The sequence below is a fragment of the Anabrus simplex genome, chromosome 1, assembly GCF_040414725.1.
Source record: "Anabrus simplex isolate iqAnaSimp1 chromosome 1, ASM4041472v1, whole genome shotgun sequence".
Taxonomy (NCBI): domain Eukaryota; kingdom Metazoa; phylum Arthropoda; class Insecta; order Orthoptera; family Tettigoniidae; genus Anabrus; species Anabrus simplex.
Window position 1 is genome coordinate 959,800,749 of NC_090265.1, and position 144,179 is coordinate 959,944,927.

Here is a 144,179-nt window from a genome sequence, read left to right on the forward strand (position 1 = left end):
ATAGCTACACAAAGACTGTGACATTCTAAGAAAAAATCTGTATATCATAGAAATATCAGGAATACATACTAGGTGGAACTGATTCATATAAATATGAACAATGATTAAATACCCTAATCACATAAACAAAAGAAACAATGTTCTATTTGCCACCGTTAGATAGATAGATAGATAGATAGATAGATAGATAGATAAGTAGATAGATAGATAGATAGATAGACAGATAGATAGATAGATAGATAGATAGATAGATAGATAGATAGATAGATAGATAGATAGATAGATAGATAGATAGATAGATAGATAGATAGATAGATAGATATTTCAATAATTAATTCCAACGAGCCAAAGGCTCATACAGAGGAACTGTACAATGAATAATATATTCAATGGCGGATCTACAAACTCTGATACTTACAATAATATAATCAGGTGACTTAAACAGTAAAAGTAGACACATCAATACAGAAAGTGTAAAAAATAAAATACCATTCAATAGTTCCTTAATTATGCTTACTTAAACTATTTAGTACTACAAGTGAGTAACAATGCAACAGGATTGACAAAGCGGGCGAGTGTTTGTTTTAAACATTACCTACCTATTTATATTTCACCTATGAAGTATCCACGGGCGACCATATGACACTTTGTAGGGAGGGGCCCAGACCTAGGGGTACGTAGTATTTTTAATATTTTGGAAGATAAATGGCGACTTGTATTCTGCGACAGAATAACCCACGGTATCCCCTGCCTGTTGGTGGGGAACGGTACTACCACTTCTACGTAATACTGACTTTTAAATCATTTTCTTGAAAGGAAAACACCTGATTACAGTAGATTTTTGCCTTTCCCTGAGAGCTAGAGGGGGCCGCGGCCCCACCTTGCCCCCGGGTATGGGCGCCCTTGGAAGTATCTATTCCATAGATTTTCCTTTGCCTTTCGTTTGAAAGTGATTAAAGTAGGGGCAATTTTTATGTCAGCAGGAAGTTTGTTGTATGCTTGAATTGCTGAGAATTTACAACTGTTCTTCCCATATTTTGAAGAGTGGATGTGATACAAGGCCAAATCATCTGCATGTCTAGTTTGATACCTGTGGTTGTCTGTATTGGTTATTAAAGTAGTGTTGTGAAATACTATGTTTCTTTTTATTTTATACATTAGTATGACAGAATTAAGCTCTGTAATTATGCTGAGAGGTGGAAGTTTGGCCTGAGTGTATAAGTATTTTACTGGGGTGTATAATGATAAGTTAAATATGTTCCTTATTGCCCTGTTCTGTGTCACCATAAGTTCATTCAGGGAAGACTTTATACAATGTGACCAAATTACACATAAGTACTGCAAGTGGCTATGTACTAGTGAATAATACATTTGTAGGAGGAGGTGTTTAGGGATCAAATATCTAAGTCTTTTTAGTAACCCAGCAACTGGGGCGATTTTTCAACATGGTCATTCCAGGTCAGGTTCTCATCAATAATTAATCCAAGATATTTCACTTTATTTACTTTTTCTATTTCCGTATCATTTATGATTAATTTATCACTATTTGAGTGAAGGATTTTTTGTTTTGAAATAAGCATGTATTTAGTTTTCTGCAGATTCATTGTCAATTTGTTACACTGGTACCAGTGTAAGAGAGTGAGTATGTTCTGCTGCATCAGTATCTAATTCAGTACGTCAGATAGTGTATAAAGACTGAAGATAAAGTTTTAAAAAGGAACACCTTGTACTCTTCAAGGCCATTCACATATATTTTAGCGGTAAAAAAGATCTTTTTGACACACAAGAAAGTGTTGTGTTTTATGACGTGTCTAATATCTTAAAAGATTAAGTGGTCTTGTATTTTAATCACACATATTTTAATGTATATATACCGTATATATAATTGTAAAATTTCAGAACACTAGATAGCATGCTCTGTATATGTTTCCATACTGCATAAATATTTCATGTAATTACCTATAATACCTTGCAAATTTTCATTGGCTGATGATGGCATGTGAGATGCCGAAACCGGTACATAATGATAATAATAAAAATGTGATATTTTAATTAAGTCACTCTGTCAATGTATCGAACAGGTGGAAACCCTCTATCCTTAATCGCATTGAGGTTCTCTCCTCGCGTTAGGGACCACGGTGGATTGTACAGTCCTAGCCGCCTGAGTACGAGGGCCATGATTCAGATTATGTCTGAGATGCCCACTCCCATTCTATAGCAACTGGTATCCCGACTCTCAGGACCACTTAAAAAGCCACTCAGCCGTTGCCCATGCTTCACAAACTAGGACATGACTACAGTAACCCACACCATGAACCACCTACAAATTAAAAACAAAAATAAACAATAGCTTTATAAGCACAGTCCATCAGTTGCTCCATATGTATAAAATAAACAACAGCACCAGAAGCACGATCCATCACTTGCTCCATATGTACAAAATAAACAATAGAACCAGAAGTATAGTCTATCACTTGCTTCACATATTTAAAATAAACAATAACACTTTTAGCACAGGATGCAGGAGCTATGCAGACGCAAAACATACTGCACAGGACTGAGCCAGTTGGGGAAGATGCATCGCAGGGGCAAACCAGTCATTAGACTAAATTACTCAAGGAGGAAGAAAAAGAAGCACTGTCCATCATCTACTCCACATACATATAATAAACAATAGCACCTGAACCACAATCCATCACTTGCTCCATATGTATAAAATAAACAATAGCACCAGAAGCACTGTCCATCACTTGCTCCATATGTATAAAATAAACAGTAGCACCAGAAGTATAGTCTATCACTTGCTTCACATATTTAAAATAAACAATAACTCGGGTAGCACAGGATGCACGAGCTATGCAGACTCAAAACATACTGCACAGGACTGAGCCAGTTGGGGAAGATGCATCGCAGGGGCAAACCAGTCATTACACTGAATTACTCAACGAGGAAGAAAAAGAAGAAGCACTGTCCATCATCTACTCCATATACATATAAAAAACAATAGCACCTGAACCACAATCCGTCAGTTGTTCCACCAGTAATGAGAGGTGTATGATGTATCAGTGTGGGTTTATCTTTATTCTGTTTTGTAAATGAAATTAAAAAGTGAATGATAACACTTGAGGAACATGAAGAAACGAAATCACACTAAACAAAACTGGCCAAGAACTTTAACCAGCATAGTTATGTTCATTATCACCTTCTTGCAAATGATAGAGCTGTGGATGAACTATGGTGGAAGCAATGGTTTTATCCTGCACTTCATTCTTTTTAAGCTTTTTTGTAGATGACTTCTTTGTTGAGAAGAATGACTGTTTTTGAACATTTTTGTTTGGAGTTTCACACTCTACTGTTTGTGTTGGTGTAAAGCTAGTTTCTTTCTGACTGTCATTGGAACAAAGTGAAGCTGTAAAACCTTCAACAGTTTTAAGCTGCTTCAGAACTTCTTTTAGCTTATCCTTATCATTTTGAAGTAGTATAATTTCCCTATCGTTACCTGAATTGTTTTTTTAATTTCTTACATAATACTTTCTGGTGTAGCTTCTGCAGGTTTGTGCAATTGCTTCATGTGACATTGCAGTTCTAAGCAACCATCATTTCCTAGGGAAGAGGGAAGTGCTTGTTGAGAGGTACTAACAAGGTTTTGTGTTAAATGCATGATACAGTAGTGGACATGTTTGCATATCATGGTTCTGGTAAGAAAATCCAGGCAGCTGCAGGAGAATGCATGCACACAGATTTAGCACTTATCACAGAGCAACTGACAACAGTTCTCCAGCAATTTTCTCTCAACATGGTACATGCCAACTTTCCATTCATATTCATTTTCATGAATTATTCCTTCCTGCATTGTCAATGCAGTTTCATGCCTCTTTTCAAACTCTTTAAAATATTTATGGTGCTTGCCTTTTATTAATTTCTGTATTCTGTCAAATTCCTTATCTCGCACTAACTGTAAGAGAGCATGTATACTCTTATCAAGTCTTTTAACACGCACACCTCCCAAATATTCATATTTTATGCTTCTGTGAACTCTTTCTAGATGCATGTTTGTGCTTACATCACAACCTATTCTGAAGCATTTCGCCCACAGCTGTGGAATACTTCTATAATATCTTCCAAAATACAAACCAAAGTTTTGGGTCTCTGGATCTTGTGCACATTCTTCACAAAAATCTTCAAGTGCCCGTGAAAAGTCCTTTTAATGACGAAGAGAATGAAGAATCTTCAAGGAACTCATGACCTTTGCCCGTTTTTATGCATTTTTAATTTTGGAGGAATTCTCAGTCCATGCTTTAAACACATGCCATAGACATAGCAATCTATGACCTGGCTCTCCCATGATACTCTTCCATGCCATGTAATACGTTTCAGTGATGTCACTCATAAAGAATTTGGTATATAGAGAACCAGTTCTTTCCTTAATTTTCATGAAGAGTAATTCATAAATATAACAGTCTCTTCTATTCGAAAACATGAAAAATACAGGGAAACCTTCGTTGTAGTCATCTAATTCTAATACTGTTGTTAGTTCAAAGTCATAACCATTTAGGCCATGTGTTCCATCTATACAGATGGCATTCCTTGAAAATTTTATTAGCAAATGCTTCTGTGCTTCATTCATAAGCACAATGCAAAAGTCATTCCTTGACAGTTCATGTGATTCATCCCCCTGTTTTTTGTAAAATATCACAGGATTTTGTTCCCCAAGCTTCAGTGATTCCTGCACAAAAATGTCAACACTACAGGAATCGTTTACATGACGCTGCCCTGAAAAATATTTAAATTGAATTCTGTTCTTATATTGTTCAGGTCGATTCTTGTTATAAGGTCAGATCTCTTCACTTCAGAGCCAACATTTTCCCGAACAGAATTTAGCACCGTTTTGACAGGCAGACCTAAACTCATCTGACCTGCTAAACACTCTCTCTCTGCCTTTGTAAGTTCGAGATGTTTTATTTCCTGCCCATGACCATAATGAATAGGCCAAAACACTACATTTGTTTTTCCCCCGCTGTCACTTTGCAATGGCTGGTGCAACCTGCATTGATCTTTGAAGATCCATGTGCTTTAGAAGCTCTCTGCCTTGGTGCTCTACATTCACGAGACTTTCCTGAGCGATTGCAGTCATAGTAAATAATTTCGGAACCATCAGTTCTTCTTCTTCTTGTCCTGCGATAATACTGTGAGTTGTTTTCTCGTTGCTTCTGTCTCAGCCACTCTTAAAAATCTGAAAAAGAAAGAGTTTAAATAACTATCACATATCTGCAAGCCCATTAATTTTGCATTATAAAATCATCTGGAATGGTTCAAGGTGTGGATTACAGTAGTCACGTCCTAGTTCTTGAACTATGGCCAATGGCTGAGTGGCCTAGTAAATGGTTCTGAGAGTCAGGATACTAGTTGCTATAGAATAGGAGTGGGCATCTCGGACATATTTTGAGTCATGGACCCCCTTATTCTCAAGTGGCTAGGACTATACAATCCACCGGTGGTCTCTAGCTAGACTACAATCCATCGGTGGTCTCTAATCCATTAGAGAAGAAATTCTCACTGGGAATATGTGTAACTAGGGTAGCATCCTGCTTCACAGGATATTTACCTAGAACATTCAGAACATTTTAAGCAAGCATCAGACCTACGGGAGTCGGAGAGTCCCACTTCCATTTGACAGGTAAAGGACTCCTTGAAACAACTTTGCATAAGAAATGGAATTTGATGGGGAGCTATCAGTTTCAATAGGGCTTATGGAAGAAAGTAAATAATTTCGGAACCATCAGCTCTTCTTCTTCTTGTCCTGCGATAATACTGTGACTCCTTGAAACAACTTTGCATAAGAAATGGAATTTGATGGGGAGCTTATCAGTTTCAATAGGGCTTATGGAAGAAAGTAAATAATTTCGGAACCATCAGTTCTTCTTCTTCTTCTTGTCCTGCGATAATACTGTGAGTTGTTTTCTCGTTGCTTCTGTCTCAGCCACTCTTCAAAATCTGAAAAAGAAAGAGTTTAAATAACTATCACATATCTGCAAGCTCATTAATTTTGCATTATAAAATCATCTGGAATGGTTCAAGGTGTGGATTACAGTAGTCACGTCCTAGTTCTTGAACTATGGCCAATGGCTGAGTGGCCTAGTAAATGATTCTGAGAGTCAGGATACTAGTTGTTATAGAATAGGAGTGGGCATCTCGGACATATTTTGAGTCATGGACCCCCTTATTCTCAAGTGGCTAGGACTATACAATTCACCGGTGGTCTCTATCTAGACTACAATCCATCGGTGGTCTCTAATCCATTAGAGAGGAAATTTTCACTGGGAATATGTGTAACTAGGGTAGCATCCTGCTTCACAGAATATTTACCTAGAACATTCAGAACATTTCAAGCAAGCATCAGACCTACGGGAGTCGGAGAGTCCCACTTCCATTTGACAGGTAAAGGACTCCTTGAAACAACTTTGCATAAGAAATGGAATTTGATGGGGAGCTATCAGTTTCAATAGGGCTTATAGAAGAAAGTAGAACTGGTTGATTCAGCAAATCTGTATGGGTTATGAGTAATGATATTACGGTAAGGGTAGATAATGACAAATCCACAGCCTGTTTCCAGTCATTTGATCGGGTCAGGGATGGAATGAATGAAGCCCCTATCTAGCGGCGAGGATAGGAAATGTGCCGGCTGCCGAAGCTTGTCGCACTCCCCTGGGGCAATGATAAATGACTGATAGATGAAATGCAATATGAATGGCGAGTGTTGCTGGAATGAATGATGACAGGGAAAACCGGAGTACCCGGAGAAAAACCTGTCCCGCCTCCGCTTTGTCCAGCACAAATCTCACATGGAGTGACCGGGATTTGAACCACGGTATCCAGCGGTGAGAGGCCGGCGCGCTGCCGCCTGAGCCACGGAGGATTTCTAGATAATGACAAAGAGTTAGTAAATTATAAAGTGTTCTTAATAGGTGCTAACCCGGTCACAAAAGCCCAGAATAACGGCCGAGAGGATGCGTCTTTCTGACCACACGACCCCTCGTAATCTGCAGGCCTTCGGGCTGAGCAAAGGTCGCTGGGCAGGCCAAGGCCCTTTCAAGGGCTTTAAGTGCCATGGGGTTTGGGGTTTAATAGGTGTTAAAAGGGAACGGCAGTGTGGGTTTAAGACTTTTCCTCAGGAATACTATTGCATGCAACATAGTTTCTCTTAGGCATGTAAATGAGCAAATGATGTGGGTAGATTTAGCAGTTGGAGGAATTAGTAGGTATGATAACTATCTTACTATATTTACCATGTGAGGATGCAGATGAGGATGAAGTTGACAAGTTTCATGAATCGGTGAGTGACATCATAGTCTGGATCAACTACAAAGATAAGATAGTGCTAATAGGCGATTTTGTTGCGAGAGACAGAAATAAAACTGAAGGATATGACAAGGTGATGGGTAAATGTGAGAAAGATATGTAACAGGAAGCTAATAGCAATGGAAACCTTTACTGGACTTCAGTGGTAATTTTCAAGCATAAGGGGGTAGGAGCACCAGATCCATAATAGACTATCATAACCGGCCTTCTATTCAGGAAATCTGTTAGGATGTTCAGCTATTCCAAGGATTTTTAATGATACAGACCATTATCTGATCTGTAGCGAACTAAATATCTCTAGTCCTAGGATAGAGAAACTGAAATAAGTCTTCAGACGAATAAGGGTAGAAAATCTGCAGGATGGGGCAATTAGACAGAAGTCATGAATATGATTACTAAAAAAGTTCAAAACAAAAGACAGTAAGTAAATTCAGGATATAGAAAGAAAATGGGCAGTGTACAGGGATGCTGTAGTAGAAACAGCAACGGAATATCTAGGAACAACTGTGTGTAAAAATGGGAAAAAGCAAACATCTTGGTCGAATGATATAGTGAGAGCAGCTTGTAAATGTAAAAAGAATGTGTATCAGAAATGGATGTTAGGATGTGTGACATGCCACAGTGCCTCATGTCTTCCATCAACTCATTGTCGTTCAAGATAAGATGACAGTGGTAGATATCTCCACAAACCAGGTTCGAGGTTTTGTGCTATTTCACTCTGATGGGGATTTTGCCAAAGTGGTCGCACTTGAGCAACTGATCAGCTTGAAGTGGAGTGCGAGTCTTGAATACCAAACCACAATTGTGCATTTTCTTTAAGTCTTGCAGTTTGCCTTAGACACCTTCAGTGTATCTACAGAACAAAACAGACTTCACCACCTTGAAATCTTACCCATCAGTTCTGGTTGCACGCAGGAACCTAGGGAAGCTGGATCGCATGCTTTCATGTTGTGCCTGTTCCCAAGGGGTTGCCCTCCTGAGGGAATCGCAAGTTAAAGGCTTGGGTGGCGGACGAATCTGGGCAGATCTGAAACGTTTTGAAGCCATGCCGAGAAACATCCTCCCCAAATGCCACCCACTCAAATCAGGGGCCTCTGTAGCCGAACCAAGCTGCCGAGGCAATACCCACCTGGTTGTAGGAGGTATTGCCCGGGTCGAATGTTGAACAGTGCCTAATACAGGCTGACTGAGGCTATGAACAAAAGGACTCCCTTCTTCAAATCACTTACAATAGCATGTACCCCATTGCGTATACAGAGTGATAAGTATAGATTTAAAAAAGTCCTTCTGACATTAGGCTGTGCAGGGACCTGCATTGTAAGGCGGATACTACTGCTGAGTACATGGCGCTCCCACCCAACTGGACTCTTGGGATACCATCTGGGCTTTTCAGCATCATCACACACGTCAGAATTTTGATTCAGTCTACAACTAAACCTCAAGAAAAAATAAAACGATAAAGAGGGGACCAATGGCCACATGACACTTTTAGTTGCCTTCTACGACAGGCAGGAATTACCTGCGGATGTATTCAGCCCCTCCCATCCACAGGCGGTACAACACATGGTACTAAAGCCACAATCCATTTCCGCACCTAGGTTGCCCCTTTGAGTCACCTCTTATGGCAAGCAGGGGATACCGTGGGTGTATTCTTCATCTGCATCCCCCACCCACAAGGGGTTACACTAGTCTGTTTTCAGTACAACTCTGCTTTATGGAAGTGAAATTTGGGTGGACTCAGAATGTATTATTCATACGTTAGAAGTAACAAACATGAATGTAGCGTGAATGATTGCTGAAAAAACGGGTGGGAACAATGGCAACAGGGCACTCGGAATGAGGACGTAAAGGAAAAGTTAGGAGTGAACTCTATTAATGAAGCTGTATGCATAAACCAGCTTTGGTGGTGGACCATGTGAGGCAAATGGAGGAGAATTTGTTACCTAGGAGAATAATGGACGGGTCCGGTAAAGAAGCTGTCCTCGCTAATTTGGGTTTCAGAAATTTTTTAACGTAAGGGCGATTCTGACCATGTCCTAAGAAGGATCTTAGGGGCAAAATTAATGATTTTTCACAATTTGTAAGTGATTATACCCATCGCCTGCGAGGGCATAAAGGGAAAATAAAAAAGAAGTAAGTGATTATTAAATGAAAATATTTCCTAAGCTCTAAGACTATTTAGCCACGGTAGCCATGTTTATGATGTCATAGTTCACAGTCAAATTGTTGAAGGTCACCACGATTAAATTATGGCATCACACGCCAACATTTGACATTTAAATTTGTGTATAAACACAAACAATGCACACCATGGATTACAGCAGAAAATGATTCCTTCACATCACAAACTACTAAGTTCACCACTGAACTCACAATGTACCTTGGTCATGGAGGTTAAGACAAGTACAGGGACACCAAGACAATGATGGTTAGACTCGGTTTCGAATGATTGAAAGATAAGATGTATGGTACTAAACGTGGTCACAGAGCTAGTTAGAAATATAGGATTGTGGAGGTGTAGAGTAAATTCACAGAGGTTTGCAGACTGAACACTGAACAGTCTATAATGATGATGTAAATTAACTAGTGCATTTCACCATTGTGCATGTTTAAATTGCCACTGAATAGTAATTTTTTTAAACCTTAAATTAATAACAGAATCTGACAGAGCAAAATATGTAATTGAATGTTTAAGTACGTAGGGTATGTAGGGAAAGAAATATCTTACCTTGGAAGGAATCAAATATCAACTCTTGCTTAGAGCTATGAATTTGATGTTGTTCTTCAAGATGTGTAATTAAATCTACTTTGAAATGGAAGCTTGCAGTACACAGAGGTTCCAAACAGCGATTCATTACTTCCTCCTTCTCTCCATGGACTAATTGCATATGTCCCCCAATATTTTTAGAATTAATACTCATATTTCACTGACAGCAAAAGATCTGGTAAGTCGACAAAGTCCATACAGAATCCAAGAGATTGTACCAAAATTCAAGTGGAGTTAAACATAATAATGGATCAAGTGAAACATGCCGAGCAAACTGATTTATTATTATCATTAATTAAAAGACCAGAGAACAGTAAATCGCGCAAACTTCATCCTGAATCCAAGACGATATACCAAAAACCAAGCAGAGTTAAACGTAATAATAGACAAGCCCAGAATAATAACTGTAAATCGAGAATTTCATCTAGAATCCACGACAATTTTTAATGTAATCATAGATCAAGTGAAACACATCGGACGCACAGAAAGCTAAATAAAGTGGCAGGTTATTGCGCAACGCTACGAAGTACCTTCGTCCCTCTAAAAGTTCAAATCATCGGCCCTTGCCGCCAAACGCTAGGAAGTAGAACGCGGTAAAAATCCAAATTCGCAAGGAAGTACTACGCGATAGAAATTCAAATCGCTGGCTATTACCGCCATTGTAATAGTTTAGTTGAAGGCTGACAGATGACACATACAAAACACACCTTTAACGCTCACACGGCTATTCTTCTTCTTCTTGAAAGGTGTGGTTGGACTCATGTGTTATCCCTTACCGCTCCTTACAAGCATTCTCTTTGCTTGCAAGTTGTGCAGAAAACAGGGTGTGCAGCGAGGAATCCAGGTGGCCGAGTGTTGGACGAGTATACGCTACTCATTCGTTTACACCAGTCCATTCGGTGTTCGGCTGTTGTGCAGTGCACACGTCTTTCTCCGGTCACTGGTGCAGCGGCTTTTTCACGTCTGTAGATAAGTAGAGTGTTTTATGTCTGTGTTTGTGTTTGTATACTAGTACTTCTTCTCTTGTGTTAGTTTCGGGGCTAGTATTGTGTCCTCACCTTTCGGAGTACTATGTCTATAGATAGTGGCGGTGGCCCTTTAGGAAGACCACCTGATATTGGCAATGATGCCATGCGTGAGAACTTACCCATGGACGCTAGTAATAGTGATACCCAACGAGACCGTTCTCAAGATACAATACGTGACATGGATCAGCGCCAGCACGTTCCTGTATCTACAAATTCTAACACTCATCTTGGCCCCTACATAGTATATGCAGAATCGACTGAATCTCAAAATAAAATAGGACATATTCACCCTATGACTCTGGGTCGGATTTTCTTTGAGAGGCAAATTGGTGAAGTCAAGGCCATCCATAGGAAGGGAAGAAATAGGATCCAAATTACTTTCATGTCTAGTAAGGCTGCAAACGCCTTTCTTTCTCATCCCATTCTTAAGGAAAAGAAATTGACAGCTTTTATTCCGTCCTCGAATATTCTTCGAGTAGGGGTAGTACGGGGAGTAGATACTACTATTTCCGAATCCGACATTCTCACCTATTTAGAATCGCCATATACTGTAGTGAAAGTACAACGTCTAAATAGACGATCATCCAAAGAGGAAAAAACTGAATATATCCCTACAGGTACTGTAAAGGTTGTATTTGAAAGTCAACAACTTCCGAAAAGTGTGTCCATTTTTAAGGTCATTTTAGAGGTTCAGGCCTTTATATTCTCTCCTTTATTATGCAAACGATGTCAGCGGTATGGACATACCGCTACTAATTGTCGTTCCAGGGAGCCGAGATGTGGAAAATGTTCCCTTAATCACTCTACCGAAGATTGCACTCACCACCTATTTAAATGCGCTAATTGTGCAGAAAATCATCCTGCGGGGGCTGAATGTTGTGAAATCCACAAACAACAGAAAGAAATCAAACGCATTATGAGTGTTGAAAACAAATCATATTTGGAAGTGAAAAACTATTTTGCCCCATTACAGTCTTTATCCAACCCCCTTCTGATGCCACAACATTTCCCTCCTTTACCCAATAGACCTTCCCAATCGGAAGAAACTCTCCCTCGAAAGCGTAAATTTACTATGGTGGTTAGTAACCCTCCCCGCCCACCCGTTAAACCAGGTTATGACAGGGCATCATATCTCAATTTGATAAGTAATCCGAAGACGGTTCCAGAACATTCTGGCACTCCAGTCGTGCGTTTGATACCTGCTACTCCTAACGAGCCTAACGAGTCAAGTCCCCACGGGCAACCTTCGGATTCCCACACACAACTATCAGCATCTCCCTCTGTCACGGCTTTACACTGTAATTCAAATGTTACTTCTACCGACATATGTCGCAACGTCTCTAAGAAATTTGAAGAGTTAATAGAAAACATGGGACAAAATGTCCAAGTGAAGCATCTGTTAAAGTCATTACAGGATGAGATTCTTCTTTTATTGGGACACTCCACTCCTTCCAAGTAAAACATATGGCTCTATTGCAATAGAATTGTAGGAGCATTCTACACTCATCCGACTCCGCCTAAATCATGTCTGTACGCCTACACATCTCTCTTGTCTTACTCTTCTTGAAAGTACCTTATGTCCATGTGGCCGAGCAGTCAGTACTGTAACTCCCATCTTTTTTCACTGTCAGACATATGAACATCACCGTCGCGAATTCATAGGTAAGCTTTTTCAAGCGGGTTACCAACTGCCGTTAAACGTTTCGTGTTTAGTGTTCTAACCGACTTTTCACGTTGTAGACTTAATCATCAATTTTTTAATTACATGTAACATCCATTTGTAACCTTTTCCTTTCCTCTAGGTACGGACTTGCACATACTAACCCTTATTTGTGGTCCAGTCTTGTTTGTTTGTAGTAAGACGTCGTGACAGACCACACAGACGTGAAGAATTAGAACCCTGTGCCCCAGTGTTTTTGTGTTCTGCCCTGATAATTTAGCCTATATATCCTTGGTATTTTCCTAAGTTTCATCATTACCTGCTGCAATTAGCTTCTTTACATAGCTAACCCTCCTCTTTCGTAGTGTACTACTTTCTTCTAATGTTGTCACCTCTCCCAGACATTAATTAACCCGCAAACCAGTGACTGGACGTAGCGTCTTACGACGATGTCCAACAACTAACCAAGAAGAAGAAGAAGTTTACACCAGTCCATGAAACTGTACAAAACCGTACGCAAACTGCTTGGAACAAACCTGCAATAGATATTCTTTGGGGGGTGAAGATTTTGCGCGCAGTGTTGCTAACTTATCTTTCCCCCCGCTAAATCAATTCTATTTTATACAAAGTTTAGCAGCAAAAGGACAATATTCGCGCTGTAACTCCCCCCTGCCCCCCAAGGCTAAATGTAGCTTTTTTCATCCAACGTGCCTCATGTGATGTGGCGCTGCCACTGATCTCTATACCTGGATGGCTGGTAGATTGGGTAGCAGTAAGCCGAATAGAAGATGACTGGCGTCGTAAGATGGCAGCGAGCGCATGGTGCAATAGATCACGAGGGGCGCGCTTGCTTTGTTTATGCTTAGTTCAGTAACGCCAGGCCTCTTGATTGTAGTTTCACGAGTGTTCTGTGCTGTGTTATTGCAAAGTAAATAGTAGTGTATTTTACGAATTTAGGTTCGTTGCCTTGTAGTATGCTTGTGAATTACAAGATTAAATTTAAATATGTATGTGTTTATCTGAAATATGAATGAAGAAACATTCTACGGGGTATTAACATACCGCAGTATTCAGCTTATGGATGTACAAACAAAACCGATCAGCAGAAGGAGAAATCATTTCATCGGGGAGTTTTAATAATAATGTTATTTGCTTTACGTCCCACTAACTACTTTTTTAAGGTCTTCGGAGACGCCGAGGTGCCGGAATTTAGTCCCGCATTAGTTCTTTTACGTGCCAGTAAATCTACCGACACGGGGCTGTCGTATTTGAGCACCTTCAAATACCACCGGACTGAGCCAGGATCGAACCTGCCAAGTTGGGGTTAGAAGGCTAGCGCCTTAACCGTCTGAGCCACTCAGCCCGGCTCGGGGAGTTTTATACTGTACATAAGAATCTTCCTAGGGTAGTGTTTTGAGTTTTAGGTTTATTGTATCTTATTTCGCATATTCCGGGAGCAAAATGGCAATTAATTTTTGTAGGTTTCCTTTCTCGAGACCCGAACATCTAAGATCATCGATTAGGAGTATCAGGCGGGAGAATTGGGAGCCTTCTAAAACAGCTGTTCTCTGCTCGGATCACTTAGAGGAAGACTGTTTTGATAGAAATGGACAAACTGTACACCTTAGAAGTGATGTACAGCCAACTGTTTTCAATTTTGCTGAACATTAACTGCAAGTAAAGATTTACTTATTTTTTTTATTTCTCATAATTAAACTGACGGTTTCGATGAAATAATTGACGTGACCTTATAGCAATCTTAGAAAATGAAGTCTGGAGGAATTCTAGACCTTATTTACATCAGTAATAATTATGGGTTTCAGACACTGGAGTGGTAGGAGAAGGGAAAGTGTGGTGGGTGTTTGGGGCTATTCCATTATACTATTCGTGGTATTTGGGACTCTTTTAACTGGTGTTACATATTTCTGATGATGACTATCAATATCGCTTTGCTAGCTGAATTTAATTAAAGAGGTCTGTAATAGTACATTAAGCTGCAGGTAATGTGATATATTGACTAGTTTTGAATATTTGCTGGTTTTATAAATGTGTACATTTGCTTCAATGATATTTTAATTTGATAATATGCGCGTTATTTCTTGGAAACAGGGAAGAGAAATTCATTATCAAGCACCGATTACGATATGTCGAATCTAGGCCTGTATATTGAGCTACGTTTATAGGTACATCATTTTAAGAATGCATAATTTCGTGGCATACATGTATACAATTTACATCAATGTTTCCAGAAACTGGTTTTCACTCGTATTGTGTTACCGATCGCTAATTGCATGTATTCAGCACCTAAGTTAATATTTGCCGGCCGTTATTATACACTCATTTTTATTGCTATCCCGGAGATTTACTGACGTCGGAATGACGTGTCAGTGATCCCAATGTCCTTATGCTTTGAGTGAACATGTCTCTATATTTTTAATTATTCCAATGCGCCATTAATTGCGACTTAAAATTGACTATATTATCATTGCTTCCCCATAAGGGGAGCTCGAGGTTGGGTAAGACAACATGGCGAACCGCGCGTTCAACCTGGCGTACTTTCTCCTGCAGCGGAGACCTGCCATCAGCGATCCATGTATAGAGATCAGTGGGCGCTGCAGTTACCCAATACCGCTGGTTCAGCGGGAGCATGGAATGTACTTTATGATGTAATATTATGACATCCATTCTCATACTTCAGTTTTACTATCATCCAATAACTAATCCAATCCACTAACATCACAAACTTCCTTACTTGATCAACTCTTGTTTTTTCCGCCCTTGATGGTATTAGGTAACGTCGGTAACGTGGCCTAGGGAGTCTTTCATTATCATGCCTTTCGTTGTCCTTATCTTTCTTTTGCATATATCTTCATTTTTCAAAGTTTCGATCTCCTTCCAATTTTCTCTCTCTCTCTGATTATTGTTATATATAGAGGATGATTGCCCGGTTGTAGTTCCTGTTAAAACAATAATTATACTAAGACTTCCACCTTTCAGGGAAAGCTCAGTCCATGCTGCCCGGTTATAGTAGTTTGCTAATTGAACAGAACAAAGAATATATATATATTTGGCTTTTTTTTCTCTAACTTTTTCTAGTTCTGATTTAGCTATTTGTAGCTTATATTTGATGATGATCTAGCTTATTAAGTGGAGCATGGGTTGGCGACATTGGTTGCGCGGCTGATCATTAATAATAATAAGAAGAAGAGATACGGTTGAAGTTGTGCGGGGTTTTGAGAGTTACTGAGTTGAGTATTGGAAGACTAATTATCAAAGAACTTTAGTTTGTTAGGTTACTCCTCAGTGCACCTCAGTGTAGATCCTTATCCTCTTTGGTGTAGATTATAAAAATTGGGAATTGATGTTGTTTGTTATACATTTTCTTTCGTGCATCTGTAGGAACTGTTGAAATGGCTGCTGTGAGTACAGTGGTAGTGTTTGTTTTGATGTATGAGTAAAAGTGGTTTTTAACATTTCTTCTAATGTTTCGTTTTAAGCAGAAGACTGGGATATACTTTTGGACGTCATGATAAGAATAAAGTGCTTCGATGTTGGTTGCCCCATGCCAGTCTTTACGTGACATGCTGTAATATTGTAGGTTAGAGACCCAATCTGTGAATGCGAAGTATTCAAAATAGATTGTCATGTTGCTTGTTTCGAATCAATGCCCTTTTATCTCGTTATAACATTGAACCCCTCCATTTTAGCAATAATGTTTATATTTCTTTGTAAAAATATAATTATGCTGGTTGCAACGACTTGAAATACATACATTTAATCGAATGGAACACACTGCAGTGGCATTACCAACGTCATGTACTCGCAAGACCGTGAGGGAGCCGTTCTGAGAAGCGGCTCGGCGTTGTTTGAGAATGCGCCGTTAGATCGCATTGTTTAGACCTGTTAAACCACGGGGTTTTAAGGCGGGGATACATATTTCATCACATTAAATTCATAGATATGACAGTTCTGTAAATAAGAGTACATTAACTTCATCTTTTAATAACGAACATTAAATACCTGTAAATACTCTTGCTGTGTGATGGGAAGCATAATTTTAGTAGTTTCCGATTTAGAAGCTTTGTCATGAAATTCTTCAGGATATCAGTGTCATTTTTAGCAAATCTTTCATGATTGTCAAGTATTGGTTTGAGGAACTTCATTACAATAATGTCAGGGAGTGGCTCCTGATTCCTCACATAGGCTTGGTTTATTCAACCACAGTTAACATTTAACTCTCTGTTAAAAATTTTAATATAACAGTGAACTTAACCAAATTAGCATTAAATTAACATTGGTTAAGACTAACAATCTGTTAACCTTTCAGTTAACTGCCCAGGTTCAAGCAGTTAAATTCTCTGTTAGCTCAAAATATAGCAGGTGCATTAGATGCAGAATTTCTGTATCTTGAATATTTAGAATATGGTAGGCCTATACAGAAAGGGTTACAAACGGAAGAGATGATTTTCATACAGTTGTTTCAGTTGCTTGATTGTACGTTGAGTAACGTCAGTATGAAAATTGAATTCACAACAAATTTTCTGCCATGCATCACTTTTAGCAGTGAGCATAGATCCATTAGTTTGCTTACTTTCTATAACAGTGTTCTCCCCAGAAATTTTTGCCAACCAGGTTCCAGGAATGAGCAGCTGGGCAGGAAATTCTACATAAAAAAATTAATATGATCAAATTTCAGTTTATTCCCTTCAGATCATTAACAATAATATCAGACAGGTAAACATTAACTGTAAAATTGAACTCGTTTAGTGTTATCACGAACAAGACGTAAGAGAGTGGTATTTTGAACTTCCCGTGTTCTGTTGCTTGTTCATCATCATGTAACACTGGGACTTAGCGCTCGGTTGCTGTAGAATGCCTTGCGGAACCTAGTGCCTGCATGCTAATCCAGACACTGCTCGCACTCAATACTACATGTTAGTCAACTCGGATGTAGGCCTCAATGGTATTAGAGCATTCAAGGCCTAGGGAGTCTTATTTTCACACCCCTTATAAGGGCTTCTGATAAGTTCACCTGTATACACCCCAGCATCAGTGGGTAGGGTCTGACACATCCCACTCTGATGAGTCTAGTGTCAGACCTAAGACGAAACGCTGGTTAATAGAGCAAATGTCTGAAAAGTCTTACATCTGATATGTTTTTGACATTTTTGTGGCCCTTGTCGTTCTTTAGCCGGTACCTTCATTTTCTGGTGTCGGGTCCCTTCCAGTTTTCCCCTCTGATTTGTGTTAATAGTCTCTTGCAATATACAGTAATGGTCAACCAGGCGAAGGTAAACATTAAGAAATGTTTATAGCTGAAGATGTTAAAAATTTGAACGAAACATGTCCTATGTTTTTAATAACTTAGCAATAAAATAAGGATGAGATCCTAATTTTATAATTGCTTTTAATGTGTTGAATAGGTGGAAATCATAGTTTTATTGTAGAGGATGGTTTCCTAGTTGTATTTCATCATAAAGCAATAATCACCAACTCTATCCATACTTTTCAGTTGTTCTTTGGAGAAAGTGTTCAGGGAATGGAGAAAAGCAGGTGCACCATCTCACTATTTACAACCAAAGATTAAATATTAAAATTGACAGTGTAACTTTTGCTGATGATGTGGCACTAATTGCCAAAAACATCCAGGATGCACAGAAACAACTTGCTATACTGCAAGAACAAGTACGAGAATTGGACTTCATACATCAAGTGGAAAAAAAATAAATTTATGATTCACTAGATGATGTACCCGTGCTTTGCTACGGAATTCTACATTGTATACAGAATTGTAGGTAGAGTACATATTGTGTGCAAGACTGTATTCAGTTGCATAGCTCTTGACGTTACCCTATAAATGCGACGGAGAAATCACCAAACGTCTTTTCTCATATGAAGAATGCGTTAGGGAATTTTCATTGTAATGGTAGGCCCGCTTGCCTACCATCAGTCACAGTCAGGTTGGGAAATTGCATTATAATGGCAGGCACTCACTCTCCACCTGCCTTTTTACATCGCCAGAAAGACTGTATTCGTGGTTTTCCCAACTGAAATGAACATACGTCATTACAATGACGTCAGTAGGAATGGCGCGAGTAAAAGCAATTGATTTCACGTAAAATACTTGATCAAATGAAAAACCACACTTTTTCTCACTTTTAACGAACATTACTTTGCTGCCGATCTAACAGTCCAAATTTCCAGAGCGGAATGACCAGGCCGCTGACAGCCATGATCCGTGAACACTTTTAGACTTTTTTCGGTGAGGGGATCGAATAGTGGAGAGTCTGAGGCCAAAAACGATGCCCTTTTACTAATCTGTTTTCTAGGAGTACCCGATGAGTCGAAAAATCTCAATTCACGACATTGGCGGCGGAGAAATCTATAGGAGTACCCGATGAGTCGAAAAATCTTAATTCACGACATTGGCGGCGGAAAAATCTATCTGATTGGAGGCAAATTTTTCATCCAAGCCAGGGGAGAAACCCCCTCTTCACTGCTAATTTTGAAAAAAATGAATGTAGAATTTACTAAACGTGAAGAGGAAGAAGCTCTTTTTAAGAAATGGCTCTTTTCAGGGTTGAATTTTGAGTTATTTAGTGAAATGTGATGCTATAATTTGGAATATGCCAAAATTGTAATTCTAGACCAGGTCATACTACTACTACTACTACTACTACTACTACTACTACTACTACTACTACTACTACTACTAAGTGTGCATCTGCCTTAAGAGTGCACACTGCTCATTCAAAACAGCGTGTCAGAGTAGGGATCGAATAGCTGGAATACTATAATGAACCAGTGAGTTACGTACCAGCTGTACGGTGTCAGAAAATGTATGAACCAGAGGAATGACATGCTAAAGAAGAAAGTTTTCTAACTCCCCAGCTATTTCTCTCCAATATTCAGTTGGGCTGTTATACTCGGTACGCATCAGTAATCCCATCTATCGGAGTTGAGCGGCAGCATAAGAGACAAAGAACTCGCCACAAACAATGGTCAATGTAATGTTATTGTTGATGAATGTTATGCGCTTTCAATATTGTAGGCCTTCACATTTAGTTTTCTTCCGACTCTGAAATACCACTCTTGTCATAGTCGGTACGATAAAATTGAATAAAATGTAAATGGTCGGAAATTGTATTCTCTATAACATTTGTTATGTAGTACTTTTCGATAGGACCAATAACATAGGTATTTAATAATTAAATTTTAGGTGCCTTCCCCTAAACTACAATTTCATACAGGGCGAATACAATTGTTTATAACAGACTGTAGTTTCTTATTCCCCGACTCTATATACCGACTTACATTCAATTCTGTTAACCCGTTTTCTCGTGGCTCGGCACTGATATGTACTTGGCAACAGAAATACAAATTCATGAATATCTGTGTTATCAAAGCCGGTACGGTAACAATGTATGACATAAATGATCGGAAATTTAATTCTATATAACTTTAGTTATGTAGTATTTATCAGTAGAACCACTAATAATATAAATATTTGAGAATTCAATTTTACGCCTTCCCCTAAACTACCATTTCACTCAGTGTGAGTAAAATGATTTATAGCTTAGATTGTAGTGGCTCACACCCCGACTTTAAATACTGATTTTCATTAAATTCTCTTGAGCTGTTTTCTTGTGGTGCGTGTACGTACATACATACAGATAGACAGACGGACAGAAATTATGGAAAAGTAAAAAGTGCATTTCCTTGTTACTGTGGACATGGGCGATACAGAAATACCATTCTTTTTAAATTCTAAGCAATGTACAGACAAAACTCTAATTTTATATGTATAGATTCGAATCCTGCAGAGCAGTAAATTAACGTTGGTACTAATAGAATCTCCGGAGTGAAGGAATTTAAATATCTAGGTGAATGGATTACAGAGATTGGTAATGAAAAGAATTCAGAAGATTGAAATTACCTTACAACTAACAAAAACTGTTTACAATAAAGAATGCCTCTCCTGAAACAGTAAGATTCAACATCACAAAACAGTGATTAAACCAGAAGCACTTTATGCTTCAGAAACTCAATCTGCAATAAAAAAGATTTAAGGAACAAAAATTTATGAGAAAAATCTCTAGGAGCAAGTGTTAAGAATGGAATTTGTTACCCTAATCCTAATTGTGAAATATATTGTGTTTCTAAAATCACACACAGATACAATGCAATTGCAACAAATCCGATTTACAGGGCAAGTAGAAAGAATGGTCTCTAGCAACGAATCCAATTCACTGGGCGTTTAGAAAGAATGGTCTCAACCAGACTTTCCCATAAAATTTACAAATTTTTTCAAAACAAGGCCACTAGACCAAAGTGGTACTAACTAATAGATAGAAACCTTATTGAACTAGGATCACCAAACTAGATAGGAATGAAATCAGAATTATAGTCCAAACATAGGGATTTGAGGAAGAACAGGAACCTACACAAGGTAAATGGTTGGAGGAATGGAAACTTGCACAGCCTTTAAGAATGAAAAACTACTGGGCAAGGAGGAGGGCCGAAGAAATGTTGCCCCCTCTAGGGACACCAGAACCTTGACATCGGTGTGGGGGCTTGTGTGCTTGTTGATCCCGAAGGCTGTGCCACCTCAGGGTTCCCCATGCTGGATTGGCCTTGGTGTATGGCCAGACTAACAAGGTGTTCCCGAGTTGCCTGTAAGGTGTCTGTGCTCTTTATTTTTCATAACTATTTCTACCCTTCTATTCTCACCTTCTTAAATTTCATTCCTCTTCCTGTCTAGCCACCTTCTCTGCCTCGGGTAGCATAGGTTAGTATGGAGGTTTTATCCTCCCCCAATCACAAGTTTCGGGTCGTGGCAAGGTGATGCATGGCCACTGGGAGAGTAGTTCTTAGCAGCCCACCCCAGTCACAAGTTTCAGGTCGTGGCGAGGTGATGCATGGCTACTGTGAGAGTAGTTCTTAGCGACCCCCCTCCAAATACCGGACGCCCTAGGAGTATGTAGCCTTGTCTTTGATACGCCAGGGCTCTGCCGAAGGTCGACCTTTTATATCCCAGGTATGCGTGGGACTATACAGGGTTTTTGAGTTTGGTTTTAATTCGTCGAAGGCTGCAGGCCTTAAAACTGCGTCTTTAAATTGTACCGCAAAGAAACGTAAACGTTTCAACCAAGCCGATGATTTGTTTAATAGGGAAACGTCTGAGGAAAATGTGCCTCGATTCCTGGTTGCCTCCAGAGTCAATGGACAGAGCTTCCTTCCAGAAAATCTGTTTCTAATTAGTAATGCTGTGGAGGATATTGTTGGTGGAGAGGTTGATTGGATGTGGATGCTGTGAGACGGCTCTGTACTTATCAAGACCACTACGGTTGTACAGAGTAAGAGGTTACTGGAAGCTACATTGTTCGGACCAGTACCAGTTAAGGTGGAAAAGCACAAGTCTCTGAACTCCTTTAAAGGAGCCATCTTTCACAGGGACTTAGTCAAAGCCTCTAGTTATGATCTCATCCGAAGCCTTACAAGTCGGAGAGTTTGCGACGTCACGAGGCTCAAGAGGCGTGTCAGAGCCAATCTTCACAACACAGGTGCTTTCATACCAACGAATTAAAGTTTCAATGTATGCGATGACAGTTCGACCTTATATTCCAGCACCTATGCGCTTTTACAACTGCCAATGGTCACACATCACCGCTCTGCCAAGGCTCAGCAAGTTATGTGGAAAAGGGGAACATACCAGTGTAGAATGCATACCACTACCCGTTTATGTAAACTGCACAGGAGAGCATGCCCCTCGATCCAAGAATTGTCGTACATTCAAGGAAGAAAAGAACGTCCAGGAGATTAAGACACTGGATAAACTATCTTATCCAGATGCCCGGAGAAAATTTAAATAAACGGCCCCTCCAGAATTCTCTGTCTCCTTTGCTGAGAAGGCAGCGAAAGTGCCGATAACACCAACAAGTTTTGTAGCAACCGCTGCTGAGAAACCATCAGTTAACAAGCAGACAGTTCCTCACAGCACCAATAACCAAGAAAAGAAAGAACATATCTCAACGAAACCATCGGTAAGCAAGTTATTGCCAATAAATACCTGGAAAGGGCACTTCCCAGGCACCTTTGCCTGGGAAGTCCTCTTCTACAAGTGCGGGGGGAATGACTTCCCCAAGTACGGCTAGAAAACCTTCTTCCAGCCTTCCTACCAAAGCACAGGTCAGAAAGGGAAGCCACAGTGCTCCCCTAAGAAGTTAGAGAAACAGTCTTCTCCAACCCCATCGGGGATCACTGCATCCCCGAAGAAGACCAGCAAACAATCTGCCAGTTCTCCTTCAAGGAAACAGCGGGGAAGAACGAGAGGCCCCGACAGTCACATGTTCGATACATTTCTAGAGAACTCGGTTCTCCCAGGAAGAAGGCCCACTGTTCAAAGTCAGAGAGCTCACCATCTACGAAGGGCTCAGTCTCCAAGTCACCACCTGCTGAGGACACAATGGAGACTGAACCATTATTACCGTATAATCCCGAATACCACCCGCACTTTCTTCCCCAAAATATTGGTTCTAAATCTTGGGTGCAGGTCGTATTCAAGCCGTTCATTCTAGTAAATATTTACTACGTTTACATGGAGTATTGAAATAGATTTGAGTACAGTTACTGTACTCAATATACCACATGTAAACGGGCATTCAGGTCTTATTGTGTTTTAGTTGCATTTTAGAAGACAAGATCGATTTTTTTCTCAATATGGTTACAGTGGCATGTAAACGCGAAATGTAAGGTAATGAAATGCGGTAAATGAAAGAATATGGGTAAATGTGAAAGCCGCTGCTGCGGATGTTCGATCTTCATTTGTTTCACAAGTCTTGCTGGCATTTTGGGTGCGCGAATAGCTGATCTCGCGGGATATCGTACTTTGCGAGAGTCGAGACTGTTGTTTGTGGAAGTATCCCTCGCTCACATTCGAGTTCCATATCTGACCCGTGAAAGTGCTGTCTCGATAGTAATCGATGGATTCAAAACGGTGTCTGCGGTCATTTACTGTGCGTGAGAAACTTAAAGTTGTAAGCGAAGCTGAAATATATGGAAATCATGCCGTTGGCAGAAAGTACGATATTGATGAATTGTGTATTCGTGATTTTCGGAAGAAGAAGTAAAATCTTCTAAAAAGTAATGGTGATCGCAGAGTGTTCCGCAGACGGAGTGCAGTGTTTCCGGAAATTGAAGAACGACTCCACAAATTTGTGACAGAGAAACATAAGTTAGGATATGGTTTTTCTAGTGAAATGTGTCAATTGAAAGCACTAGAGATTTCAAAAGAACTCAAAACCCAGGGTTTTACTGCAAGCCGCGGATGGATCCAAAACTTTTATCGGGGAAAGGGATTGTGCATTCAGAGACGGATGTCTATTTCACAACATTTCCCTGGGGCGTATGAAGAAAAATGAACGGCCTTTCAGTGTCACATTATTCATTTGAGGAAGCAAAATTCTTATTTGCTGCCGCAAATTGGGAATGCTGACCAGACACCTGTCTATTTTGAAATGCTGTTCGAAAATACAGTGGATACGAAGGGTTCTAAAAGAGTAACCATCAAAACAGGTGGTAATGAAAAGCAACGATGCACCGTAATGTGCGTATTAGCAGATGGAACCAAACTCCCTCCATATGTGGTTCTGAAAAGGAAGACACTTCCGAAAGGAAACTTGCCGTCCGATGTTATTGTTAGAACACGAGAGTCTGGCTGTATGGACAGTGCGTTAGTTGAGGACTGGGTGAAGTGCGTTTAGCAATGTTGCCCGGAAGCTTTGTTACAAAAACGAAACATGCTTGTGTTGGACAGTTACTGAGGACATACAACTGACGTCGTAAAAGTTATGAGGAAAGGAAAAACAAATCTTGCGATAATTCCCGGAGGACTCACTTCTATTCTACAGCCGTTGGATGTATGCATGAACCAGCCTTTCAAAACTGCAATGAAACAGTTGTACACCAAATGGATGTCTGACGGTGATCATATAATATCAATATAAATGGTCTGTTATTGGACATTATAAATTTTCCAGCTAACTCACTCCTGGTTGCCAGCGTTTCACCCCTGTGTGCTAAGTTGGGCTCATCAGTTGGTAAATAGCACACCCACCAAGACGCATGGCTAGTGCATACTGTGGAGGCCACTGCGCAGGCTACATGGAGCCACCGGCAGTGCCAATGCACTATGAGAGACTTTGTCTCATTACCAAAAATTGATGCCTGCCTGGCCATCAAATGATATAGGGAACCTGAAATATTTGTCCTGAATGACTAAATTATAATACCAATATAAATGGTCCATTATTGGACATTATAAATTTTTCAGCTAACTCATTCTAGTTACCAGCGTTTCGCTCCTGTGTGCTAAGCGATGGTGATCACACGTTAACACCAACCGGACGAGTGAAGAGGCCTGAAGTGGGTCTAATATGCAGCTGCATCAAGACCGCATGGGTGCGCATTCCCAATGATTTAGTGTCCAAAAGCTTTAAGAAATGTGGAATTTCAAATTCAGTGGACGGTAATGAGCACGATTAGTTGTGGAAAGATGTCAGTGACGAAAGTTCCTGTGGTGAAACTTCAGATGACGGTGAATTGTGAATGATCTGAGTATTGGACCGATTTTCATGATGATTTTATTGAAGCTGTTTGAATTTATATTTGTGGTATATTTGAAGAAAATTAAATAGGTGTGTAAGTTATTTGTTTTTTTATTTTATTTTCCGTATTTTGCCGTCTCAAATTTAGGGTGCAGGTCTTATTTTATGGCGGGTGGTATTCGGGATTATACGGTATTGTAGATGGTGACGATGACAAAATGGACACCGACAAAGACGGCAGAAATTGGCAGGTTGCTGACCGAAACAAGGAAAAGAAATTCTCCTAATTTGCCACTGCAATCGTTATCACTGTCGCCTACCTGACTTATGTCAATTGATATCTGTCTTTGCAGACTCCATAGCTGTCTACAGGAATCTCTTTTGAGACCTGGACATGACATGACTATGAGAGTATATAGTTTTTATTCTAAAGATGGCGCGGCTACTGGGGGCGTTTGTGCCACAGTTTACTCCAGCATCTTCAGCGACGAAGTTCCGCTCCATACTCAGCTAGATGTAGTTGTAGTTCGCACTCCGTTGCCAGTAATGACAACGGTGTACAGCGTGTACATTCCACCAGACTACAATATTGAAATGCATGCATGACAATCGCTCAGTTACCTCCTCCTTTCCCCATGCTGGGAGACGTGTATGCCCGTAACACACTTTGGGGTTCTCCGCCTTCCTGTGCTAGGGGGAGGATGCTGGTACAACTGATAAACCTGTTAGATCTTTGCGTACTTCATACAGGGGAACCGACACATTTCAGCAGCGCTCGTGGCACATTCTCACACCTGGATGTCATTTTGTACAGCCGTGCGCTAGTTCCGCTGCTACGGTGGCAAGTACACGATGATGTCTGTGATAGTAACCACTTACATGTGATAAATATCATTTTTGGTCCGTATTGATGATGTGTGATAGAAATAATAACAGTAAGTTATTTATTAGACCACCTAATCAATACAAAATTTAGTCTTGGATGAATTACATAAATTTGTAAACTAATAGTGGTACATGTTTCGCCTTCCCTGAAGGCATCATCAGCCATAGTCTTAACCTTAAATTAAAAATAAGCGTCTAAATAACATGTAATAATGAAATGAATTTTAAAATCTTGAGGAGATTTGAAGTAAAATAACATTAAAAATAAGAATGATGGTTTAAAAATACAATGTGATGAGATAATAGTGGAGGTATTAACAAAATTAACATTAGAAGGTTGCTAAAATAAGTGCAATGGATAAAAACAACAGATTGTTATACAACAAGTAGTAAGATTGCATAAAAATAAAGTTGATAGTCTGGCGGTTATAATTAGACGATGGCGAAAGATCGTATATAATCAAAGTAAAGAAGAGAGAATAAAAGTCAAAGGTTGGTCGAGAGATCCAAAGTTAATCATAATCTTGAAGATAAAAGACAAAAGTCGGGGGCATATGGTGAAGTTGTAGAACACGTCGAGGATATGAAGGTGTAGAACAGAAGTTCAAGAACAGTTTCAAATAGGATCTCTATGGACCATCTTAAATTTTGAAGTAATGCTCAATTGTTGTAAGTTGTTTGTAGATATCATACAGTAGTAGAAAATCATATAATAGTGGAATCTGTAAAAGGAAGCAAGAAACGTAGAGTTAATTGTGTGAAAAGATATTTGAAAATATTGAAGTAGAATCGTGTGCACTTACCATTTGACGGTGACAAAGATAGCTTGTAACGTTATGAGTTAAAAGTATTTTCAACATTAGACATCTTGCTATGTGTGTTACAGCTGAAGGTTTGTGTTGGAGGGGAATCTGTTTGCTTTGACGTAACTATTGGAGGGGGCGGCTATTGGTGGGAGGGAAGGAAGCGAGTGTATTACTGCGCGTGTTCTATCTGTGTAAGGCCATTGGAGGGAGCGATGTTACGGTGGGTGTGGCTATGGGTTTATTGGTTGTATTTGAATTAGAGGTACTAGCGGTGGGGGGAAGGGAGGGGGGTATATTAGCTGTACAGGAGGTGGGAACGCTAATTGATGTGAGGTTGAAGATTTTTAAGAATATGTTGGTGAGGGGAGTTGATTCTCGTAATAAAATAAGGATCTGTTCATACAAGGGGCTTTTTTTTTATCAATAGTGTCATTTAGGTTCTTATCTTTATTAAAATGTTGGTTGAGGAAAATAAATAAGTTTTCATATTCTGTCCTGAGTTTACTTTTATCAACTCTTTTTAGGATATGGAGGTCTTGTTCTCTTGCGGTGAATTTATGCCCTGTGTCCCTCATGTGGTTGGCCATTGCGGAGAATTTGTCGTGTCTTTGGGCATTGTAATGCTCGGCGTATCTGGTGGAGAAGCTGCGGCCAGTTTGGCCAACATAAGAAAAATTACAAGTAGAGCATTTCAATCTGTATATTCCTGATCCAGAGTAACTATTGTCTGTGATGTTAATAGAGTTGTGATTAAAGAATAAATTACGATTAGTGTTTTTTGTTGTGGAGGCTATTTTAATTTCGTGCTTCATTAATGAATTGGTTATCGGATAAATACTATGGTTAGTGAACGTGAATTTAGCGTATTTTGGTTTGACGGGTTTCGATGGAGTTAAATTTGTAGCTAGTTTCAGTTTGGTTTTAATAATGATTTTATCAATCATACTCGTGTTAAATCCATTGAATATAGCAATTTCCTTAATGAATAATAATTCTTTCTTTAAATTAATAGAGGACATAGGGATCTTTAATGCTCTATATATTAAACTGTGATAAGTGGCTTTTTTATGCGAGTTGGGATGTAAAGAATCATTTTTTATGGTTGTTGGAGAAAAGGTGGGTTTTCTGTATATTTGGAAGTCGAATTTGTTCAATTCTTGTGTGATTTTGATGTCTAAGAAATTCAAAGAGTTATTGAGCTCATCTTCTTTAGTGAATTTAATATTATTATGTAAGTTGTTGAGAAATGATAGTATGTTATTGCTGTTGTTGATTTGTTTATCAATGATAGCTATGGTATCAATATAGCGATGCCAAAGACCGAGTCCGTTGATGTTATTAATAATCTTACTATGTTCGAGATTATCTAAGTATATATCGGCTAGTATTCCAGATAACGGGTCTCCCATTGCTAGACCTTCTTGTTTGTAAATTTTCTTATTGAAGGTAAAATAGTTGTTGTCTAAAAACCTTCAGCTATAACACACGTAGCAAGAAGTCTAATGTTGCAAATACTTTTAACTCATAATTTACAAGCTATCTTTGTCACTGTCAAATGGTAAGTGCACATGATTCTACTTCAATATTTTCAAATATCTTTTCACACAATTAACTCTACGTTTCTTGCTTCCTTTTACAGATTTCACTATTATATGACTTTTCAACTACAGTATGATATCTACAAACTCACAACTTACAACAATTGAGCATTACTTCAAAATTTGAGATGGTCCATAGAGATCCTATTTGAAACTGTTCTTCAACTTCTATTCTACAACTTCATATCCTCGACGTGTTCTACAAATTCACCATATGCCCCCGACTTTTGTCTTTTATCTTCAAGATTATGATTAACTTCGGATCTCTCGACCAACCTTTGACTTTTATTCCCTCTTCTTTACTTTGATTATATACGATCTTTCGCCATCGTCTAATTATAACCGCCAGACTATCAACTTTATTTTTATGCAATCTTACTACTTGTTGTATAACAATCTGTTGTTTTTATCCATTGCACTTATTTTAGCAACCTTCTAATGTTAATTTTGTTAATACCTCCACTATTATCTCATCACATTGTATTTTTAAACCATCATTCTTATTTTTAATGTTATTTTACTTCAAATCTCCTCAAGATTTTAAAATTCATTTCATTATTACATGTTATTTAGATGCTTATTTTTAATTTAAGGTTAAGACTATGGCTGATGATGCCTTCAGGGAAGGCGAAACATGTACCAGTATTAGTTAACAAATTTATGTAATTCATCCAAGACTAGACTTTGTATTGATTAGGTGGTCTAATAAATAACTTACTGTTATTATTTCTATCAAATATCATCAATACGGACCAAAAATGATATTTATCACATGTAATGGCAATGCCAACCAGGCAATAGTAAAACCTAACAAGTACTTGAACCTGAAAAATAAAATAGGCAAGATTTCTAGAGATATCAAGTTTCTTAAAGATTGCTTGAAATTAGAGTTGGTACCTAAATTTCTCAAATCTTTACAAAGAAAAAGTCATCCCTATTCAAAATCTAATGCCACTCGGAAGAAAGTAAACAGCATGTGGTTGAAAAATTAAATTAAACTATTATACAAGAAGAAATCTCTACTAAATTTACAATTATATAGGACTCATTTGACGATCTCTCAAATATTACCCCCACTTGAATGGAGTTCATTTTTAAGGTACACTGACCTTAAACTATCTTACATATTAGACAAGAAACAGAAAACCCTAAAACATAAACTACTTTGTCTTCAAGAAAACAAATGTAAAACACCTCACCAAAATACAAACAACAAAGTGTCCCCTTCCCATTTGACTAACATTCCCACTACAATCAACCTATCTAATACAGCCTTCTCTAACCAAGAATTAAATCTATTAGATAAAGGCATCAAACATAATTGGCCTAATCACAAAAAAGCAGAAGACATCATCACTACCATCGCTGAAACCGAAACTTATATCGATAAACAAATCACGATTGATAAACAGAATGACGTATGTTATGAAGTAAAAAAGAAACTCCCAACTTTGGTTAATGAGATAACATCTAATAATAACCACAACGTCTCGAAACAAATTCTAAACCTGAAATCCAAAATCCATAACAACAACGTAGTAATTACAAAAGCAGATAAGGGCAACACCATAGTAATAATGAACAAACAAGATTACATCAATAAAACTGAAACCTTTTTTTCAGACAATACCTATACCTTAATTAACAAAGATCCAACAAACAAAATACAGCGTAACTTAAAGAACCTTCTTAAAAATTCTAACTTAATTTTAAATGATCGAGATTATCAGAAATTAACTGTAATGAACCCAAAATTACCGACAGTCAGATCACTGCCCAAAATTCATAAAAAGGATGTCCCCATTCGGCCTATAATTAATAGTATAAATAGTCCTACCTATAAAACTTCTCAATTCCTACACAAATTCCTGAAAAAACATTTCAAATCACAACTCCAACCCCATAAAGAACTCGATCGAACTTTGTAATTCCCTAAATATGTTCCGTCTACAACCAAACAACGTTTTATGTTCTTTTGACATCACCAACATGTATACTAATATCCCTATCAACAATACTATTAACATCATAAAAAACAATCTGTTAAAACATAGCACATTGAGTAAAATCGAAATTGATGAATGGTTAAAATTACTTAATTTCGTTTTAGACAACAACTATTTTACCTTCAATAAGAAAATTTACAAACAAGAAGGTCTAGCGATGGGAGACCCGTTATCTGGAATACTAGCCGATATATACTTAGATAATCTCGAACATAGTAAGATTATTAATAACATCAACGGACTCTGTCTTTGGCATTGCTATGTTGACGATACCATAGCTATCATTGATAAACAAATCAACAACAGCAATAACATACTATCATTTCTCAACAACTTAGATAATAATATTAAATTCACTAAAGAAGATGAGATCAATAACTCTTTGTACTTCTTAGACATCAAAATCACACGAGCATTGAACAAATTCGACTTCCAAATATACAGAAAACCCACCTTTTCTCCAACAACCATAAAAAATGATTCCTTACATCCCAACTCACATAAAAAAGCCACTTATCACAGTTTAATATATAGAGCATTAAAGATCCCTGTATCCTCTGTTAATTTAAAGAAAGAATTATTATTCATTAAGGAAATTGCGATAGTCAATGGATTTAACACGAGTATGATTGATAAAATCATTAATAAAACCAAACTGAAACTAGCTACAAATTTAACTCCATCGAAACCCGTCAAACCAAAATACGCTAAATTCACGTTCACTAACCATAGTATTTATCCAATAACCAATTCATTAATGAAGCACGAAATAAAAATAGCCTACACAACAAAAAACACTAATCGTAATTTATTCTTTAATCACAACTCTATTAACATCACAGACAATAGTTACTCTGGATCAGGAATATACAGATTGAAATGCTCTACTTGTAATTTTTCTTATGTTGGCCAAACTGGCCGCAGCTTCTCCACCAGATACGCCGAGCATTACAATGCCCAAAGACACGACAAATTCTCCGCAATGGCCAACCACATGAGGGACACAGGGCATAAATTCACCACAATAGAACAAGACCTCCATATCCTAAAAAGAGTCGATAAAAGTAAACTCATGACAGAATATGAAAACTTATTTATTTTCCTCAACCAACATTTTAATAAAGATAAGAACCTAAATGACACTATTGATAAAAAAAAAAGCCCCTTGTATGAACAGATCCTTATTTTATTACGAGAATCAACTCCCCTCACCAACATATTCTTAAAAATCTTCAACCTCACATCAATTAGCGTTCCCACCTCCTGTACAGCTAATATACCCCCCCTCCCTTCCCCCCACCGCTAGTACCTCTAATTCAAATACAACCAATAAACCCATAGCCACACCCACCGTAACATCGCTCCCTCCAATGGCCTTACACAGATAGAACACGCGCAGTAATACACTCTCTTCCTTCCCTCCCACCAATAGCAGCCCCCCTCCAATAGTTACGTCAAAGCAAACAGATCCCCCTCCAACACAAACCTTCAGCTGTAACACACGTAGCAAGATGTCTAATGTTGAAAATACTTTAACTCATAACGTTACAAGCTATCTTTGTCACCGTCAAATGGTAAGTGCACACGATTCCACTTCAATATTTTCAAATATCTTTTCACACAATTAACTCTACGTTTCTTGCTTCCTTTTACAGATTCCACTATTATATGACTTTTCAACTACTGTATGATATCTACAAACTCACAACTTACAACAATTGAGCATTACTTCAAAATTTGAGATGGTCCATAGAGATCCTATTTGAAACTGTTCTTCAACTTCTGTTCTACACCTTCATATCCTCGACGTATATGCCCACCATATGCCCCCGACTTTTGTCTTTTATCTTCAAGATTATGATTAACTTTGGATCTCTCGCCCAACCTTTGACTTTTATTCCCTCTTCTTTACTTTGATTATATACGATCTTTCGCCATCGTCTAATTATAACCGCCAGACTATCAACTTTATTTTTATGCAATTTTACTACTTGTTGTATAACAATCTGTTGTTTTTATCCATTGCACTTATTTTAGCAACCTTCTAATGTTAATTTTGTTAATACCTCCACTATTATCTCATCACATTGTTATTATTATTATTATTATTAATCGATACTTCAAATCTCCTCAAGATTTTAAAATTCATTTCATTATTACATGCTATTTAGACGCTTATTTTTAATTTAAGGTTAAGACTATGGCTGATGATGCCTTCAGGGAAGGCGAAACATGTACCACTATTAGTTAACAAATTTATGTAATTCATCCAAGTAAAAGTAAAGAAGAGGGAATAAAAGTCAAAGGTTGGGCGAGAGATCCAAAGTTAATCATAATGTTGAAGATAAAAGACAAAAGTCGGGGGCATATGGTGGGCATATACGTCGAGGATATGAAGGTGTAGAACAGAAGTTGAAGAACAGTTTCAAATAGGATCTCTATGGACCATCTCAAATTTTGAATCAAAGACAGTCTGAAGTACCCAAGCGCTGGTTACTTCGGTGTGCAAATTGGCCAAAATTTTCCAAACGCGCAATAATGGCCGATGATGTGCTGGAGTCTGTTGATGACCAAGTTTCTTTTATTACTACTGGAATTTTAGCTGCTGCAGGGGAAACGATTCTTTCCTTGTCCGGTATTCGTCGCCGGAAACAGGTCGCGCGGTCGATGGACGATATTGCAGCAGTCATGCGTGATCGTCGGAATCCTACGATGGTCAATCGTATCACATTTAAGCGTCTGCTCGCAAACGCCTATTTTTTTTTAAATTCGAGAATGTAAGAAAGTTATGTGGGAAAAGTGTGTGTCTTCCATGACGGCACATACTCCGTCATCACAAGTGTGGACAAGACTCCGCCGTATTGTCGGAGTACAGAATGTGCCCTCAGTCCCTGGTATCTCCATTAATGGAGATACTGTTACGATTCCTTCAGTCATTGCAGACCACATCGCGTCACATTTCGCAGATACGTCCAGCTCTGGGAGATACGACCCTGCATTTCTACCAATTAAGCGCGAAGCAGAGGCACACCATCTCTCTTTCACCTCTAGTGCTTGACATCCCTACAACATGCCTTACACGGAGTGGGAGTTGTGGAGTTCACTTGCGCTATGCAGAGACACGGCTCCTGGACCAGACAAAATCCATAATCAACTGCTTAAGCATTTGAGTGACATATGTCTCAAGGGTATCCTCACCCTTTTCAACAGAATATGAAGTGAGGGAGTGTTTCCATCTCAATGGCGTGAAGTAATTGTGATACCAGTTCCCAAGCCAGGTAAAGATCCAAAACTCCTGGATAGTATAGGCCAATATGCCTTACAAATGGCCTTTGTAAGCTATTTGAAAGTATGGTTAACCGGCATCTTGTGTGGGCCATGGAAAAGGAAGGTCTCTTGTCTAATTACCAGTCTTGTTTCCGCTCTCATCGATCTGCCACTGATCATCTGGTCAGACTGGAGAGCGCCATTCAGGAGGCCTTTCTCCGGAAGGAACACCTAGTTGCCGGTGTTTTTTCGCAGCTTCCCTTTATGTTCTACTTGACAAGTATATCCATCATACATTGCCTGTGCAAAACGGACTACCTTTTGTGGAATTCCAAACTTTTCCATAGCCTTTCACATTTTCCTCCGGTTGACAGAGTCAAAGGTCTTTTCAGAATCAATGAAAAATATATTCAGAGATGTCTGATACTTATTAAATTGTTCAATGATTAGCCTTAGTGTGTTAATCTGATGCACAGTAGACTGACATTCTCAGAAACCTGTCTGTTCTTGACGTGGTCTCCTGTCAACGGCTATGCTTATTCTGTTCAGTATGACTCTTGACATCACATCACTTTTCCTCCATATGAGAGCAACATTATTCCCCTCCAGTTATTCCAATCTGAGTGGTCACCCTTCTTCAGTTTCTTGATGAGGACATCCTTCTCCCATTCCTCAGGAAGATGTTCTTCGTTCCATGTTAGTGATAGAAGTGGCTCCATGATTTCCGCTGTTAAATCTGGATCTACCTTTAGGGCTTCTGGAATAATGTTATCTACACCTGGTGCATTGCCAGTCTTCATATGTTCCACTGCTTGTGCAATCTCTTGTTGTGTTGGTGGTTCTACCGAGATGTCTGGATCCTCCAAAATGGTTTCAACTTCTTCAGTTCTTGATTTCTCACCAAAATTATTGAGTACTTCCATGAAGTGATGTCTCCATCTTTCCAATTGTGTCTCAGATGTCAAGGCTACTCCGTTTGCATCTCTGACTGGTTTCTGCCCTGAAAAATTCCTCCTAGAAAGCTTTCTCGTAATGGCATATACTGGTTTGCTGTTGCCGACTCTTGCTGCTTCTTTTGCTTGTGTTGCCAGTTGGTCAGTAAACACTTGTTTATCTCTCCTCACTTTCTTCTTAACCTCCTTGTTGGCCTCCCTGTATTTTTCCATTACTACTGCTTTCTGGTTTCTTGTTCTCTGGAGTTGACGAGTGCCTTGCACTCTCTTTGCTTTTGGATTGATTCCTAAGTGTCATCCAATATCCATTCTTTTCTCCCTGGTTCTCTGTAGCCCACTATCTCTTCACATGTGTCATGAAAGAGTTTCTTGACTGTGTTCCATTTGGTATTTACCTCTTCATCTGGTTCGGTGAGGGCTTCAAACCTGTTCTTCAAATATATCTTAAATTCATTTTGCACCTCTAGTTTCCCAAATTTCCCGGAGTTGAAACGTTTCATTCGTACTGCTGCCTATTTTACTGGTGCTGCCACCGTCAGTCTAATATCAGCAATCATAAGGTGATGGTCGCTCCCTACATCTGCTCCATGTTTATCCCTCATATCCAGGAGTGAATGTCTCCATCTTTTACTTATTGCCAAGTGATCAGTTTTACATCATCCCTACAGGCAATCCCCTACTTCATGCCATTGCCCATCTCCCACGACGTGGACGAGGGGTTGGCATTGTGGAAGGCCACTGGAAATGAAATTACCAATAAACAAATTGAATTTTATATTGATTTATTAAGTCACATTGCTCAATTCGAAACAGCTCTCTTATTCACATGAACAGATACGTAATTTCTAGCTCTGATTCATTGTCCCATTGAAAAGTATTAATTTTGTGTACATCTGCCATATGGTTTACTCCTTTCAGTTGTTGTGTAATAACTCTGTATCTGTGGAGTCTTAATTTAAAATACTGCTTTAAGAGAAGTTTTTTCGTTGGTGTAATGGGTTTCCTCACTGAGTTCGGTAGCAGTAAATAAATTATTGTTACTCTAAGATCATCTTAATTTCTGCCAGTATAAGGCACAAATTCTTGTCACAGGTTTTCACTAAAGGACAAATACCTGACTAGACAGTGGGTGAATAACATGGAGAGACAAAGGGTATCACAAGCAGCAAAGTACTCTCTGTTCAGAACTTTTGAAGTGTGTCCAACCCTTGTATGTTTCTCTACGGAGTCGGATATTTAGTTAATGACAGGGGACTTTAGCTGCCGAAGGCATTACCGACAATTTAAAATTGCTCTTCTTATCCATATGTAATAGGGGAAGAAACAGAAATAATCCCAATGCAGAGCAATTCAGATCAGCATACAGAAAGTGTTTCCTGGGACATTACCCATCAACATGAAGTAGTGCTTGTCTTATCTATGGACTACGGTTCCTTCTGATGACGGCACCTCTGCTGATCATGATTGCTGTGCTACAAAATATTAGTCATGCACCAAGTACTCTGAAAATGGTGTTGAGTACATAACAGGAAATGTCATCCGTGAGTGAAGTGGGGAAGAAAATTAAATGCCACGACCACATGAAGCATTCCAAAGAGAAGAAAGATCTTATTGCCTAGAAAGATATAAAACATAGTCTCTTTATCCAACTCGTGATATGAAATTGTCATGCGGCTGGAAGTGTTCAGAAAAATGTCACTATCACAAAGATGTAACATAAACCATATGTTGTTCAGAAGGAGAATAAGAGGATAAACAGGACACGTGGATCATAAGAAAATATTTTTTACCCGAGTGTTCCTTTCTCGTGGGCTCAAAATTCCCTGAGTATTCATCTCAGCTGTATTCATATTTAATATAATTCATTGCTATAATATGAATGCGAATCAAGTATAAACGGGAATTGAATGTACCGTTGCTGTTAGTAATAATTATGAGTCGGGGCTTTGCCAGGATGTTGGTGGGGGGTGTCTGGAGAAGGGGTTTGTGCGTGCGAACGACGGTGGAGAGCTGGGCTGCTTCAGTTCGCCATGACTGAGCAAGAGGTGCACACGGCTGTTGTGCAATGCATCATTATTAAATTTCTCGCAAAAGAGAGCACCAAACCTTCTAAAGTTTTGAGACGGCTCCACGCATAGCTTGGGGAGGAAACTCTTTTGCAGACTCGTATGAGTGGGGTAAATAATTTATGGTAGGAAGAGTAGCTGTGGAAAGTGAACCTCCTGAAAGGAGACCGCAGACAAGCATCACTGCAGACAACATCATTAGCCTTCGTGACATTATTGGTGAAGGTTGGTGAATAAAAATTTTGCAAATTGTTTTAGCCATAGGAATAAGTTACGGAAATATTCAAATCATCATCTGAGATGACCTCCATTTCAGAAAATGGTCTGATAGGTGGGTTCCTCGTCGCTTCAACCAGGAACAAAAATACTTTACGCCAGGAAGTTTGTTAGAGACTCCTAAGTCGCTACGGGGAGGAAGGAGAGGATTTCTTGCATCATTTTGTGACTTGTGATGAAACTTGGGTGCACCATTACACCCCAGAGTCAGAGCAAGCAAGCAGGGAGTGAGAGCGAAGAGATAAAGCAGGTCCGGTCAAGGCCAAAACACGCCCATCTGCTGGAAAGGTGCTTGGAACTGTTTTCTGGGACTCCACAGGCGTTTTGTTTGTGGATTTTCTTCACGAACAAAGGACAATTAATGCAGCCTATTACTGTCGCCTTCTGGATGAAGCAAAAGCTGCGTATCGCAACATGCGATGCCGGCAACCAATCCAAAACGTCATTCTTCTTTATGATAATGCAAGGCTGCATACTGCAGCTTTAATGCGGGAAAAAGTGGAGGAATTCACTGGACACCTCTTGAACACCCTCCGTACAGTCCAGATTTATCGCCCTGTGACTACCATTTGTTTGGACCACTCAAACAAGACCAAGGAGGTCAGCGGTTCAGTGATGATGCAAATGCAGAACAGTTCATGCGCAACTGGCTCTGCACACGTCCCTCTTCTTTCTATCAGGGCGGAATCAAAAACTTGCCAATCCGATGGAAAAAATATATATCAAAGGCAGGACACTGTGTAAAAAAGTGATCTGTATATATGTATTTTTCTTGGTTGATGCAGTAAATTTTTAAAAATAACTGGGGTTCAGTATATCTTTGACTAGACGAAGAGGCATTCTTTTGTCACAGAACATGCCGGTGACACATCCCTTCATTGCATCCAAGTTGCATTTATCTGAGCTCACATTTGTTGTTAACTCCACAGTCACTCTGCAGGCAAGGTCCAAGAGAGACCACATAGGAAGAGGCAGTTGTTCCATTCTTGAACTTGGTATTGCAGTTGTGCTTGGGTGATGCTTGCAAGTGTGATATTTGTCGGCTTATAGGGGGGTCTAAGGGACAATTCGTTGCAAGTGAAGAGACATTGTGGCAGTGCTGAGTCCTGGTTGACACCGACTTTATACTGTACCACACGCAGTAGGCATATGCTGCGGCAGGGTACTAAGGTTGTAGTCCTGTGATCTTATGGTTTGATGTCCTAATTTGTGCCTCTGAACTTCCTTAGGATGTTATTTTTGGTATCAATTGACCTTTTCCTTGAGGCATAGAAATGTGATTTGAAGGTAAGAGAGTGGTCCACTGTCATTCCTAGATATTTTGAAGTGAAACTATGTTCAAGAGGGGTGCAATCCCAAGAAAATTTCCTTGTTGTCTCTCTCTATTTTTAAGGTGTAAAGTACAGTATTGTGTTCTCAATGTTATGTTATACACTGTTTAATACATACAGTACTGCACTCTTCCATTGATTTTTTACATCTTCAAAAGAGGACTACTGGGTGGCTAGGACTAGGTTGATAGTGTAAATAAATCTCTTTGTGTTGTGAGGAAGGGGTTGATCATTTGTGTAAATGTTAAATAGATTTGGAACCAGAAACTTCCTTGCGAAAGCCCATTTTTCTGAGATTTCCACGTGCTTTCTCGTCCTTTAAGCTCACCAAAGTATCTTCAGTTTTGTATCAGGATGGAAATGAATGGTACTGAGTTTCTGATTGTTGTTGAGAACATAGTTCTTGTGTAGCAATATGCAGAAAATAACTGTGTGATGAGGAGCGTTTAGTATAAGCAATAAATGTCATGATTAGGCCCGTATTGATGGATATGACTTGCTTTTTACAAAGAGCGATAAAAGCTACTTTTGTTATCTGATTATATTCTAACTCATCCTTGATGTATTGTGTTAGGCTTAGAATCTAGACAACAGAACTCTTGCCTGGTCTGAATCCTATTTGAAGTAGAATGAGATGATTTATAGCCTTCATTAATCTATTGAGTAATGCTCTTTCAAAAGTCATATCCAAGTGGCATGAGAGGGATAGTGGTTGGTAGTGTTTGATGTCATTGCAATCTTTTCCAGGTTGCAATTTGGCTATGACGTGTTTTCCTCCAAAATTTGTAATCTGAAACAATTGTAGGCAAATATTAAAAACTTATAACCATTTTTCTGTTGCCACTCCGTAGTTTTGGTTTTGCAAAGTATAATAAGAATTTTAATTTCTGAAATAAAATGTTTTTCAGGTGCAAGCTCAAGGTGATCAGAAGGAGAAGAAGAGGAAAGAAAGTATCCTTGATCTATCAAAGTACTTGGAAAAGAATATTAGAGTTAAATTCGCTGGAGGCAGAGAAGCAGCTGGTATTCTGAAGGGTTACGATCCTCTCCTCAATTTGGTTTTGGATAATACATCGGAGATCCTCAGGGGTGAAGTATTACTCTGTATTTATGTATAGAACAGCTAGTCTAATATCCTACGGTGGTGGTCTGATGAGAAGTCATGTGGATGCGGGATAAGCGGTGCTAGGGTTAAGCCTGGCTGCTGCCCGTGCACCTGTCTCAAGTCTCAAGGCTTGACAATAAACATCTGTTCCATCCGCGGTGCGAATTGAGGTGGTCATTATGTATAAGTTTCATTTCCATATTGATTGGATGCACCTATATAGACAAGAAAGATGTTCCACCCATCAATACTATTTACCGTATTTACTCGCGTATTAGACCCCTTTTTTCCCCCCAGTTTTACAGCCAAAAATAGTAAAGGGGGGGGGGTCCAATATGCGATAACCTCAACGTTTTGTACAGCGAACAGATGACTTCTAGGCTATAAAGAGGTATAAATTGTACATGTAAACATTCTATACTATTATTTAACAAACTTAGAATCTATTTAAGTTATACTGCCTATTTTCGTCGGAAGGCAGTATTTCTAAACGTAAGAAGACAATACATGGTGAACACGACTTTTAGACCTACGGTAAATTTAAAAGTCTGTTTTAGTTACTCATATCACGTCATTCGTTACATCAAATTAATTCCTCTGGTGAGCTTGAAGTTAGGAAGGGCATACGACCGTAAAAGCTCGCTACGAAGATTCGTCTCACTTCATACTCGACCCCGTAGAACAAAGGGATAAGGGTATCGTGTTATCATATAATTAAATATTGATACAAAATAACTTAATGGCCAGTCATTTGTTTCTGTCAGTTCAGCAGTAGGCCTACCACACAGAAAACCTGATCACTGCTATCATTTGAATTACCGCCTTGCTCCGCCAACTTCCCTGCCCTGCTACCGGCATGTCGGAATTCCAAGTGACGTCATCTTCACTGCCATCTCGTCAGTCGCGTCAACCATGCTTCATTCTCTTTGAGCCATGCATTGCAATCGAGAGCATACGAGGTCCCGTCTTTTTGAACCTTTTAGAAATCATTTCGTTCCCGACTGTAGAGTCTAAACAGTGGGAATCTATTCCCGAATGGTTTCTGGAGATGGTCTCTTATATTCCCATTTGGTGTATATGTAGCAGAAGCTACTCCTTCTGAATAATGTGAATAAAGCTGTCTGTAGAAGGCATGCCAAACCGGTGTTCTGTGTGCCAAACAATCAGTTGATAACTAACGTATGTTATGAGTTGTACTTCCGAATGTAATACATAGTAACTGGAAACATTCTTTTGATAACTGCGGCTGTTGGAGCACAGACCCCTGTTTTTAAGTACATTTCATGCTTGTTCTCTACATGTATCACATCAGGATTTTGTAAACAGCTGTCCATGAGATAAGACAGACCACATTGTTTAGCTTAGGTATATTATCGCCCTGATGGTGCCAAAAGTTTCTCGACGGAAAGAATAAAAATAAATAACATGAAAATATACCGCACTTATGAATATCTACAGGTGTGGCGGTAATGCGTTTTATTATCATAATGTTTAATTTTGTACATTCGTTGTCTCTTCTTTTTATTAACGCATACCGTGGTATGTTTTGTTTAGCGTCTCCGAAAATTGTTAAAAGTACGTGGGGACAAAATTATTATTATTTGTTAGGTACATTGGCGAGTAAAACAAAGATTTTAATTGGATAGCTTTTATCACGTTTTAAATTTGCTCCTCTCCAAATATATACCTATATTGGCCCGAGTTACGTGATATTAAACGACCACTTTGTTAATGATCTTGCCTGCTGTATAAATAGCAACAGCCGCGAATATTTCTCAACTAAAGTAAACTCGTTTCCTCATCCCGAGGTGGTACAGCTCTTTTTAGTTACATGTACCGCTTTTACCGCATATCAACCTTCCTGCCATTCGTAAATCTCTGGCAGTACGGTACCGGGAATCGAAATCATACTCCCGAGAACAGCAACTAATTGTGCTAACCATTACGTTGGTGGACATTATTAACTAAAAACACAGACATACAGCATGACTGATGCATGCTTGCAATGCGCGGGTCGGACACAAAGCTAGGCCTATTCACCTATTTGTGCGACGTCATCAGAGCTGCAGGAGACCTACGGTACGGAGGCGGACATTTCTTAACTACGAAACACAGGTGTACAGCATGGATTTGACGCATTTTCATTGCGTAGGTCAAACGGACGAAACTATTCACAACTTTGTGCAATGTCATCAGAGCTGCAATAAGACTTGTACCTGCTTTGAAGCGGAATCATTGTTCTTCTCTGACGAATCACGTTGGGGGGGGGGGTGTCTTATATGCAAGATTTATTTTTTCATTTTCTTCGTCTCTAAAAGCCGGGGGGGGGGGTGTCTAATACACGAGTAAATACGGTATTATGAACAGATTCACATCAGTACTGGTTTTGACTATTTATAGTCATCATCAGCTGATATATTACAATGTTACAACCATTAGACATTCTTATGTGTCACAAAGATGTTATTGTTCATTAGAGCATCTGGATGTCTAATGGGGTTGTGGATTAGAAATGTTTGTTATATTGTTTGTGACTGTATGGGTTTAAAACTGTGTCTAAGACCAATATAGCAGTGAAAAGTTTAAGTAAGCTAAAAACAATTTGTACGTATACATTAAACATTAAAAATACATGGAACATATATATAAAACACTTGATGAGTTTGAACACATTAAAATATACAATATGTGTGTAAAAAACACTTGTTAAATTTTTAAAATTAATGCTTTGTGAAGTTCTTTCTTCAGGCTTCCTTGTTGGTTCTTGTATATCTATGTTTACATTGTTTGGTTACATAAAACAATCCTTAAGATGTTCTATTTGACCAGCATATGTCATATGTATTCGTAGTGAAACCCATGTCGTAGGATGGTTAAGTATTGCTATGGTTCAGCTGTTGATGTATTTTGGTGAGCTTTTGAAGCAGACTGTAGCGTCTTGAATTTTTGTTGTTGGTAGCAACCTCTCTCTTGTCTGTATTCATGTTTTTGGAGCTGTTATTATCTGTAAAGATAAACTAGTATGAGTACAGTGAGTTTGAAGGAATGCCTGAAGTTGTGTGGAAGTGAAATAGGTACTTACTCCTGTTGTCATCGTAAACGTGCGGCGTTGTGTTTAAGAGCTTGTTGCGTACTACTGTGAGTACGTCTGGGACTTGTGATCGCTGTAGTGAGGGGGATGGATGGAGGGGTAAGGGGAGTGGCTATTGCTGGGGGATGAGCCTCTACAATCTAGGCTCTAAATCATTTTACTCACGCTGAGTGAAATGGTAGTTTAGGGGAAGGCCTAAAATGTAATTCTCAAATATTTCTTATTAGAGGTGTTATCAATGAATGCTACATAACTAGGGTTATATAGTATTAAATTTCCTATTATTCATGTCTTATACATTGATACCGTACTGGCTATGATCACAAAGATATTCATGATTTTGGATTTTTGTTACTAAGTCCATATCAGCGCCAAGTAACCAGAAATGGATAAACAGTATTTAATGAAAATCGGTATGTAAAGTCGGAGAATAAGAAACTACAGTTTATGGTATAAAATATTTTACAAATCACGGAGTCGAAAGAAAACTAAATGTGAAGGCCTACAATATAGAAAGCTCATAACATTGATCAACAATAACATTACATTGACCATTGTTTGTCGTGATATGCTTTGTGTTATCTGTTGCCCTTCATCGCCGGTAGATAGGATTACTGCTGCGTACAGAGTATTTTTTATTTGATTTACGTCGCACCGACATAGATAGGTTTTATGGCAACGATGGGATAGGAAAGGGCTAGGAGTGCCTTAGGCCTTAATTAAGGTACAGGCCCAGCATTTGAATGGTGTGAAAGTGGGAAACCACGGAATACCATCATCAGCGCTGCCGACAATGGGGTTCGAATCCACTATCTCTCGGATGCAAGCTCACAGCTGCGCACCGCTAACCACACGGTCAACTCGCCCAGTCGTACAGAGTGTAACAGCCTGCCTGAATATTGATGGGAAGTAGCTGGAGAGTTAGATAACTTTCTTCTTTAGCATGACATTCCCCTGGCTTATAAATTTTCTGATACTACTGGTACGTAACACACTGGATCATCATAGCATTTGGGCTATTCAGTCCCTACTCTGAGGCACTGATTGGAATGAACAGTGTGCATGTTTAGCGGAATAATGGCAGATGAGTGTTCAAGGCAATCTGCGGCCTGGTCATCCCAGCTCTGAAACTTTGGACTATTAGATTGGCACCGCAATCTAACCGCAGCACTGTTCGTTAAAAGTGATAAAACGTGCGGCTTTCTATTTGATCGAGTATTTTATATGATAGCTTTGCTTTTAAGCGCTACATTCATGCTTACGTTTTTGTAGTGACCTATGTTGATTTCAGGTTAAGAAAACCACAAAGTCAGTCTTTCTGAGAATCCCATAGCGAAGCACGGGTACATCAGCTAGTATTAGATAAACTCAACTCATTGGACCCCCAAATAAAATTCACTAGAGAGACTGAAAATAACCGCACCTTAAATTACTTAGACCTGACAATAACCAGACACGACAACCATTTATCCTACAAAATCTATAGGAAACCTACACGTACCTCAAATACTATAAAAATCGATTCCATCCACCCCAACACACATAAAAGAGCTGCTTACTATAGCATGGTATACTGAGCCTTCAACATACCAATGACAACAGAAGATTTAAATAACGAACTGAAATTAATCCACGACATAGCCAAATACAATGGATACAGTAAAGAAATGGTCAACAAAATCGTCTATAAGATTAAATTTCAACCCAAAACTAAATTAACAAAAATAGACAAACCCAAGTAAGATTACGCCTTATTTACCTTTAACATTACCCACATATAGACTATAACTAATGTTTTTAAGAAGTACAACCTGAAAATAACATTTAAAACCACACACAACAGCACCATCATCATACACAACACCAGGACAGTTGTATAACAATAAATACAACCAATCAGGAGTCTAGTGTATTAAATGCAACAATTGCGAGACAAGTTATATTGGACGCACAGGCAGAAATTTTGCAATCTGCTACAGTGAACACACAAATGCAGTAAAACATAACAATTTTTCATCAATAGGTCAGCATGTAGAAGAATTCAAACATAGGTTCACGGACATCGAAAACGATATGAAAATATTAAACTTAAATTCCAAAGGCCTCCTACTTAACATAACTGAAGATTTCTATATTTCCCTGGACCAATATACCAATCCTAATTACAATATTAATGACATTACAGAGAAAACCAGCATCATCTTCAGTAAAGCCATTCCGGCCATAAAAATGACCATCTTAAAATAGTAAACAAACAAAACACAGCACTCCTCAAAAGACCAATGAATCACAAGCCTAGCCCCCCCCCCCTACCCCTACAATAGCCACTCCCTTTACCCCTCCATCCATCCCCCTCACTACAGCGATCACAAGTCCCAGGCATACTCGCAGTAGTTCGCAGCAAGCTCTTAAACACAATGCCGCACGACTACAAGACAACAGCAGTAAGTACCTATTTCACTTCCACACATAGCTTCAGGCATTCCTTCAAACTCACTGTACTCATACAGTTTATCTTTACAGATAATAGCAGCTCCAAAAACATGAATACAGACAAGAGGGAGGTTGCTACCAACAACTTATATTAATCGAATTTAAAAACTCAAGACACTACAGTCTGCTTCAAAAGCTCGCCAAAATACATCAACAGCTGAACCATAGCAATACTTAACCATCCTACGACATGGATTTCACTATGAATGCATATGATACATGCTGGTCAAATAGAACATCTTAAGGATTGTTTTATGTAACCAAACAACGTAAACATAGATATACAAGAACTAGCAAGGAAGCCTGAAGAAAGAACTTCACAAAGCATGAATTTTAAAATTTAACAAATGTTTTTTGCATACATACTGTATATTTTAATGTGTTCAAACTCATCAAGTGTTTTATATATATGTTCCATGTATTTTTAATGTTTAATGTATACGTACAAATTGTTTTTAGCTTACTTAAGCTTTTCACTGCTATATTGGTCTTAGACACAGTTTTAAACCCATACAGTCACAAACAATATAACAAACATTTCTAATCCACAACCCCATTAGACATCCAGATGCTCTAATGAACAATAACATCTTTGTGACACATACCAATGTCTAATGGTTGTAACATTGTAATATATCAGCTGATGATGACTGTAAATAGTCGAAACTGGTACTGATGTGAATCTGTTCATAATAAATAGTATTGATAGGTGGAACATCTTTCTTGTCTATATACGTAATTGAGGTGGTGTCGTGAAGTTTCTAAGCGGCAGTACAATTGTGCTTTAGTTACACATGTACTATAGATACTGCATAATGAACAGTTTGATAAGGAATATGATCTGATTCAGAGAGCTCGCGTTGGTCTCTCACGACTGATGTTTGTAGCTAAGAGTGTAGTATCTGTTACTCGTGTCGTACCTACAACCTACAGATAGTATACTCGGCATCAAACCCGAAGTGTTTGGAACAACAGCCAGTAGCTACTCTAATAGCATGCTGCAGTGTCTCGGGTTGTCTTCAAGCACAGACATAGCACTTCAGCAGATTTGAAGCTATGTGAAACTGTGAACTTACGAACTTATGTTTCTTCCTCTGTGGTGATACAGTAGAACCTCATTGCATCGTTCCTGGAACTGTCGTTTTCCCGTAAGCATCGTTCAATTTATTTAGTCACAAAAATTTTTTTTAAAATTTATTTTATGAAATACTTCCTCTCATGCAGAGGTTGCCTTGCGACAAAGTATACTTTTACATTTGTTTTTAGAAGAGAAATATATATACTGTACTTGAGAAATGTTGAAGGTAACCTAATTGTAACAGTGATTTCTTAGAATTATCAGTGAACCCCTTAAAACTATGATGGCAATCTCTCGTAACGTTGTAACTGGCAGAGATGCCTGTTTCCAGAAATTAGTGGCAAAAACTGGAATCGTTCCCCTAGCTCCAATCTTCAGACCTACTATGTTGATTTCCTCTAGCTGTTATTTCTCCCTGTAGTAAGGAATTGTTGGTGGTAAGTAAATATTCCTCTTCTCGAGGTTAACATCTGAGGGCTGCGACTTATGGCTTTCAAAGCGAATTGTGGAGTCGATGATGTAACCTCTCTTCTTATTCTTGAAAGCAATGATGTCGATCCTTCTGTGGCTTCCATTGTCTGCTAAGCCATGAACCTCTTCAAATACCTGGAAACCGTGGTCTTTCAGCGTTGTCGCAATTAACGAGCGGATGTTAAAAGTTCACCATGAGGACAAGAACCCAGAACATGCGCAAGAGTTTCAATCTCCTTGAGGCAGTGCCTACAAAGGGAATTGTTCATAGATCTTCCTGGTACCGATCTAACTGCTGGAATGTTTGCTGTCATCTTAATTGCTTCACGCCATTCACTACATGATAAGCCTTGATGGTCTCGAATCCAGGAGTTGGCAGGAGTATATTCATTGTACAAACATACACCTCTTCCTTTCTGCTGCAAGTTACACCACTCCCTGAATGCCCTTTCTCTCAGTACTCTTCTCACTTTCCTGGCATCAGTTATTTCTAGGCGTGAATGTAGCAAATTGTCAGATGGAGGGACATTGAGGGATTTTAGTGAGAGAGATATTTCTTTCAGATTTCTCGTAGCATGGATGTATTCGTCACCTGAGCTTAATAGTACCTTACAGTTGTTAATGTTCTGAAGATGAGCTTCCCAAGTGGCGCACAAGAGTCCCAACCCCTTATATTTTTTCTCAGTATAGACCATTCCATTAGGAATGTCTGCAGGTATTTGAAGAATTTCCTTAAGAGCACTTTGTATTATTATGTCTGTATCAGCAAGGAACTTTTTCAGAATCTTTTTTGGCTTGATAGTTTGGAATGGGTAAATGAGAGATGGGCATATAACTGTGTTTATTACTTTAAATTTCTGGTCAGCCTGTAATAGTGGAGAAACTAATTTCTCCATTTTATTCTGTAATTTTTTAAGCTCCTGTGTAGGTTGAAAAATTATTTCATTCGAAAAGTTAACTCCCAGATAGCGGATTGTTTCCCCACATTGCAAACTCGATATATCATAGCTCTTAAATTCAGCTGGATCTTCGATTAACTTTCTGCGTTTGATGCAGATTGCCATAGATTTCATTGGGTTTATATAAAGCCCTATTTCATGAAATCTCTTGTGACTATTTTTGAGAGTTCAAGTGCTGGTGTTCGACTATTTCCTATGACAATCAAGTCATCAACGAAACCCATGATCGTTAAAGGTGGAAGATGTGGTACTAAAGAAAATCCATAGTGGCTTGTGAGAGAGTCTTCAGTTAGTTTGTTTAAAATATGATCTGTCGCTAGATTGTAGAGACAGGGAGAAAGAGGTGAGCCCTGCATAACACCCCTTTTTAGGCTTAAGTTGGCTGTCTTTCCAGTTACAGTTTCTATTTTTGTAGTGTTTCCTGTCTGAGATTAACTATTAGTTCCTTTAATTTCTCAGGTATTCCTAATGTCCTCAATGTCTCATGTAAATGATGGTGCCCAATGTTGTCAAACGCCTTTCTGACGTCTAGAAAACTCACTGTTAGATCGGTTTTGTTCAGTTTCGCGGAATTTAAAACCGAATCGAGTGTAGAAGTATTGATATGTGTACTGGCTGAAGATATAAATCCCCGTTGTTGTGGATTAAAAGCAACATATTCTCTCAGGCATTTATCAAGAGCTCGCTCAATTACTCTCCTAACAGAAAATATTGTGATTGGTCTCCAGTTTGCAATGTCATCAGGGGCACCTCCCTTGTGTATAAGAACGGTTCTTGCCTTTCTAAAACACGGTGTTGCCTGTCCTGTTTGAAGCATACGAGTGGCTATTGTAGCAATTATCTCGGAATCTGTGTCACTGTTAATAGCTCTAACACCGAGCTCGATAGCTGCAGTCGCTTAAGTGCGGCCAGTATCCAGTAATCGGGAGATCGTGGGTTCGAGTCCCACTGTCGGCAGCCCTGAAGATGGTTTTCCGTGGTTTCCCATTTTCACACCAGGCAAATGCCGGGGCTGTACCTTAATTAAGGCCATGGCCGCTTCCTTCCACTTCCTAGGCCTTCCCCATCCTGTCGTCGCCATAAGACATATCTGTGTCGGTGCGACGTAAAGCAAATAGCAAAAAAAAAAAAAAGCTCTAACGATGACGTAATCAGGTTCAGGTGAAGTGTCCACCGCAGTTGTACTTGTTGCAAGCTGTATTTCATCTATAGATATAACATCATTAAACGTGTCATTGTGAACCGTTTGTGTACCTTCACTCGCTTTTGGGGGATAATTTTCTCTCACTGAATTATTTTCGTGTCCTAATATTTTATGGAAATAGTCATATACATGTTGAGAATTAATCAGACATCTTTCATTGTTTTCATGAAGGACTGTTTTAACTGGTTTCCTACGTTGATTGTGGAACCAAGATTGAGTTAACTGATATTACTTCGTCTTTTTTTCTCTATCCCTATTAGCCGACCTTTGCGGATTTGAACTTTATTTGTATCCTTTTTCCATATTAACATACGATTTCTTTTTACGCGCCTCGTAAAATTTCCTTGCTGGGTGTTTAGGCTCTAGCATACTTGCCAACCCTTCCGATTTACCCGGAAACTTTCCGGTTTTAAACTCGTCTTCCGATTCTCCGATTTATTTTAAATTCTTCCTATTTTCGACCAATATAACTTCTAGTACGGCCAATACTCTTCCCCTAGAATAAATTCTTATGTGCTTGTGTAATTTACGAAATCTCATTTTCAAGCGTATTTATTTGATGCTTTTTTTCGTGAGTGTTTCGTCCGGCGCCTTCGTGTATCGTGTTTCCCGCTCACCACAGCAGCGTGTGCGGCTTATTACAGCTGGGGATTTGGGGTGTCAATCGTCCTGTAAGCAAGACAGGCTGGCGCGCTGTTAACATCGTTTTTATGCATAGTTTCGTCGGAGTGGCAGGCCACTTGTTTTTTCTTGCATTTCTATGCTTTCCCCCACTGCCAAAGTTGTATGTTAATAATGTATGGGACGTATTGAATTGTTTTATATGTGGTAGTTTCGCGTATTTAAGTGCATCATTTTAATGAGGTGAATGATTTTAAAGTGGTTGTGTCGGTGACAGTTTTCAGGTACTTTTCTCGTTATGGCCAAAAAATATAACAAACCTTATCTCCAAATGATCAGAAAAACCTATAAATTTCCGTTTATTTTACCGTCTGATAAAGAAAGTACCGTACTCTCTCGCGTAATTAACGCCCTTGCATTATTTACGCATCCCAATATTTTTGGGTCCAAAGTGGAGAAAAAGAAATGTTCATGTATTTGACACACCCACAACTTCGAACATCCATCACGCAGCTCCGGGTGCGTTTCGAAGTAAAGATGTCAACTACTCAAGTAGCAGGCTTCCTATTGCAAAAACGGGCATTCTAAATACAGGGCAACGTGCTGTTATTAGCGGGCAGGAAATCCCACTGCACTAGTTTTATGAGTGTTTCGGGTGCGGGACATTCTGTGATCTCCGAATTGTTTGTCAGTTCACAGTATTAGAGTAATACTGCATCCTACTAACTCGCGGTGATCAGTTACGCCGAAACATACGGGAATAGGGCAGCGGGCAGCAAGTATTCAATGCCCAAATGAAAAACTTGTGCTTCCGCGGTAACAGACGTGCACTTCAAGCGGCCAACAAGTCTCGCAAAGCATTTCGTGGACCAAAAAGTGGCAAGTTTCCGCAAGTGGAGGAGGATCTGCTTAAATATATGATTTTGTTACTCAACGTTGGATAAGCCATTTCTCTTGAAATACAGTATTTTAAAGAATGTGAAATAACCGCTGCACATGGAATCAGTGTATCGGATTTGAAGGTCAGCCGAGGCTTGATTAATGAAGAGAAATGGACTTCCTCTTCGGCGAAGAACATCATCTTGCCAAAAAATTATGAATCATTTAAACCATTTTCATTGCTTTGTGATTGAGAAGCGTAAAGAGGAGGAATATTTGGACGGTGTTATGCATGACTTGACCAAGCGCCAAATTGTCATTTCGAGATATTGACGTGAACGCGTTTGTTAGCATATAAATTCAAGTTTTCAATGAATTGGCAGATTTCTTTCACCATAAGAAGGACTAAGGTCAGTTCTATTTACAGACTAATTACCAACTGCATAGCAGGTCATTAAGTGTCTGATTATCCATAAAATGTCGCTTAGTCAATTTTAACTTTCTGAAGTAATTCATTCTCTCTATTTTGCATCAACTGACCAAGTGACAATTTTGTCGGTTGCTCATGTGATGCATATTAATGTTATGCTTTTACTTATATTTTACATTGGGGATTGTTACTACGAAAGGGTAATAACCTAGGTAAACAGACGTATAAACTGTTTTATGAGTAATGTTGAACAAAATTTCTGTTTATTATTCTACAGTACCATTACCATACATACAAAGAAACATATTATCCATACAATTACATACTGATATTTTACAGATGGGTTTCACTTATGCCGGCCTATCTACTTGATATCACTAATAACAGAAATTGAAATAAACTTCAGAATGTTCAATCTGATACATGAATGGGAAGTATCATTAGCTTCATCTAAATTTCATCTTCAACAACGAAGTAAAGTTACTGGCGATCGAATCCATCAATATTGTCTTAAATACCCGGATGACTGCAGAGTTATAATACCAATATAAATGGTCCGTTATTGGACATTATAAATTTTCCAGCTAGCTCATTCTTGGTTGCCAGCGTTTCGCCCTCGTGTGCTAGGGTGGGCTCATCAGTTGGTACCTAGCACACCTACCAATACGCTGGCCAGTGCATACCGTGGAGGCCACTGCGTAGGCTAACTGGAGCCACCGGCAGTGCCAATGCACTAAGAGACTTCGTCTCATCACTAAAAATTTTGATGCCTGCTTGGCCATCAGATGATATAGATGTTGATTCCCATAGGGAATTTGAAATATTTGTCCTGAATGAGCAAATTTATAATACCAATATAAATGGTCCGTTATTGGACATTATAAATTTTCCAGCTAGCTCATTCTTGGTTGCCAGCGTTTCGCCCTCGTGTGCTAGGGTGGGCTCATCAGTTGGTACCTAGCACACCTACCAATACGCTGGCCAGTGCATACCGTGGAGGCCACTGCGTAGGCTAACTGGAGCCACCGGCAGTGCCAATGCACTAAGAGACTTCGTCTCATCACTAAAAATTTGATGCCTGCTTGGCCATCAGATGATATAGATGTTGATTCCCATAGGGAATTTGAAATATTTGTCCTGAATGAGCAAATTTATAATACCAATATAAATGGTCTGTTATTGGACATTATAAATTTTCCAGCTAGCTCATTCTTGGTTGCCAGCGTTTCGCCCTCGTGTGCTAGGGTGGGCTCATCAGTTGGTACCTAGCACACCTACCAATACGCTGGCCAGTGCATACCGTGGAGGCCACTGCGTAGGCTAACTGGAGCCACCGGCAGTGCCAATGCACTAAGAGACTTCGTCTCATCACTAAAAATTTGATGCCTGCTTGGCCATCAGATGATATAGATGTTGATTCCCATAGGGAATTTGAAATATTTGTCCTGAATGAGCAAATTTATAATACCAATATAAATGGTCCGTTATTGGACATTATAAATTTTCCAGCTAGCTCATTCTTGGTTGCCAGCGTTTCGCCCTCGTGTGCTAGGGTGGGCTCATCAGTTGGTACCTAGCACACCTACCAATACGCTGGCCAGTGCATACCGTGGAGGCCACTGCGTAGGCTAACTGGAGCCACCGGCAGTGCCAATGCACTAAGAGACTTCGTCTCATCACTAAAAATTTGATGCCTGCTTGGCCATCAGATGATATAGATGTTGATTCCCATAGGGAATTTGAAATATTTGTCCTGAATGAGCAAATTTATAATACCAATATAAATGGTCCGTTATTGGACATTATAAATTTTCCAGCTAGCTCATTCTTGGTTGCCAGCGTTTCGCCCTCGTGTGCTAGGGTGGGCTCATCAGTTGGTACCTAGCACACCTACCAATACGCTGGCCAGTGCATACCGTGGTATTATAAATTTGCTCATTCAGGACAAATATTTCAAATTCCCTATGGGAATCAACATCTATATCATCTGATGGCCAAGCAGGCATCAAATTTTTAGTGATGAGACGAAGTCTCTTAGTGCATTGGCACTGCCGGTGGCTCCAGTTAGCCTACGCAGTGGCCTCCACGGTATGCACTGGCCAGCGTATTGGTAGGTGTGCTAGGTACCAACTGATGAGCCCACCCTAGCACACGAGGGCGAAACGCTGGCAACCAAGAATGAGCTAGCTGGAAAATTTATAATGTCCAATAACGGACCATTTATATTGGTATTATAAATTTGCTCATTCAGGACAAATATTTCAAATTCCCTATGGGAATCAACATCTATATCATCTGATGGCCAAGCAGGCATCAAATTTTTAGTGATGAGACGAAGTCTCTTAGTGCATTGGCACTGCCGGTGGCTCCAGTTAGCCTACGCAGTGGCCTCCACGGTATGCACTGGCCAGCGTATTGGTAGGTGTGCTAGGTACCAACTGATGAGCCCACCCTAGCACACGAGGGCGAAACGCTGGCAACCAAGAATGAGCTAGCTGGAAAATTTATAATGTCCAATAACGGACCATTTATATTGGTATTATAAATTTGCTCATTCAGGACAAATATTTCAAATTCCCTATGGGAATCAACATCTATATCATCTGATGGCCAAGCAGGCATCAAATTTTTAGTGATGAGACGAAGTCTCTTAGTGCATTGGCACTGCCGGTGGCTCCAGTTAGCCTACGCAGTGGCCTCCACGGTATGCACTGGCCAGCGTATTGGTAGGTGTGCTAGGTACCAACTGATGAGCCCACCCTAGCACACGAGGGCGAAACGCTGGCAACCAAGAATGAGCTAGCTGGAAAATTTATAATGTCCAATAACGGACCATTTATATTGGTATTATAAATTTGCTCATTCAGGACAAATATTTCAAATTCCCTATGGGAATCAACATCTATATCATCTGATGGCCAAGCAGGCATCAAATTTTTAGTGATGAGACGAAGTCTCTTAGTGCATTGGCACTGCCGGTGGCTCCAGTTAGCCTACGCAGTGGCCTCCACGGTATGCACTGGCCAGCGTATTGGTAGGTGTGCTAGGTACCAACTGATGAGCCCACCCTAGCACACGAGGGCGAAACGCTGGCAACCAAGAATGAGCTAGCTGGAAAATTTATAATGTCCAATAACGGACCATTTATATTGGTATTATAAATTTGCTCATTCAGGACAAATATTTCAAATTCCCTATGGGAATCAACATCTATATCATCTGATGGCCAAGCAGGCATCAAATTTTTAGTGATGAGACGAAGTCTCTTAGTGCATTGGCACTGCCGGTGGCTCCAGTTAGCCTACGCAGTGGCCTCCACGGTATGCACTGGCCAGCGTATTGGTAGGTGTGCTAGGTACCAACTGATGAGCCCACCCTAGCACACGAGGGCGAAACGCTGGCAACCAAGAATGAGCTAGCTGGAAAATTTATAATGTCCAATAACGGACCATTTATATTGGTATTATAAATTTGCTCATTCAGGACAAATATTTCAAATTCCCTATGGGAATCAACATCTATATCATCTGATGGCCAAGCAGGCATCAAATTTTTAGTGATGAGACGAAGTCTCTTAGTGCATTGGCACTGCCGGTGGCTCCAGTTAGCCTACGCAGTGGCCTCCACGGTATGCACTGGCCAGCGTATTGGTAGGTGTGCTAGGTACCAACTGATGAGCCCACCCTAGCACACGAGGGCGAAACGCTGGCAACCAAGAATGAGCTAGCTGGAAAATTTATAATGTCCAATAACGGACCATTTATATTGGTATTATAAATTTGCTCATTCAGGACAAATATTTCAAATTCCCTATGGGAATCAACATCTATATCATCTGATGGCCAAGCAGGCATCAAATTTTTAGTGATGAGACGAAGTCTCTTAGTGCATTGGCACTGCCGGTGGCTCCAGTTAGCCTACGCAGTGGCCTCCACGGTATGCACTGGCCAGCGTATTGGTAGGTGTGCTAGGTACCAACTGATGAGCCCACCCTAGCACACGAGGGCGAAACGCTGGCAACCAAGAATGAGCTAGCTGGAAAATTTATAATGTCCAATAACGGACCATTTATATTGGTATTATAAATTTGCTCATTCAGGACAAATATTTCAAATTCCCTATGGGAATCAACATCTATATCATGACTGCAGAGTTTACGATAAAAATCAGTGGCAACTTTTGGAATAAGTGACATCAAAGAGCGTATGTCACTGAGCTTCACTTCTGAAATGGGTTTTCTATTCGGCCACAGAGGTGTTAACACATTGCTAAAATAGTGGGTCACGCCATTTTGTGAAGGACGACCAACAGCTTTCTTCTTCTGAATGTTTATTTCAACTGGCTGTCCTTTATATTCCTGCTTGAAGAAGATGCTAAATAGTTTGTCTTTATGTAGCTCTATCTCTTTTAATTTCAGCCAGTTTATCTTCTCTCTCAAATTATTTGTCTTCCGATTCACGATTTATTTCTCAAGTAAATCTGTACTTTTAAAATCCTCAGACTTCATTCTGTGAACAACTAAGGGGTTCCTCTTCCTACACAATTTCATCACATTAATGTAGTCCTCTGCTGTATACAACCTTTGCTGATGTTTCAGTGCACACTCTATGTCCCCGAAATCACTGTCATTGGGGAGAAAGCTGTGTCCTGGAACAAGCAAACGTTGAGTGATTTTTTTCACTGTGGGATGCTGTTCTAAGATAGCTTTTAACATCAAAACCATTTTTATGTTTCGGTTCTGTCCTCCACAGACTGTATTTGTAGGAATTCTAGGCAATGGCAAGGTTTTCTCTACGTTAAAGCAAAGAACTTCCAAGGTGCCATCTTGTTTTGCCTTCGACATGTCCGATGATCTCATATTCTGCGCAATTTTGGCTTGTTCAAGATGAGTTTCTATTTTTGTTTTTAAATTCTCGGCTTCGCATCCAGTTGTGTTTTAGATCTGAACTTCCAATGTGTCACAAACATTACACGTGTCCTTTTTCAGTGGTTTCCTTTTGATGTTGAACTGTGTGAGGAATATCTTCTTGCTTTTGATACAGGATTTGAAACCTCGTCCTTGTACATATCATACATTACATTGACCGTTATTTCAGGGGCATGAAATTCTGCTTCTGTCTTGCTTATCCTATAGTGAGATTTGTAACATGGAAACTTCTTTATGTTGTCTATGACTTCTTTCAGTTTATTTTCAGGGAGTTTATTCCTTCCACCAGCCAATCCACGGCGATCCACAATGCCCCTTGGTGACTGTATCTTCTTAATTGCCAGATGAACCTTTCCACTGGAGATCCTAAATGTTTGCAAGAAGAAACTTTTGCATACTTTGACACCGCGGATGGTGTAAGTTCTTGTGGCTATTCTTTTGTTGGAGTCCTTCACTCTCTTCCGTTTGACATCTTTTGTTGTTACCGTGGCACAAATAAGAGCTGTTTGTGCATCGTGTGATGTAGTACAATAGAAGTTTTAAACTCTTCTTTCAATGCATCAATTCCTATCTTGTTCAGACATTTACATGAACAAATGTAATCTCTAAATCCGTTGGGTTCTTTAAGATTTCCCAGCTGTGTGATATAGGTTTCATTTTGAACACATTTCATCTTCCTAATTCTTCGATTCTGAAACGGATATTTTCTTTTCCGACCTTTTCTTGGTCTCCCTTCTCCCAGAGAATCATTGTTTTGAGCTTCCAATATTTGAGATGCTTCATTCATCGGCTGAGGAGTTGAACAATGGGTCTGGCTAGCTGCATAATTAGAGATGCTGGAGCCTAAAACAACATGTTCATTAGTAGCATTGCTATCATCGGAACAAACGTCCGTGTGGGAATGATAGAAGTGATGTTCGTCCAGTAATACAGGAACGGACTGCTGCTGATCGTCAGACTGTGAATTTTCCTGTAAAACAGAAATATTATATTGTGGAGTAAGAATGTATTTCTTCCTAGAAAAACCTTCCCCGACAACATTCCTGGCGAGCTTATTAAATACGGTGGAGAAAGATTACATAAATACATATACAAGATCATTCTAAGGATATGGCATGATGTCTGGCAATGCTATAGGATATGATGGTGTTTCTTTTCCATTAACTAAATCGTACTTACGTTCAACAATGTTGTTGCATCCATTCTTCCCTCAACAAAGTTTGAATCACTAGAGCATCTCAGTTCTAAATCTGAATAATCATTCTGAAGATTGCTAGGCGTGGCTGTATTACACCTCAGAACAGTACTTTGGGTAGCATGACAGCATTTTATTGGACTCAGCTCTGTTAGACTGCTGGAAAAAATTACATCTTTTGTGGATTCGTGAATGGGTGTCGCAATAGCTGGTGTCTGCGGATTTAAATCCGGCTCATCATTCCTGCGTAATGAGAAAGAGAATATAGAATGGTGAAACTATTTGAAAAACAATCCATAAGTAAAATGCATTTGTCGTATGCTAGTGGTACTGTGATACAGGTTGAACAACTAACCTGCAAAAATGTTTGCAAGTAGATTTCCTTCCTTGCTAACTCGACGATTCGTTGAGCTCTTGAGGAAGACCTAAAGTGATCCATGCCAAAACAGAAGTGAATAGTGTTAATAGGCACTCACTAAATAATTTTGTTGATATGAAGACGGTAGACAATCACGGAGAAACTTCACTGTTGTCACAGGAATAAAAAGGCGAGAAAGAGCAATACGCATAACATGACCAAGCGACCGCCAAATGTCGTTTAGTCAGGTGATGCAAAATTCAACTGCATGAGAGTGTCTTTGGTCAGTTGATGCAGAAATATCTTCAGGCGATATTTAGATTGGCGCATGGTCCTAATCGATTAATTTTCGATATAAACAATGTTCGAGTGTACAAATATTTTTTTTCATGTAGTTTGAAGCCTCGGCTACCAGGTGGTGTAGATATCTGGAAAATTGAGAATTGGCGCTTGGTCAAGTGATGCATAACACAGTCCATTTGATCTCCCTTATAGGAACTGCAGGTCAGACGCCAGTCAGTTTCCATATGCCACAAAGTCGAACAGTCGATAAGAAAGGAACATACAGTGTTATCATACGCGCTACCGGAAGCAAAAAACGACGATGTACTGCAAGGCTTGCTGTAACAGCTGATGGCAGAAAGCTTGCACCTTACATTGTTCTAAAACGAAAAACAATGCCTAAAGCAAAATTTCCGCAAGTGATCCACGTTCGTATTCAAGAAGAAGGGTGCATCGACACGTCACTCGTACAAGATTGGTTACGAATTGTTTGGGGTAATGTAGCAGGGTCCCTCCTTCGAAGCCCGTCTCTTTTCTTGTTGGACAGTTTTTTTAATGATTATTTATTTATTTATTTATTTATTTATTTATTTATTTATCGTATGGCAAGTATACAAAAGAAAAAGAAAATTTACACTATATACAAGGACAGTGTTGGTAGCGTTCACATTTACAAATCAATGTCCAGTTGCTGTAGCCATTCTAAGAAGGGGGGTGTTGCACTGATGACATCTTGGGCTGGTCCGCCATACTTCCTCAGAGGGCACTCCTCAATAATGTACTTGTTTAAAGGTGCCTAACATCTAAGCTCATCGGCCCGTTTTCTTTTCCTTTTTTTTTTGCCGGTATGGCATTGTTATATTACATGAATTGTAGTTTTATTAGTTCATGTTTTTTTTTTCTAGGGGCTTTACGTCGCACCGACACAGATAGGTCTTATGGCGACGATGGGATAGGAAAGGCTTAGGAGTTGGAAGGAAGCGGCCGTGGCCTTAATTAAGGTACAGCCCCAGCATTTGCCTGGTGTGAAAATGGGAAACCACGGAAAACCATTTTCAGGGCTGCCGATAGTGGGATTCGAACCTACTATCTCCCGGATGCAAGCTCACAGCCGCGCGCCTCTACGAGCACGGCCAACTCGCCCGGTAGTTCATGTTTATTTCACTTCAGGTCGTATTATCAGCTCGTAATGGGAAGAATATTTTCCAGTGTCAGTACTTCAATCCCATGAGTGTAACTTACCTGATGTGGCCTATTTGAATTTTCAGAAAAAATCTCACGCCGGAATTTTACGCCAAATGACGATAACCGCAAACGAGTTGAACCAATTGCGTTTATATTATATTTGATGTATCTTTTAAATGTAAATGAATTGTAAATATCTGAATTCCTTGAATAATTTACACATCCAAAGTTTTCGCCTGTATTTTTCGTCAAAACAGTGCGTTAATTACGCGAGAAAATACGGTATTATGCATTTTGTTGCGTGTGTCGGTGTGACATAAATATTATTATTCGCTTAAGTGTCATAAATGAGAATGATTAGGTACATTTTCTTGTAACCATTTTTATGTTTTGGTAGTTTAAGATTTTAAATTTAATGGTCAATTCGTATTTTAACTGTAGATTTGTATGCCTTTTATCTTGACCTTTTTTCACCTAGACCGTGGAGGAATATATGTGCTGAAATCCAGGAATTAAAAAATCTTCCTATGGTTTCTAAAAGTTGGCAGGTATGCCCTAGTAAAAAATCAATAGCAGTGGACAGAAACTTTAGAAAGTCTTCTACAAATAAGAAAAATTCAGAATCATTGATGTCACCTTGTAGCTTTTCCCTCCATATCACCATTTGTTCTTGGTAGTACGAGTTATGTGTTTTTAGTTGTTCTATTTCTTTTCTAGATTCATGCCCTTGTTCTGCAGATGTTCCTAAATTTATTTCAGTACTTACTTGGTGGTTTGATTCCCCAGCTATCTGTCTATTCACTAGCTGTGTTCGGTTCTCATTCGGATGTGCTTTTAAGATATGAATATTGACCCCCCGAGTGGACTTAAAACAGTTGCCCGCTATGGTTACACACAGGCTGAGAGAAATTACTTTTGTCATTAGCCGAAACATTACTTCTGTTTGATTCATCCATCTCAATGCATGATGTGTCAGCAGAGGTATATAAACTTTGGTTAACCTTACGTACGTGATCACCACCTGATCATTCAAGTGCTGTGGTAACTAAGCACTGTCAACTCATTCCTGGTTGCCATTTTTTTGCCCCAGTGTGCTAAGTTAGGCTCATCAGTTGGTAAATATGGTAATCTCCAATAACGGACCAACTGTATTGGTATTATAAATTTACTCATTCGGAACAAATGTTTCAGGTTCCCTATGGGAATCATCTTTATCAACATTTCCCCGCATCTGTCGTTCCTCGAACTATCGTTTTTCGCATTGATCGTCAAAACATCACTAGTCCTCGACCACAACTTTCTCGCATTAATTGTTTATGAGAAAAATATACGCAAACGTTCATTTGAATTTAAAGTGGCATGGAACAACGGCAGTCCATTATGTGCGAATGTACATGCTAGGATAGCAATTAGGAGTCTCTAGACTTGAGCAAGTTTATCGGCTGGAGCCAGGTTCATCTAGGCTGGATTGAAGTGCACAGATTATTTACGCGGAACCACACTATATAGGTCCAACCACACCTACGAGTCTCCTGGCGCCAAGGCTTTGTTCGAAGTACCAAGCTGTCATTGTGCTGTATCGATTCATTCTGAATGGACCTGTGCTGTGTCTGGTGTGTGCGGCGATTACAGTTTTATCTATCGCTCATAATTACATTGTTTTTCTTGTGTTCCTGTGTGTTATTGTTATTCATGACATGTCATGTCCCGTGAAAAAAGTGAGAACTCTGGAAGAACGACTGAAAATTATAGAAGAAGTTGAATCGAATCCGTTCGAGAAACGAGTAGATACCGCTAAACGTCTTGGGTTAGCATTTTCAACTTTAAACTCCATATTTCCTATGAGATAAGAGAGCAAATTGATAAATGTGGCAGTTCAAGTAAAAACAGAAAAACCGGAAGAGAATCTACATTCGCTCAGCTGGAGAATGTCCTTTTCACTTGGTACCAGCAAACAAGAGCTTCCAATACCCCTATAGATGGAACCATATTATGGGAGAAAGCCAAAAAGATAGCTGCAAGATTGAAAATTGATAATTTTACTGCATCGAATGGATGGATCACTCATTTAAAGTGCGACATGGACTAGTCTTCAAGAAGGTTTCCGGAGAAAGTGCTTCTTTGCACACAGAAGCTAAGGAGCAGTGGATCGAGAGACTGCCCTTTGCTACTGGAGGGGTACGAGTCACGTGACGTACATAACGTGGATGAGACTGCACTTACAGTGTCCCTCTGGACAGAACACTGGCGCTGTAGGGTGAATCTTACCATGGGGGGAAAAGTTCAAAAGAAAGACTAACCATTCTGCTGTGTGTGAACAGTGATGGCAGTGATAGAGAGTGCCAGTCATAGTGGGAAAATCATTAAAACCATGTTGTTTTATGAACACGAATAAACTACCCGTGACGTATCACTCACTCCGTAGGCTTCTGAGGGACATGAAGTTCCCGTGCCAATCTCACAATCCTCTTCCATCCTTTTCCATCTTGAGCCTGCTCTTCCCGGTTATCAATTTGGAGGGTACAAGATGGCGTCAGCGAAGGATGTAAGTGAAGATAGCTCCCGGTTCTCTTGCGAAATAATCAGGAATAAGTGTGGTGTAAACAACAAGCGAGTGAAGAATGGTATCCAGTGTGAAAAGTGTTTAATTTGGTACCATTTTGAGTGTATATGTAGTGCTGGTTTTGCTAAAAATGAAGATACTTGGACTTGTGTTAGCTGTGGCGAGAGCAATTTGAATAGCGGTAACAAACGTAGGCCTACAACGGTCAACGAATCGCTGGCGTCTCATTCCTTGGAGGATGGAGGTAATGATAATGTACTTGTAATTCTCTCTTTATTGCAGCAGGATTTACAAGCATTAAAAGCGGAGAATGAGATTTTAAAGGAGAAGGTATGTTTACTCGTATCGAAAGTACCGGTACCAGTAAACACTCAGAACACGGGTGGCTTCGTGAATTCTAGCGCGTGGTGTCAAGTTGCTTCATATTCTAGGAGGAAAAGTGTACAGTTAAATAAGGACAACTTTGTAATTGACACCAAAAATAGATTTTCAGCCCTGAGGGAAGTAAGCGATATGCAAGGTATCTGTATAGGAAGCAGTCAAACGTATAGCGCAAAATCCGTTATGAGAAGCGGCAAAGTTAGGCCTAAAATCCCACACAGTGCACCAGCGAAAGTGTCGAACATTCTTATATTTGGTGATAGCCAGGCGAGGGGAATTGCGGAGAAAATGGTCAATGAAGATATTGCAGCATCGGCAGTCATCTATCCTGGGGCCCCAATGAAGAAAGTTATTGGAAAACACGGAGCAGGCGGCAAGAAATCTCGGAAGTCGTGATGCAGTAGTGATCATCAGCGGAACGAACGACGTAGCTCACAACGTAATAGACAAGAAAAATGCTCCACCGATCAATACATTTATTGTGAATGAATTATTGCACTAGAACTGGTTTTGGCCTATCTTGGCCATCATCAGCTAGCACACAAATTTACAGTCATTAGACAAAATTACAAAGATGTTACGTTAGAGCATCCGGATGTCTAATGAAAAATGGAAGTAAAATATATTGCAGTATGTTGCATTAAAATATCTCTGATTAAAAGTGGTGATGGTTATAATAAACTAAAACCTATTGATTGAGCATGGACATGAGTACATAAACACATTAAAATATATATGCCACATCATAAGACACTAAAAAATATGGCACATTAAATACATTAAAACATGGTATATTACATTGAATCCAATCAATACGGAATATGAAACTTATAAATAATAAAGTAGCTTACAACGACGCTAAGAATGTTATTTCTGAACTTAAATGTACACTAGGTAAGTTGACTCACACTAACATCTTTGTAGTGAACGTGCCCCACAGGCATGATTTGATTAGAGACTCGTGTGAACATTGAAGTGGACAAAGTTAATACAGATATGGTTAAAATTTGTAAACATTTTCGTAATACACAGGTAATTGATAGTAGCAGTTTCAAGAGACACTGTTACACAAAGCATGGACTTCATCTAAACAATTCAGGTAAACGAAAGATAGCAAATATTGGTCTAGATTTTATTAATCATAAGATATGTACTGTAAAAAAGGCAACTCCCTTGAGTTATAATACTGACCAGGAAAACTAGTAGAAACAGCCAGCTGTACTTCAAGCTGGCTCAGCCAACTAGAAAATGAAACTCAGGAAAGTAAGGAATTTCAAGTTACCCAATTGTAACAATCAAGTTTTAGGGAGGAAGGGGGTCTGAGATTGCTCTTGGTAAACTGTCAGAGTGTAGTAAATAAACAATTAAAATTCGGTACATTGATGGAATCTTATGAGACTGATGTGGTGATAGGAGTGGAATCGTGGTTGAGAGAAGGGGTGGGTAATAGAGAAGTATTTCCAGAAGGGTACACAGTCTGTCGTAGAGACCGAGGAGATAAAAAGGGAGGGGGGGGGGGTTTATTCGGGTGAAGGAAACTTATTGTTCACATGAATGGTTTACCGATGAAAGGGATGAAATATTAGGGATAAAATTAATTTGTGATAATATGAAGGAGGTGGGAATTATAGGAACATACAGGCCTGGAAGAGAGGAAAGGGACATGGAAGTATTTGAGAAAATAATAGATTATACTCATAAAAACAATAATAATGATGTGGTAATAATTGGGGGAGATCTAAACCTGCCTGAGGTTGAATGGGATGGAGCTGCAAGTGAAGCCCATGAACAGAAACTGGCAAATAAGTTAATTTGGGAGGGAGGATTTACACAAGTAGTACAAGAACCGGCTTGTCTCAATAACTTACTAGATGTATTCTTGGTTAAACCATGGAAAATTGTTGATAAAACTGAGGTAATTGAAGGAATAGGTGACCATAAGGCTGTAATAATGGATGTAGGACTGGTACCAAAAAGGCTTAATAAGAGGGTCACACAAGACAAGAAATTGTACAGAAAAACTAAAGTTGATGAATTTGGGACTTACCTTAAATCACAATTCAGTTGTTGGATAAGTGAAGGGAGTAATGTGGATACATTTTGGGCTAAATTCAAAGGAATCGTTTGGGAAGGAGAAAAGAGATTTGTACCTGTCAAGAAGGGTAAAATGACCTCAGACCCTGTTTATTATACAAGGGAAATAAGAAAATTAAAAAGAAAATGTAGAATAGTAAACAGGAAAATCAAAGAAGGTAGGGAGAGTAGAGAAAGTAGAAAACAGCTAATGAGGGAACTGAATAGAGTGAAAAAGGAAGCAAAAGAGAATTATATGAATGGCATTCTTCAAGAGTGTAATGACCACAAAGGGAAATGGAAAAAGCTGTATTCATATATCAGGAATCAAAAAGGAAAAGGAATCCAAATTCCTACAATGGTGGGAGAAGGGGGTGAACACTATTTAACAGATACTGAGAAAGCAAACCTCTTTAGTAGGGAATTCAGAGATCCAGTAGATGATTGTCAGGAGTTGGAAACCAAAACAGAAGATAGAGAGGGAGAGACACAGAGGGAAACAAGAAGCTTCTCATTCACAAATGAAGATATTTTATATTTATTTATTATTTATTTTATGCCTTTGTATGTGGCGAAGTTAGGGCTCACGGCCCTCTCTTACACTTAACCACTACGTACAGTACATAATCACATACTTTGGTAAAATAACATTAGCAGACCCTAGGAGCTACCTAAATTTATGGAGTAATATTATAACAGATTATAATTGTTATTTTTAATGATTAATATTATCTAGCCTATCTACATCTACATCACCTAACAATAGTTCTAAATCGCGCTTGCAATCATACACACTAACATTCATACAAGCTGGTCACGTATTTAAGAGGAAATCTCGACAAGACCGTTTAAATGAGACTGTTGAAGTGCTATTACGTATACTGACAGGGAGTGTGTTCCATAGCCTTGCCCCAGACACTTGGAAAGAGTGGCTGTATACAGATGAATGATTAACCGGTATCATAAGGGTAGAAGTCGATCTGGTATTATGTCCACGGAAAGATGAGAGGAAGTTAAAATGTGAGGATAGGTATTCAGGTGTAGATTCGTTCAGAAGTCGAAAAATTAGTGTCGCAGTATGTAAATTCCTTAGTTGATCAATTTTCAGCCAGGATAGCTTCTCATAATAAGGGGAAATATGTGTCCTAAAGTTTAAAGAAAATATAAATCGTATGCAAGAGTTCTTTGCCCTTTGAAGTTTCATAGTTTGTTCTGCAGTTGCATCGGTTACTGTGACATCACAGTAATAAATTATTGGGAAAATGAGGGTTTGAATAAGTTTTATTTTCATGCTGTGTGGATGAATGGATTGTTTCATTTTTAGGGGGTGAAGAGATGCATATACTTTTCTGCAGACACTTGTTATATGGTCATTCCAGTTTAATGTGTCATTCATGACAACGCCTAGGTTTTTACAGACTTCTGAAAAGGTATAACTTCACCAAAGAGCATGAGGTTAGGCTGTTGTATGATATTTAGCGTATTTAAAAGTCTAGATCGTCCTATTATGATTGCTTGCATTAATTAATAGGCAGTTCTCTTTAGCATATGAGCTAATTGAATTTAAAGTCGAGTTCATATGGTGGATTGCTTTGTCAATGTCGGGGACCTTAAAGCGTGAGTATATCTGAAGATCGTCGGCATAAAGATGATAGTTGCAGTCGTTCAGATGAGAAGAAATGTCATTAATATAGATTAAGAATAAAAGAGGTCCAAGAATAGACCCTTGGGGAACGCCAGATAGCTTAGTCCTCTATTCTGTAGTCTTCATGTTTGATACAACTCACTGTCGTCTGTTTTTGAGGTATGAGCCCAAGAGCTGAATAGCAGAATGAGCCATGTGAAGTTTTTGTAACTTAGCTAACAATATGTCTATATTTACAGTGTCAAACGCACTGCTAAAGTCTAGAAGGATGAGTATAGTCAGTTTTCGTTCGTCCATAGCTCGTCTAATGTCATCCGTGATTTTGATTAGTGTAGTTGCAGTACTGTGTCCTTTCTTAAAACCAGACTGTAAGGGATCAAGTACAGAATGTTTTTCCAAGTATTTAACAATTTGTTTATGCATTATCTTCTCCAGAACCTTAGAAAGTGCTATGAGGATGCAGACAGGTCGGTAGTCAGATGTATTGCTTGCAGGAGAGATTTTTGGGACAGGGACAATGAGTGCATCTTTCCATTTAATTCGGATTTTGCCTGAAGTAAGACAGGTATTAAGTAAATGCGTAAAAATGGGCAGTATTATGTCGATTATGTAAGTCACAAATGAAATGGGAATTTCATCAGCTCCTGTTGCGTGAGATTTTATTGAGTTAACTTCCCTTCTTACTTCATGTTCTGTAACGGTATCAAATTCAAATACAGGACGGACTGGGGATTGTTGCCTTAATATATTTTCAATGGTGTTTTGTACTGTCGTTGTGTCAGGAGCGAGACGTTCCGTGGAGAAATATGTATTTAACTCATCAAGGGACACCTCGGGATCAGTATGCTTCGCAAGTGGTTTGCCAATACCCAGTGACCGAAGTTGTTGCCATGTGGAACCAGTGTTAATGTTTTTGTTTAAATGCTGGAAATAATTAAATTTCTTATTACGAATTACAAGCTTAATTCGGTTTCGAAGAACACAGTACTGCTCATGTACGTCAGCTAGTTGAGTCTGCTTATAGCGTCGGTGTAGTGTGTCTCGTTCTTTCATCAGCAGTCAGCCAAGGGCAGGGTGGACGTGTTACTCTCACAGAACGCTTTGGTGCATGTTTGTTGTACAATTCATGTAAATGGGAATTAAATATTTCCACTTTCTCGTCATTGTCACTCTTCATCATTATGTCATACCAGGGGCAGAGTTGTGCATCTTGTCTCACTTGTATTAAATTCATCCTTTTAAAGTCTCTAAACGTTACATATTTCGGTCGGTACTTCGACACGCGAAGAGAGTATGCTAAGTATATGTGGTCATGTTTAGATATGTCAGGAACAGATACTTGACCGTGGTGAAGGATTTTTTGAGGGTTATTTGTTATTACTAGGTCTATGAATGTATCAGCGGAAATAGTGGAAGTATGGACGTGGTGGGTGGGTTTAAGGGGTAATATAGTCATGTCACAGGATTTAAAAATATTTTGTAGTCGTGAGGCGTCGTTGTTCGGAGTTAATTAATTTGTGTTAAAGTCTCCAAAAAGTATCACGTGCTCGTATGATGGTAGCAGTCTCAGTAAGCTGTCTTCTAAGTCATGGAAGTCTCGCACTGCGTCAGGAGGCCTATATACTACACCTACAATACTTTTACAGAATTGACAAGCACCTCTACAAACATATATTCAGGAGCCGTTTTTACAGCAGGAGTAGACGTGTGAACTTTGCTCTGGTTAAGACGCAGCAGGTCATTATGCTACTTAGGTTCTAGAATGGGTAAAAAAAAAAGTAAATAAATGCAATGTAAAGTTTGATCTTATACCAGTTGTACAGTATCATTTGAAGTAATTCCACATACTGTATATCAGTTGACTATATTTGTAAGTAGTACAGGAGATATTATAAGTAGAATTTTGTAAACAATATAAATTTATTATGGATGAGCTGTGTGTTTAATAGAAAAAATTGTTAGTGTAAATTGTATAATATTGTATTATAGGAAAATTTTCTTCTCTTGTTAATTTAGTATTTAGTGCTTGACAATAATGTATTTTAGAGTACCATTTGCCACCGAGGTAGACACCTCATTTGCAAATAAAGAGATTTTGATTTGATTTGATTTGATTTGATTTGATTTGATTTGGTTCGGCATGCCTTGTTGATCTCCTTCTTCCAGGTGCTTTGGGGTCTTCCTGAAGGTCTTTTCCCATTAAGAGGTCCCTGCTATAGATCTACAGGTGCTCTGTTATCCTGCTTCCTCACTACATGTCCAGCCCAGCGCAGTCTGTTAGATTCTATCACACCCATTATAGTGTGTTGTTGAGAGAGGGTGTAAATCTCATAATTAGATCTTTTCTGCCAACTTTTGAGAGATAGGATCAAACCCTGGCCAAATATTTTTCTATAAACTTTATTCTCAAAGACTCAACTGCTGCTACTCTTTCTTTGTTATACTCCATGTCTCGTCACCATACAGAGTACTGGTCGAATGATTGTATTGTAGATAATCATTTTTGCATTCCTTGTTAAAAACTTGGAGCCTAATATAGAGCTTAGAGTAAAATACCTTATTTGCATTCTTAATTCTAGCTTGGTATTCCTGTTGCCTTCGGTTTTGCTCGTTGATTAATCCTCCTGATACTCAGACAACATACCACGCTACCAACCACCACAGAAACACGCAATATTGATTACATCCCTCCATGTAGGGTTGGCGTCAGGAAGGACATCTGGCCGTAAAACAGGCCCAAATTCACATGTGCGACACAGTTCGCACACGCGACCCCACGTGTGTGGAAAAAAGCGTTAGCAAAAGAAGAACAACAACAGACTCCTGGTGTTCCCACACCTTAACATTAATAGTCTTAATTGCAAATATGTTGTCTGTAGTGGATCTGTTACTACGAAAACCGTTCTGATAGTCCCCAATAACATTTTTAGCATATGGTTTTAAACACTGTAAAAGAAAAAGTCAGAATTGTGTAGGCCGTGTTTACAAGAGATATACCACGATAATTTTGTTCTTCTGTATTCCTTCCTTTATAATTTGAGACAATAAGGGATTCCTGCCTTTCTTTTGGAATAACTTCATCATGCCATATCCTTAGAATGATCTTGTATATGTATTTATGTAATCTTTCTCCACCGTATTTAATAAGCTCGCCAGGAATGTTGTCACTACCTGAAGCTTTATTGTTTTTTAAACGTATACTACTTTGTAATACCTCTTGATATGATGGCTCTGGTATTTGTTCTTCTGATGGGGAACTAGATGGTTTACCAATACAGGTTTCTGGATCGTCACAATTCAGCAACGAATCGAAGTATTGCTTACAGCAATTTAATAATTTGTCCTGATCAGCAATTAAATTTCCAGACTTATCTCTCATAATACTCGATCTTGGTTGAAATCCTTTTTTAATTGTATTGACAGTTCCATACATCTTGTGGATGTTCCTGCTTCTGTAGTCATCGTGGATTGATTCTATTTTGTTGTCTCAGGTAGACTTTTTTCTTTCTATGAATTAATTTACTACATTCTTTCAGTTTTTCTCTGTATAGTTCCTCCACATCTACATTCTTATTAGACTGTAGCCACTTGTTACGCCATATTGCCACTTCATTAACTGCATCTTGACGTGCCTCATTGAAAAAGGAGAATGATAAAACTTATTTTTCCACTTATTCAATACTTAACAAGCAATACAAAATTATAATTTCATCCTTATTTTATTGCCTAATTATTAAAACATGGTACATGTTTCGTTCATTTTCTGAACATCTTCGGCTATAATGTCTTAACAAGGTTGATTAGTAACATTAATCTAGAATTTGTATATAAGATTTATCGTTAACAAACTTATTAATAACAATATTTAAGAAACCTTACTAAATATAATTCTTTATATATTACGTCGTATAAATAAGATATATGATATGACAATTTGTTGAACTTGAAATTAGAACTTATTCTATTAAAAAATGTGATGTCTGTTAGTTGGTCTAGGGGTATAACTACATTTCACAATCTATTAACACTGCTAATTGTCTTACAATTTTTTGTTGTTTGAACATAAAAACATTTTGTTAAAATCTGGCAGATTATTTTGTTCGTCTTCAAAAATGTCCGACCCGATGCGATGTTATTTGTTATTGGTTATGATATTGCAACTCTTTTTTTACATTAGAACTTGTTGAAATCACATTTTGCTGTTGTCTTATCCAGGGTTTGACAATCTTGTGCGCATAAGCAGGGCCTAGATCAAATGGGGACACTCAAACTTTGTTGATAGATGAGTAGTGATTTCTCCCAAGCTTTGTAAGCGAGCTTTTTGACATATCCCTTCTACTCCTACCTACGTTTCTGCTTGTGCTCTCAGCTATTTGACGACTGCCTATCGTTCTACTGGCACTCCTCGTGTTTTTTGAGTGTCCCCATTTGACGTAGGCCCTGCTTATGCACACAAGATTGTCAAACCCTGGATAAAACAACAGCAAAATGTGATTTCAACAAGTTCTAATGTTAAAAATTAATACATTTTTTAAAAATTTTAAAAAATGTGGTGAGTTTTGACTCGAGTCGGTCGAAGTGTTGTCGCATTCAAGGTGATGGTTAAAGTCATTTCCCTCGCACATGGCCGAGTTTAACCTCCAAATAATTCATGGTCATTAAGTGTGATCTGCAACAATGTGCTTATAGTTTACGGCGCCCCACTGCATATGTTTACACACTGTTTTTTTAATAAGCCCCTGTAAAAGGTTTTCATATTATCCCGCATCTTTTTCACACCTTTAATACTCTCATCTCATCTTCAGGAACAGTAGATAGCCTATATCTTTCTCTGTACCCGTACATACACGACATAAAATGCATGCATGTCGGGGGGGGGGAAACACATTGAGTGTTTTTACATTCGTGTTAGATAGTCTTTATTTGTGTATTCAATAGTACGTTTACTCGCTTAACGCATTATCTTTCCTTGTCCCCTGCAGAAACGCCTAACGTAGTTTTACTGAATAAACCAACTTCCGAAATCAGCCATCTACTCTGCTCCGTATCTTGAGGTTTATCACATTTTTGCATAATTTCAGTACATAGTTTTAAAATTAAGCGATCATTTGCTTCAGCCTTTATTTCTAATGAGTTAACTACTGCTGTTGGCCATGTTATTTACGCATTTATTACGAAAACATGTTCTCTTTCATTTCGAATTGTGCTTATAGAACACCAGTCGACGAGTATTACTAATCGACTCCGATATTGCCTTCGAGTATTATTATTTATAAGCTTCATGTCCGTATTGATTGGTATCACTATATAGAAATAATATGAATCACCACCTTATCAATACACTATTTTATTTACTACCAAACTGGTAAATAGGGTCAATACCGGTTTCGACCCCTAAGGGGTCATCCTCAGTTGACACATATAAATATCTATAAAAACATCACATATAATAGTTAAAGTTTAAAATTGATGTGTCGTTAGTATACTGGTAAGTACATATGCATGTATTATGGAATTTATAAGTTTGTTCTATTAGAGCTATTATGTAGATTTTCTGTTTCTTTGTAAACAGTATCAAAAGTATTGTATTGGATGTGGTTCATCCATTTGACAAAATGCTAGTGGATTGAATATGTACATTTGCTGAGAGGTACATGCTATTCTATTTTACAATTTTTGTTTTACATAATATGGGGTAAAATTATTACATTTGCACATATATGGTGATATTAGGTACAATGTAGGGTGTTAAAGATGTACTATTTGAATTTTCAGTATCCTGATTACATTTCATGTAGTGGTTGTAAGGTTTACTGATTCACTTGTTTAGTTCAGTTAAATACATAATGACCTTGTTGGTTTGAATTCTTATGATTAAAATATTGGTATGTAATACCTAGTTAACATGAATCCTTAATATTAATATATAAGTTTGTAGCACCTCTTATTCCCGTTTTCAGTCTTAAAATAGAATTGTGTCTTGACACTTTGTTTTGTTAGACATATAAAAGTCTTGTTAAAATAAAACTTTGGGGCTAAAACCGGTATGAAATACCTATTTAAAATACATTAGATAATGGTATTGATATGTGGTGCTATGTGCGTATTCAAAAAATCTAAATGAAATATAAATATAAATTGGTGACAGTACTGTAGGTTGTTGTGTTGTAGTTAACGGCTGGTCCATTAAAAATATATATGTTTACTTGAATAGGATCGATCACATGCTGTACGCGTTACGAGTGAAATTGCATAATATATTATAGTAATAACTGGTAATTTTGTAGGATACTGCTGTTGTAGTTGGAAATCTTGAATATCATTGAGAAAATGTTCTCATCTTGTCGCGTGTCGAATACAGGTTGAGTAGTTACCATTAAGAGATGAAGTGCATATTGGATGTCGTATATCTAAATTAGGTTGTACGTTGGTTGTATCGTGGAGACGTGTTGTAAATTAATATATCTGTAAGTAGAAATAATAAGTGTGTGAGATAATGTATCGAAAGAATGTAGTGGCAAGTATATATCGTATTACTTACGTTGGCTGTTGGGATCGTGTGCTCTGTATGGCTGTCTGTTGAGATCTGTAGCGTGTTGCTCTGAGGTTATAGTTTACGGCGGTAGAGGGGAGGCTTGAAGGGATGGGTGGAGCGCTTGTAACGGGAGTAGGATTAAAGGAGGGGAGGTCTTGGAGCGGTAGATTTGTATTTATGGATTTTTGTTTATCTATTCTTTTTAAATAATAATCTTTCAGGAGGGGAATAACTGTATGAAAAAGAATATTATTTCTGTCTATGTTATCGTTCAAGTTGTAATTTGGATTAACGTATTTGTCTAAGTTTATATAGAATTCTTCTAGTATACTGAGCAAGGGGCTTTTTGGGTTTATTTTGAGGATTTGCATATCATTACTGATGTCTGTAAACTTATGTTTCTGATCGTTGATGTGTTGTCCCATGGCTGAGAAGTGTCTATGTCTAACGGCATTTACGTGTTCGTTGTATCTTATTGAAAAACTTCTACCAGTAAGCCCTACATAACTGGCTTGGCAATCATTGCATTTTAGACGGTACACTCCTGAGTGGTTGTATTTGTTTATGTTATTGACTGATTTAGAATTGTATAATATGTTGGTGTTATTGCGTGTAGTTTTGTATGCTATTTTTAGGCCTTGTTTTTTGAAAATGTTGGTTATGGGGTGTATGTGGTTATTGTTGTAAGTGAATAGTGCGTATTCTTTTTTATCTTTGGTGATTCTGGTTAACTTAGTTTTTGGTTGGTTTTTTACTTTGTTGATGATATGGTTTATCATTACTCTTTTATAACCATTTTGTTTGGCTATTTCATGAATTATGTTTAGTTCTTTGTTCAAATCTTTCTTTGAAAGTGGAATGTTATATGCCCTGTGTATCATGCTGTAGTATGCGGCTTTTTTGTGAGTGTGTGGGTGGGTGGAGTCTGTTTTTATTGTATTTGATGTATGGGTAGGCTTTCTGTATATGTTGTATGTTAGATGATTATTATGTCTGGTTATAGATATATCCAAGTAGTTTATGGTATTGTTGTTTTCGGTTTCCATAGTAAATTTTATGTGGGGATCTATTTCATTCAGTTGTTCCAAGATTGTATTTTCGTTTGTGTGTCTATTGTCCATAATTATGAATACATCATCGACAAACCTGCACCAAAGAATGATATTTTCTATTTTTTGGATTTCTTGATGTTCTAAATGGTCCATATATATATCAGCTATTATGCCTGATATTGGCGATCCCATGGGCAATCCTTTTTGTTGGTAGATGGTGTCATGGAACCTAAAGTAATTGTTATTAATGGCGAAGTGTAATAGTTTTATAAATTCATTTATTTCCGATTTGCTTAGCTTGCTGTGTTTGTATAGGTTTGATTCTATGATAGTTATAGTTTTCTGTGTAGGTATGTTAGGATACATGTTTGTTATGTCATATGTTGCTAGTTTGTAGTATTGTTCTATTCTCATGTTTTTAGTAGTGTTGCAAAATTCTATAGAGTTTTTTATGGTTTTGTTTGCCTGAAAAACATAATGTTTTTTTAGGAATTTTTGTATGAATTTTGACAGTTTGTAGGTGGGACTAGATCTGTAGTTGATGATAGGTCTCATGGGAATATTATCTTTGTGAATTTTAGGGTAAGCTTTGGCTGTAGGTATACTTGGATTCATTGTAATCAGTTTAGTAGTTTCTTGTTCATTTAAAAGGAAGTTGGTGTTTTTTAAAAGAGTTTTTAAGTTCTTCTGGATGCTATTGGTTGGATCTTTATTCTTAATTTGGAAGGTTTCATCTTGAAAACAAGTTTTTGTTTTTGTTATATATTCCTCTTTATCCATAATAACTGTAGTATTTCCTTTATCTGCTTTTTTTTTTTTTTTATAAGCTTCATGTCCGTATTGATTGGTATCACTATATAGAAATAATATGAATCACCACCTTATCAATACACTATTTTATTTACTACCAAACTGGTAAATAGGGTCAATACCGGTTTCGACCCCTAAGGGGTCATCCTCAGTTGACACATATAAATATCTATAAAAACATCACATATAATAGTTAAAGTTTAAAATTGATGTGTCGTTAGTATACTGGTAAGTACATATGCATGTATTATGGAATTTATAAGTTTGTTCTATTAGAGCTATTAAAGCAGATAAAGGAAATACTACAGTTATTATGGATAAAGAGGAATATAAAACAAAAACTTGTTTTCAAGATGAAACCTTCCAAATTAAGAATAAAGATCCAACCAATAGCATCCAGAAGAACTTAAAAACTCTTTTTAAAAACACCAACTTCCTTTTAAATGAACAAGAAACTACTAAACTGATTACAATGAATCCAAGTATACCTACAGCCAAAGCTTACCCTAAAATTCACAAAGATAATATTCCCATGAGACCTATCATCAACTACAGATCTAGTCCCACCTACAAACTGTCAAAATTCATACAAAAATTCCTAAAAAAACATTATGTTTTTCAGGCAAACAAAACCATAAAAAACTCTATAGAATTTTGCAACACTACTAAAAACATGAGAATAGAACAATACTACAAACTAGCAACATATGACATAACAAACATGTATCCTAACATACCTACACAGAAAACTATAACTATCATAGAATCAAACCTATACAAACACAGCAAGCTAAGCAAATCGGAAATAAATGAATTTATAAAACTATTACACTTCGCCATTAATAACAATTACTTTAGGTTCCATGACACCATCTACCAACAAAAAGGATTGCCCATGGGATCGCCAATATCAGGCATAATAGCTGATATATATATGGACCATTTAGAACATCAAGAAATCCAAAAAATAGAAAATATCATTCTTTGGTGCAGGTTTGTCGATGATGTATTCATAATTATGGACAATAGACACACAAACGAAAATACAATCTTGGAACAACTGAATGAAATAGATCCCCACATAAAATTTACTATGGAAACCGAAAACAACAATACCATAAACTACTTGGATATATCTATAACCAGACATAATAATCATCTAACATACAACATATACAGAAAGCCTACCCATACATCAAATACAATAAAAACAGACTCCACCCACCCACACACTCACAAAAAAGCCGCATACTACAGCATGATACACAGGGCATATAACATTCCACTTTCAAAGAAAGATTTGAACAAAGAACTAAACATAATTCATGAAATAGCCAAACAAAATGGTTATAAAAGAGTAATGATAAACCATATCATCAACAAAGTAAAAAACCAACCAAAAACTAAGTTAACCAGAATCACCAAAGATAAAAAAGAATACGCACTATTCACTTACAACAATAACCATATACACCCCATAACCAACATTTTCAAAAAACAAGGCCTAAAAATAGCATACAAAACTACACGCAATAACACCAACATATTATACAATTCTAAATCAGTCAATAACATAAACAAATACAACCACTCAGGAGTGTACCGTCTAAAATGCAATGATTGCCAAGCCAGTTATGTAGGGCTTACTGGTAGAAGTTTTTCAATAAGATACAACGAACACGTAAATGCCGTTAGACATAGACACTTCTCAGCCATGGGACAACACATCAACGATCAGAAACATAAGTTTACAGACATCAGTAATGATATGCAAATCCTCAAAATAAACCCAAAAAGCCCCTTGCTCAGTATACTAGAAGAATTCTATATAAACTTAGACAAATACGTTAATCCAAATTACAACTTGAACGATAACATAGACAGAAATAATATTCTTTTTCATACAGTTATTCCCCTCCTGAAAGATTATTATTTAAAAAGAATAGATAAACAAAAATCCATAAATACAAATCTACCGCTCCAAGACCTCCCCTCCTTTAATCCTACTCCCGTTACAAGCGCTCCACCCATCCCTTCAAGCCTCCCCTCTACCGCCGTAAACTATAACCTCAGAGCAACACGCTACAGATCTCAACAGACAGCCATACAGAGCACACGATCCCAACAGCCAACGTAAGTAATACGATATATACTTGCCACTACATTCTTTCGATACATTATCTCACACACTTATTATTTCTACTTACAGATATATTAATTTACAACACGTCTCCACGATACAACCAACGTACAACCTAATTTAGATATACGACATCCAATATGCACTTCATCTCTTAATGGTAACTACTCAACCTGTATTCGACACGCGACAAGATGAGAACATTTTCTCAATGATATTCAAGATTTCCAACTAAAACAGCAGTATCCTACAAAATTACCAGTTATTACTATAATATATTATGCAATTTCACTCGTAACGCGTACAGCATGTGATCGATCCTATTCAAGTAAACATATATATTTTTAATGGACCAGCCGTTAACTACAACACAACAACCTACAGTACTGTCACCAATTTATATTTATATTTCATTTAGATTTTTTGAATACGCACATAGCACCACATATCAATACCATTATCTAATGTATTTTAAATAGGTATTTCATACCGGTTTTAGCCCCAAAGTTTTATTTTAACAAGACTTTTATATGTCTAACAAAATAAAGTGTCAAGACACAATTCTATTTTAAGACTGAAAACGGGAATAAGAGGTGCTACAAACTTATATATTAATATTAAGGATTCATGTTAACTAGGTATTACATACCAATATTTTAATCATAAGAATTCAAACCAACAAGGTCATTATGTATTTAACTGAACTAAACAAGTGAATCAGTAAACCTTACAACCACTACATGAAATGTAATCAGGATACTGAAAATTCAAATAGTACATCTTTAACACCCTACATTGTACCTAATATCACCATATATGTGCAAATGTAATAATTTTACCCCATATTATGTAAAACAAAAATTGTAAAATAGAATAGCATGTACCTCTCAGCAAATGTACATATTCAATCCACTAGCATTTTGTCAAATGGATGAACCACATCCAATACAATACTTTTGATACTGTTTACAAAGAAACAGAAAATCTACATAATAGCTCTAATAGAACAAACTTATAAATTCCATAATACATGCATATGTACTTACCAGTATACTAACGACACATCAATTTTAAACTTTAACTATTATATGTGATGTTTTTATAGATATTTATATGTGTCAACTGAGGATGACCCCTTAGGGGTCGAAACCGGTATTGACCCTATTTACCAGTTTGGTAGTAAATAAAATAGTGTATTGATAAGGTGGTGATTCATATTATTTCTATATATTGCCTTCGAGTTCAAATGTCGATGAGAGAGCTCGCTAATGCACATAGCGAAAAATCTATACCGAAGATGATGATGGATCACATTCTATATAATTGCTGGAGTGCATGAATATTGATAATGAAAAAAATTACGCACACTTAATCGCTCGTGATGGATGCTTCAGTGATTGGGTCCTCGCTGTTACTGAAGGATAATACTCAGTTTAATATAGGGATTTTCAAGGGACAGAAAAATCTGTCATAACGTTCTCGCTATATGCTGTACTCGCTATAGGGGACTTCTACTGTATCATATTGTGATCAGATCCTATCTCAGCTCCTCTGTAAGCTCTGATATAAGTTATGGGGCTTCTATGCCTGCTATCAATTGGGACATGATCTGTCTGATTGGCAGTCTTACCATCACATGAATATCATGTTTCCTTGTGTATTTGTTTATGTGGTAAAGTGGTACTCTTCTGCACATTCATGTTTGTGGATGTAGTGAAATTGATTAGTCTAATGGCATTATCATTTGCTTTTGTCATGCAGACTTTCCCTTCCTATTGTACCAGGAATTGATAGTGGGTTTTGGGCATGAGAAGGATCTCAGGTAGTGTACAGTGTTTTTGGAGCCGATACAGAGAAGGATAGAATCGCAGGGCAAATAATAGATGGTTATATCTCTTTCTATAAAATTTATTAATAATATCAGTAGATCAGTAGATCTTACTGTAGAACTCAAATCTATCATCAATATTTGTCAAAATCAAAGATTTATATCGTGACCTTCTTGAAGTCAGTTTGAAAATAAATATCACTCCTTCATGGGACATTAATATCCTACAGTTTTTCTAAATCTCATGAGAACATAAGATATCCATTTTGCACCTAGAGTCTTTCTAAGTTTTAAATCACACAAAAATGAACACACACATTTATTTAAAAAAATTGACTAAAATTTTTAAACTCTTGTGGAGTGTCTCTCAGTTTGGATTGTAAGAAATGATAATAAAGCACTTGAAAACCCTAAAGTTTATCTAGGTAGAGTGAATTTGAATTACTTATTAACTTTGAAATAAATTTATCACAGAATGTGAACTTCTTTGATACGATGAGAAAATTATGGAATACTATTCACACGAAGCACTGATAATATCACTGTATTGGATTAACTGTTTGGTAAAAGTCAGTCAGTTTGTAGTTACTCACTCAGAACAGAAATAAATGTTGAAGTTGGAGACTTGGCAGCTGGTACATTCCGCGGAGTGCGGAAGAAGACTCGAACTCGGCGATGTACCGTGAAGAGACCACGTCGACGTCCCTCGATGGGTACCATAGATGAAGGAATGATGTTCGATGTAGCAGGATGTAATATTTCGCCAAGGTTTTCGTCACTCTTGGAGGTGATATTAGCACACGGAAAGTTCAATTGGCACTATTTAATTCAGTAATCACAGAGATTATTACCACTCACTGTCGTGATACACAGTTCTGTTTTAACTCTAATTTTACAATATTAAATTAATATTTACAGTCCTTGTGACACAAAACACAGTTCATAATCGTCACTGATTACGTCTGAAATTATGATTGCGAAGTAATAAGCACAGTTCAAACACTTGAAAATGTAATTTGCAATAGTTTTTATCACAGTCTCTGAACGATTGTTGTTGGCAGATTAAGGTGATTTTATAGTCACGTTTATATAACACTAGTCTGAATTATTTAATACAACTATAAAAAGTTCTTAATGTTCTCTGAGTTTATTATAGTGTTGATCGAAAGATCGAGAAAGTTCACTGGGAAAAATAACAAAGTCTTGTCCTGTTATGGAGCAAATGTTAAGAAAATAAGGTTACACACAGTTCACTGTTATACTGTCTTAAAAGAATATGTCCTAGAATGGTTAAAATTGTCGTAAATTATGATTTCCGTTTTGCCACACACGATAATTTAAAATATCGTCATAGTCCACAATTACACAAAATTAGTAAAGTGTACCAGTCCGTAAAATATCAGTAACTTGAATTCTCACTCCAAATTATGGTCTTATTCAGTCAATAATTTCACAAATGTTATATTACCGAAACGTCTAGAATTTTACCGTCATCGTGGCGTATTGGAACTTCACGTACGGTACTAGTTCAACGGCGTTCGATCATTGCCATAACTACGTCCTCGCAAATCACGACGGAGCATACTTTCTTCACTGACGAGACTGCACTGACAGACTGTACTCGCCACACAGGTCAGGCTGCTCTCTCCCTGGCCTTGGCCCAGTGGCATATATATACACGCCAGGTGGGCGGCACTATGAATCAGCTGACAGAGGGGTGTTCATTCTTCCCAAACTTTAAATCGTTACATTTCGAAAACTACTGGATGGATTGACTTGAAATTTGCAGGGCATTACTTCCATAATGTTAGCTATAATTTAGCGTTGGTCTCATTTTAATCGGTCCAGGCGTTAAAAAGTTAATGAAAAAACGTCTAGAAATATCTGTAGGGGAAGTAAGCAGTAAGCGGCGGTGACGTCACTTGACCTTGCTTGACTTGCTCGTGAAGTGTGGTAGGTACTAGAACATTCTTTCACACCGCTGCTCACGTATCGGAATGGAATTGTATGCTGGAAATAAAGTTTTTAATTTATATGTGCCAGGACCTAGGCCTTCCTGGTACACTATTGTTGGCACAAAAATTTCTTCCCTTCCAACTTTTGCATTGAAATCACCCAAAATCATTTTGACATCATGTTTGGGTAATTTATTCCACAGTTCTAACAAATCCTCGTAAAAGGAGTCATAAACGTGATCATCCTTGTCGTTTGTGGGGGTTTGGCAGTTCACCAGTTATATATTAAACTATTTAGGATGTACCCTCAAATAGCATGGTCTTTCATTCACATGTTCAAAGAACAGCACTGACAATAGTAATGAATTTTGGACACAAAATGCAGTACCAAATTCGTTGGGTCCTTTTTCTTTACCACTCTGAAAAAATGTATACTTCTCCATACCCTGTATACCGTTACCTAATAATCTAGTCTCTCGAAATTGCAGCAATTCCCACTCTGTACTTCTCCAGCTGTTGACTGAGGATTTTGAAGAATCCAGGTTTATGCAGGGTTCTTACATTCCAAGTTCCTATTTGTAAAGCCGATTTCCATTGCAGGGTCGTCATATTTTTATATCAATTCTTATCATCCGAGGCAAATGTGAGATATTCGTAACAACCTTTTTTTTATGCAATTAAGCCGTTAACCCTATTTGCAACCCCCAACCTGAAGGGTGACGAATCATGCAAACAAAAAAGCTTGGATGACTATTGAAATTTTTTCACAATTTTTAAGGTCATTTGATGCCTCCATGGGTGTACAAGGAAGAAAAGTCGTGCCCTTTGTGGATAATTGTGCCGCTCATCCACAGGACACGTCATTCTTCGCAGTGTGAAAGTTGTGCATTTCCCCTCAAATTGTACCAGCGTGTTGCAGCCTCTTGATCTTGGGGTAATAAAATGCTTCAAGCAACTATATCGTAAGCGCCTAGTACAAATTGCTGTGTGCTTGTTGGATGCTGGAAAAGAAATGAGCAAAAAAATCAATTTACTACAGGTCATTCATTTCACAGTAGCAGCTCGGGCTTGGCGGCAGGTTACCCAGCCAACTGTCGTGAACTGTTTCCATAAAGCTGTGGCTTGGTTCTAAAAGGGCCAATGTCATTTTTTATCGAAATTGAGACATTAACTGATACAAAACGTGTTTTATCCTGGCTTGCAACATGTTAAAAGGGCCAATGTCTCTGTTAAGTATTAAACGAACAGTTAACGTTTAATTAAATAAGCCCTTGCCAATAATGTTAGATTACCAATAAAGATTAGAGACCTGGCAATTTTTTAAAGAATACAATAGAAAAAATTAGCGTTTAATAAGGTGCCTTCCACAAAGAAAGTATAAAGTTATTTAAAGTTAGTTGCTGAAAAAAATAATTGGAAAACTATAAGCAAGACTTCAAATGCTCATAGCTCAAAAACAGGTTTTTTGACATTGGCCCTTTTAGAACCAAGCCACAGAAAGGTGGTTTCACCTGTCAGCTACACATGGCAGAAATAGACTCTGCTGAAAATCTGTGTGCTAATGGTGAAGATAGTGGTGATGATGATGATGCCTTTAATGAAGACTGAGAACAATTAAAGGGCAAGAGTGTAAGTGTATAATGAGATAGTTACGCATTAAAATCAGCATCCTGTAGCATTAATTACTCAAAGCAATATCAATTATTACCTGTCATCTGTTTTGATATATTAGGCCTATTTGAGAGACATAAATGAAATTGAAATATTAATCCTATACAAATGAATGTACATAACCTAACCAATATACAGTGTTCTGTTAAATAGCTGTTTGTCCAACCCTTGTCCCGTTTCTCTACGGGGTCAGGTGTGAGGTGAGGTGAATCTGTCATGGCAGGTTTTTATGACCAGATGTCCTTCCTGACGTCAACTTCATCAGGGGAGTTAATGAGATGAAACGAATGACGTGATATATGATACTAGGGAGGGAGAGGGTGAAACCTGGTGCCGGCATGTAGCCTACTTCTGTCGAATAGCACCAAGGGGTCTGCTCAAGGCTTGATGTTCCCATCCTACGAATAAATCACCATCAACAGCGTCTTATGCCCTCAACTGCGGAGAGGTTTGGAATTCAATCCAAGCTGTTGGCACACAATCTAGTGATTAGAAATTGCATACCACCACCTCCCCTACCCTACCGGCCAACATTACGATGGTGAAAATTTTTTCGACCAATGGGACTTGAACTGGCTAACCTCGGTGTCAGACTTCAATGCCTTAATGATCATGGCCACCAGGTGGGCTGTTAAATAACTAAGACCACTAATATCGTCGATATTGTTGCCAAGAAAAGATCGAATAATGTAAATTTTGTTTGTACATTTGAATTAAATAATAACGTTCCACAAATTTCAAGAGTTTCTTCCATCAATACTTTCCAGTATAAACACCAAATGAACGTTTGTTTTTAAATTTAACAACTGGCAATAATTGTAAGTATATTCTAAAAATTGACAGGATATTACAAACACCGCTTTTAAAAAAAGCCTTCGTATTGGTGCATCCCTTCATTTTTCCCAAGATAACGAACATCGCCCACTATCCTCTCTACGATGCAGCGATTACGATTCATCAGCTGGGAGCCAACTTCATGCTCATGATTACACTTTAAATGTCCATAATTAAGTGATCTGTTTTTCACAAATTGATTAAAACAATTCATGGATGGTGAATTGAGAATGTATACACCACGTTTCTAATCGAGTCGTATGTACAGTAAGGAATGAAACAACCGAGCGAGTTGGTCGTTCGTTGAGAGTCACGCAGCTGCAAGCTTGCCTTTGGGAGATAGTGGGTTCGATTTCCACCGTTGGCAGCCCTCTGGTTGGTTTTCCATGGTTTCCCCATTTTCACACCAGGCAAATGCTGGGACTGTACCTTAATTAACGACAAGACCAATATCTTTTTAATCCTAGCCCTTTCCCATTCTTCCGTCGCTGAAAACCCTCCGACGTGTTAGTGCGACGTTAAAGAAGTAGGAAAAATAAAGGAACAAAACGAAGTCTACAAACTCTATTTCAATTTTACATAATGAAAAATTACTCATTCTTTGAAATTGTTCGTATTTCGCTGAAAATGCAGGTTATCACCATAATATCCACTTATAACAGTAATTTGCAATTTGAAGTATATATTAATGTTTATAGGATCTTGTATGATACATCCTTTAGAAATGCATTCTTTAAAGAAGTTTCATCATGAGTAAAGATCTAGGAGGAGTTGCTGACATTCAGTATGTTAGTGAGAGAATAATAAAGGTGACTGTGCATTTAGGGAAAGAAAAACTAACTTTGGTACAGGTGTATGCACCTCAAACTGGATGTTGTCAAGAGGATAAGAACCAGTTTCTTGATGATTTGGAAAAAGTTATTAGTAAAGAGAGAGTAATCATTATAGGAGATCTGAGTGGGACAGATAGAACAGGATATGAGAACGTGTGGGACCTCATGGATATGGTGGACGAAATATAGAAGGTGAACATCTTGACTTCTGTATGAGGAATGGGTTGGTGGTGAAAAATAGTTGGTTCAAGAAGTTACAGGGCCATAAGATAACACGATACAGTTGGGATGGACTACAAAAGACTGTAATTGATTATGTCATCTCAGATGAAGAAAGGAGCAGAATGGTAACAGATGTCAGCAAGAGCCTTGACAGTGACCACCGTCTATTACTAGCGGACCTGAGAAACTTCTATGTGCCAAAAGTACAGAACAGGAAAATGCCAAAAATCAAAGTATGGGAACTCCAGAAAACAAATAAGAGAACTGAATATCAGAACCAGATAAAAACCCTGTTACCAAGAGATGAAAGGAAAAATGGAGAGGCAGAATGGACCAGACTAAGAGACACATTGGTTAAGGAATCAGCTTAAGTTTGTGGAAAGACAAGTATGAGAACTAGGGAGAAGGAAACATCTTGGTGGAATGAAAGAGTGAGAGCAGCAATCGGGGAAAGAAATCTATTGCGGAAAGAAAGGGATCGGGAGAAAAATTAACCAAATCTTACTAGAGACGAGACAGAGATCAGAAACCTCGAACAATTATACCGAATAATAATGTAGAGTTTGAGGGATGTTCCACCATTCAACAATTATACCGAAACAAGAAACTGGACGTTAAAAGAACAGTTACACACGAAAAGACCAAGGCATGGAATATATTCACTCAGAAACTGGAGGAAGACAGCAGAGGCAATAAGAAACTGCTGTATAGTGTTATCAGAGGTAAAAGGAAATAAATGAATACCATAAAGGCACTTGGAGATGAAAATGGAAATCTGGTTAGGACAGAAAGTGACATGAGAGAAGTCCTGAAGAACCATTTCAACCACCTACTGAATAGACCAGTTCAAGAACAGAATACAGAACCGGAATTCAAGCCTACAATAAACGTCCCATCACCTGGACAGAAACTGAGAGTCTTAAAATCTGTATCTAAAGGAAAATCTTCAGGTGTAAATGAAATGAATGCGGACATGATAAAGGCAGCAGGCATCCAGGGTATACAGTGGCTGCACGGAGTACTAAATGCCGTATAGATTGACAACAAAATACCTGCAGATTGGAGCAATGGCGTTAAAATTGCCCTGTTTAAGAAAGGCAGCACATGGAAACCCACCAATTATAGAGGAATAACACTGTTGTCTCATGGGCTAAAATTCTAGAGAAGATCATAGAAAGGAGATTGCGAACCATCATTGAATACAATTAGAGGAGGAGCAATATGGATTCAGAAGTAACAGATCAACAATGGATCTAATTTTTAGCACCTGCATACTGATGGAAAGGTATTGGAAGAAAGGCAAGAACCTGGTCATTGTATTTCTGGATATAGAAAAGGCCTATGACAGCATTATAGGAGATAAGATCTGGGTGTGCCTGAGGAAAAGAATTGTGCCTGAGGGACTGGTAAGGAAAATTCAGATGTTGTACAAAGACTGTACTAGCTGTGTACAAAGTGGGGGAGGTCGATCATGTTTTGAGACCAAGAGTGGAGCTCAGCAAGGAAGTGCACTGTCCCCACTACTGTTCATCACTGTTATGGGTTAGCTGAACCGAATGCAGTGGCCTTTGCTGATGATATCATGATTTGGGGTGAAACAAAAGAGGAAGTACAGACCAGACTCAACGTATGGAAATCCGAGTTCCAGGAATATAACCTCAACATCAGCGAGACCAAGACAATGGTGATGGCAGTCAACAGAGAAGGACGTCCAGCAAATGTAAAACTAGGAGACCACAAGCTAGAGTGCGTGGATAGTTTTCCTTACCTTGGAAGTGTAATCTCCAGTGATAATTTGGTCAGAAAGAAAATTACAAACAGAGTGCAAAAGGGATCAGAATTCTACCAACAAGTAAGAACACTTTTATGGGATGACATGATTTCAAAACTGGCCAAACTGATGATGTTTAACAGCTATTTCATACCAATATTGACCTATGGTATTGACAAGGATAAATTGAATTTAAGGGTTCCACTTTTTCAATACAATTCAATTCTGTTGCGCAGGATTATGTTACAACATGTTTATTGTGGTACCGGTTTTGACACATTTGTTAGTGTTATCATCAGCCTGTTACATAAACCGAGCAGGACTAGATTATATACTGTATATACAACAATATACACACATTGATACAATTCATGTAACAAAAGTTCACACTTAAAAGTAAAAATTATATCTAAAATAGGTAGCAGTGTTTACAACGCATTAGCGGCATAATAGTCGATCAGTCACTACTGATCTGCATTTAGGGCAGTTGCCCAGGTGGCAGATTCCCTATCTGTTGTTTTCCTAGCCTTTTCTTAAATGATTGCAAAGAAATTGGAAAATTATTGAACATTTCCCTTGGTAAGTTATTCTAGTCACTAACTCCCCTTCCTATAAACGAATATAAGCCCCAATTTGTCCTCTTGAATTCCAACTTTATCTTTATATTGTGATCTTTCCTACTTTTAAAGACACCACTCACACTTATTCGTCTACTGATGTCCTCCCACGCCATCTCTACACTGACAGCTCGGAACATACCACTTAATCGAGCAGCTCGTCTTCTTTCTCCCAAGTCTTCCCGGCCCAAACTTTTGCAACATTTTTGTAACGCTACTCTTTTGTTGGAAATCACCCAGAACAAATCCAGCTGCTCTTCTTTGGAGTTTTTCCAGTTCTTGAATCAAGTAATCCTGGTGAGGGTCCACACTGGAACCATACTCAAGTTGGGGTCTTACCAGAGACTTATATGCCCTCTCCTTTACATCCTTACTACAACCCCTAAACACCCTCATAACCATGTGCAGAGATCTGTATCCTTTATTTACAATCATATTTTTGTGATTACCCCAATGAAGGTCTTTTCTTATATTAACACCTAGGTCCTCCCCTGTGAACCATGTGACCTTGCCGCGGTCGGGAGGCTTGCGTGTCCCAATGAAGCAGATAGCCGAACCGTAGGTGCAACCATATCGGATGGGTATCTGTTGAGAGACCAGACTAAGGAATGGTTCATCGAAAGGGGGGTAGCAGCCTTTCGGTAGTTGCAAGGGCGGAAGTCTAGATAATTGACTGGTACGGCCTTGTAATAATACTCAACATGGCTTAGGTGTGTTGATACTGCTACATGGCTGAAAGCAATGGGAAACTACAGCCGTAACTACCTCCCAAGGACATGGAGCTCTCTCTGTATGAATGATGTACTGATGATGGCTTCCTCCCCGGTAAAATATTCCGGAGGTAAACTAGTCCCCCATTCGGATTTCCGGGTGGGGACTACACAAGAGGGGCAATCATCAGGAAGATGGATACTGACATTCTGCGAGTCGGAGCATGAATCGTTGTGGTAGGTTAGAGAATCTGAAAAGGAAGATGGATAGACTAAAGTTAGATGTAGTTGGTATAAGTGAAGTACGTTGGCATGAAGAACAGGATTTTTGGTCAGGCGACTACCGAATTATCAACACAAAATCAAGCAGGGGAAATGCAGGAGTTGGTTTAATAATGAATAAGAAAATAGGACAGCGGGTAAGCTACTACAACCAGCATAGTGAAATAATTATTGTTGTCAAGATAGACATCAAACCAATGCCTACCACAATAGTGCAGGTCTATATGCCTACTAGTTCAGCGGATGATGAGGAAATCGAAAGAATATATGAAGAGATAGAAGATTTAATACAATATGTAAAAGTTGACGAGAATCTAATTGTGATGGGAGACTGGAATGCAGTGGTAGGCCAAGGAAGAGAAGGTAATACAGTACGAGAATTTGGATTGGGACAAAGGAACGAAAGAGGAAGTCGGCTGGTTGAATTCTGCACTGATCATAATTTAGTCCTTGCCAATACTTGGTTCAAACACCACAAACGATGGCTGTATACGTGGATGAGACCTGGAGACACTGGAAGGTATCAAATAGACTTCATTATGATTAGGCAGAGATTCAGAAATCAGGTGTTGGATTGCAAAATTTTCCCAGGACCAGACGTGGACTCTGACCCCAACTTGTTGGTCATGAAATGCCATATGAAGCTGAAGAAATTGAAGAGAGGAAAGAATGCAAAAAGATGGGATCTAGACAAGTTGAAAGAAAAGAGTGTGAGGGATTGTTTCAAGGAACATGTTGCACAAGGGCTAAATGAAAAGGCTGAAGGAAACACAATAGAGAAAGAGTGGATAGTCATGAAAAATGAAGTCAGTAGGGCTGCTGAAGAAATGTTAGGAAGGAAGAAAAGATCGGCAAAGAATCAGTGGATAACTCAGGAGATACTAGACCTGATTGATGAACGACGAAAATACAAGAATGCTAGAAATGAAGAGGGCAGAAAAGAATACAGGTGATTAAAGAATCAAGTGGGTAGAAAGTGCAAGGTAGCTAAGGAAGAATGGCTGAAGGAGAAGTGCAAGTATGTTGAAGGTTGTATGGTCCTGGGAAAGGTAGATGCTGCATACAGGAAAATCAAGGAAACCTTTGGAGAAAGGAAATCTAGGTGTATGAATATTAAGACATCATATAGAAAGCCACTTCTAGGGAAAGAAGACAAAGCAGAAAGATGGCAGGAGCATATTCGACAGTTCTATCAAGGTAAAGGTGTAGATAATTCGGTTCTGGAACATGAAGAGGCTGTTGATGCTGATGAGATGGGAGACTCAATTTTGAGGTCAGAGTTTGACAGAGCTGTGAGTGACCTAAATAGGAACAAGGCACCTGGAATTGATGACATTCCCTCTGAATTACTGACTGCTTTAGGAGAAACCAGCATGGCAAGGTTATTCCATTTAGTGTGTAAGATGTATGAGACAGGAGAAGTGCCATCCCATGTTGTTAACCCTATTCCCAAGAAAGCTGGTGCTGACAAGTGTGAAAACTACTGCACCATTAGTTTAGTATCTCGTGCCTGCAAAATTTAACACGTATTATTTACAGAAGAATGGAAAAAGAAGTTGAAACTGAGTTGGGAGAAGATCAGTTTGGCTTCAGAAGAAATGTAGGAACACGTGAAGCAATCCTGACTTCATGTCTGATCTTAGAGGATCGACTCAAGGACAGGCCCACGAACATGGCATTCGTAGAACTAGAAAAAGCATTCGATAATGTTGATTGGACCAAGCTATTTAAGATTCTGAGATGATTGCTATCAGATACCGAGAACGAAGAATTATCTACAATCTGTATAAAAAATCAGTCTGCAGTGATAAGAATTGAGGGCTTTGAAAAAGAAGCAGCAATCCAGAAAGGAGTGAGGCAAGGCTGCAATTTGTCCCCCCTCCTTTTCAATGTTTACATAGAACAGGTAGTAAAGGAAATTAAAGAGGAATTTGGAAAGGGAATCACAATCCAAGGAGAGGAAATCAAAACCTTGAGATTTGCCAATGATATTGTTATTTTAATCTGAGACTGCAGAAGATCTTGAGAAGCTGCTGAATGGTATGGACAAAGTCTTGGGTAAGGAGTACAAGATGAAAATAAATAAGTCCAAAACAAAAGTAATGGAGTGCAGTCGAACAAAGGCAGGTGATACAGGAAATATTAGATTAGGAATTGAAGTCTTAAAGGAAGTAGATGAATATTGTTACTTGGGTAGTAAAATAACTAACGATGGAAGAAGTAAGGAGGACATAAAATGCAGACTAGTACAAGCAAGGAAGAGCTTTCTTAAGAAAAATTTGCTTACTTCAAACATTGATGTAGGAATTAGAAAGCTGTTTTTGAATACTTTCGTGTGGAGCGTGGCATTGTATGGAAGTGAAACATGGACGATAACTAGCTCAGAAAGAGAGAATAGAAGCTTTTGAAATGTGGTGTTACAGGAGAATGCTGAAGGTGAGATGGATAGATGGAATCACGAATGAAGAGATACTGAATCGAATTGGGGAGAGGAGATCAATTTGGCTAAATTTGATGACAAGAAGAGATAGAATGATAGGTCACATCTTAAGACATCAAGGACTTCTTCAGTTGGTTTTTGAAGGAAGTGTAGGTGGTAAGAACGGTATGGGTAGACCAAGGTATGAATATGACAAGCAGATTATAGCAGATGTAGGATGGAATAGTTAAGTAGAAATGAAAAGGTTAGCACATGATAGGGTGGCATGGAGGGCTGCATCAAACCAGTCTATGGACTGATGACTCAAACAACACCACCTAGGTACTTACAATGATCCCCAAACGGAACTTTCACCCCATCAATGCAGTAATTAAAACTGAGAGGACTTTTCCTATTTGTGAAACTCACAACCTGACTTTTAACCCTGTTTATCATCATACCATTGTCCACCGTCCGTCTCACAACACTATCGAGGTCACCCTGCAGCCGCTCACAATCTTGTAACTTATTTATTACTCTGTACAGAATAACATCATCTGCAAACAGCCTTATCTCTGATTCCACTTCGTTACACATATCATTGATATATATAAGAAAACAGACGTCAAATGATACTGCCTTGAGGAATTCCCCTCTTAATTGTTACAGAGTCAGATAAAGCTTCGCCTACTCTAATTCTCTGAGTTATATTTTCTAGAAATATAGCCACCCATTCAGTCACTCTTTTTTCAAGTCCAATAGCAGTTACTATTGCCAGTAGTCTTCCATGATCTACCTACCCTATCAAATGGCTTAGATAGGTCATCCGCAATACAGTCCATTTGGCCTCTTGAATCCACGATATCTGCTATATCTTGCTGAAATCCTACAAGCTGAGCTTCAGTGGAATAACCTTTCATATACCCAAACTGCCTTCTGTCAAACCAGTTATTAATTTTGCAAACATATCTAATATAATCAGAAAGAATGCTTTCCCAAAGCTTACATGCAATGCATGTCAAACTGACTGGCCTGTAATTTTCAGCTTTATGTCTATCACCCTTTCCTTTATACACAGGGGCTACTATAGCAACTCTCCATTCATTTGGTATAGCTCCTTCAACCAAACAATAATCAAATAAGTATTTCAGATATGGTACTATATCCCAACCCATTGCCTTTAGTATATCCCCAGAAATCTTATCAGTTTCAGCTTTTTTCCTAGTTTTCAACTTTTGTATCTTACTGTAAATGTCATTGTTATCATAGGTAAATTTTAATACTTCTTTAGTATTGGTCATCTCCTCTTTCTGGACATTATCCTTGTAACCAACAATCTTTACATACTGCTGACTGAATACTTCTGCCTTTTGAAGATCCTCGCATACACACTCCCCTTGTTCATTAATGATTCCTGGAATGTCCTTCTTTGAACCTGTTTCTGCCTTAAAGTACCTATACATACCCTTCCATTTTTCACTAAAATTTGTATGACCACCATTTGTGCTTGCCATCATGTTATCCTTAGCTGACTTCTTTGCTAGATTCAATTTCCTAGTAAGTTCCTTCAATTTCTCCTTACTTCCATAACCATTTCTAACTCTATTTTGTTCCAACCTGCACCTCCTTCTTAGTCTCTCTACTTCTCTGTTATAATATAGTTGATCTTTACCATTCCCTACCACCTTTAAAGGTACAAACCTATTTTCACCCTCTCAACAGTTGCTTAAAACCATCCCAGAGTCTGTTTACATTTTTATTTACCATTTTCCAGCAATCATAGTTACTTTTTAAAAACTCCCTCATGCCTGTTTTATCAGCCATATGCTACTGTTTAATAGTCCTAATTTTAATACCTTCCTTTCTTTCAAACTTATTTTTAACTACAACAAAAACAGCTTCGTGATCAGTAATACCATCTATTACTTCGGTTTCTCTAGAGAGCTCATCTGGATTTATCAGCACCACATCCAAAATATTCTTCCCTCTAGTTGGTTCCATCACTTTCTGAAACAGCTGCCCTTCCCATATGAACTTATTTGACATTTGTTGTTCATGCTTCCTGTCGTTCGTATTACCTTCCCAATTGACATTTGGTAAATTGAGATCACCTGCTAGTATCACATTCCTTTCCATATCATTTCCAACATAGCTGATTATCTTTTCAAATAATTCTGAATCAGCATCAGCACTACCCTTTCTCGGTCTGTACACTCCAAAGACATCAAGTTGCCTGTTATCTTTAGAGATGAGCCTTACACCCAGAATTTCATGTTTTTCATCCTTAACTTTTTCGTAGCTTACAAATTCTTCTTTCACCAGATTGAATACTCCCCCTCCCACCATTCCTATCCTATCTCTATGAAACACACTCCAGTTCCGTGAGAATATTTCTGCATCCATTATATCATTTCTCAGCCATGATTCAACTCCTTTTACAATATCTGTTAAATTACTTAATTCGATTCCTTTGTTTACAATGCTTCTACAGTTGAGCACTAACTTTTTTACGTCATCCTTACTTGATTTTCAGTTCCCTGTTCGCTTCACCACTCCCTAGGCCACCCCGTTTCCCTGAATGTACCTGCCTATAACCCTTCTAAACAAGTTTCCTAACTTATATGTACCACTGCAGTTTAAGTGAAAGCCATGTGAGCACAGATCCCTGTCTCCTACCCACCCATTAGGATCTAGAAATCTCACTCCCAGTTTTCCACATACCCACTACATAGTCTCATTTAAATCCCCAATCACCTTTCAGTCAGTATCCCTCCTACACAGTATTCCACTTATAACAATCTCCACTTCCTTTAACTTCATCCGTGCTGCATTTACCAGATCCCACACTTTCCCAACTATGTTGGTACTTATACCTGCTTGCCTTACGTTGTTAGTACCAACGTGAAACACTACCACCTTCTCCTTCCCCTCCTCCCTCTCTTCTACTTTCGTCAACATCTGCCTCAACCTAATTCCTGGATAACATTCTACCCTGGTTCCCTTTCCTCCACACACTTTCCCCACATGCCTAACGATGAAATCTCCCATGACCAGAGCCTCAACCCTACCCACCTCATTTGATCCCCTCCCGTCCTCTTCAGCCCTATCTTCTCTCACTGCTGCAGAAACTACTTCCTCCTCCCTGCTCTCCCTCCCATGACCCTGTTCCAGCTGTCTTTTCCTTTCCACTACACTACGTTTCCCTTTCCTACCTTTTCCCTTCATCCTACTTCCACACATCTCAGCAACAGTTCCCTGTTCCTCATCTTCCCTTGGTTGTTCTACCTGCAGTGACTTGTACCGATTTCCCACAGACACCTGTCCTGAATTCTGATCCTGAACAGAGCCTTTAGCCTGCAATCTCCTTCCCCTTAAAACATCTACAATTCCCCCATTTCCTTCCCATCTCTCCTTTATATCTACTGTATCCTGTACATTATTTGAGGGAGGCCTACTTTCCTTCCTGTCCTCTGAGAGAATCCTAATTATCTCCCTCAAACTCTCCAAGTCCTCTCTCATACTCCTTAATGCCGGGCCGCACCCACAGTTCCTACACTTGCACTGCGTAGCCATTATTTACAGAATAATGGGAAGAAAAGGAAAAATAAAATAACTTATTCTGTGCAAATAAAGATGAAAGGAATGAAATATTGTCAAGGATAGTTCACAAAGATCGCACCACAGCAAGGTAATGTAATCTTGATGTAGGTGTTGAAATCACTCGTTCTAATGTTGAGTTTATGATTGAAAAAAGTGATTGTGAACACTGCTACCTATTTTAGGTATAATTTTTACTTTCAAGTATGAACTTTCGTTACATGAATTGTATCAATGTGTGTATATTGTTGTGTGTATGTATATATATATATCGCGCTGTTCCCGCATCCAGGTCGAGTCGCATGAGATCGAGGCTAGCTCCAATATATCTTAATTTCTTGTTTCTCAAAATTTATGGGCTATGGGTTCCGCATTTGAGAAAGATCGCCGGCTTATGCTTGCAAGAAGGACCTAATATACGTAGTGGACGTCTCCTACCCGTAATTTGATTAGTTTCTGCATTTGGCTCATGAAAATATAAAATAATCATCACTTACATCTAATACTTACTCTAAGAAGTCATTGAAAGAGTGCTTAAGTTTTACAATACAATATTTATTTGAAAATGAAAATAAAAATTGAGGGGAATAATTAAATGTTGAATTCTTCTTCGAGAAAATAGATAAGAAATAACTGACTTGATGTCATATAAATTAAACCAAAAAGAAAACATATCTCAGAAATGTCTTGGAAATATTAGATTGAAAATATTAGATGCATCTAATTGAATGAAGGTAAATATATCAGATTACATTATTTACAACGTCGTCGATTGAGGGTTATCAAATGCATTGGACGCAGATTTTTATGACTGAATTACAAACAAAAATTAGAATCACATCTGTCATCTTATTAACTCTTGTGTGAAATGTTCCTACAATCTATCTCGCCTTCATCATACACTTGCTAATTCCATCACAGTGCAACGATTTCGCTTGATATTAACTGTTCATGTTCAATTACGGACAACAGGTTATTCATGAGAAAATATCTTCAGAAACCATAAAAATCTTCAACATGCATTACATTTTTCTAACATTCTTTCAAGATTCTTAGCGCTTTCTTCTTGTAGAGAAAGATAATCTATTTAATTATTATATCCTTCAGAAAAATATGATCAAATGTTATGTCTAAAAATTACTCATTGTTCTCTTAGTTGTAAGTCTTAATTAATTTAAGTGCTTATCTATATCATAATATGGTACTATTATCTATATCTGACAGTCATTCAACCAGATTATGCTGTTTTCAGGTGATCTAGCTTGTACAAAGACTCTATCGATTATTAACAATCTTCAATTGTGAAGAAAAATTACCAGTGATATTGGGTAATGCAGTAAAATAAGCTTCCTAGCTTTGCCAACCTGAGTAAGAATTCTTGTGGTTAGAAGAAACATATGAATATAGGCTATTTCTATGTTATCCCTCTTATTAGGAATTATTCGATGATCTACCGACTGAATATCAACATAAGAACATTACTGAGATTGTATTCTACGCTATAAGTGGCTTATTCGAGTATCAGCGGTCGATTGAAAACAAACTGTAATCATCCATCATCTCAAAAATACGCAAATTGAAACAATATCATCGCTAAAATAAGCTAAGGCTTCACTTGCGATGAAACAATAAATATTACCAACATTATTCATCATAATCTCTTACCATTACTCGCATATAAAACCATCACTTCGCATTATCCATCTCGTACAACATTCTACATTACCTTAAAACACATCAATTCATTTCAACCTGACGTATATTATTATGCCATCATTGACCATTCACCTGATTATTCCATTGTATTCTCAATCTTGAATAAATTCATAAATATCACCACATTTTACTATTAAGCCCTCAAAATCTTATATACGATCTCATTTCTGTCTGTTATTTCATGTCACATGTTCTTCTACAAACCTGGTGACTACCACAATGTCACATATCATTCACCTAAAGGAGAAACTTAACCTCTTTTCACTTAATATTGACAGCGTTACGAATGGAATACCTAATTATCACTGGTTAACTGCCTCCTATATATGGATTTGACAGCTATGTCAGATGATTAGCTGCCAACCTCTAAACTATTTATAGAAGTCGTCTTCTCATATGTTATTACTCCTACGATATTAATTAAGATAGCACTTTCAAAAGAAATGAATTTCATTTACAGTAATAACTCCAATGACTTATCTTTCTTTGTATTCCCTCGTCATCACATGTCTCGGTAGTTAGACATGCAGGCTTGGTTCACGGCATTTCCCTCGTGTATTTGGGAACTCCTGGGACAGTGTCGATCGGTTACCGGTCATCATGGGTTGGATCTGTCATCTCGTGTCACCATAATCTAGGTAGCTGTGCCTCCTCTTCCTTAGTGCATGATGTTCTTGGTTTCTTGCGCAATCCAAACAGAACAATACATCAGCATGGTTAATTTCGTCATCTTACACATATAGCCTCCTATAATCTATATATCATATGGGAATACCGCTTCTTAAAAATGATCTTTGGGTTATTCTAAGACTTGTAATGTATCTATGAATATTTCAATTGAGCTCTGGTAGTAAACGTTTTTCTTTTCTCTTTCGCTATGCTGATATCACTGCTATGTGGCCTCTCAAAGTCAATTATACCGGCTAACACGTCGTTTTATAAAGATATTGTGACGTAGTAGTACAGAAGTCTTTTTACTCTGTAGGGACAGTTTCAATTTTCGAAGTGAAATATTATTCAGCGTCGATATCTCACAAAATAGTTCGTGGACAGTAACCCTTATCTATTTAATGTCTTAAACTTCCTCTCGAGTAGTTCTGGATGAGGTTCTCCTTGTGTACCTTCAGTGCGAATCGAATGTTATATTCCAATAACAAATTTTAACAATCTTCTTGCGTGTTTCATTACCACCGCCTTCTATGCTCCTTTCTCATCAAGTACCTGATGAAAACAGTACTCCTTTGACATTTAGGAATATTCTGACGCTTTACCAATGACGTTCTCATGGCTCAAACTCCATTTTTGTTCCAGTTAGACCTGCTTGGGAACAGTGAAATGGCATAATATATATATTAGTCCTCTTGCTCCTTGGACACTCCTGGCTCTAAAAGCCATACACCATTTCACGAATTTGAAACAACCTCTTATATTTAACCGAGAATACATCTAGTAAGTTATTGAGACGAATTGGTGCTTGTACTACTTGTGTAAATCCACCCTCCCAAATTAACTTATTTGCCAGTTTTTGTTCATGGGCTTCACTTGCAACTCCATTCCATTCAACTTCAGGCAAGTTTAGATCTCCCCCAATTATTACCATATCATTATTATTGTTTCTATGAGTATAATCTATTAGTTTCTCAAATATTTCCCTGTCTCTTTCCTCTCTTCCAGGCTTATGTGTTCCTATAATTCCCACCTGCTCCATATTATCACAAATTAATTTTATCCCTAATATTTCATCCCTTTCATCGGTAAACCATTCATGTGAGCAATAAGTTTCCTTCACCAGAATAAACACTTTAAAGAGGAAAGTCTGTTTATAATTATAGCACATCGGTAATGTAATTTAGAGTCATGGAGAAGGTTGGCATGTGCTGAAAAAGAACATATTGCAAACAGTCATCTTGTTTTATGTGATAGGCTGATGATGACACTAAAAAATGTGTCAAAACTGGTACCACAATAAACATGTTGTAACATAATCCTGTGAAACAGAATAGTATTGAAAAGGTGGACCCTTAAATTCAATTTACGTTTGTGATTCTCAGTTCAATACAGAACAACTATGAAGTTTTTAACTTTGAACTGTGGTATTGAAGCGTGCACTATCACAAAAAGAGATTCATCAAGACTGCAAGCATCAGAGATGAAATTTCTTAGATCCACCATCCATAAGACCAAGATGGACGGGGTGAGGAAAGAAGCCGGAATAAAGACATCCCTATTAGACCGAATCGGCCATCCAGACTACGGTGGTACGGCCATGTGATGAGGATGGAGCCTACAAAATCAGCCAGAATAAATTTGGAAAGACAGGTGGAGGGGAAAAGACCTGGAGGAAGACCTAAAACTTGATGGATGGACATGATCAAGGTGGGAAAAAAAAGGTGGTGCTACACACCTGAAGTAAAAAATATCAAATTATAAGACTCATTAGACTTTTATCCATTTACTTTGACAAGAATAACATGGTTTAATTATGTATTTGTTAATTGTGTAGTGTCTTTTAGGACATACTCTTTGTGTTAATTTTAATCTGTACTAAGGGATTGCGGGTGATGATGTCCACATAGGACGAAACGTCCTGCAATATTCACGAGAATCATCATCATCATACAGTTCCAGTTTCCCAGGTACTGTCAATGAGCCTCTTCCGCTTCTTCCTGTCCATATACAACTTGTCATGGAGAACATCATCCACTGTCCATCCTCTGGTAACTAGATCAACCGTTTATTTTGGCGCGCAATGTAGTGCACGTTACAGAGTTCGGAATGCATGTCTGTACCCGCCTGAGGGCATTACAGTTTCCACGTACTGTTAACAAGTGGTAGGACTAAGACTTAAAACCAAAATCTCATATATGCGAAATCACAAAAAACGAATCCGCGTATAATGGGGTTTATCTGTAGTTTGAACTAGTGTTGTACTGCTCGTTCATAATCGTGTAACTCCGCAGCTTATCACTGGGTTCCTGTGAAGTGCCATTTGGTTTTGTAACGTCATGCGGAATCCAGTGCTCGTATGCGATTCAACGCTATCCAGACACCGCTCGTGTACAACACAACGCGATAGTTAAGCTAAACATTTGCATTCCGGTGTAATTTATGCAATTTTGCTGACAATAATGAAGATGATTAAATAAACAGTTTTACAGTATTTACATTGTAATTTGGAGCACCCATCGACTCAAATATATATTAATATTATTTAAGTAGCATACTGTATGTCTAGGTTATGTTAGCCGGGCGGTCTGTAACAAGGTCCTAGGGTGAACACTGAGGGGGAAGATTATTTAGTGATTGACCAGCCAGTTCGTTCTTTGCTTGCTTAACATGAGAACTTCTGGCTCTCCAGCCAGACACAAAATAACAGGCATTCATTGTCCGGGTACATTATTCCACATAATAGTATGAATAATATGAAGATAAAATTGCAATTCAAAAGGACAAATTGTGGCAATTATTGATATATGGGAAGAGGAGGTAGGGATTGGGATAATTTACCAAGGGATATATTGAGTACATTTCCAACATCTTTAATAGTAATGTTGTTGATTTTTAGTCCTACTAACTACACTTTTATGGTTTTCGGAGACACTGAGGTAATTGAATTTTGTTCCACAGAGTTACTTTCCAGTAAATCTACCGACATGAGGCCGAGCAACTTCAAATACCACCAGATAGAGCCATGATCGAACCTGCCAGGTTGGGCTTAGAAGAAGGCCAGTGATCTACCTCCTGAGCTATGCAGCCTGGCCAAATTTCTTTGACATTATTTTAAAAAGTCTAGGTAAAAAACTGATAGGGAATTTGCTGCATGGGTGAGTGTCCTGAGTGCAAATCTGTAGTATTTGATTGATTGATTGATTGATCGATTGATTGATTGTGTAACAGTTGGTGGGCCCTAAACCTACCAAAATTAGATGAGAAAATTTGAGTATATGGTCGTCATACAACTACTATTACTACTACTGTTGAGAACTAATTTACTGGGCGAGTTGGCCGTGCGGTTAGGGTCTGCAGCTGTTAGCTTGCAGCCCTGAAAATGGTTTTCCCGTGGTTTCCTATTTTCACACGAGGCAAATGCTGGGGGCTGTACCTTAATTACGGCCACAGCCAGTTCCTTCCCATTCCTAGGCCTTTCCTATTCCATCGTCGCCATAAGACCTATCTGTGTCGATACTACGTAAAGCAAGTTGTCATTAAAAAAAAAAAAGCTAATATGTAGAAGGAGGCTGTAGTTCTACAGCTTGACCAAAAATCATATGTCAGAATGTAAGGTATACATTCCTCAGTTCACGTAAGAATGCACAGGGTTGACTCTCTATACGACAGTGGCTTGTAGGGCAAGGAGAGGGACCTGTGGATTGTATAGTGTAGATTTGATGGAGAAACAGGTTATTTCTAACAAATAAAGTGAACATGTAACGTTGAAGTAGCAAAAAACGAAATGTGTAATTACATTGAATCCCAGCTCTGCTAATTAAAAATAGGAGAGGATTTCCACCAATCAATACTTATTTATTGTATATATTAAACTACAGGACCGGTTTCGACCTCATATTCAAGGTCATCTTCAGCTGAACCGTACATACATATTTATATAATGAAGCTTTGATTAAGATTGTGGTGTTGAAGGAATGCCATATGATGATGATGTACATTTAGTTACATACAAATGGGGCACGTCTTAGCGTGAACTGGTGTGTATGTCATTCTGTACAATATTGCAACTGTATGTCTAAAATGTTGAAGGTCTTAAAACTAGTGTATAAAACACGTCTTTTCCTAAACTAACTTATATATATGTACAAGATAAAAACAATATATAAAAACACTTCATGCATATGAACATTCGTTCTTGCTTGGTGGTCAATACGTCGACTAACTTCCGTATTTAAGTCTTATTCACAGTTGTACACTTCAGCTGCTATTCTTGGAGTTTGTAAAATTGCATGGATAAAAGTTTTGTCTTCCTGTGCGTATGTGAGATAAAACACTTTCAATTTTAAAAAGTTGCCAAATGTATGGATGAAATTCAAGTAAAATATGTTCAGCTCTGCTGTGTGTGTTGCCCCTTTTTATTAGAACCAATTCATGTTGTCTTTTTGGCGTCCGTAAATTTGGATGACGTTGGTTTCAAAGTAGTGGCTCCTTTCCCATTTGTAGCTGTGCAATGATGTTATGTTTATCTGTGGAAGATAAGATTGAGTTATAAGTGATATTGTGTGGAGGAATGTCTAAGGGTTATGTGTGTGAATTGGAATATGTACTTACTGTTGTTGGTGTAGCTGAGTTGTGTTTGACATGCGAGCTTGTAATGTACTACTTCGTGTTCTTCTTGGGCTTATACTAGCTGCTGTGAGGGGAAGGGAGGGAGGGGTAGGGAGAGTTGTTGTTGTGGGGGTAGGGATGGAGCTGGGTGTGTTGTTTGGTGTTTTTCTGTTGCTTGTTGCGTTCTGTTTATCGATTAACTTAAGGTAAGATAAACAGATAAACATAACATCATTGCACAGCTGCAAATGGGAAAGGAGCCACTACTTTGAAACCAATGTCATCCAAATTTACGGACGCCAAAAAGACAACATGAATTGGTTCTAATAAAAAGGGGCAACACACACAGCAGAGCTGAACATATTTTACTTGAATTTCATCCATACATTTGGCAACTTTTTTAAAATTGAAAGTGTTTTATCTCACATACGCACAGGAAGACAAAACTTTTATCCATGCAATTTTACAAACTCCAAGAATAGCAGCTGAAGTGTACAACTGTGAATAAGACTTAAATACGGAAGTTAGTCGATGTATTGACCACCAAGCAAGAACGAATGTTCATATGCATGAAGTGTTTTTATATATTGTTTTTATCTTGTACATATATATAAGTTAGTTTAGGAAAAGACGTGTTTTATACACTAGTTTTAAGACCTTCAACATTTTAGACATACAGTTGCAATATTGTACAGAACGACATACACACCAGTTCACGCTAAGACGTGCCCCATTTGTACGTAACTAAATGTACATCATCATCATATGGCATTCCTTCAACACCACAATCTTAATCAAAGCTTCATTATATAAATATGTATGTACGGTTCAGCTGAAGATGACCTTGAATATGAGGTCGAAACCGGTCCTGTAGTTTAATATATACAATAAATAAGTATTGATTGGTGGAAATCCTCTCCTATTTTTAATTGTGCAATTGTCAATACGGAAATGAAGATTATAGATTACGATCCCAGCTCTGCTTACGAATCGGGCAACTCTATAGAGTGTCAACATTCATGGAAAATCATTTCACGTGAGTACAGTAGAATTCCATTAGTCCGGCATCCAACAGTCCAGAACGCCCAATGGTCCGGCACCATTCCAGGATTTTTTTACGTTTGTGACAGTTAAAGCGCACGGCGCGGTTTGAAACCACCCGGAAGTGTCCACTACACGTCTGCTATTGTTAGACACAATCGGCATTGTCGGCTGTCACCACACACAGGTTCAGTTCATTATTTTGATTGCGAGCACTTTTCGCTGCAGTATTTTTTCTTGCGATCTAGGATCAGTATTACAGTAGTACAGTAGTGTAGTGAACATATATCAAAGTGTCCTGTGGAAGTTTTCTTGGTATTTAAGCAGTGACAATGTTCTCGAAACTTGAAATCATCAGACGCCTGGAGAAAGGTGAGAATAGAAATATTTTGTTGAATGAATTCAATATTGGCTCATCAACCATTTACGACATAAAAAAAACAAAAAGATGAACTAATGAAATTTGCTTCTCAATCGGTATCAACTGAAAAATTGACTTCCAGACAAACATTAAACAAACCAAAACTGAAACAATCAGATAGCTTATTGTACAAATGGTCCAGTGCAGTATGCTCTGAAGGAAAGCCACTAACAGGGCCAATGGTTATTGAAAAGGCAAAGAAATTTGGACAAGACTTAGGTGTTGCAGAAAGTGAATGCAATTAATCTGATGGTTGGCTCAGAAACTTAAGTTTCGGCATGGAATTCGAAGACTTGATGTAACCGGAAAGACACTTTCAGCAAACCAAGATTCAGCAGAAAAATACAAAGACGAGTTTGAAGAAATAATCGCAGTTAATAATCTAACAGGTAATCAGATTTACAATGCTGATGAAACAGGCCTACTATGGCGGTGCTTACCAACATCTACTCTGGCTGCGAGAGGTGAAAAGGTGGCTAAAGGGTTAAAAAACAAAGACAGATAGATAGTTTTGCTATGTGCTAATGCATCTGGAAGCTACTGAATAACTCCTTTTGTAATTGGTAAATCTAGAAAACCTGGGGCATTTAAAAATGTTACGAACTTGCTGCTCATTATGATGCTCAATCAAATGCGTGGATGACGGCTATCCTATTCATCATTATGTGCCACAAGTCAAAGAAAGCTTCAAAAACCTTGGTCTACCAGAAGACAGCAAAGCCATCCTTCTTTTGGACAACTGTAAAGCACATCCACCAGTAGATGAGTTCGTTTCTGGAAATATATTTGCTTCACTTCTTCCGCCTAATGTTACGTAACTGATTCAGCCGATGAATCAAGGGGTATTCCAGAACTTTAAATGTTTTTATAGGAGTTCTTTCATTTGCAGCCTGTTAACGCTGAGTGTGATGTAACTGAATTTCAAAAAAAAGTTTAATGTACAAGATGCTGTCTATGCTGTCGCACTGCCCTGGGCTCAAGTAAAAAAAAAAAAGTTTCTTTACAACGGTGCTGGGGAAAACGTTGGCGAACTGCGGATCCTACATTTGATTCAACACCACAGACTGTTGAGAAGGAACAACATCCCGAAGTTTTGGATGTTGTAAGAAGTGTAACCAACAACAATCCTTTGGATAACATATCTGAAGAGGAACTTGCGGAGTGGATTCAAATGGACAAAAGTCACACTAAAATATTGTACAGTACATGTAAACTGAATGTGTTGAATGAAAATTAGATGCTGCCCTAATTTTGAGCTAAAGTTATTAAACTAATGATTCTGCTGATCAACATTTTACTGCAAAACGCCATGTTACAGCTGTTTTCGCTGTACACCTTAACCTATATGGTAGTAAGAGGTACCGCCCGATAGTCCGGTATTTTCGGTAATCCGGCACCTGGCCGGTCCCAAGCGTGCTGGACTATCGGACTTCTACTGTATATACATACTCAGGTTTCATTATAGACCTAACAATAATGTGAAATTATGAATATTTACACAAATAATCCCCACATGTATTTTTCAAAATATGGCCTCTGTATGCGGGTATTAATTTCAAGGTTGGTCAGAAATCTGGAACTTGATTTTTTCCGCTTGCTCTGTTGGCATCTCTGTTTCCATTGCAACCGAGATATGTGCTGCGTACATATCGCGTCATTTGTGTGGTGCCAGTTTAAATATTAGCATGTGTTAGGATGACTGATGAGAATTCTTGTAATAGGTCATTCACAACTAGTAAAATGTTCTACATTATTGAAGAGGCAGATCAGGGTGGTAATCATGCCGTGGGAAGAAAGCACGAGTGAGGACGATAGGTCCAGTATGATACATGATTGAAGGAAAAATAAAGCTCATATTGAACAAACAAAGAGTGTATAAAAATGCTATTTGTTCGACCTATAGAGATCTTTTGCCCCTACTTGCACCATATGATATGAACCTGCGTGTAATTGGAGTTGCAGAAGTGAAAGTGTTGAATGTGAGGAAAGGAGCGTTAAGGACGGCACAAACACCCAGCCCCCCAGGCCAGGGATATTAATCATTTACAATTAAAAACCCCTGACCCGGCCGGAATTGAACCCGAGGCCGCTGGGTGACAGGCGGACACATTGTCCCCTACACCGTGGGGCCGGACAAACAAAGAGTAACTGCAGGGGTTTTTGCAGACAAAAGACTACGTTTCAAAATTGAAAACAGGATAGGCGATTATGTGATTGAAAAGGGACAGTTTGTATATGCAGCCACAATTGAAATGTCTGTTGAAAGCTAAATTACAGGGTTTAAGGCTAGTCGTAGATGTCTCATGCGAGTTTTTAAATAAAATAACTTCAGTTTTTGTAAGAAAACAAACATTGCACAACATCCCCCAGCCAGATATGAAGAAAGTGAATTTCTACATATTTATCGTTTTGCATCTCAATAATTCATAAAATCTTACAACTTGCTAATGCAGACTGAATGCTGGTATATTTTAAATGCTGCTGGAGTGTAGGCTATTAACGAAGCTTCTACTTCTACCACTTTTCCCACAACCTTGTAAGGTAGCGGGTGTGAACTATGTTGCAGATGTGGATTTGGCCCTGTTTTACGGCCAGATCTCCTTCCTGACGCCAACCCTATATAATCACTGTTGCCTGTTTCTGTGGTGGTTGCTTGTTTGGTGTGTTGTGTATGAAGATGACAGTATTGGGACAGACAGAAACGCCCAATCTCCGAACCATATAAATTAACTGTATGCAACTAAAATATCCAACCCAGCCAGGAATCAAGCCCAGGACTTCTCTAGATGAGACCTCTGCATTGACCATTCAACCAGGAATACGATGTGACAAACTGCTTCATAATTAAATAATTTATTTTACTCTAGTATTTATGATCAGATATAAATATTTAACAAAACTACACAAACACACCACATAAATTTTTCAAAATGTCCCCTCCTAAAAATAAGATGTGGGGGTTGGTCGATGGCAGAGATTATCACTTATATATGGTACTAGCTGATGTACCCGTGCTTCGCTACGGGATTCTCAGAAAGACTGACTTGGTGGTTTTCTTAACTGAATTCAACATAGGTCATTACAAAAACGTCAGTAGGAATGTAGCGCTTAAAAGCAAAGCTATCATATAAAATACTCGATCAAATGAAAAACCACACACTTTCTCACTTTCAACGAACAGTACTACAGTGCCGATCTAACATTCCAAAGTTCCAGAGCTGGAATAACCAGGTCGCAGACTGCTGTGAACACTCCTCTGTCATTATTCCGTTAAATATGCACACTACTCATTCCAATCAGTGCCTCACAGTAGGGATTGAATAGCTCGAATGCTATGATGAACCAGTGTGTTACGTACCAGTAATATCAGAAAATGTATGAACCAGAGGAATGGCATGCTAAAGAAGAAAGTTATCTAACTCCCCAGCTACTTCCCGCCAATATACAGGCAGGCTGTTACACTCGGTACGACCAGGCGAGTTGGCCGTGTGGTTAGAGGCGCGTAGCTGTGAGCTTGCATTCGGGAGATAGTGGATTCAAACCCCACTGCCGGCATCCATGAAGATGGTATTCCATGGTTTCCCATTTTCACACCAGTCACACCAGACTGTACCTTAATTAAAGCCTAGGCCGCTTCCTTCGCACCCCCTATTCTGTTCTTATCCCATTGTTGCCATAAGGCCTACCTGTGTCGGTGCGACGTAGATCAAATTTTAAAAAACCTCAGTACGCTGCAGTAATCCTATCTGTCGGGGATGAGTGGAAATAGAAGACAAAAAGCACATCACAACAAACAATGGTCAATGTAATGTTATTGTTGATAAAGTTTATGAGCTTTCTATATTGCAGAACTTCACATTAGTTTTCTTTCGATTCCGTGATATTAGGGTGTCTTACAAAATTATTTATATCGTAGACTGTAGTTCCTTATTCTCAGACTTTACATACCTATTTTCACTAAATTCTGTTTACCCATTTTCTCGTGACTCGGCGCTGATATAGACTTAGTAACAAAAATCCAATTCATGAATATTTCTGTGATTATATGCGGTACGGAAACAATGTATAAGACATAAGTGATCGGAAATTTAATAACTTCTTACATAACTACTACTAACTTACGACATAACCAAAGTTAAGTTAGTTATGTAGTATTTATCGATACGACCACTAATAACATAAATAACCAATTTGAGAATTACATTTCAGGCCTTCCCCTAAACTACCATTTCACTCAGTGTGAATAAATTATTGATAGCCTAGATTATAGTGACTTATTCCCCGACTTTGCATACCAATTTTCATGAAGATACGACCACTGATATAATAAATATTTCAGAATTAAATTTTTGGCCTTCCCCTAAACTACCGTTTTTCTCAGCGTGAATACAATTATGTATAGCCTATATTGTAGCGACTTATTTCTCATCTTTGTCTACCGATTTCCATTAAGATACAACCACTAATAATATAAATATTTGAAAATTAAATTTTAGTCATTCCCCTAAACTACCATTTCACTCAGAGTGAATACAATTATTTATGGCCTAGATTATATCGACTTATTACCCCGACTTTGCATACCAATTTTCATTAAGACACGACAACTGATAACATAAATATTTGAGAATTAAATTTCAGGCCTTCCCCTAAACTACCATTTCACTCAGCGTGAATGAAATAATTTATAGCCTAGATTGTAGCGGTTCATCGCTCGACTTTACATTCCGACTTTCATTAAATTCTCTACAGCCGTTTTCTCGTGATGCGTGTACATACATACAGACTGACAGACAGAAATTACGAAAAAGAAAAAAATGCATTTCCTTGTTACTGTAGACATGACCGATACAGAAATACCATTCTTTTCAAATTCTGAACAATGTACAGACAAAACTCTTATTTTATATATATAGATGTTGGCAAGATAGCTGTAATACACTTAAGAAAATGGAAATTGCAACACCATGAAGGCATTGGTCGTTTGTGTTGATTTTCAAGATATGGTACGATGCTATGTAGATATGTAAACGATCAAAGTTTCAGACCCATTGGATTGTTGCTACAGGTCTCCCCACGTGATTGGTCGCGGACGAATCAACTCCAGTATACGGACTCTGGTGTAGCGTAGTTGACTTGCAGTCTGTGCAGTGAAGTGTTCCCCGTCAAACATGCCTTGACGACAGAGAAGAGCACGCTATCGACAACTGTCGCCGTTTGGGAGGGCTTGGATAATTGGGCTGTGTGATGCTGGATTATCGCTAAGGACTGTCGCTGCACGTGTTGGCCAACAGGCATCTACGGTACAACGTGCATTGCAGCAGTGGTCAAATGAAGGTACCCACACTCATAGACCTGGCACAGGCCCAACGCGACGGACAACTGTGGGTGAGGATCGCCGCATCATTCGGATGGCCCGGATGGAACCCCATGTAGCAGCAGCGCAAATTCGAGCAGCTGTGGCACCCCACATTACACAACAAACAGTTGATAATCGCCTGCATGCAGCTGGCTTACAAGCCCGTGTCCCTGCAGAAGGTGTTCCATTGACCCCACAACAGCGACGTGTAAGGCTGGCCTGGTGTCGAGAAAGATCGACGTGGGTCGCCGAATGGCATAGGGTCGTCTTTAGTGATGAATCGCGCTTCTGTCTTGCCTGCAGTGATCGCCACAATCGTGTGCGCCGACATACCGGGGAGAAAGGCCGCACAGATCTTATTGTCGAGAGGCACACGGGGACACCAAGCATTATGGTCTGGGGAGCTATTGGCTTTAATGTGAAATCACAATTAGTGCTTGTTGAGGGCACTATGACTGCTCGACAGTACGTTGATAGGGTGCTCAATCCAGTGGTTGTCCCTATGATGACGAACATTGCTAATGGGATGTTTCAGCAGGACAATGCCCGGGTTCACACTGCACGCATCTCCAGAGAAGCTCTCCACGACATCACAACCTTAGAATGGCCCGCCAGATCCCCGGACCTCAGTCCTATTGAGCATGTGTGCGATATGATGGGTCGACAACTGGCCAACCGTCCTCAGCCAGCCACAACTCTGGAACAACTGACCCGTGCAGTGCAGCAAGCATGGGCCACAATTCCTCAGGAAGCGATCCAGGGCCTTATTGACTCCATGCCTCGACGAATTCATCAATGTATTGGAGCTCGTGGTGGGCGCATCCTGTATTGATTGTTGTCCAAACTTGCGGTCAGAGGGACCTGAAAGTGTAATCATCGAATCACAACCGAACGCTCGTCCTGCATCTTCAATTGCAGCAATGTAGTACCACTCCTTCTGGGTGTTGCAATTTCCATTTTCTTCAGTGTATATCAAAGGTGCAATGTGTTCAGAGACCTTTACCAGATTTCATTGTAAACAGAGCTAATTTAGGTACCTTTCTGAATTGGCATTATACTGATGTTTAACCCATTCAAGTCACAATAAATGGCCACATTGTTGATTGTGGAATCAGATTTTATTTGTCTGCCAGTAGATTGAGCATATCTGTCACACAGAAACATGTATAAAATATTAACTAAAGAAGATAATTCACTCAATTTTCACATACATGCTATTGAAAGGTATGATTTACCCATATTTCATTCCTTGAATAACTGCTGGCTATGGTACAAATGTTTCATTTGAAATAATTTGAGAGAGAGATTTCCAATCACTACAGTTCTTTTGTGTTACCGGTTGCACACGGTTGGAAGGACCTGGTGCGGCACTTTCACTTCTTTCAGTGCTCTCTGCACTCGAGTAACATTCACTGTTGCTACCCTTGAACTCTGATTCATTTTCCAAAATGTCATTATTTCCATAATTGCCATCTAAAATACTATCTACAACTGCTTTCAAACTCGTCATTACTGCAACGCTGGTTCTATTGTGTAATGAATAGTGAATACTGATGAAAATAAACTGTTATTCAACAATCCCAGTGTCGCACAGAAATACAGACAGCATTATTTGCCAACAATACATGCCTCTAGTTGCTTACACTGTGTATTGTGAGAACTTGTATTGCAGAGGGAATCTAATATACAAAGACAAACGTGGCACTGTCGTCATCGCAAGCCAAGCTCGTTTGATTCATGCGCCAAAATACTGCGTGCGACCATAGCTTGTCATATGATACAAATGGGTTAACATCATACATGATATTCAAGCTGTTATTTATCACAAAATCACATAAGGAGAAAGAATTGCTGTAGCTTTATTATTATTTTGTACTATATAATTAATTTGTGAATTTTTCCTTATTTCTAGATCCTGATGATCCATACAAGTTGACAGAAGATACTCGACTCTTGGGGTTGGTGGTGTGTAGAGGAACATCTGTGGTTCTAATTTGTCCTGTGGATGGCATGGAAAGCATACCAAACCCATTTGTACAGCAAGAAGCATAACGTGGATATTTGTATATAGACCTACAAGTTTTTTATTCAGATGTTCTTTATTAAAATGAAATATTTCTTTACTTGTGTGTGGCATTTTCTTTTGAACTATTCTTTATGTGTAAATTGAGCTATCATTACAAGTAATTTTCGTTGTAAAAAAATAGACATTGTTACCTTGAATAAAAACGAAACATTAACAGATGTTCCTTGTTAATTAGTTATAAAAATGCCTTTTTTCATTAAGAAATTATTTTTTTCTTTCTATCTGTTTGGTTAAAAGCAATTTTTTTTTCAATGTTGACCTGTTAAGCGTGTGAATGGGGAAAGACTTACCATAAGACATAAGCTTAACTATTGGTTACTCTATGACATACTATTGGTTACTCCATCAGTGTGAGCTCAAGTGTGTCCGACGCCAAAGTTGTCCCATCAGACAGCATCGCGTCTCATCACAGACTTCTAGTCTTGGATCTTTGCCTTGTCCTTGTGCAGAAACGACAGAAACTTGTCATATGAAATGGTGGAAACTAGCTAACCCTTCTCAGTGCACCATGTTCAGATACGGGCCAGCCAGCTAATATGGTTTGGGAAGACTTCTCCGAACATATGTGATGCCTCCCTGGGAACAACAAAACCAGGCAAACCATACATAGATAAACAAACACGGTGGTGGAATGATGAGGTGCAGACTGCGACGAAAGAGAAGAAATGTGCATACAGAATTTGGCGGGACATGCCATTGATGGCAACGGAAACAGTTTACAAGACTTAAGACTTGTCGTATGTATGCTGTCTTACACCTAATCTAACCTTTGTAAAACCTTCAATTATTATGTTTGATATATTTTAATTATCTTGTATGAAATGTTAAATACGACTAACATACGATTTTCCTCTAAATATGTATTGTATATTTGTATAACCTCAAAATCTGTTGACTAATATATGATTTCCCTATTAACACTCTCACTACCAGACCATATTTGTGAAGCTTATTTCCAAAAGGTACCAACTCCAAAAACATCGAAATTGAGATTATGATAGAAAACATACGTTGGTAGGTAGCTCCATCGTGTGGAAGAAAAAGAAATAGCCAAAACGACCTAAATCCATATCAAACAGGGCATTAAAAATCTTGTTTGATGCCAATTAGTACCAAATCCTGTGGCCTGAATATGCCAATACGTACGGTATCCATGCAGCCAATGAGAAGCCATTTCTGGGTCACGTGAACAGCAGCAAAATGGCCGCGCTATGTTTACATGACGTGAAGTGACAGTTTTCTTACGAGGTTGGTTTTGTTACTATGTGCTATTTGTTTTTCAAAAGTATGGAATCAGATATCTCAGATGAGTACTGCGATACTCCTGAAGAAGTAAATAAAGCAAGGAAGAGGGTATTAGCTCCAGTTAAATGGAAGAAGACACGTGCTAAAGTGCAAAAATACGAGAGTAAAGCGAGTGTTAAACCAAAAATTGCTCGTTTTCACAATGCTGGTGAGTTTTGTAGAGCCCGTGATTTAACAGAACAAGAAATAGTAACATTTCATGGTGCCTTCTGGGAGAATAAAGATGCTGTTTCTAAAAAAAAATGATTGCTCCATATATTGATGTTGTATCACCAGAAAGGCATAGGCCTAATCAAAAGACACAATATACGCGTTTCGAAGAAAATGACGATTAAATATAAAGCTAGAAGTGATAGTGGTGTTGTCAGTGTGTGTAGGGATACATTTTTAAGCCTCCTGAATGTCAGTCGAAGGAAAATTTAGAATGCTGCTAAGGAGAAGAAAGAGAATTTCTTTAGTTCAGTACTGGTACTTTGCATTATTTTCATTGTTTTGTTCAATTTTATTTAATATTATTTAAATAATCTATGCTTTCACTGTAAATACCTTAAACCTGACTATTTTATAGCTAAATACAGTCAGTTTTATAAAAAATTCTGATGACTGCAGTGAAATTTATGTCTTTCAGTTGAAGATGTTTAGAGTTCCAGTGCCAAAAAGTACCAAATCCATCATATTCTTTGAATATTTTCTAAACCGCAAAAGCTTCAACAGAAATAATTTGTATAACAATGCATTTATTCTATCTGAACATAAAAGTGCTCAAATGAATTATCAGTTGAAAATTTACACTGTGAGCGTTTTTCCTCTCTCCTGTAAAATATTACTTTTTGGATTTGGTACCTTTTGGAAATAAGCTTCTCATTTATGTACATGTCCCTGGAAAACGGGCATTTTCTGCGATATTTAAATTTATTTTGTGTTGTAATTATGCTACAAACTTTAATGAAACTTATATCATTCTGAAGGTCTATTCTTCTGCAATAACACATAAATTAAAAAGCACAATTATTTCCAATAAATCTCAAATTTTTCTGGGGATTTTTCAACCATGTAAATGTCGCAAAAACAGGATCACAGTTCATAGAATTGTATCATTTCACTTAGCACAAAACCCATGGTGCAACAGCCCCAACTCCAAGTGGCCGCTGCTCAGCCTGAAGGCCTGCAGATTACAAGGTGTTGAGTGATCAGCATGACGAATCCTCTCGGCCGTTATTCTTGGCTTTCTAGACTGGTGTTGCCATCTCACCGTCAGATAGCTCCTCAATTGTAATCATGTAAAACATGCTATAAATTCAATCCATAGTTGAAAATAAGTGTGCTGGTCTCGTAGTGTAGGGGTAGCATGCCTGCCTCTTACCCGGTGGCCCTGGGTTCGATTCCCGCCCATGTCATGGATTTTTACCTGGATCTGGATTTAGCATGCTTCGCGTGATAAATTTTAAAGCATGGCTCCATACACAGCGCAAAACCGCACTGCTCATACTGGTGGCTTGTCTCCTTTCCAAGAAGATTTCCCGCTTGATTTCTTACATCTCGCACCATAAACATGGCATATCCTATCACCATACTACTTGGTTGTAGAAGAAAGTACTCAAACCACCAACTATGCATAAGCCTGAGTTGATTTGAGTGATCAGCGCATTCAATGGACCTCGAACCAGCTCTCAGATCCAGGTAAAAATCCATGACCTGGTGGGAAATCGAACCCGGGGCCACCAGGTAAGAGGCAGGCACGCTACCCCTACACTGTGGGGCCGGCACACTTAACGCTATGGATTGAATTTATAGCATGTTTCACACCATTATTATTAGTTTTAGGGACATTACTACACGGACACTTATTGTTTCTTTGTGTGATAAATTTTAAAGCGTGGTTCCATACACAGCACAACACCGCACTGCTCACAATGGTGGCTTGTCTCCTTTCCAAGAAGCTTTCCCGCTTGATTTCTTACATCTCGCACCATAAACGTGGCATATCCTTATCAGCATACATCTTGGTTGTAGAAGAAAATACTCAAATCACTAACTATGCACAAGCCTGAGTTGATTTGAGTGATCAGCATATTCAGTATAACCTGCTTGGAGACAGAACTGTGAAATGGTGGAAGAAATTGTACTGTTTTATAAACGCTCATGATTTTGTTACACCATGCTTATTGTATAGTATTTTCAAGTAAAACCTCCAAATATAATTATCAGCATCTAATTCCTCATACTAAAAATCATCTATATTAGTGGAATAATCCTCAATATCATGCCGCAATAAACTTTGGTGGGCTTTCCTTTCCGCTCGCGCGCTGTGAAGTGGTATGATAACACTGTCACGAGAAAGGTGTAGCCTAGAAACTATGTCAACTGAAGTGTCATCTCTTGCTCAGTATCGTTACGAACAGTTCGAGGCATAATCCCCCCATGTCCAGACCCGTAGAAACACCGCTTAGCAAAATAACATTAGTTTAAATTAGCAACCCCGTAGAAACTATGGGCTTGGCGATTTTTGGGAGAAAGGCGGCCCATTAAAATCTATGGGCTTGGTAGCTTTGAGTTTGTTAATATGTACTGTAATAAATTCATATAACCTGAAACTCTGTTTGGTCGATAACTGCTGTAGAAAACTGTAATATTCAAATTTGGGTATTATCCACTGCAATTCTGATACATATAGCCACTTCTGGAAGCTTACCATGATATTTTATTATCCAGGTACCTGTGTAAAAGTTTTTAGGAATTATGTAGACTTCTCCAGAAGCTGTTATCTCACATTCAGGAGATAATGGGTTTGAATGCTGATGTGATTTTTTGCGGTTTCTTATTTTCACATCAGACAAGTACTGCAGCTGTACCTTAATTAACACCATAGTTGCTTCCTTCCCAGTCCTAGTCCCTTCCTATATGATAATCACTAAAAAGCCTGCCAGTGTTTGGATGATGGTAATACACTAACTAAAAGAAAAGAAACACTCACTATGAATATTCATCTCACTCTCACTTCATACCTGACCCTGTAGAGAAAAGGAGCTTATGAGGTTTACTGTAATTGTAATATGGAATCCTTAATGTTAGATTGTTGCAGAAAAAAAATTAGTACAAAAATTTGAGGTGTTTGGAGTACAAAAAAGCAGCACAATTTATAGACTAGTAAAGAAAGAGAAACATGATCATTTTAAGCACAGAGTTCTAAGGAACAAAATCTATAGAAACTTTATATGTTCATCTCGGGTATATTTCATATGGCTCAGTAGATTGGAATAGGTCCAACATCTGTCCAAATCACTGCAAAATAGTAAATCATAAATACACATATCAATGCACAAACTGATGCCATGTGATCTGGCAGCTAGACTACATTTTTGAAATTGGATTGTATAATCTACTCATGACGGTGAAGTAAACCTGTGGCTCATTTTGTTTTATGAGGAGATGCGGTTTATTGTAAATGGGGGAGTGAACTCGCAAAGCAATAGGTTTTGGTTATCTATAAATTCTACACTGATGTGCAGAATTTTACGTCGTAATATTAAAGTGAGCATGTGCGTGCTATTTGTGCAAATTGCATTATTATATGTATAATTGATACGAGTAAAGAAGTGGAATCAAAGGTAAGGCTTTTTGCAGATGATGTTATCCTGTATAGAGTACTAAATAAGTAACAAGATTGTGAGCAACTACAAAATGACCTCAATTATGTTGTGAGATGGACAGGAGGCAATGGTATAATGATAAACTGGTTTAAAAGTCAGGTTGTAAGTTTCACAAATAGGAAAAGTCCTCTCAGTTTTAATTGCTGCGTTGATGGGGTGAAAGTTCCTTTTGGGGATCATTGTAAGAACTAAGTGTTAATATCAGGAAAGATCTTCATTGGAGTAACCACATAAATGGGATTGTAAATAAAGGGTACAGATCTCTGCACATGGTTATGAGGGTGTTTAGGGGTTGTGGTAAAGATGTAAAGGAGAGGGCATATAAGTCTGGTAAGACCCCAACTAGAGTATGTTCCAGTGTATGCGACCCTCACCAGGATTACTTAATTCAAGAGCAGGAAAAAATTGAAAGAAAAGCAGCTTAGTTTGTTCTGGGTGATTTCCCACAAAAGAGCAGCGTTACAAAAATGTTGCAAAGTTTGGGCAGGGAAGACTTGGGTATAGAAGACGAGCTGCTCGACTAAGTGGTATGTATTTACAATTCTTATTTTTATTATCCACTTGATTCCATACATTAAATGTTTATTGTCTATAAAAGGACATTGCAATACAAACATTACTTGGGACATGTTTCGCTCGCTGTATCAAGCATCTTCAGCAGTCTTTTATATGATTTTCTTGGTCCTATGCAATAAGTGGTATGTTACGAGCTGTCAGCAGAGAGATGGCGTGGAATGACATTCTGTCTGTTAGGTCATCAGCCCAGAGTCTGGTTTTATCCTCAAATAGCACCACCAAAGTTTATGCGGTTATAAGGAAACCCCATTCATGAAACTCAGTTGCTTACGGAAAGACACCAGAAAAAGAACACCAAGCCACTCCACATTGCCTTCCTGGATCTGGAAAAGGTCTTTGACCACATTCCTCATGAACTAATTTGGCGTGCACTTAGAACACATGGAGGCCCTGAGCAGTATGTCCATTGGATAAATCTGCTTTATCAAAGCTCTACTAGCGTCCAATGTCTTGCTGGAATTTCACAACCATTCCCCATTCGAGTTGGTGTCCACCAGGGATCGGCCCTGTCACGTCTTCTCTTCGTTTTATGTATGGACATAATCACTTCTGATATCCAGTCATCATCCCTATGGTCACTCCTGTAAGCTGACGATGTTCCACTGGTTGCTGAAAAGCGTCAACAGATTCAAGAGTAGGTTCAGAAGCGGAACAAAAGACTAACAGCACATAGACTTCGACTGAATACCAAGAAAACTGAGTACACGGAGAGCGATCCGCAGACAGATGGAACTATTCAGAGATGGCCAAGATCCCAATAAAGTGGAACAGTTTAAGTGTCTTGGTTCTTTGGTTAAAACTTAGTGTGACACTATTCCGGATGCCCGTGCACTTTAAATGCGGCCTGGATAAAGTGGCAGCAAACTACTGGTGTTCTCTGCGATCGTCAGATACCAGTCCACTTGAAGTCCAAGGTTTACAGAACTGTTGTTCACCCAGATGTTCTGTACAGCTCTGAATGCTGGCCAGCAACAGTCAAACACGACCGTGGAGATATGCATGCTTCGCTGGTCACTTGGCTTGACCAGGCCAGATCATGTCACCAGCATAGAAATCCATAAAATCATGGGAGTTGCTCCCATTGTAGACAAGATGCGTGAGACCCGACTTCGGTGATATGACTACGTAGTGTGCCATTTCGCTATTCTCAGTAAAGTTTACTTGGAACGAAAATGGAGTCAGTAATAAAACATCAAAGTATTCCTAGATATTAAAAGAATTATGTTTTCATCAGGTACTTGAGGAGAAAGAAGTATAGAAGGCGGTGATAAAGACGCGAGAAGATTGTTAAAATTTATTATTGAAAAAAATAACATTCGATTTTCACCGACGACACACAAGTAAAACGCCACTCGAGACAGCTAGAGAGGAAGGCTAATCTGAAAGGAAGAAAACTAAAGGCATAAAAAGTAATAACAATTGTCTACGGGTTATCACAAGACACCGGCGTTGAAGGATATATTCTGCTCCGTAAAATTACAACTATTCCGGCGGACTGGGAGATTTCCGTATTACGACGTCACAACACCCTAGCCAGACGACGTGTTTGACAACAGAATTGATTTTAAGATGATACATAGTAATAACAACAGTAGCGCAAGACAGAGAAAACGTTATATCGTAGTCAGATTGAAATATTCGTAGACGAACTGAAAGATTCTAAGCATTATAAAAGATCATTTTTAATAAGTGTTACTCGTACATTATCAATAGATGATAGCAGGCTGTGTCCGTAGGATAACGAAACTAACCATGCTGACGTATTATTCTGTTCTAATTGCGCAAGAGGCCGAGGACATCATGTTCTAAAGAAGTGCAGGCAGAGCTACCTAGGTTATGGCGACACGAGATGACAAATCCAGTCCATGACGACCGGCAACGACGCGAGACTGTCCCAGATGTTCCCGAAAGGATGACGGAAATGCCGAAAACTCAGCCCCGCATGTCTAACTACCTGGACATGTGACGACAACGATGGAACCGAAGGAAAGATATAGTCATTAATGTAAATGATATTTGTTTTCTTTTGGAAAGTGCTAATCTATATTTTTATTTTCATTTATCGAAAGATGAACAAGGTGCTACGGGGTGATTTAACATTCCGTTCGTAATGCTGTCAATATTGAGTAAGAGGAGGTTAAGTTAGTTTTAATGTGAGTACAATCAAATACAGTAGAGACAATGCACGACACTGAGCGAGATATCGAGGGACAGCTATTGGAGCTCACTCTAGCGGATAGACCTGAACGGTACTGATTCTGTCATATGAGCACGTGTATTTTTGTGTGAAGTTTTTGGTCTTATTTATGCGTTTTTAGTGAGTTGACATAATTAAATAGTAGCGTGTGTCATTCCTTGATATCTCCTCTCAACATGAGGGGAAAGATATGTGCTGTGTTTGGCTGCAGTAATTACGAAGTAGAGAAAAATGCGCGGTCGTTCTTCAGGTTCCCTCGTGACAAAAACATGTAAGTAATATTGTGTTTGCGTATATATTCTTCCAGTGACAGAGATTTTTATGGTACTTCATAATCTTCTGACCTGCTCGACCCATGTTTTAACGGGCTTAAAATATAATACGCATATTTTATTGTATAGTGCAGCAGTTAACCTTCAATACCGATGTGTTGTTGTAGGTGTGATCTGTGGGTTTTGAAATGTCACAGAAGTGATTTCGATAAGGTGTACAAGAAAGAAGGGACGTTACGCTTATATAAGAATTATAAGCTCTGTTCAGATCATTTCCAGGCCAGCGACTTTAAAAATCCTCGACTATACAGCCAAGGGTATGTTACATTTTTACTCTAATTGTACGTAAATATTACTCAAAGCATCACTATCGACAACATTTTCATACTTTTCTTTCTTTAATCCATCTTCTCAGATTAAAGCCGGAATTTTATAGTTTTTCTTTCTGTTAGTAGGCTTTATGTTAAGAGGAAAATTGTCCAGCTTTTAAATGTTAATTCATTGCATCATGTGTGTAAGGAATGTGCCGATATTTTTATTGACAAGTGTCTTAATGTGATCATACAATGTTTTTTTAAATGAGAAAAAATACAAATCAAACCGTAAAAGCTCAGGCAGGAATGCTAAAGCTAAAAAAGTAACGCATAAATGAAAGATCAAGCCATTTCACAGCAGCCCATTTCATATCTTGTTTATGTGTCTAATTTCAGTCTTTGAATAATAACCTTTTAAATAATTCTTCATTCATTTATCCAGAATTGCTTTAGCAACTTCGAAGTTAATATCTCAATGCCACTTTCTTCCTAGACGTAATTTATTTATCCACTTCCGTATATACATTTCCATTGATATTTGAATTTAGCGCGATTTGTTCAGGTCAAGTCACTAGGAGCGCCACCGTCGAATTGTCTCCCATTTTAGCAAGGCGAAATCCGTAAGTGTCGTGTATTGTCTCTACTGTATTTGGTACAATACGACATTGTGGTAAATACTAGGCTTACGTTAGAACATGTGACGTGAAGAAGATGGAATGAAATCGCATATATAGGATTTGATAATTTGCTAGTACGATATGATGATATTTTATGGAATTTTAGCAAGGCTGAGAACAAAATAGAATAATAAAATGTGTTACGGAGTATCGTGGATTAGCAGAGGTGAAAGAAGGTGCGGGGGTGAACAGGTCTCAAAATACGAAATTAAAGTTAAGATAAAATTTAACAAGGTTATATTTTCTTAGCAAAATCAAGAAATAACAAGAATGGCAGGTACAGAGTAGCAAGGCAACAAATGTACAATTACAGTATTCACAGGATTTGGGCTTCGAGCCCCGGACTCACAATTCTTGAGCAATTAGCCCAACTTTACCCAAAAACAAGATTCGACAAAGGGGCAGAAGACCCCAATCATGTTCAGGAGCACTTGCTCCCAATTACAAAATAAAGCCTCCTCGAGGCACCCAAAATCAATTTCAAAAGAGCAATCCGCTCTCAAAGTTTAAGCCTATCAAAGGCTACACCAAACTCGACTTTCCAGCTGTCCTCCAAGGACATAGACACAGGGGTAAAAAGATACCCAACCTACTGAGGCCTATTAAGAGTGAAGAAACAGAAATAGTACATGGCCTCGACAATACCAATTTGAGAGGAGGCGAAGCTGCACTCCTAATACATTTTGTTTAAAACCTACTTGGCACTAGGCCGTTAATGCAAGGGCTAATCCCATACTAAAGAGGTGACTTATATGACAAGACAATTTACATTACGCTAGAAGAAACGGTTGAGAAAATAAGTTCACCCCGAAACAATATGAGTGGGAGCTCGAGAGGGTTAAGCACTCTCTATCCCAATTTGTAGTTAAAACAGAAAGAATTGATACTGAGTGTCTTTACATTTTAAAGGATAGTTACATGGAAAAGGCTTCGGACCTGCCCCGAGAGTTAAACTGCTGAGCTAGCAAGAAAATAAGTTATTAAAAGGCCATTACCTTGTGGTTGAACTGCTGCCCGAAGAAAGAGGCGCTTCCCGCCCCCTGCTACGTACTTTACACACTGATAGCTGTTACTGAAGTGGCCCGGAGACCCGAAAATCAGCAGTTTATATACTCTCGCGGAAAGTTCGAGGCGTTTCAAGAATGAGAACACCCTCCCACAAGAATTGTATTGGCTAACCAAGAAAACCCCTACACAAGATGAAGAAGAAACGCATTATTGGTGGAAAATTAATTCGAGAAATTCGGGATTGGTAAATTCAAAACAAGGGGAAAGAAAGGGTTAATATTGCCAACTTAAACCATGACTGAAAGAAATTTAACAAAGAACAAACTTATGAAATCAAAATTTCTCCAAAAACACAGTTATTTCACTTCGCACTAGGGTGCACCATTGTAGTTCTTCAGTAGTGTCCTCTAGAAGAGAATGTTCACACTTCTTACTACAGGCAAAACAAAAATACATCGAAAATGACACTGTTCAGAACACTTCAAAATTTACACAGTAGTTAAAGTTCAGGTTTCCTCCAGTAGAGGAGTTTCAACTGGCGCAAAGTTTGAATTAACGGCGCGGGGGTGTACCGCCCGGTACAAAATGGATGGACAATGATGACAGTTTAGTATACGTCAAGTTGAGATGAATTGATATATTTATCAATCAATCAATACTGATCTGCATTTAGGGTACTCGTCAAGGTGGCAGATTCCCTATCTAAATGATTTCAAGGAAATTGGAAATTTATTGAACATCTCCCTTGGTAAGTTATTCCAATCCCTAACTCCCCTTCCTATAAACGAATATCTGCCCCAGTTTGTCCTCTTGAATTCCAACTTTATCTTCATATTGTGATCTTTCCTACTTTTATAAACGCCAATCAAACTCATTGGTCTACTAATGTCATTCCACGCCATCTCTCCGCTGATCGCTCGGAACATACCACTTAGTCGAGCAGCTCTCCTATATCTCAATTCTCCCCAGCCCAAACTTTGCAACATTTTTATAACGCTACTCTTTTGTCGGAAATCACCCAGAACAAGTCGAGCTGCTTTTCTTTGGATTATTTCCAGTTCTTGAATCAGGTAATCCTGGTGAGGGTCCCATACACTGGAACCATACTCTAGTTGGGGCCTTACCAGAGACTTATATGCCCTCTCCTTTACACCCTTACTACAACCCCTAAACACCCTCATAACCATGTGCAGAGATCTCTATCCATTATCTACAATCATATTTATGTGATTACCCCAATGTAGATCTTTCCTTATATTAACACATAGATACTTACAATGATCCCCAAAAGGAACTTTCACCCCCATCAACGCAATAATTAAAACTCAGAGGACTTTTCCTATTTGTGAAACTCACAACCTGACTTTTAACCCCGTTTATCAACATACCATTGCCTGCTGTCCATCTCACAACATTTTCGAGGTCACGTTGCAGTTGCTCGCAATCTTGTAATTTATTACTCTATAGAGAATAACATTATCCGCAAAAACCCTTACCCCTGATTCCACTCCTTTACTCATATCATTTATATATATAAGAAAACATAAAAGTCCGATAATACTGCCTTGAGGAATTCCCCTCTTAATTGTTACAGTGTCAGATAAAGCTTCACCTACTCTAATTCTCTGAGATCTATTTTCTACAAATATAGCCACCCATTCAGTCACTCTTTTGTCTAGTCCAATTGCACTCATTTTTGCCAGTAGTCTCCTATGATCCACCCTATCAAATGCTTTAGACAGGTCAATCGCGATACAGTCCATTTGACCTCCTGAATTCAAGATATCTGCTATATCTTGCTGAAATCCTACAAGTTGAGCTTTAGTGGAATAACCTTTCCTAAAACCGAACTGTCTTCTATCGAACCAGTTATTAATTTCACAAACATGTCTAATATAATCAGAAAGAATGCCTTCCCAAAGCTTACATACAATGAATGTCAAACTTACTGGCCTGTAATTTTCAGCTTTATGTCTATCACCCTTTCCTTTATATACAGGGGCTACTATAGCAACTCTACGTTCATTTGGTATACTTCCTTCATGCATACAATAATGAAATAAGTACTTCAGATATGGTACTATATCCCAACCCATTGTCTTTAGTATATCCCCAGAAATCTTATCAATTCCAGCCGATTTTCTAGTTTTCAACCTTTGTATCTTATTGTAATTGTAATGTAGAGAGTAATATGAGATGAGTAATGTGAAATGAATTATTTATATGGGAATAATGGTAAGACGTTATGATGAATAATGTTGGTGATGATTATTGTTTCGTCGTAAATGAAGTTATGGATTATTTTAGCGACGATATTATTTCAGTTTACATATTTTGAGATGGAGGATGGTTATAATTCGTTCTCAACTGCCCGTTAATCCTTGGATAAGCCATACATAGCACTAATTACTATCTAAAGAATGTTCTTATGTTGACACTTACCTAGTGGATCATCAAATAATTCCTGATAAGAGGAATAGCACGGAATTAGCCTATATTTATACGTTTCATCTAACCACAAGTGTGTCACTTAGATTAGGAAAGCTAGGAAGCTTATTTCTAACTCAACGTATATAATCACTATATAAGCACTTAAATAAATTTTAAGGTAAATAGTTACCTCAAGTCATTGTTCGATCATTTTATTGTTAAGGGAATGATGACTTAATGAATTATCTTTCTCTCCATACAAAACGTGATACCAAGAGTTTCGAAATGATGGGAAAGTGCAATACATGTGAACCACGTTAAATATTTAAATTATTTATTATATTTAGAAAATATTTCCTCACAACAAGAGTTATTGTCGATAATTGAGTATGAACAATTACAGTCAAGCGAATCTATCGCACCGTGATGTGATTAGTGAATGTTTCAGCGAAAGCAAGTAAGATTTTCAGGAACAATCTCATGAAATGCTTGATATAAGATGAAAGATGTGATTTTTATTTTATTTTTAACTCATTTAGTTCAGAGAATCTGCGTCAGACACACTTTATACTTCCTAATCGATATTGTAAATACTGTAACCATATTTATTTTTCTTTTATTCAGTTGGAGGCCTCTGATTTTAAGACATTTTAAAGATTAATGATGAGACATAAAGTCTATTGCCTATTATTTATCTTTTCAAGGAATAATTCATAATATACAAACCATTTTTCTCAGATTCTACTTTATTTTCAAATAAATAGCATCTTGTAAAACTTAACCATTCTTTTAATGACTTCTTAGAATAAGCATTTGGTTGTAAGTGATGATTATTTATGTATTATTGTGAGTTATGCAGAAACTAGCCGGATTACGTGTAGGAGACGTCCGCTACGTAGGTTAGGCTTATCTGTTAGTATAACCCGGTGATACATTTTCGATGCAGAACCCATAGCCCATAAATCTGATGTATTGAAAAAGTGATACCATATTCGAGCTAGCTTGGATCTCGTGCGACTCGACCTGGACACGGGAACGGCGCCGAAGGCCATTTGGTTGGCCCAAGAAATACTGGCTTGATCACCTTCGAGAAGACATGCACTAAGTTAATCTTGTTCCAAACAATGCCCTTAATAGAACCAAGATGAGATTGGCGTTCAATACAGTAGACCCTGCTCCGTTGCGGGAGAAACGCTCATCATCTTGATGGTAAGAGCTGAAAAAGCAATGCCTTTTTTCAGCTCTGATCTTCATGTCTTGTTTGTTATTAAAAAGTGTGTGTTCAACTCTCTGGACTTTTTTAATGTTAGCATTACGGAATGGATTTTTATGTAATTTTTTTCTTATACTTTTAGGTAAAAGAATGTAACTACAACAGAAATTCCAATCTCGAACACTGTAATCTTTAAATGAAATGTATCTTATAAATAAAATTGTAGGGGTCTGATGTCTGTATTGTCCTTTATTTTGCCAAATGTTGATAATGCATCCGTTTTAGGTCAACCCGAGATCATATCGGTAGTTTTTAGCTTTCATGTCTTTTTGTTCCTTCATCACAGGTAAACGGCTGAGTAGATCTCAACCAAACTTCATATTTAGAGTACTCGCACAGGAGCGGGTTTCGTTATGCATATCATTTAAAAATCACTTAATAGACTGGGGGTTTATAGGAAGACTAGAAGAGGTTTTCATTTAGTTTTCCCCTTACATTATTGATTTATGATGACCAAACTTCATATTTAGAGTCTACTCATTCAGGAGCATGTTTCAATATGCATATTTTTTAAAAATTACCTAACAGAATGAGAGTTTATAGGGAGACCAGAAGAGATGTTTTCAGTTTTCTTTTACACTATTGATTATATCTCGACCAAACTTCATATTTAGAGTACTTATTCAGGAGCATGTTTCAATGTGCATGTTTTTAAAGATAATTATGTAAAAGACTGGGGTTTATAGGAAGACCAGGAGAGTTATTTTTCAATTTTCTCTTACACTATTGACTATATCTCTACCAAACTTCATATTTAGAGTCTAATCATCCAGGAGCAGGTTTCGATATGCTTATCATTTAAAATACCTGAATTGACTGGGGGTTTATAGGAAGATCGGAAGATATTTGTTTTCTTCAATTTCCTCTTACACTGTTGATTATATGTAAAATCTGGTGACTATATGTGAAACACCCCTTTATTTCAAATATTTTTTGTTTTGTATATAATTTCACTTACTTTTCAAATGACAGAGAAAAATACTATTTTCTATGGGCTTTGTAACCGTAGTTTCGAGACTCAGCGCGTACGCAAATAAATAAATAAATAAATAAATAAATAAATAAATAAATAAATAAATAAATAAATAAATAAATAAATAAATAAATAAATAAATAAATAAATAATAATAATAATAATAATAATAATAAGTAATAAATATTGACCTAAAATGTGAAAAAGAAATTGTAAAATGACGCAGTGGCGGTGATTACACATCAAAGCATGGAAACGTGACGGATATCTTTCAATACGCAATGTACAAGGGAAAACTTACAGGCCCAAAAACGACAACTAAGAAGGATTGTGGAAGGTGTAGGAACCCTATGAGGTCCATGGGAAGGTATGACTTTACGGGGAGAAAAGACTTACAAGAAACACCCTCTAGCTCAACTGTATTAAAAGTAACAAAGAAAGTTTTACAAGAAGCAAGTTAAATTACATAGTAACTGATGCTTGATTCAACGACAGATACAAGTTGACTAACCAAAGCGAAAACAGGATGCTTAAATCCTTTAGTAAAACACAATTTAAACGTATGTAGAATTACACAAGGCTTTTCAATTAAAATGCAGGTATAAGACTTGATGTTACCACCTACGAGGATCTAGGGCAAACTCGGACACGTTAAAACAAAACTTTAAAAATTATGTTAAGCGAGAAAATACCGAAATGCAAAAGGAATTAAATTAAATCAAAATAAATCAGAAAACAGAGAATAACATAAAAATTACGCTGAAATAACACTTCCCAATAAAAACTGAAGTTCCCGAGGGAAACGCTCGAGCGCACGCGCTCGCTAGGCTGGTTGGATGTAAATGACGCCGATCACACGCATCATTTTTCCGAAGCCTGCAGAAGACCGGAAATGGCCCGATCACAATTAACCAATAAGAAACAATTTCCACTAGACTCTCGTTTGCCAATACAATTGCATGACATATATGGTCATTTCCTGGCCTACTGATGCGAGAGGAATTACATCACCTGTTTCAACATCGGTAACCGCGCGTGCGGTATAGGATGCTTCAAAATAGAGCACCTTACAAAATTTTACATCAGATTACAATTTTGACATACAGAATTACATAAAATTTACATACAAAAATCACTTCAAAACACTTTTGCATCTTGCAGAGCATGAAGCCTGTGGCAGGTGTATTATCAAGAAAGAACAGCAGAATTGTTGGATATCAAGAAACGACAGCAGGATTCCATTTTTGTTGGTAATATTTTTGTATTGTGAAAAATGAAGAAATACGAACTCTGGACTCTGCTTACAATTCACTTACAGTTCCATATATCTTGCTTTTCCCCTAAAAATATTACACACATATTTAAATTAATATTTCTTGCCGTTACATAAAAATAATTCCAGCAGAGTCCAGAGTTCGTATTTCTTCATTTTTCACAATACAAAAATATTACCAACAAAAATGGAATCCTGCTGTCGTTTCTTGATGTCCAACAATTCTGCTGTTCTTTCTTGATAATACACCTGCCACAGGCTTCATGCTCTGCAGCCAGTGACAGACATCCTTGCACTAGTGATGGGCAACGCTCTCGCTCGATACTCTCGAGACTGACGTCACGGATCTCGAGAGACCGATTCTCCTGTGTTGCAATCTGTGCCACGTCCCAGTAACTACGAGTGCAAACTTTATAGCATAACATAAGCAGTTATTACGTAAAGAAACTTTTTCATATGGAAACGTGTGAGCCGATAAATTTTGTCAAGAGCCTGGAAAAGTATTATGCGCACACTTTTTAGTGATAGGTTTTTGTACCTTTCTGACGAGTAAGGATGGAGCACTGCTGGTTCCGGTAATACTCCCAACTGAATGGAAATTAAATCTGAATTGAATCGATAATATGATCGATTGATATTGTCTTAACCTTTATTACCTTAAGCCAGCAACTGTGTCACACACACATTATATAACATTTCTCCATGCGAATCTTGTTCCTAGCATGAATTCTATACTTTGGTTTTGCTGTATAAACAACAACAGTACAAGAACGTTAAGTGTACGCTAGATGTCGCACAGCAATGCATAAGCGATTCTTAGTTTGAGTTTCAAAGGTTGCCAACACGAATCTCGAAGATAACCGAGGTCGACCGATTCAGCAGTAGGATGTCCATCTATCACCAAAAGGTGTGCATACTATACAACATGTTTAGCAGTGGCCCCCGTAATACAATTTACGAAAGTGAAAACAAGAATGTCAATATCTTAAACTGTTCACGACTTGAGGTGGACATCTTAGCTGAATAACCCTTACATTATAATGTGTTAATAACTGTAGATAGGACGTACACCTGCCTGGATACCTCGCAGTTGTCGGCAGGGTAGGTTTTTGTGGTGCAGACCAAGCCGGAGGTGTCCTGTGACAATTGGTGGTGGTGATTATTTTTTAAAGAGGAAGTACAACAAAGCTGGCATCCTCTATACAGTACTAATCAGAGAGAAAAACCGAAAGGGATCCGGCACTTCGAAAAATGAAGGTGTCGGCCAAAGGAAGACAAGGGCCGCGAAGGGCGTGAAAATGAAAAACCCCCTAGGCCTCGAGTGCTGTAATACTGTTGGGGTTGGAAAAGAACAAAAGTTGACTCAGGGAAGTCAGATAGGGTAGATGAAATTCAGTAGCCTGGCACAAGTGGAAGCAATATCATGACTCTGCTGAGGGCCCCGTGGTCGCCAACCCACGCTCCCAAGTTAACAGCCACTTTTATTCACCTCTTACGACAGGCAGGGGATACCGTGGGTATTATACCGCCCCCACCCACAGATTTTTTGTGACGATTCCCCTTCATATATATGCGTTTTTAAGCTGTAGCGGCGATTGGGAATTAAAAGTGAGGGGGAACAACTGCACAGACAAGAAGTATGCGGGATTGTGGGATAATGCGACGGGGGCTGTACATGAAAGTTTAAAAAAATCTACAAAATGGTAAGTTTTTGAAGCTCTTTGAGCGAATTTCGACAGAGAGGTAACAGTTTACAAACTTAAGTACGGTAATAAGGGATTTTCATTCAATACTACACAATAAAACTTTCATCAAACGAAATTACACATGCATTGCAATTTAATAGAAGGCAGGCGTGATAAAACAATTAAAATAATTTTTTCATTGACTACATACTAAGAAACTTTTTTTTGCTAGGGGCTTTACATCGCACCAACACAGATAGGTCTTATGGGGACGATGGGATAGGAAAGGCCTAGGAGTTGGAAGGAAGCGGCCGTGACGTTAATTAAGGTACAGCCCAAGCATTTGCCTGCTGTGAAAATGGGAAACCATGGAAAACCATCTTCAGGGCTGCCGACAGTGGGATTCAAACCCACTATCTCGCGGATGCAAGCTCACAGCCGCGCGCCTGTAACTGCATGGCCAACTCGCCCGCTACTAAGAAACTAACAGACACTAAAGAAACTGTCAGACTGAAGGCGGGATTCCACTGAGGCAACATTTGGGCGACATGGAGCATGCGGCTTGCTGTCAGTCGGGCACAAAAGATGTGGTATGCTACATGTGTTGCCGGGTGTATACAGTAATAGCCACGTCTAGCAATACCCCAGAAAGTAAATATCACCGCCCGATTCTCTTCTTTTCTCTTTTTTATAATGGCTGATCACTGCTGTCAACCTGCCTGGTTACATATTAAAATAACCAGACCCATCCATAACAAACTAACCTCAATGTAAGCACCGATAATGAATGTTTCCCTACACTAGTAAATGAGAAAAGTTGAACATTTCCTTCTCTCTTCAATACCGGTAACCTTCTTTTTTTTTTTTCCTTCGGGGGGGCCCCCGAAGCCCGCTCCCCCCGCGTGACCAACGACTCAATCTACATGGCCTCCGACATGCTATTATTTCTAAGAAGAAGAAAGAGATAGCAGGGAAGAGTGGGAAGTGATACAAGGAGTATCTGCCTGTTTCCATGTCAGACACGCTACCAGGCGATATTGTATTAGTATTAGTATTTATTTATGAACAAACAGGCTTTCCGCCCCATTACATGTTCACAAAGCAATAAGACACAATATTAATAATTATAATAAAAAAATAATAAAATATTAATAAAATAATGATAATAATAATATAATAATAATAATAATAATAATAATAATAATAACTAAATACATAATAATATAATAATGATAATAGAGATAATAGGAATAAATAATAACAAAAATGATAACAATTCTGTAGCAGTCCTCGGCTCGAGGATCCAGCAAACTCATCACTTGTCCTAATGCCTACAGCAACTTTCGTCACATTCATTTTCCCTGACATACTCCCGATCAATACCAAAACATCGACAGTCAGCACTTACATTCTAACCAGCCATAACACAAACAAAAGTCCTCCACGTTCACAACAATAAATAACACAATCCTAACCCAGCAGAAAATCATAATAACTTACAATCAAATTTCAACACTGGTCTCCCTCCACACTTACCTTAAATACCACTTTTATTTCAATGCATTACTACCTCTCATGTTGCAACTAGTCCATTATTTAGCCATGCTTGATCTCATTTTAAAACCCACGCCATGCTCAGCATTACATTTGCTATCGCAACCACCACTCATTACGTGTCCTTGTGGATTCAGCACATACGTCATCTTCATTGTCCTCTAACTTACTCTCTGTCCAAACCATAACAACCAACATTCCGCAATTGCCCTTCAATCCATCATACACTACATTAACCAACCCGCACTTAATACAATCATCTCTCCAACTCCAAAAGTTTCAGCAATAAATTAAACCATCTCATTACCAAACCATCTTCGCCTATACCAACACTTCTCCCACACCACATTTTGTTTCAATCGATAAATCTAAAATAATTCAGCAGTAAATAAACCATCTACATTTACCATCATAACCTAATAAAATTACAATGAATAACAATTACTGACATATCATAAAACAAACAGACCATGCCATCCTGTCCTCTTACCCAACTCCCCTAACTAAATACTCAGTCCCTATATACACTAAACCATTAAAATTTTAACCTACTATCTCCTTCCCTTATACAGATAACTATTCTACCCCCCTATTCCCCTGCCCACCCTCTAACTCACTCTCCTTCATTTTACTCTCGCAGGCCTTTTTTGTCGCACACAAATACCTGTTCAATTCACCCCCTTTTTCCCATTGTTTAAGAATCCATCTCAGTATTGCGTTCTCATCCCCTCTCCCCAGTATTCCCCGATGCTCGGCACTCAATAATCCATGTCTTAACCCCCTCGTTCCCTCACAGTCTCTTAGCAAGTGAAACTCATCATTCACATCTCCACAAAGTACACACCTTGTCTTATCCCTGCCCTGTAACCAGCCCTTATTCCTTGGCAGACCTAAAAGCCACCACATCATCCCATATCGATTTGACCTATCGACGTATCTAATATTCAACCCTGCTATCTCCTCTATTTTCGTCAAAACAATCAGCGAATTTCTTAGTCTGCTTTCCCCCAATAATTTCTGCCTATGGATATCCCTAATTCTCCTTTCCAGTATTTTCATCCCTCTCACTTCTGTCTTTGACCAAACCTCCCCCCACAGGTGCCCTAATCCTATCCTCTCTAAATATCCTTTTATTTTTTCTAACCATCCACCCTTATACATGCTCTTAAATTGCTGTACATATGCAGCCTGTAAAACTCTCCCACCTTCCTGTCTTTTTAAATTCATCCAATATCTAACTATTCTTTTCACACCCTCTGATTCCAAATCCTCCCCACACATTAATTCCGCCCCTACATTTGCTGTACACCTCGGTAAGCCCATCACTAACTTCGCAAAACTACTAACAATCTTTCTTAGTTCCTCTCTTTTTTCATCCAGCCCCCAAACTTCTGCCCCGTATAATACCCTCCCCACTATTACCGACCTGAACACGAGTCTCAGTGTTTTGTAACTGATCCCCGGGAACTTGAGTAGCAAATTTCTGACTGAGGCTAAGGCTGCCAAGCCTCTATATTTCATTCTTTTGATCTGGTCACTCCAAGTTCCTTTATCATTAAAAATAACTCCTAGATATTCCAGCTTCCTTACCTGTTCCAATCTTTCTCCCTGTATTACCCAATTCCCTTCCATCTTTCTTCTTTTGTTCACCTGTACTATCAATATTTTAGACTTATTTCCATTAATTTTCAATCCCCATTTCCTCGCAAATAGCATCACTGACTCTAAGGCCCTATTCATCGCCCCTGAAGTTAACGTCATCAATAACACATCATCCGCAAATATCAGTCCTGGCACTTCCAAACCATTAATTACCGGTACAGCCCAATTTCCTGCCCCAAACCCCTCTAAAATATCGTTTATAAATAAAATAAACAGTATGGGCGATAACTTGCAACCTTGTTTTAAACCCACCTTGGACTCTAATGGTCCACTCATTCTCCCTTCTCCCAATTTTACACAAAACCTGACGTCCCTGTATATTCCTTCCACTGCCCTCAACATCTTCTCCGAAATCCCTAGCCTACCTAATTTCTCTCTTAGGGCCTCTCTATTTACCTTATCAAAAGCTTTCTCAAAATCTATTGCTGCTACATAAACCGTACTTCTATTCATATTCTTATACTTTTCTAAAATAGTCTTTACTATCATTATATTATCCACTGTTCTTTTCTTTTTCCTAAATCCCCCTTGGTAATCTGTCAAAATTCCCTTTTTTTCCGCCCACCCACTTATTCTGTTCGCTAGCACCCCAGTATATATTTTACTCAGAGAATCCAACAGAGATATACCCCTATAACTGTTCACATCGTTCCTACTACCCTTTCCCTTGTATATAGGGCATATGATTCCTGTTTCCCATTCCCTAGGGTAATTTCCTCCCTCGAATATCCTATTGAATAGTTTCACCATGCCCTCTATCATTATCTCATTTTTACTAATTTCCTTCCAAAACTTATTATTTATACCATTACACCCCCCGGCCGACTTCGCTCTGGCTCTGCTTATCACTCCCCGGATTTCCTCTCTTGTGATTTCTTTATCCAAGTCATAAATTGCCACTCCCCTATTACTCCAAATTACTTCTTCTCCCGAACCTCCCCATCTATCACCCCCCTTTTTTCCTAGTAATTCCTCGAAGTGCCTGACCCATTGCACTTCCTCAATACTCGTTCTCTCCATATTCCTTCCACCCTTAATAATTCTATTAATCTTATCCCAGACTCTCTCAAAATTGTTAGTCTTGCAGTCATTATTTATGGCTTCCATTTGTTCCTCTAACCACGTCTTTTTTGTCTCAGAAATTTTCTTTTTATACTCCTTCCTCAATCTACAGAAAAACTCCCTTTCTTGGCTTCCACCTTTCCTTCTATATTCTCCTAAAGCGTCCATCACCCTCCTCCGCAATCCTTCACACTCCCTATTAAACCATTCTTCTCCCTCTTTCTTATTTCCTTTTCTAGCTTTCACCTTCTGCGCTATCATCTTTATTGGATGTAGCAACAATTCCAAGGCTTTATCAGTATCATTCTCTTCTAACGCCCCTTCCCACCCATATTTCAGAAGATGTAACTCCTCCTTTACTACCCTATTCCAATCCCGGCCCACCTTCTCTGTCCATTTGTACTTATTATAACCCCTCCCTCGTTTATCCTTTGTCTCATTTTCCTTCATTGTACGCTTCTCTACCTCTCTTTTCAGCATAACCCTCACCGGGAAATGGTGTGACTCAATCCAATCTCCTATTTCCATACTTACAACTTCCTCAATCATCCCTTCCGAGCTCAGAACCATATCTATCACACTACCCCCTTTCTCCGTAACATATGTCAATTTCCCCGTCCTGTCACCCTCTATCCACCCATTCAGAATATACAAGTTTCCCACAGCACACATCTCTAGGAGCTTCTCTCCATAACTATTTGTAATTTTGTCCTCACTCCTCCTGCTTTCTAACAAACACATTCCATCCTCCCTACTATAAATTGGGCTCTGTTCTCCTATTCTCGCGTTCCAATCCCCAAATAACAACATATCCTCCTCCCCTGGATACATTCCCCTTATCCTACCAATATCCACCAATAACTCTTCAAAAAAATATTTATTTGCATATTCTGAATTACTAGGATGGCAGTAAACAAAAGCTAGATTTATTTTCTTCCTCCGTCCCTCTCTCTCTCCCAAATTCAATCTCAGCCATATGGTTTCCATCATATCGGTCTCTATATCCTCTACTCTTTCACTAATTTCTTCCCTAATTAGAACTATCATCCCTCCTGGTGCTCGTCCCTTATTCCTCTCTTTTCTTCTATATTTATATTTTATCTCAAACCCCTTCCATGCAATCTCCCTCCCTGTTTCCAACCACGTCTCTAAGAGTGCCACAACATCGAAACTTTCAATTACTTCCCTAACTTTCTTGTTTCCTAATTTGCTCCTTACTCCTTCAATATTCACACATCCTATCTTCCAAAATTGTTATAACTTTCCCTCCCTCCCTTCTAGGTCTCCCACTCTATTCTTACTTCTAGTATTTATCGACCTCTCTCCCTCTGTATCCTCCATCCCTTTACGTACTTTTCCCCATATGTCTTTTAAGCTCTTACTCCTGACTTTACTCATAAGTTTTTTACCTTCTTGTCGATCTGTCTCCTCTTGACCTTTCTTTTTCGCTACACCACTGCACCCTGCACTCACCTCTTCTTGCTGCTCCCCCCCACTCTCCCCCTCACTATTTTGGACTTCTGAATCCATCTCCCTTTGTCCTTTCTTACTCACTGCACCACTACACTCTCCTCTCCCAGTTTCTTGCGGTCCACTCTCACCGTCCACTTCACTATCTTGGTCTTCTGTCTCCCGGCTGCACTGCCCATTCTCTTCCGAGATGCCCTGTTCTCCTGCCACGTCCCTCCTCCTCTTCTTTTCTTCTTTCTTCTTCCCATCTTGCCTTGACCTCTCACCACTCTCAACCCTCTCGTTTTCGTCCATTTCTTTTAGCTTAGAAACTGAATGAACTCTGACCCATCGCCCGTTCGTCACCTCCAACCTCAGACCTCTTATTCGGGCCTTTTGCCCCTGGTTCCTCGCTCTCCAAAGGTGCCTATTCAAGATCTTCGCGTTTTCACTTCCTTCTCTTCCCATATCTCCTTTCACCCCTATTTTCCGCCCTTGTAAATTCTTGCTGTTTCTTAACACAGAATCTGCCATTAGGGTTGAGAACAATGTAACCCTAATTGGCCTCCGACCTTTGATTCTACCAACTCTCTCTACATCATCAATGTCTACCTCACTAAAGTTTACCTTCATAACATCACGTATAGCTTCCACCACCTTAAATATCAGCTCAATCTTGCTCTCTCTCGCCCCTTCCTCAATTCCATATAAAAATATGGCTTTTTTCAATCTCTCCTGCCTGTACCCCTCCGCTTCTTTCTTCATCTTCATCACCTCGTCTTTCAGATGCTTCACTTCCCCTCTCAATAACTCGATTTCTTTCTCGTTATTGACCACTCTCCTGCTCGATTCCTCAGTCTTCGTTTCAAGCCATTTCTTCATGTTCCCTATCTCCCTTCTCTGCTCCTCCATCATGTCCTTTATTTCCTGCACCTTATCCCATTGACACTTTTCCTGCATCACTTCACTTACAACCACCCTGAGTGCGGCCAAATCCTCCGTGCTATATTTTCCACTGGTATTTGGGCCTGGGTTTACTTCCACCCCCCCAATAACCAGTAACACTGCTATCACTGTCACCACCAGCACCGCTTCACTCATTTTCAATCCGTCCGTCACCAATCCATTCCTGACCTCCTTCTTCTGCCTTGCCTGCCATTTCCCAATAGCGGCCCGGTACTGTTCAATGCCAACCATGCTTACAGCACGCACTTCGCTACGCAACCTCTCTCCTCGACTGCTCGAGCTAGACTGTGGATATTGTATTAGGTATATGGTATTGGAGTTTGGTATTGAAGGGTCAGGGAAAAACCACATAGGCAGAAAGAAGAAAGAGCCTACATGTAAAACCTGACATCTTTTGATAGCACATGCAAGGATGTGGGCTGGAAAAAGACCAGAGGTTGTGTTAGTTAGGAACAGGTAACATGCACAAAATATAAACCAATTCCTTGCCGTTCCATCGTCTGGGGATCAGTCCGTCTGGGCACTGCTGTGGCTAGCACGGTCCTTGCCGGCTGCGGAGCCATGCGTCAAGTACCACTAGGGCCCGTCGCACGACTCCACCTCCTTGGGGTACCTCGTACCCAGTCTCCGATCCCGGAGAATGAGGCCAAGCCCGCCGAGGCGGGGGCCTCCTGGAAGTGGCTGGGTCATGGCGCCGGGCCTCCCTCCTCTCTGCCCGCGCCATGGCCCTGTAGACTGGGCAACTGCGGTGGGAGGCCGGGTGGCCCCCCGCGCAGTTGGCGCACACCGGCGCCTCCTTAAGTGTTGCGCAGGCCGTGTAGTGGTGATCACTACCACAGCGGTTGCACTTCACTTGGAGTCCACAGCTAACCTGACGGTGGCCCCACCTCAGACAGCGGAAACACTGCAAGAGCTGCTGAGGGGGACGTTTTACTCTCACCTGACTGCCGCTACCCGCTGAGGTCCTCTCCTGATTGGCTCCTCGGTTGACTGCTGTCCTGGGAGCAGTCCTGGGTTGCGGCTTGGCGGTCCTCTCCTGGTGAGCCAGCGACGCCTTCTGCTTCCTGGTGCGGCGTCGTCTTCTTCTTCTTCTTCTTCCCGGGGGTTGCTTCTCGGCGGGGGAAGAGGCCTCGTCCTGGTGGCCCTCCTCCCGGCCTGGTGACCCCAGGGTAGCTGATGGCTCCGCTGCGTCGCCGTCTTCTTCCTTCTCCTGGCTGGCGGCGGCGGCGGCGTCGGTCGGTGCTAACGCCTGAGTGCATTCCCTGTCCTGTGGGGCGCACATCGAGGTCTGCAGCTCGACAGACGTGCTGGCAGGCTGGGCCTGGACAGCAGCCTCAGAACGCCAGGGGGCGTCCTCCTCCACTGAAGTCGCACAGTCGCGGCGCCAGAGGGCGTCATGCCCCACCTCCGTGATGGCGTCGCTGGTCGCCGGCTGGGTGGCCAGGACTAGGTCGGTGTTAACCGCCCTATTCCTTAGCCTCCTCGGCGTCTCCCTGGTCTCCGTCGCGGCCCTGACTGCGCCGGTGTTCATCCCTGGCACGCCGTCCCTCCCTGGTAGACGGATGACCTGGAACAGAGTAGAAAGCTCCTTCTCTGCGTCGCGCATCCGCTCCTGGTCGTGATGCCGGATAATGAGGCCTCCTGGTAGGAAGCTCTCGATGGCCATGGTTGTCGAGATGTTCCTGCCTCCTCGGCGAGGGCGCCGCATTCTGTCCAGGACGAGGCCCCGTTCAGAAGTTACAGGGCGCCCCGGCCTGTAGTATACGAGCAGCGCCTCGTACTCCGGATCGGTGTGGCCTTCGGAGAAGAAAAAGCCTTCAGGGGGGTCGCACCCGTCCCTGTACGGCTCCGTCTCCACCTCGGTCTCCGGCTCCGGCTCGGGTGCAGGCGACTCGTTGTCCTCCGCTGCCCAGCAGTAGTCCGACGATCGCCACACGTCCGTCTTCTTCATCCTGCTCCTCCTGAAAGAGAATAAGAATAAGCGAGCACTGAGAAGTGTTCAGCTCAGACAAAAGCTCTTTCGAAGTCGTACTAATAAGTACAGCTGCCTGGTTAGCACTTGAAAGTACTGAGCGCCTGGCAAGGAGAGAGACAACGGAGCGACAGGCACGTACGACTAGAGCTGGGAACGGAGCTGTTGCTCCTATGATTGCAATCGGTAGTACGAGTGCAGCGCCCCCTCCGGTATTCTCCGGTAGTCAACTGTTGTTTGGAAACCAATCGGTGGTTTCGGAGGGCGAGCGAAGGACGGAGCAACAGTACTGAATGTGTGCTCGCTTGCACTTCCAGTAGTGGAGCGCAACGGATGTGGTAGCGACGTAGTAAATACTGCTTTATAAGTATGAAGAAGGCGAATATATGAAATATATACATTCGCATTTATCGTTAACGTTTAATAATATATATAGGCCTATTTCCGATAAAAGTCCATGCAAATAGAATAGACCTTTTTCATTATATTACCTTTGAAGTGTAATATATATGATAGACTACAAGTACTCTCGTACGTCCCCGCGGTGTTGGGGCCAACGCGCCCGCCTGTCGCCCGGGGGACCTGGGTTCGATTCCCAGCCGGGCCGGGTTTTTTTTAATTGTAATGAATACGTGACGTCCTTAATCTTCCTTTCCTCACACACAACATTCCACACTACCGTCATTCCAATTACACGCAGGTTCATACAATATGGTGCCTGTAGGGGCAAAACATCCACATGGGTCAACGCCCCGAACAAATAGAATTTTGAAGAAAATAACCAGTGTTGAAAAACAACGCGAGAAGCGGGACTCAATGCAGTGAACCAGCGCTTTCGGAGCTTGAACGCTAACCACTCGACCACCGCCGTTTCGTGCTCGTGAATCCAAAGCACCGGTACATATTCGACGCGAAAAGTTATCTTGCGATTTTCTCGAGAACGCCGTACTACTTGCACATTATGTCGTCCTAATGGACTACTAAATGTGTACAAAGTTGGAAGGTAGTCCGTGATCCGAACGTCATGGCCTCCCCTTGTAAGTGTATTGTACCTGTATTCAGTCTGTGCGTATTAAATTTGCGTCTATATTTCCTCTGCTTGTTGTGTTGTGTAGGTAATGCGAAGTATATTAGAAAATAATTGTGGTATTGGTTTGATATTTAATCCCGTTTTTAGATGGTATTCGTGTTTTAGAATATTTAAAGGCATTTAATAAATTTGTACAGAAATTTGTACCACAAGTGCCACGAAGTCCGTCTGATGCATGGCATTTCTTTGAAATTACCGATGATAAACATCAGCAAAATGCACATTTTGCGGCCGCATTTACGCGACGGGTGGTAGTCTGCTTCAGTAGAAGAAAACAACATTGCTGTATTAAGCGAAACAGTTATGTTGTGAGAAAAGGGCATTGAATATACGGGTGAAATACCTTTACGTTGTCATGCCGCTACAGTACATTCACTCGGTTGTTTACTCGGTACAACCGGATGATGACGTCACAATAACTGCACCGCTCCGTCCCAGCCACTAGCCAGCGCTCTACCGTCTGAATTACTCAGGCCGGTACAACATATAAACAATTCCAATCACTTCATTCTCTTCAGTAATAAATGATATTTCTTTCTTTCTTAATCTGCTTACCCTCCAGGGTTGGTTTTTCCCTCGGACTCATCGAGGGATCCCACCTTTACCGCCTCAAGGGCAGTGTCCTGGAGCTTCAGACTCTGCGTCGTGGGATACAACTGGGGAGGATGACCAGTACCTCGCCAGGCGACCTCACCTGCTATGCTGAACAGGAGCCTTACAGGGGGATGGGAAGATCGGAAGGGATAGACAAGGAAGAGGGAAGGAAGCGGCCGTGGCCTTAACTTAGGTATCATCCCGGCATTTGCCTGGAGGCGAACTGGGAAACCACGTCCAGAATGGCTGAGGTGGGAATCGAACCCACCTCTACTCAGTTGACTCCCAAGGCTGAGCGGACCCCGATCCAGCCCTCGTACCACTTTTCACATTTCGTGGCAGACCCGGGAATCGAACCCGGGCCTCCGGGGGTGGCAGCTAATCACACTAACCACTACACCACAGAGGCGGACGCAAACTGAATTTCAACAGATCAAAATCTGTTATTCACAGCGTAACAAAATAATGAGGCAATCTTGAAACGACTGCAGCATTTGAATGACAAACGTAGAAAGACACATGCATCTGTGGAATTGATACTGAAGCCTACATAGTAATTCCACCCAAGATCACCATTACTACATTGCCCACATTAAAGTATTTGAATTTTCCGCCAGTGAATTCAATCGGAGGACTATCGGAGGTCTCCAGAGGAAGAGCGAAAACAGTTGCTCCGCTCCGCTCCTATTCCTTCTATTCTATCCTCTTTGGTCTGTCTTCGTCTTAGCTATGTCATGTTCCACAGTTTCATCTGAGATTGCATCGGTTCGTCATTGAACGTAGAGCTGAGAACGTAGCAGTTGCTCCTATGATTGCAATCGGTAGTGCGAGTGCAGCGCTCCCTCCGGTATTCTTTGGTAGTAAACTGTTGCTTGGAAACCAATCGCTGGTTCGGTCAGCGAGCGGAGGACGGAGGAACAGTATTGAATGCGTGCTCCCTTGCCGTTCCATCCGTGGTGCGCAACGGATGTGGTAGCGACATGGTAAATACGCTTTATACGTATGACGAAGGCGAATATATGAAATATATAGATTCTCATTTATCGTTCGTGTTTCATTTGTCGATTACTTTTGTAACAATTTGTTTTACGTCATGCCGTCTTATGGCGACGATGTGATAGGAACGATTAAGGAGGGCAATTTCTAGACGTGAAAATGGAAAACGACGTAAAACCATCTGCAGGGCTGCCGACAGTGGGGTCCGAACCCACTTTCAACCGGGAGATAGTGGGTTCGAATCCCACTGTCGGCAGCCCTGAAGCTGGTTCTCCGTGCTTTCCCATTTTCACACCAGGCATATGCTGGGGATGTACCTTAGTTAAGGCCACGGGCGCTTCCTTCCCACTCCCAGACCTTCCCTATCTCATCGTCACCATAAGACCTATCTGTGTCGGTGCGACGTAAAACAAAACAAAAAAGTATCCCTGACCGAAAGTCTCACGCTCCAGGACACTGTCATTGAGGCGGTGTAGGTGGGGTCCTCTCTGCGAACGAGGGAACACCCAACCCTGGAGGGTAAATTGATAGAAAGATTATTATTATTATTATTATTATTATTATTATTATTATTATTATTATTATTATTATTATTATTATTATTATTATTATTGTACTCCCATAACCACTTCTGTGGTTTTCTGCGACGTTAAGGTGCCGGTATATTGTCCCACAGGAGTTCTTTCATGTGCCGGTACACCCGCCGACATGCGACTCTCGTATGTCAGCATCTTCAAGTACCGCCGAGCAAAGTCGGAATTGAAACCGCAGACTTGAGCTCAGAAGGCCAGAGCTCTAGCGTCTGAACTACTCAGCCCGGTACAGCATATAACCAACACCAATCAGTTCGTACTCTTCATTAAAAAATGAAATGGCGTATGGCTTTTAGTGCCGGGAGTGTCCGAGGACAAGTTCGGCTCACCAGATGCAGGTCTTTTTATTTGACACCCTTAGGCGACCTAGCGTCGTGATGAGGATGAAATGATTATGAAGACGACACATACACCCAGCTCCAGTAGCAGCGAAATTAACCAATTAAAATTAAAATTCCCGATCCTGCTGGGAATCGAACCTGTGACCCCTGTGACCAAAGGCCAGCACGGTAACCATTAAGTCATGGAGCCGGACGTACTTTTCCGTAATAAATGAGCTACACGTATAACACAATGTAAGAGCATCGTATATAATACATGTTTACATGCACTGGAATATACTTATTGCTTAAACTGTTTTACTATTAATAATATTGTAAATGCATTTGCAATGGTATTATATGTGCCAATATTCAATCTACAGTATTCTATCCACCTGCACCTATTGCAACTGAATGTCAGCAGATCAAAATCTGTTGTTCATAGCGTAACAAATAATGCGGCGATCTTGAAACGACTACAGCATTTGGATGACAAACGTGGGGGAACACATGCATCTGTGGAATTAGTAATGAAATTTAAATTGTAATTCCTCCTAAGATCACCGTTACAACATTGCCCACATTATAGCATTTGAATTTTCCGCCCGTGAATTCAATCGGAGGACTACCGGAGGTCTCCGGAGGACGAGCGAAAACAACTGCTCCGCTCCGCTCCTACCGTTCCCAGCTCTACGTACGACCTCTCGCTACGACAGTCAGCTGCTCCTTATACCGGTAACCAGTGAGGAGAGAGATTATAGAGCTCGTGCGCATGTGATTTTAGTTGCTGGCGCTCGTAGCGGTGACTTGTGTAGTCTTTCAGGCGGACGGTAGTAGCTTGTACAACTACAAGCGCAGGGAAGAACTGAATGTAGAGCTGGGAACGGTAGGAGCGGAGCGGAGCAGTTGTTTTCGCTCGTCCTCCGGAGACCTCCGGTAGTCCTCCGATTGAATTCACGGGCGGAAAATTCAAATGCTATAATGTGGGCAATGTTGTAACGGTGATCTTAGGAGGAATTACAATTTAAATTTCATTACTAATTCCACAGATGCATGTGTTCCCCCACGTTTGTCATCCAAATGCTGTAGTCGTTTCAAGATCGCCGCATTATTTGTTACGCTATGAACAACAGATTTTGATCTGCTGACATTCAGTTGCAATAGGTGCAGGTGGATAGAATACTGTAGATTGAATATTGGCACATATAATACCATTGCAAATGCATTTACAATATTATTAATAGTAAAACAGTTTAAGCAATAAGTATATTCCAGTGCATGTAAACATGTATTATATACGATGCTCTTACATTGTGTTATACGTGTAGCTCATTTATTACGGAAAAGTATGTCCGGCTCCATGACTTAATGGTTACCGTGCTGGCCTTTGGTCACAGGGGTCACAGGTTCGATTCCCAGCAGGATCGGGAATTTTAATTTTAATTGGTTAATTTCGCTGCTACTGGAGCTGGGTGTATGTGTCGTCTTCATAATCATTTCATCCTCATCACGACGCTAGGTCGCCTAAGGGTGTCAAATAAAAAGACCTGCATCTGGTGAGCCGAACTTGTCCTCGGACACTCCCGGCACTAAAAGCCATACGCCATTTCATTTTTTAATGAAGAGTACGAACTGATTGGTGTTGGTTATATGCTGTACCGGGCTGAGTAGTTCAGACGCTAGAGCTCTGGCCTTCTGAGCTCAAGTCTGCGGTTTCAATTCCGACTTTGCTCGGCGGTACTTGAAGATGCTGACATACGAGAGTCGCATGTCGGCGGGTGTACCGGCACATGAAAGAACTCCTGTGGGACAATATACCGGCACCTTAACGTCGCAGAAAACCACAGAAGTGGTTATGGGAGTACAATAATAATAATAATAATAATAATAATAATAATAATAATAATAATAATAATAATAATAATAATAATAATAATCTTTCTATCAATTTACCCTCCAGGGTTGGGTGTTCCCTCGTTCGCAGAGAGGACCCCACCTACACCGCCTCAATGACAGTGTCCTGGAGCGTGAGACTTTCGGTCAGGGATACTTTTTTGTTTTGTTTTACGTCGCACCGACACAGATAGGTCTTATGGTGACGATGAGATAGGGAAGGTCTGGGAGTGGGAAGGAAGCGCCCGTGGCCTTAACTAAGGTACATCCCCAGCATATGCCTGGTGTGAAAATGGGAAAGCACGGAGAACCAGCTTCAGGGCTGCCGACAGTGGGATTCGAACCCACTATCTCCCGGTTGAAAGTGGGTTCGGACCCCACTGTCGGCAGCCCTGCAGATGGTTTTACGTCGTTTTCCATTTTCACGTCTAGAAATTGCCTTCCTTAATCGTTCCTATCACATCGTCGCCATAAGACGGCATGACGTAAAACAAATTGTTACAAAAGTAATCGACAAATGAAACACGAACGATAAATGAGAATCTATATATTTCATATATTCGCCTTCGTCATACGTATAAAGCGTATTTACCATGTCGCTACCACATCCGTTGCGCACCACGGATGGAACGGCAAGGGAGCACGCATTCAATACTGTTCCTCCGTCCTCCGCTCGCTGACCGAACCAGCGATTGGTTTCCAAGCAACAGTTTACTACCAAAGAATACCGGAGGGAGCGCTGCACTCGCACTACCGATTGCAATCATAGGAGCAACTGCTACGTTCTCAGCTCTACGTTCAATGACGAACCGATGCAATCTCAGATGAAACTGTGGAACATGACATAGCTAAGACGAAGACAGACCAAAGAGGATAGAATAGAAGGAATAGGAGCGGAGCGGAGCAACTGTTTTCGCTCTTCCTCTGGAGACCTCCGATAGTCCTCCGATTGAATTCACTGGCGGAAAATTCAAATACTTTAATGTGGGCAATGTAGTAATGGTGATCTTGGGTGGAATTACTATGTAGGCTTCAGTATCAATTCCACAGATGCATGTGTCTTTCTACGTTTGTCATTCAAATGCTGCAGTCGTTTCAAGATTGCCTCATTATTTTGTTACGCTGTGAATAACAGATTTTGATCTGTTGAAATTCAGTTTGCGTCCGCCTCTGTAGTGTAGTGGTTAGTGTGATTAGCTGTCACCCCCGGAGGCCCGGGTTCGATTCCCGGGTCTGCCACGAAATGTGAAAAGTGGTACGAGGGCTGGATCGGGGTCCGCTCAGCCTTGGGAGTCAACTGAGTAGAGGTGGGTTCGATTCCCACCTCAGCCATTCTGGACGTGGTTTCCCAGTTCGCCTCCAGGCAAATGCCGGGATGATACCTAAGTTAAGGCCACGGCCGCTTCCTTCCCTCTTCCTTGTCTATCCCTTCCGATCTTCCCATCCCCCTGTAAGGCTCCTGTTCAGCATAGCAGGTGAGGTCGCCTGGCGAGGTACTGGTCATCCTCCCCAGTTGTATCCCACGACGCAGAGTCTGAAGCTCCAGGACACTGCCCTTGAGGCGGTAAAGGTGGGATCCCTCGATGAGTCCGAGGGAAAAACCAACCCTGGAGGGTAAGCAGATTAAGAAAGAAAGAAATATCATTTATTACTGAAGAGAATGAAGTGATTGGTGTGCCGTACCCCCGGCAGGATGACCCAAAGGAGAGCGGGCCAGGGATCTGGATATAAAAGTAAGGTCCAACCCAGAGGATAATGTCAAGTCCCAATTCAAACAGCTTGACAACAACTTTATTCATAGACAATGTAAAACAAACCAATTCGGAAGCGCACGAAAATCAACATAACATAACTAAAGAAGGGTTTTAACCCGTTTCCATTTCTCATCCTTGTAAAATATAAGAGGAATTCCACTCTTCTAATAAAAGGGTTAACATAACGTAAGCTGCGCACCTTGGTACCAAATAAATGTCTTACTCATCACTACAGCGCTACAGCGTATATACAGCTCGCCAGTTACAAGGTAAGGAAAACTCTTCTATCAGTGAACTCACAATGACACGCATACTTCCCAACTACACGTCCAGAACATTCTGGAATCTTTCTTTCATGTTACAAGAAACGTACAACACTTTAAGTTACTTTACGTTACTTTCACAAAATATCTCGGCACCAAGCCGTTCCTGATCAATTACAACCAGATACATGGCGTTACATAACTGTACAAGTTCCTAGTTCCTCCCATCATCCTACCAACACATAGCAAGCCAGTAGATCTTACCTCCCATGCCCCTCTCACGGTCCTTGGTTCGACCCAAGAGTAGTGCTCTCCACAAAGAGCAGCAGGTAAGTGAGACGGACCACCGCCCGGCGAGGCACACTGGCTCGCCGGGAGGGGTAGGTCCCGATACCAACGTCATCACGCCCCTCTCTCGGAGAAGCCGGGAGGGGGGTAAGTACACGCGAGGGAGCATGGCAGACGATCGACATACGAAAGAAATGCAAATACGGAGGGACGCCCCAGGACGGAAAGAATTCCTTGTCCATGGAGCCATAAGTGAGGAACAGGGAGAGACACATTTATTACACAATCAATGCCTAGGACATTCAGAAATACGCACAATGATGGTAGTAAATTTTCAATGAGCTCGCTAGGAGCACAGCACAGGTACCAAGTCCTTTAAGGCGGGAGGAGACCAAACACACGGTTCAGACCTCCCCCCCAAAACACCAACCCAGGGTTGACCAAAGTGTTTTCCTTCCATAAAGATCAGCCGCATAAAGTTCATTATCTTGAATACTTGCTGGATATACAATAGTGTTCTTGCTTTACAATAAATAACTATATACAAAAGTAACATCTTGCTGCACATAAAAATGAAGAAACAAGTCTTTGCCCAGATAATATATAAAATTAATACTCTTGCTGGTCACCAAACTGACGTAGTGAGTCCAAGATTATCTCTGAATTTACATTCTTGCTGTACATTAAACGAAATAGCGCGTTCTTGCCAAGATTAGCACTGAAATTACTTTCTTACTATACACCATAATGAAGTAGCGAGTCTTTGCCAAGCCTGAGTAACCGAAAAAATCAGATCCAAAGATTACAGGGCACGGTAAATCTTTGGCCACATACAACGGAAATTTCCACGAAAAATTAGCAACACGAATCTTACACTTCACAACTCCCAAGACTTCAACTCTAGAAGAATTAGCAGCCACACAGGAAAAGGAAACCGGGTGGACGACGGGAAATTTACACACAGATTTATGCAGACCAAACCACTTCTCGCTTACAAAGGAAACAACACTTCCAGTATCTAAGAGTGCCGTCACTGGCTCATTATTAATCTCGGCCTTGACAAATGGAGCTACCCCCTTATTCTCGGTCGTTATCTGCAAACATTCGGCAGGACAGGATGACAAACGTTCACCTGGAGTCGTACGATGATTTTGACTAGGCGACGGCGAATTAATGAGCCTGTCCCTGGCCTTTTGCCGGTCTAGTCAGATACCTTTCGGCCCTTTCGTGCAATCCCTCGCTACATGACCCGGGGTCCCACAGCGAAAACATACAACCTTCGAAACCCTAGGCGGCCCCTCGGTACTCGAACCACGGCTAGGCCCTTGTGCCTGAAGAGATCTAGAAGGGCACTTATTACGGAGATG

General features: G+C 39.3%; 1 protein-coding gene across 1 annotated transcript; it reads left to right on the forward strand.

The window, feature by feature from the left end:
* Positions 1-16,071: 16,071 nt before the first annotated feature.
* LSm7 (U6 snRNA-associated Sm-like protein LSm7) lies at positions 16,072-108,881 on the forward strand. The gene is made up of 3 exons (XM_067136750.2): positions 16,072-16,233; positions 39,516-39,696; positions 108,550-108,881. The coding sequence occupies exons 1-3, from the start codon at positions 16,225-16,227 to the stop codon at positions 108,687-108,689; spliced, it is 330 nt and encodes a 109-aa protein (XP_066992851.1). The 5' UTR covers positions 16,072-16,224; the 3' UTR covers positions 108,690-108,881.
* The last annotated feature ends 35,298 nt before the right edge of the window (positions 108,882-144,179 follow it).

Coding starts and splice junctions, on each gene's coding strand:
- LSm7 (XM_067136750.2), top strand. Junction 39,697..108,549: donor TACATCGGAGATCCTCAGGG/GTGAAGTATTAC, acceptor CCTTATTTCTAG/ATCCTGATGATCCATACAAG.